The sequence below is a fragment of the Chelonia mydas genome, chromosome 26 (assembly GCF_015237465.2).
Source record: "Chelonia mydas isolate rCheMyd1 chromosome 26, rCheMyd1.pri.v2, whole genome shotgun sequence".
In the NCBI taxonomy this organism is placed as follows: Eukaryota; Metazoa; Chordata; order Testudines; family Cheloniidae; genus Chelonia; species Chelonia mydas.
The window spans coordinates 2967925-3112103 of NC_057859.1; the positions used below are offsets into that span (position 1 = coordinate 2967925).

A 144179-nucleotide genomic window follows, 5' to 3' on the forward strand; every position below is an offset into this window, starting at 1 on the left:
AATAGCGCAACAGGACCAACCTCCAGGCAGGACACCCAGTGGCGGTGCCTCTATGGGGCCGGGGTTCCATTAGCCAGTCGGCCCACTAGTTACTAGCAAGCTGCTGGGTGGCAGCTGGGATGTGGCAGTTGCCTGGGGGCCTGCAGACCCCAGCATGAGACCTGTGGCTCCTCACCTTGAGAGATTAAGTGCCCTTGCCTAGGGTCACAAAGGGAATGTGTGAAACCAGATCTCCTGAGTCCTACTCCATTGCCTTAACCACAAGCCCATCCTTCCTTCTTTTGTAGAGATGCAGTTGATTTGGGGCCCAGTCCAGCGCAGTGTTTAGATCCCCAAGCTCCTCACTGACGCTGGTGGGAACAGAGGGTGCTCAGCACCTGGCGGCATTGAGCCTTTCCAGGATGTATATGGAAAGCACAAAAGCCTCTTGCAGTTGGCAGCTCACCAAGGCATTCTTGGCACCGCAATCTGCATTGCCTGGGCTCTGAGTACCCACTGCTACCAGCACTTTCTCAATCACACGTTGTCTGAATACAAAGTGATCCACAAGATACTGCCTGCTCTCCACATCTCACCCATCCCTTCCCCCCACACGGCTATTTTTCAGCACCTTCCCCGTGCAGCGTGGCTTCCGCTGAAACATCCATCACCTGCCGTATCGAGTAGCCAACATCGTCTTTCAGTGCATTAGCATGCGCCAGCACGGCTAGAACGCATCTCTGACAGGGGGTGGAGAGGACGGTGTGTATGCAGGGAGACTCCTATACAAGCCAATGCCCCTCAAAAGCACGAGCATTTTTGTTTGAACAGGCGGAGCCTGGCTGTGCTGAAGCCTCCCTTTCATCACCCGGTATTAGGCCCAAAGCGCTACCTCTTTGAATATGTACACAGCACATTCCATACCCTGTCACCAGGATGACAGATTTGTCAGGCTTCTCAGAGGCCTGGCACCTGGGGTGCAGAGCAATGCTGGCTTTTCAGCTAAAAGTGCATAACGCCTTTTTTTTTCCCCCATTGGGGAGCGTTCTCCTTCCCCACTGTTTCCCCTCCCCAACCTGAATGAGCACTTCTTTCAGTAATGGGTTTTTTCCACCTGGTTGACTTGATGAAAGGTTTATGAGTTGACATTATGTGCGAGAAGAACAAAGCGAGCGTGGGGATGTGTGTGTGTGTGCGGGGATGTGGGTGGAGGGAGGGCTTGACAGAGCTGCTGAAAACTTTATTACAAACCAAGAGACATTAGGAGCAATAAATCAGTCAGGTGCTCGCTATTAACCAGCGGGAAATGCCGCTGCAGAATTAGATGGAAAATATGCAGGGCCTTGTTTCAGAGGTGCTGGACACCAAAAGCTTCCATTGACTTAGCACCTCTGAAGATTGGACTGGTGAGACAGAAAGAAAGAAGGAGAAACTGCTGAGCACCCATCTCTGAAAAGAGGCCCCTTGAAAGTGTCTCAATTCGTAGATCCCAAAATTGAGCCATCCAGAACCCCATTCCCTACTCACATTTGAACATTTTGGGGTATATATAAAATAGTGATGGGGGAGACCGTCAAAGGCACAAATTGAAATTAAGCACCCAACTCCCATTGACTGTTTAACTAGCCTCCTCATTTTTGTGTAGTTACCCTTTTTGAAGTGAAATGTTACTGTGGTGGGCTTCTGTGGTATTTCCCTCCCTAAAAGGATGTTAAATTTAGTTACATGATGGTCGTTATTACCAGCAGTTCAACTATATTCACCTCTTGGACTAGATCCTGTACTCCACTTAGGGCTAAATCAAGAATTCTCTCTCCCCTTGTGAGTTTCAGGTCTAGCTGTCCCAAGAAGCAGTCATTAACAGTGTCTAGAAATTTTATCTCCATCCCCTCCTGAGGTGACATGTTCCCAGTCAGAATGGGGATAGCTGAAATCCCACATTATTAATCAGTTAAGAACAAGATCACATTCAAAGGAAACTACTGCAAGGGAGACATAATTTAATTAGCCCAGGGGAATATGGCTAGGAAACCAGAGCTAACAAAATCCATACTCTTATGAAAAGTACCATAAGAGCCCGAGCAACCATGAGTGCCAAAAGGCATGTGATACTGTGATAGCCTAAGGCCAGCTCCTCTAACTAAAGCCAGCCTGGAACATCCTCTACAATGAGAAATTGGAGCTGGCTTGGAGGGTGTTGCCTGTGACACATTTGCAAACAAGGGAGGCTCCAGCTTGTAAATATGCGCTGCTGTTATTAATTAAGCAGGAAGAATTTGTGGAAGATTGGTGGTGGGGAGAACCATGACGGGCTTCTCACAGCCTCATGCGTGGGTTATTCCGTGACAACTGAGCAAGGATCACCCAGTTTTGTGCTGTGTTAAAAACTAGAGCCTCAATCCAGTTTTCAGCCTCCTGATAGACTGCATGTTCAGTAGTTGTGATTAGTGGTTGCATAAACTCTATAGGCCTGACTCTCAACTCACTTAGGCTGCGGCTATTTAGGGTTAACTCTATTGAAGTCAATGGAGTTGAACTGGTGGGAGAGAGAGGAGCTAAAGTGTCCCCTGTTTGTGTCATCTCAGTTACTCTGAACTTCCTCCTACTGTGAAAAGCAGAGCAGCTCCCACCACCTGTTCCCACAAGCCCCTTTGAACTGTACAACTGCCAACTGCCAGGCGATTCCACTACGTGCGTTCATTGCAATTTCTCCCTAGCAATCGTTTGCTCTACACAAAGACAAACAAGTTTCTATTTTAAACTCTAATCCATGGCTACTTCGTGCCTTTTGGAGAGTGGATGTCCTGGAAATGTCACTGCAGAGCGACATGCTCAAGGGATTAGAGGGGTTTCACTATGCAAATGACACTGCATAGTCACAGATGTTTCTCTGGCCAGAACGTCGGGTGCTGCTGCCCAGGCTTAACTTGCCGGATTTTGAATGAAAAACAACAAAGACCAGATCCTGAGCGGCGCTGAGACTTTGTGAATTCCATTGACTTTGAGTTGTAGGTGTTAATCCCTCTAAGGCTTTGGCCCCAAATAAATAAAGCTACATTCCTCTAGCTCACTCAAAAGGCATTTCCGCCTCTAGGCAGCTGAGTTCAACAGTGATTTGGATCTCAGGTGAAAATATGTTTGGTGTTTCCACCCTTCCTGGATATGGATGTTGGCCCACATGTCAAGACAGCCACACAGTTTGACATGGCTGACAATCCTCCTCAGGAAGAGGCTCCAACAGAGAACAGCCCCAGGACACGGTCGCTCAGAATTAAGGGGCCTTGGCAGAGCTGGGTGGTGAGCCCAGAACTGAGCCATCAGTGGGGGCGGGGAGGGGGGAGGAGGTGCAAGTTAGGGCTGAAGTGCCTTAGCAGAGCTGGACCAGGGGGAAGATGCCAGATCGGAGGCTTAAGGGATGTTTCAGGTCACGACTTGGGGTACAGCTACACTGCAAACAAAAAAAAGACCCGTGGCAGCAAATCTCAGCCTAGGTCAACTGACTCGGACTTGTGGGACTCACACTATGGGGCTAAAAATAGCTGTGTAGACATTTGGGCTCAGGCTGGAGCCTGGCCTTTGAGACCCACCTCCCTTACCAGGCCTCAGCACACAGACTCCAGCCCAAGCCCACAGGTCTACGTGGCTATTTTTAGCCCATCAGTGCGAGCCCTTTCAGACAAAGTCAGTTGACCTGGGTTCTGGGACTGGTGGCTGTGGGTCTTTTTTTTTGAATTGTAGACATACCCTATGGTGCATGGGCAGAGCTGTGGGGAGGGGAAGCTTGTACAGAATCTGCCTGAAGTCTATGGGCCTGATTCTCCTTTTGCCCTGCATCTTGTGTTGTCATTTACACCTGCACAAAGTGGGTGTAAGACACTACCAAATCCGAATGTCAGCATTTTACACAAGGGTCAATCGTGACACATGCTGCAGGTCAGAGGAGAATAAGGTTCTCAGGGCAAGATTGTCAGAGTCAGTAGTCATTTTGCATGCCTCTATTTTTGGATGCCTAACTTGAGACAGTTTCCAGGGGCCTAATTTTCAGAGCGTGGGCACTCAGCACTTTCTGCAAATCAGACCCCTCTAAGATGTCTGAAGTTGAGCACCTGAAAACAGCCGCCCTTAGTCACTAGCCACCTCTGAAAATCTAGGCCTGTATCTGCAGTGTTCCTGGACCAAGACATTCACTCTCAAGAGTGAGCCTTGCTCTGGCTGGCTCACAATGACATGCACCAACCACAAAAACTCCTCCTAATTGTGAGTATCCTGAGTGTGTGTGGGGAAGTGTTGAGTTGCACTTTAAAAAAATAAAAATCAATAAACAAAACTGCAGCTCAAGGGAGGCTGCCTGTGTGCTCACCATTAACTGTTTGCTCCTTCCTCATGGCTCACATCTGCTCTGTATTTTGCATCGTGAGGGATTCTGATGCTCTGTGAAGCACAGCAAAGAACTACTGACAAGCCTGAAATTAGAGCTAGCACCATACTAAGCTTCTGGTTACCTAGAGCCTGAGACACACAGAGCCAGTAATTATTCAGGTCATCTAGCAGCTGCGAGAATGTGGGAGAGTGCAGTGCCTTACCTAGTTATCTGAATTTTCCAAATCATAATTTGACTAGAGTTGCCAAACCCTCCAGGATTGTTCTGGAGTCTCCAGGAATTAAAGATTAATCTTTAATTAAAGATTATGTCATGTAATGAAACCTCCAAGAGTACATCCAACCAAAACTGGCAACCCTAAATTTGAGTCAAGCACATGGGCCAAACCCTGTTACACCAGAGCAACCTCACTGAAGCCAGCAGGGTTGCTTAGGTGGAAACAAGGGCAGAGGTTTGTCCCTGTTCTCTGAATTGTGTTTACGACTTTAAAGGGTCACAGGCGACCTCTTCATTTTTTTTGTTTCAGCTGGAACTGGATGGACTAAAATGCCATGAGCAAGGCTGTCGCACTGTACTTCTGATCCAGGTAGGAGAAGTGATGGGAATCACTCCAGGAAACCTATTCTAGTGGCAATTCCAGATGAAAGATTTTCAGATACGTATTAGTGTGATATCCATCCTTAGATGGTTCTTCCAGCTTCCTGAGCAGGACTTTGGGAACAAGCAGCCAAAAAATCCCAGATAATTTTTACACTGGTGGTGCATCTGAGGTTGGGATTTGGGGAGCAGATATTGACAGAAAGTATACATGATCGGGAAAGTTCAGGCATGTACCCCACTACTGCATCTATGTGGAGATGCAACACTATCTAGAGCTATTTAAACAGGGGAGAAGTTAGTGAATTTCAACACATACTAGGTAATACTAAAGGGGCTGTGGGGATAGAATCAAAGGGGAGCAAAGAAGAGAATGATGAGATGGAAATAACTCTTGCATTTAGGAGTGGAGCTGGGTGAATAACTGATTTTTCGGTTTCCCGAAAACTGGAGGGGGGGGGTGGGAATCTGTTCAGATCGAACCAAATCTAAAAATTTTCAGATTTTTTGGTGAATCAAAAAAGTCCCTATTTCAGGACAGGGATTCAAACCATACCTCAGGTAAGTACCCTAACCACGGGGCTAAAGGTTATAAAGGGGGAGGGAGGACGGGTGTGGCAGCAGCACCACCATCGCCTCCTCCTTTCCCTCCTCCGGCCATTTTGTGATTTGCAAAGAGTTTGGGGTCAACCGAAATTCCATTTTTTGTCAAGTAAACATTGTCCAAAAAATGCTGCCCAGCTCTATTTATGAATTTGATGAAGTGAAGAATCCAGTTTATCCTGGTGTCTTGCTCATGTGAGTCATGATACAACCACAAGATAAGGATATGAATCTCTTGGGGCTTGTCCAAAGTCTTCTAAACCTATGAAACCCGCCAGCGGCTCCTGCAATTTAAATCTCTCCGTGAGGAACATTCACCATGGCTACTGTTGATCTTCTCCTGTAGTCTTGCTTTCCTGCCTCTTGTCCGATGATTGCTCCTCAAGTCCCGATTCCTGCCTCCTGCACGCTAATCAGACCAAATGTCTCTTTAGTCTGGGATCATGCAATGGGTAAGGCCAATGTCCATCTAGTATAAGTTTCTCACTCCTTGTTTTTCCAGACCAGATGATTTGCCCACCAGTTTGTTATCCTGCTTCTTGCCATAGCTGATTAAGCCAATGGGCTGTCTAGATCATCATCCTGGCTCTGGACGTGACCATTACCTGCACAACTCCACAACAGTCAGTCCAGTCCTCACATGTCAGGGAGGTGAGGCTGAGAATGGCAAGGTGCCCTTCACTCACTTCCCAAAAAGTGACATTAACTCACAGTGCGCTGACAGATTCCTGACTCTAAATTTCTGATTTTGCAGCCTTAAATCTGGTTTCCCTTTCTCTTGATAAGGCACCTAAGCCTTGTGTTTGCTGACTAATGCTAACAAATGAGGCCAGTTGTTGCTTACTGGAATTACTTTTCAATGAGGAGTTGACACCAAGAACAATGTGTTTGTTTGCAGCCTGTGGAGGCCGCCGGGAGCATCTATCATCAGAAGAACTACATGTCAGAAGGGGTTTCAGGCTCTGAGTGATTCTCAGAATAGGAAGAAGGAGAGAGGCATGTACAGACCTGTAGCTGGACTCCTGATGTGTCTTTGGTGGAGCTTTCATCTTCCCCTTCTCTTTGTTTCCACAGAGGACTTTGTTCTATAAGATGTGGCTTTTAATTATGAGAGCTGTACGTACAATTAGTGGTTTACCTGAAGGGAAATTTGAACCATGTAAATAGGCATCTTTTTGCTATAAACCACATGTAGTAGACTGGAAGAATTCTCTTTTGATATTTTCCAAGGTGGAGAAGGACACGTATGTGTTAGAAGATTCAATCCAGCTAGTAAAGGTTTTACTGGAGGAAGGAGTTTAGCAGATCTAAGTGCCACTGGCAGCATCATAACAGGTAAGGTGAGAGAGAGTCAGCTAGCAACCACAATATAGGCAAGAGAGGTGACATCAAAGAGAAATTCCACTAGGCCCTTTAGCGGTTAGTAAACCGTGTATATACAAAACACTAAAGGAAGTGTAATAACATCTTCCTATTATATGGGGCCACGCTGAAGGATCATAAAGCACTGTGCAAACTGCAGATGTAAACACTAGGTTTGGTCTCTATTTCTCCCCCCCGCCCCCCCGTTCAATTTAATGAAGATCTTCAGAATTTTGAAACGCCTGTCATCTCGCAGGATCGCAAACAGACCCAATTTTTGACTTTTATTGCAAAATCAGTTTTCAGCAAATGAAAAATTTCGATTGAGAAAATTTTTGATTAAAATAATGTTGCAAAAATGTTATGAAGATGGAACATTTTGAAAAAGTCCAGGTTTTTTTCATTTTAGAAAAAAGTATATTTTTCAAAGAAAAAATAATTTCATTTGAAAAGTTTCAACCAGCTACAGTAAACACCAGGTATGATAATAATAATACCCAGCACTTACTCAGGCAGAACTGAGATATAAAGATATTTTAATGTAGCCAGCTAGTATAGAAGTTATTTGAGTGCCCGTAAGAGTAGTTTGGAGCAGAGACGTAACCAGTGTCTCAGTATAAACTCAGGGCCAGATCTGCAGCTGGTGAAAATCACTGTAGTTCCCTTGACTCCACTGGAGCTATGCTGATTTACATCATCTGAAAATTGGGCCCCCAGGTTCTGTTCTGTTTCTGGAAATATCTGCAGGTCCCTATGTCCTTGTGAATTATGCACATCCGTCGGAGGCACTTCTGTTAATCAGCCTGTGCATTGTGGGATTTTTTTTCTTCTCACGGGGCCTGGCTTTCAGAAGGGGCTGGGAAGCCACAAACTCCACCAAACTCAACTGGAGCTGTGGGTGCTCAGCACCTTGGAAAAGCCAAGCCAGGGAAGCAGAGGGAAAAAATAAAAAGGCTGGATGGAGAGCAGCAAAGGTTTTGCCTGAGAATGAAAAATAAAATCCTCTGCATTATCTAAATCATTCCCTTAGGTGATGGGGCTCCACTGGGAGGTAATTGATCCTGATGGAGGAGTGAGTCTGCAGCCGGCCTCATCCGTCTCCTGGCAGAGCCCCGTTTGGGGGGCGGGGGGGGGGGGAGGCATTGCTTCATTAGAAACCAACTGAATGTTTTAAGTTCATCTCTGTCTTCTGCTGGGAAGAAACATCGTTAAGTGCCCAGAACTGACCAAGGCTGCGGACATTCAAATTGCAAATTCCTGTTATTAAAACTATAAACTGTGAGACCATTAAAACAAGGGAGGGGGCTGGTGGTTATGAGATTTAGTAACACTTTGCTCTTCTAATCTCGTCTCAATGTCCCTGCAGGGATTTCAGATCGTGTAATCCTCCAGAATGACCCAAGCAGCTAGTTTCCCCCCTCTTGCAGACAGGCCAATAAATAATATATGTCTCTCCATATGTAGAATTCTTCTCAGTGTAAATTCTGTTCTCTTTGCTATCCCAAGCTCACAACATTGCAGGCTCCTTTACACACATAATGAGCATCTGCCTTGTGCTAGAAAGAGAACCAAAAAAATTGGTTTTGAGCAATGCTTGTAGGGACAGTCCTGTACCTTGATCTAAAGTTGTGCAATTACCATATTGCTAGAAAATGTTGCAATCTGCAAATGTTTTAATTACTACTATTGTGTTTGTTGGTTTGTGTTACAATATTTCCTAGGAACCCCAGGCCAGGTTCTGTGGTAGGTGCTGTTAATGCAACTACAGAGAAGACAGTCCCTGCCCCAGGGAGCTCACAGTGTATGGTCAGACAGGGCAAAACAGATAAATGAGGGAGGGGGTTGAGAGGAGGAGGTAACAATAGAGAGAAGAGAGTTTAGTGGAAATCAGCAGTCACAGCAAAGCAGATGTTGCCATTTAATGCTGGTTGGAGAAGCTCCGTCCTGCCTATGTGAATGTCTGTGTGCTTCATAGGCAGTATAAGATATATTGGCCCGATTCTCAGAGGCTTCTGTTAATTATAATGGCAATAGTGATTGCTCAGCATCTTTGAAAATCTGTCCCGCAGAGTCCTATGGAGCACAGAGCTTACCCATCTTCCATTTCACATCGGCATCTCTGCAAATTTTACCTTTGAACATCTCTTTTCCCCTTGCCCATGTTTCCTTTTTCTTCTCGCCTTCTGCTTTTGGCCTTGGGACTCAATCCTGAGAAGAGTGAGATGATTATGTGGGGCTGGGGGAAGCAACCGGAGGGAGTTGGCAGGGGTTATAACAGTTCCCCTGACTGAGGTGTTTGGCCCATTATCTGTAAGCAATATTTGCAAGTTGGGGGGCTGATTAGATTCCCAGCTGTATTTAGATAACCAAACAGCAGCTGTAACCAGGACAAACTTCTGGCTATGAGGTTACAGCCCATGCTGTTGGAGGCGCACCTGGCTCCTGTGAGCCATGGTTGGGAATGAGCCTTCAGTGCACTCTACATGAGTGGAGTCACTCCAGAATTACTCCCATCTGGTGGAGAGCAGAGTTTAGTCCTAGGATTCTAGGGTAGTTTGTTTGTACCACTGCACTGTTACGGAGACATGCATCTGAAGGGGCTGAGACTATAATGAAGAATGTTTATTTTGTCTGTAACCCAACTGGCTGATTCACTGTATTTCAAACCCCTGCAAGTAAATAAATGAGAGGAGTCTGCTTTCCCCCTCTACGCTACAGCGTGTATACATGAGTGTTATTTCGTCTATCAGATTCCTGTACAAAAGACACTACCGGACCATTAATAATCTGGAGAAACACCTTGAAACTTGACTCAATGAGGGCACATTGCAAATGGACTCTAATGGCTTTTATTTCTCATCCCCGTCATCTCAGATCTAATCGGCCACCTTCTCATTTTTTATCCTATCGGCTCCCCTCTAAAATCATCCAGCAACTCTTCCCACAGTGCTGTGCAGAGCACCAGGGGGCTGAGTGACGGGGTCAGCAATTATTTATTAGCAAAGAAAGGTCAGGCGTATCATGTAGCAGTGAGCGGAATCCCAGAGCAGAAGGGAGAGGATTTGGTGAATGTTGGCTGCTTTGCACCCTGGTGGGGGCCAGAACCAAAGGGAGGGGAGAGGAAAGGGGACGGATTTTGTCTTAGAAGGCAAATATCATTCCAGGCCACAAAAGGGCTTTTCCTCTGGAAACAGCAGCTCTTTTTCATTCTGTGGCCCTCAAGAAAAGACTTCACAGAATAGGAGAGGCCTCACGGTCACTGGCCACAAGAATGGGCTCCCTACAGAAACCATCGGGGTTCAGCCCAGAACTGTAGTCTATAAAGAAATAATAGAAAAGGGTCTGAACTGGATCCCTGGGTACTGACATGCCTGAACTTTAAAGTGGTTCTCCATTTCTGAGCTGAACCAACCCCTTGATCCAGGATGTGATTCAAAAGCTGGAACCTAGTCACAAGTAGACAGCTTGGGCACCTTGCTATAAATGAATAATAATGCTCAGGGTTCATAGTATAGCTCTTCTAATCTGCTGAATGCTTCACAAATATTAACTAGTTATTTAATTAAGCCTTACTTGCCTCTAGACAAACCTGGTTTGAATTCCAAGTGTGAAATGAAACACAAAACCAGACTATTTGCTCTTAGGTTTGGGTTTCACTGAGAACATTTCCCATGGCTCTAGTAATTACTTTAATTGGACTTGGGCCAGGGGACTGGGGTTAGCACCTCTAGGCTTACAAAGGGATAATTAATTATCTTAAATGGTCAAGGCCTTGGGTCTCTATCTCACAAAGCAACAGGCTTTTTAAACGTTTTTTGGAAAACAAAGCAAAGGCTATTCGGTTCTCTTTCCTCTCAAAAAATAAATCAAAGGAAAAACTCCCCACCCCTTAAGATATTGAACAAGCATCAACTGCATTCCAGCATATTAATTGGGTCCTGGATAAGAACATGATAGATAGATAGATTAGATTAGATTAGATTAGTTACAGAGGAGAGCAGGGAAGCAGCCAGCTGAGCTATACAAGTTCAACAGCATGACTTCTTGGAGAGAAGTCTTAAGCCCTTCCCATCTTAGCCCACCTGATATTACAATCTGTTTAGAGATCCCATTATTTCTGTTTTATTTGGTTACACAAACATTGACTTAAGAAATATTTCCCAACCCTGTGGTGGGAATCCAATCTGGTTTTCATAGACAATGACTAACATTCCTCTTTCAGGAGGGGAGGAGATATAAGACTTTTGACTCAAGGTTGTTGGCGTTTTTTTTCTCTTCACTCCTTCTTCTAAGCATCTCTTTATTCATCACTTCAATTACCTAATCGTAAATTTCTTTAGGGCGTTACTTGGAAAGAAAATTAGCATCAAAGCTTGGCAGTAAATTCAGGGGCTTTTGGAGCAGGTCCAAGCCGTTTCACCTGTGATTAATTAGATGATTTTTTTTCTTTAAGTGCCAGAGGGCTGTTGGGGTCTTTAAGCAGTTACATGACTGCTGGCAGCTCAGGAAATATGATTGATGTATTAGTCTAACGTTAGGGGCTGCAGCTTCTTTTTGGTGTGTGCCCGTGTGCATGACAGCATGTGTGTTTCTGTGTGTGAAATATTGGTATAAGACTAGACCAAAATTTTCAAAAATGGAGGTGTGAATGTAAGCCCCTAAATCTACATTTAGGCTCCTATAAAAGTGTCCTGATTTTCAGAAACGCTGGGCCACCAGCAGCTCCTGTACTAATGGGAACTGCTGACTGCTCAGTGTTTCTGAAAATCAGGCCACTTATTCTGGCATATAAATATGAGCCTTCGGCCAAGATTTTCCAAAAGGACTAGGGGTTTTGGATACCCAATTTGAGACACCTTAAAGGGGCCTGATTTTCAGAGGGTGGGTGCTCGGTAACGAAAAATGGAGGCACCCAAAATTATTCATAACTATTAAATAACTTGTTCCAAATGTATGTAGCTATTTCTGAAAATTCAAGCTTTTATGTAAGTGGGATGGGGAGGGGGCGAGGCTTGCATGTCAACGGATGTTTTAAAAGGCAGGATGGATTCAGAGACACCAGCCAGCATCTGTTTCTACCCAATGTCCTTGCATAAAAACACAAACTTCAAGAGTAGCACACCAGGGGCTCCTGGCAAAGGGACTTGGCTGGGGAAGAAGGGAAATGCCCACAAGTCAATAGAGATTAAGTTCCCAAACAGTAACAGGACTAAGTAACATGGCAGCACTTTTTCAGAAGCTTCCAGTAGTGCGAGTCTGCTAGAGGAAGAACGCAAGGAAAAATAAACAAAACCAACCCTCCCCCCCCCCCCCCCGCCGCCAGTGCCTGAGAAACAAAAATATGGGGCTTTTCCTCTGGGTCTGATGGTGCATCTTGGCTTGTTCTGTATCTGCCACCCAGACAGTAAGCTCTCTGGGGCAAGGACCATCCTTGTCTGTGTCTCAGACTGGGCCAACTTGCAAGTACGTTGCCAGTGCTAATCAGACATTAATTTTTAATGTCGTTAAGTGGAAATGTGTCAGCAACAAAGACTGCTGGCATTGGCAGCCCCAGAGAGAGGTCAGGGATTGAACTGAGACTGAACTCCCCTCTCTCCCCTACCGCTGGTTACGGGTGAAGCTCAGTCATAGAACCATAGGGTTAGAAGGGACCGCAAGGGTCATCTAGTCTAATCCCCTGCCAAGACGCAGGATTTGTTGTGTCTAAACCATCCAAGACAGCAGGCTATCCAGCCTCCTTTGGAAAACCTCCCGTGAGGGCGCTTCCGAGGCAGTCTGTTCCATCAACGGTTGTGTGGCGAGGGATAAGGAGAAGAGTTCAACTCCTTCGCTTTCCACCTGTGTGAAATTCACGCAGAGCCAAGGGAAAAAAATTGAGAGACCAGAAAAAAATCCAAGATTCGATTAAAGGTTTTTTTGGAACTTTTAATGAAGAGCCAACTGCCCAGGAAATTGCAGCGATACCTTTCAGGCAAAACAACATCAGCTCCATCCTTGGTTTCCCATTTCCGCCACCCATGGGACCCACCCCCCCAGGCTACTGGGCTGCTTGCTGGGTAGCAGTGTGACACCAGAGGCCTTCTCCCACAAGCAGGGCAGACAATGGCTGAGGTTGATGGACAGGAGCAGCAATGAATAGGCCCCCTCTCCCTAGTGGATTGGAGAATGGCATGAATGGATGGAGGCAGGCAGCGGTGCAGAGCCTTCTGCCCTGCAGTGGAGCAGGTAACATCTGGCGCGGGTCACTGGCCAATGATTCATTACAGGAGAGACTTCATGCTGCTCTGGCATGACTCTGGTGTCAATTATTTGGAATTTGGCTGAGGAGATGAACATTTCTGCAGCTCTCAGGTGGGACGCGTATTCTGGGTGAGTGGCCATGTGTGCTCAGAGGTGCTGCTCCTGCTGCCACATATCATCGCCGTCCAACTGCCCCCAGATGGGTGAGGAGAAGCCTGATTGTATAAGGAAATGGTTCTTCAGGCCCCTTGTGAAGTAGCTTATCTCCACGGGGGCTCTCACTGTCCCTGCTTGGACAATAATGAAACTCAGTGTTAGCAGCCACCTCTTGTTTTGTCAATGCCCAGCTGGCCTCATCCAACATTTATAGAATCTGGGATTCTCACCAAATATCTGTCAGTCAGCACCTGCCACATGCTGCACTGTAAGACCCAACACAGGGCACAGCAGTGACACCCCTCCCCCCTCCCTATGCTGGATTACAGGTAATGGGGGAAGGGGAAGAGGCAGCGTGGGGCTGGCGAACAAGTTACAGGCCAAAAAACCACAGAGCTAGCTGCATGTGTGTATGCGTGTGCCAGTGTGTCTCCACAAGCATGGGCTGTGAGTGTAGGGGTGTGTAGGATCTGCACATGTGTATGTGTGTGCTTAGGGTGACCAGACATCTCGATTTTATAGGGACAGTCCCGATATTTGGGTCTTTGTCTTATACAGGTGCCTATTACCCCCTCACCCCTGTCCCGATTTTTCACACTTGCTATCTGCTCACCCTAGTGTGCATGATGGATGTCCCCAGGTATGGGCAGTGTACACACGTTTGTGTTTGTGTATGGGTATGAATGGGTGTTCTTACATGGGTGGCTGTGCGTGTCTGGATAAGTGTCTATGCAGGTCCGAGTGCACACACAGGGAGTTTACAGGCACAGATGCCCAGTTGCCTGCCCAAAGATGCCAATTCCTCACCTACCAGCCTGAGAGCTCTCTGTCAGTCATACCATAGTGTGGCCCAGTGGACAGGACACACTCATCTGGGAGTCAGGTGACCTGCTCTCTGTCCCTCGCTCTGCCACTGACCTGCTGGGAGCAATTAGGGAAGTCACTTCCTCTCTCTGTGCCTCAACTCCACCCTCCGTATGAAGGGGACGGTGACACTCACACCTTTGTAAATTGGTTTGACATTGTGTGTGCAAATTGCTGCACAGTAATTTTATTAATGTGCCCTCACTGGCAGCCAGCCAGCTCTGAAAACGTCATTGCTTTCAGCATGGCGCTCTTAGCCCTGGGCGCTCTCCACCAGAGGGATATTATAAATGTGTGCCTGGGGAGAGGAACAAGGAAGGCCATACTCCCTCAGGGGTTAAGGACTTTAATAGCCCCTACTCAGTCTCTGGGGGGGAATGAATTATCAGGCACTCTCCACATAGATCAGAGGCTTAGGATTGAGTGGGAGAGAGGCAGCGTGGCCCAGTGGATAGGGCACTAGACTGGGCATTGGGAGAGGTGGGTTCTCTTGGGTGGCCTTGGCAAGTCACATCACGTGTTTTCCTCTCCCATTCTTTTTCTGTCTTGTCTGTTTTCCCCATGTTTAGATTGTCAGCTCTTCTGGGCAGGGACTGCCCCTCGCTATGTACGTGCACAGCCCCTGGCACAATGGACTTCTGATCTCTTTGGAGGCCTTGAGGTGCTACAGTACTAATTAAAAATAACAGTCTGTCTTTCAGCCACACAGGTGACCTTTGCAGCTTAGGGCAGCGCCATATCAGCAGGGCAAAGTCGGGGGGTGGGGAGATTGGACGTCTATTGTCTGTCCTGTGTCTGCTTTATGGAAGTCACCCACCAGGGCTTTTGTCCCTGGCTCTAAACCACATAAAAAAACCCCTTAAAATAAATAGAAACCAAACCAATGCATTAGAAGATCCTGGAGCTGAAGAATCAAAGTCGACAGCTTCAGAGCTCACATGCACACACACAGAGAGCCTCTCCTACACCTTTGCTTCTTGCAGTTTTGTGACAACAGAGATTATTTCTCACTGGAATAATGCAGCATTTGTTGACATAAAAAAAATGTCCTCTGCTTTGCTTGAACAGCACATGCCGTCTTGATCAGCTGTCTGAGGCGCCTCATCTGTACAAAGCATTAAACCTGTCTAACATCAAAAGCAAGGTAAGACAGGCTACTCTGATGCTCCACAGCACATGCCTAACATGATTATTGCAGAATCTTCCTGGTGATAATGGACTTATGCAAAGGAGGCCTTGACCCATTAACGCTTTTGCCTTTCTTAGAATCCCCCCCTCCCCTTCTTTCTCTCCTGCAAAGCAAAAATACATTTGCACATAAGTAACCAACCAAACAACAAGCTGGAGTAAGCAATGGGAAACCCACCCAGTCCCCCCTCCTGAAAAAGAACCCTTCCAGGGATAAGAAGTAGCAGCTGTCAGGTAAGGTGGGTGGAAATATGCCACAGAGGGAAAGCTCTCTCACTTGAGATGGCTTTACTCCTTTTTCACTTCCCACATCACCCCTTTATCTTCCAGAAATCTTATGAATGTATGAAAATAGAGCATCTGTCACCTGTCATCAGCCATGCTGATGACTGACAGCCACTGTAATGTGACTGACAGTCCCACACAACTAAGGAGCACTTGGAGGCAAAGTACATAAACAAACAAACAAAACTAGCTTCAGGCTTCTCTTTTAGCTAGAAAAAAAAAGGGCTGATTCACCCTGGGGTTATCCAGTTTTGCACCATGTAATGTAACCCCATGGTAAATTAGGCCTGGATTGTTTAATGTGTCTTGCAGCTGGATAAAACAGAGTTCTGAGAACTGTAGATACTGCAATAATGAAGAAGCCCCTCCAATATTTATCCATCCATTCTAAGGAAGGCTGATGATTTGGGACAAAAGGAAGGTTGAAACTCTGCTGGCAAGAAAAAGTCTAAATTTCTCACATGCTTTGAGGGGGGCTGAACATGGGGAACCTCTGAATGAGCAGACTTCGATGTTCTTCAGAGTTCTTTTGGTTAAAATCTCTTCTCAGTGTGCAGGAGCCTGTTAGAGAAGCAAATAAGATACCTGTGTGAATGTTTTTTTTCTTTTTAAGCAATAGAACAATAATGAATGAAAAAACAATGGTGCTTCCATTCCTCATATGTGCCTGGATTTGGCTGAGGAATCTGCTCCTGACATTGAAAATGGATCCAGACAAACAACAATGTAGGTGGTTAGCAGTGAGCTTTGTGTTTGAGGAGTCCACAGGCTACATGTAGAGTCAGAATTTACTGCCTCTCCTTCCCCTTACTAGGGTTTGACTTACAAAGACAACGCAAAGTCCTGCCCAAGAATTCATCCCAATCTAAGTTGTTCCGTGGGTTCCTACCTCAAGACCTCTCAGTCCACTCCCTAGGTCTTCTCTGTCTTACACTTAGGGCAGGTCTACACTACTGCTTAAATTGATAAAACTTTCATTGCTCAGGGGTGTGAAAGACACCCCCCTAAGTGACCCAAGTGGCAGCGACCGAAGTACTGTCCACACCAGCGCTATGTTGGTGGGAGACACTCTCCTGCTGACACAGCTTCCGCCTCTCACAGAGATGGAGGAATTATGACTGTGGGAGAGCACTCTCCCATCGGCATAGCGCATCTTCACCAGACACGCTACAGTGGCACAGCTGCACCGATATAGCTGTGCCAGTGTAGTGCCAATGTGTAGTCTTGCCCTCAGGCTACCTATTTATGATACTTAAATGGCCCTGTTATCATAGAATTCTGAGAACCTCGCAATTTTTAATGTACTTATCCTCACAGCACCAATGTGAGGCAGGGAAGTGCTATTACCCCCGTATTGCAGATGGAGAACTGAGGCACAGAAAGGTGAAGTGATTTACCCAAGGTCAGACAGGCAGTGTGTGGCAGAGAAGGGACCTGAGTGCTGATTTCTCAAATCCCAGGGAAGGACCCTAATCTTGGGACCATCCTTTAAGACCCAAGACCTCTCATTCAGGGGAGCTCCGTCCTGAGACCTGCTTTCTCCTTTTCTATTCCCCTCCAGGCTTTATACTGAAGGCAGATGTTTTGGGGAAGGGCAAGCTGTCTCCAAGAGAGAACATTAAACTCTTCCTTCTCTGATACAGTAAGGGGTTTGTCCAGTCCATCTCAGCAAACAGTGCAGCTCATGAGTGAACCAGTCAACAGTACTACTCAAATAGGCCACTGACCAGCCAGCAGATACTATAGATATCCCAATACCATAGATCTGCATTCCAGCTTGTGACTTAAAGGCAAACGGCCAAACAGCCATGCCCCTGAGCCATCCAGGTCCCTTGGTTTGGCTTCTTTTTGAATATTTACTTCTCTCAGACTTATGCATGAGCCGCAGTGAAAATCAATGTGAAATCAATTGACCATGTTAAAGAGTAACTAACACATTAAGATAATCACTTTTTGCGCTTGAAAATAATTGTGCTGTGCTAGTCTGTTGTGGAAGGAAGCAGAATCCATGCCATCTTGGTGAGTTTTCTTCTTTTCTCTGTATAAGAAGTTGCTGTCCAGGCCTATCTCCGCCAAAGGGGCCCTGCTGCACAGTGACAGGCTTGCAAAGTTTCTCTTCAAATTATAAGTCTGGGATTTATGTATTTATTTTTAAAGAGCAACGACACAAAAGTTTTAGTTAAGTGCCCAAAAGTTAGGTGCCTTCTCTAAACTAACTGGACCTTCTGAATCTGGGCAAAAAAGTTCATGGTAGTTCTAATTTCACTGAGAGCAGTTTTGCTATCCTCCATTGAAGCCATGTTGATTTTGGGCTGCACAAAAGGGGTTTGTGTGGAGGATCTCATGATAAGTTAGCTGGTTCCATAGCAAGAATCACTGAGTGAAATTCTCAGGCCTGTGTTATGCAGGAGGTCAGACAAATGATCACAATGGTCTCTTCTGGATTTAAAATCTATGAACGGATCAAGCAAAACACACCCTAAAAAAACCCCACATCACTGAGTGATGGAAATTCCCAGCGTGTGTTGTGGAACCATTGAGCTGTAATCACTGAAGGACAGATTATCTAGGTTTGCCTGTGAATCTCCATCCCCCTCCCAGAGATTAGATCTGTTACACTCACGTACCTTTTCAAAAAACCTTTTGCATTTAATTTCTGTCAGCACCTTATTCTCACCTGCCGCAGGTGAGACTCCACCTCAGAGTCTGCCACTTACACAGTAATTAGTGCAATCTCATGGGATTTGTGTATGCATGCGTGCAGCTGGTTTTCTTACCCATCCCTCCTTCTGAGAGGGATTTTTCACCAACTTGCTCTGGAAACATCATGAGCCACAACAGCTCCACAAACAGACCCGACTAGAGCAGACTGAAGGAGTTTTAAAAACAAATGATCTAATTACTACTAGTTAAAATAATACAGGAGTAGCTTGAAGTACGCTGCAGAAGGATGATTGTGTGGTTAAGGGACTGGACTGGGAGTCAGGAGACATAGAGTTGGTTCTTAGTTCTGCCACAGACTCACTGTGTGACTATGGGCATGCCAATTAATATCTCTGTTTCATTCCTCCATCTGTAGAAATGGGAGAAGAATATTCTCGTCTTCCCATCTTTTGACTGTCTTGCCTATTTAGATTGTAAGCTCTTCAGGGCAAGGATTGAGTTACTTTTTGTCAGTACTGAGTCTAATATAATGGGTTCCTGATCTCAGTTGTGGTCTCAGTGCTACTGAAAACAATAATAAAATAAAATAATAATAATAATAATAATAATAAAGAACCTTAGGTCTCTACTTTTAAATTCCAAGGGAACCCAAATGTGTTTATCTAAAATAAATTCCATTTTCTATATTGGCTAGGAGACATTCTCTGTTGGAGGCAGGATCCTGGACTAGATGCAGTACTGAAATGCTGTAGCCTAGCAATTTCTATATTTTTAGGGATGTGTGCAAGTTCCAGTGTACAGATTTGCCTTTGAGGCTATATCTATAGTGGGTGTTTTTCTCCTACCGAAAAACCAGCCTACAGTCTTGGTCAAGTTTCGTTCTACAAAGAGCTGGCAAGGAAAATGGGTGCTTCCTGTGTTATTTTGTTTCCTCTGAGCAGGTTTCTCCCATCCCTACTTGCAATCTGTCCTGAACTGAAAATGCATGATGATTAGTTTGTTCCAAGAGAGTTGAGTCTGAGTCATAAAGCTCAGATCTGTCTCCAAACCCAAGACTTCCCCAACGTTCAGGAATGGTCCCATAAGAACATAACAATGGCCATACTAGATCAGATCAATGCTCCACATAGCCCAGAAGCCTGTCTTATGACAGTGACCAATACCTGGTGCTTCAGAGGGAATGAACAGACCAGGACAAATTATTGAGTGATCCATCCCCTGACATCCAATCCCAGCTTCTAGCACTCAGAGGTGAAGGGACACCCAGAGCATTGGCTTGCTATTAGCCGTTGATGGACCTATCCTCCAGCAACTTATCTAATTCTTTTTTGAATCAAGTTATACTTTTGGCCTTCACAAAATTCCCTGGCAATGAGTTCCACAACTTGATTGTGCGCTGTGTGAAGAAACATTTCCTTTTGTTTGTTTTAAACTTGTTGCCTATTAATTTCATTGGGTGACCCCTAGTTCATGTGTTATATGAAGGGGTAAATAACACTTTTTTGTTCACTTTCTCCGTACCAGTCATGATTTTATAGACCTCTATCATATCCCCGTCATTTGTCTCTTTTACAAGCTGAACAGTCCCGGTCTTTTTAATCTCTCACTTCACATGGAAGCTGTTCCATCCCCCTAATCATTTTTGTTGCCCTTCTCTGTATTTTTTCCAATTCTAATATATCTTTTGTGAGATGGAGCGATCAGAACTGCATGCATTATTTGAGGTGTGGGCGCACTATGGATTTATATAGTGAAATTATGGTATTTTCTATCTTATGATATTTTCTGTCCATCTGGAGTGTTGGTTCAAGCCTGTCTCTAGATGCTTATTATTATTATTATTATTATTACTATTATTATTTGTTTCATGGTAGCACTTGGATCCTAGATCTGGGTCCCATTGTGCTAGACTCTACACATGGTAAGAGATAGACCCTTACAAAAAGAGCTTACAATCTAAATAGACACAGGGCCAATTATTATCCTTAATTTACAGATGGTGAATTAAGTCAGAGAGATTAAGTGATTTGCCCTGATCACACAGAGTGTTTGTGGCAGAGCTGGGAAATGAGCCCAGATCTCTTGAATCCCAGTTCAGTTCCTTAGCCTTCCTCTCAATAACGGTATAAGCTTGGATGTGTCCATTGCATAGGCCAGAGAGAACTGGCACACTCCTTCATTTAATTCAACCCTTTTTTCCCCCTTTAAAATAGAAAAAGGACTAAGACTTTCTTCCTGAGCTTCAGGGATCTGTTAATTGTCTCCCTAGTAAAATTACAGAGAGTCGGCTGCCTGATAATGATTGTAAATGACAGAGACTATCAGGTTTACCTTGTGACGTCCCTGGGGAGCTTGCAGTTAGTTTAGTCTGAACTCTGCTTCAGCTGTTCGGGTTCCTTTCTTCTCGGCATGCGGTGGCTGGACTCAAGCTGCAGTCTTTCAAACCTAATTAGCGTTAGGGGAAGAGCGAAAAAAAACAACACCCTTTCTCCTTCCCTTGGCTGACTTTGTAATGTAAGGACAGAGCCTAATTTATGCCACAAGTTCCTTTTGAGTTTTTATATTTCATAGCAATATCTTCAGTTAACTGTGAGGTCCTTTCTCCCTCGGCATGGTAAAGAACACTAATCTCCCAAGAGTAGTTAATTATGGTTGTTCCATGCGTTGCTCAGCAGAGATTCCAGTATCTTCTGCCTCCTATTAGAGAAAAGATATCATCATAATACCGAGGTGTGGTATTAGCATTTGAGCTCGTCAACATCTTGAAATGTCAACAACAATTTAATTTTCAAAATCCATCTTTCACCCAAAAAGTAAAGCAAAACCACACAAAAATGACAACAATTCCCTCCACATGCCCACATTTGGACCAACTCTAGAGTTGGTTGGCCTTTTTTTGAATTTTATTTTTTTATTTTTTAAAAAAAATCACATTTTGAAATTTCAAATTTTGAGGAACTGGGAATATTTTCTGGGAGAAACAGCCTGATCCTCTAGCCCTTTTTCCTGAGCCTCTCTAACTGTCATGCGTTTTTTGAATTTCTTTGTTCAACTGTCCTTTGCCCAGATCCTTAGCCCTCCAACTGACCCATTTGTTGCTGTTGTTGTTTTACACTTGAGAAGAGCAGCTAGCCAGGCAAGGAAGCTTTTCCCCCTTGGCACAACTGGCTCCTATAAGATGGATGTGGGGATTACCTTCTCTGAAGTATCAGGTATTAGCCATAGGCAGAACACTGGGCTTGAAGGACAGATAGTCTAACCCCACATGGTATGTTTCAAAGAATCGATATCCTATATTTACTTGGGAGAAGGCTCAAAAATAAAGGGAAAGGGGGAAATGAGATGGTAAATGAAAGATTAGAGGGGAAGACAGAATGGAAGAGAGACAAATCAGAAACATGTATTTCACAATTAGGAATGCACTGGGGTGCTCCCTCTGGGTCTGCTGCTCCATTGAAGTCAATGGGAGTTTTGCCATTGACTTAACAGGCACAAGGCCAAGCTCTCCATGCCATCTTCCGTACAAAGGCAGCAGATAGCTACACTTGGCTCTGCCCCTCTTCTATCCCTGTTTCTGTCTAGAAGAGAAAACTGTTACATGCCTTAGCTGTGTGCGTGGCCTGAGAACCAAGGGAGATACCTTGTCAGTGAAAAGTGGGTAATGCTAATTGGGGGCAGATGGGTTACTTTCAAAGGTAGAGTTGGGAACTGGGAGCCCAACTTCCATTGAACTTCTCTGCGAGTGGGGTGTATCCTGATGATTATTTTGAGGTGCAAAATGCACTTGTCACTAATAACAGCCTCTTTCTTTGGTGGCTACTTAGAGACTAATTATGAAGAAGATGATTGGTGAGACATATAAAGAGATTTCATGAATTTTATTAATACCACGACCAGTATAAGCAAAATCACAGAATTAGAAAAACACAAACAGCAGCAGAATCCACATCTTGTATACTCATGAATCCATGGGGCTGTGGGTTCCCCTTAAGGAGAGAAAAGCATTAAGGTTGACACCATCCTGTCATCCTGAATTCTTGCCAAGGCTCAGGTTCAATACCCCTTTACGCACCTATTCCCACACCCGCCTACTTCTGAGACCATATTTGATTACATCTTGACCTTTTGTCTATACTTGGGCATTTAGGCTATCTATTTTGGGTATTCCCACTATTGTCATAAGGATTTGCTCAGGTAGAAGGTTCTCTGTTCAATGACATTAAGGAAGTCTGGGCTAAATACAGCCTTTGCAGTCTAACAGTCTATCACAGGATACATATTGCTAAATCTTTTAACCCAAGGTTACTTATGTATGCTAACTTACAATAGGCCTAATGTGGCCTCATGCTAACAATTACTACTACTAGGCCGCAAGCTAAGCACTGTGCCCCAGATCTACTGCAAAACCAATTTGAAAATAATCCTTACATTTCTTTGGTTACTCCTACTTTGCATGAGAACTTGAGTTTCATTGGTGTTAATTTAGAAAGAGTTAAGATGCTTGCTAAGATATAAATGATTATTTACCTGATCATCTGAGTTCAGGCCATGGGTAAAAGGTTAACATGGATGCCTAACTTCTGTAGGCACTTTTGAAAATCCCAGCCTGTGTGGCTACACAGCTGCTCATGTCAGTGTTTAAGCATTTCAAACTGCCTGCTACATCCCTAGGAAAAAATGACCAAGAAAGCTCATTGTGGGGTCTTAGTAACCAATACATTCTTTTTTATTTCCACAATCTCACTTAATTTTGCTTTATGGAACTGTCCGTATGGCTCTGATGCCTCCTTGGTGAAAGATCCTCCTCACAAACTGACAGGTCACTAGTTGCTGTGGTGCTGAATGGGACAATGCAAAACACCATATCCGTAGGTAACATCTTGAAATCACTGGGGGGCCGAGCAATTGCATACCTGGAAAAGCACCAGAATATGAGAATCCAACAGCTCTGTGGGGTCCTTTGACCTTTGCTAAGTAATGCTCAGGATAGCTAGGGAATAGCATCTTTTTGCAATGTGTAACTGCACTTGAAAAATCCTTTTGAATAATTAGAACAGAGGTCAGCAACCTTCGGCACGCGGTCCATCAGGGTAATCCGCTGGCGGGCCGTGAGACATTTTGTTTATGTTGACCATCCGCAGGCACAGCCTCCCGCAGCTCCCAGTGGCCATGGTTTGCCGTTCCTGGCCAATGGGAGTTGTGGGAAGGGGCAGCCAGCACGTCCCTGCGGCCCGCTGTTTCCCACAGCTCCCATAGGCCAGGAACAGTGAACTGCAGCCACTGGGAGCTGCGGGGGGCCATGCCTGTGGATGGTCAACGTAAACAAAATGTCTCACGGCCCGCCAGCGGATTACCCTGATGGACTGCGTGCCGAAGGTTACCAACCCCTGAATTAGAAGATGCATACTATACTGTACCATGCATAGGGCTTTCTTCTGCCCTCACTTATACCTAGGAATAAGTTATAAATTTTTAATTGGGGTTAATTAATCACTGGAAGAGATTGCCAAAGGATGTGATAAATGCTTTATCCCTTGAAGAGTGGGTGTCTTTTTAAGAGAGTTGCTCTAGTTCAACCAACATTTTTGGCTCATTGCAGGAATCACTGGGTGGGATTCTCTGGCCTCGGTCATGCTGGAGATCAGATTAGATGATCATTGTGCTCTCTTCTGACTTTAAAATCTGTGGAATCTATGAACTTGGACAACCCCACTAACATCACACTCTGGCCTCTCGCTAAAGGCCAGTGTTCACATGTAAAGAATAATCAGATATTAAATAAGCATCGTTGTCTCTCATGCTAGCCCATAGTAGGCACGGTAACCGCCACAAAAGTAGATATATCTAAAGGTCTCTGTTCAGGGGATACACAGAGCCATAACAAGGGTGCAAATCTTGACTCAGACTGGGGAAGGGACCAGGATTATGATATCATGGAGGCACAGCACTGGAACAGCTGGGGCTGCTCTAGTTTAAGATTTAGGTTAGCATCTGAGCTTCAAGTCAAGACTGAGGTGTCTTGTTAGAGCCATGTGAAGGCTTCATCTGCCTGCACTGCACATGTAATTAGCAAATCTGTGACTCCTTTGTTTTCAGGAGCACTCCAAAATTGATTGTATCTCCTTGCCCACCATCTAAAATAATTGCAGCATTATGATTATGATTGATTAAACAGATTTTTTTGGATCTTTCTTGCCCAGCTCAAACTGAAGTAAATATAAAACACAGTTTCAAATAAAATGCACTCCCCTATTCCTGTATGGATTGGGCTCTTCTGTCAGACGGTAGAGTCCAAAGCAAAGGATTCCAAACAAGTCTAATGCTTTGCAGTAAATGTCTCCAAAGGAATCCTGCAGTGAGAGAACAAAAAGTACTCTTAGCTGGAATGGTCATTCAGCCCTCTGGTGAGATCAGTCCATTAGCAGATTTATTATTATTTATTACTGGTATTTCAGTAGCACCGAGGAGCCCTAGTCATGGACCCCACAGTGCTTGATGCTGTAGAAGCACAGAATAAAAAAAGGACCCTGCCCTACAGAGTTTACAATCTAAGTAATATTAAGAAAGGATATCTGACACCCTTAGCCACAGATTCAGATCCAATTTAATGAACCTGAATTTTACATATGTCGGCTTAGTCTTATGTCTCCACTAGGGCATGTGCGCATGGTTGTGTTTCACACTCAGCAGCCAGAGAAAAGACAAACCCTGATTCAGCAAAGCACATAAGCACGTTCTTAACTTTAAGCACTTGCTTAAGTCCCATTGACTGAAGTGCTTTGCTGAATCAGGGCCTTCATTTGGAGAGTGGTTTTCAAAATGCTTAATAAGGATGAGCAATGCCTAGCCTTGAGAGTCACACTCACTTGCCTTGGTACATGGTACATGCCAGGATTCCAACCCCCTTCCCATTGGTCCCTGTGGATTTGTATGAAGGAGACAATAATGACCACTGGAGAGATGACTGTGGACAGCAATCAGGGACAAAGGAAGCCAGGTATCTTTGGAAGAGAAAGAGACACATCTAGGCCAGGCCCTGGTCAGTAGTCACCAGCATTTTGGTAAGAGAACAAGAAGAGGATAAGTTGATAGAGGGTGATTCAGGTGATATTTTACTCTGAGATTTGCAGCAGGCCAGAGTGTCAATATCATATTAGGACAGCCAATATCCCAGCTACACAAGTGAATCTTGGGATATTTTGTGCCTGGTCATATTCTTATGAAAGTTCCAAAATCTCTTGCTGTAAAAATAAAGGAGGCTTCAGAATGGACAGGATATTGTTGAGACAGTCACCACTGGCTATTCGCAGACTGCATAGGTGGTGAGGCTGGATAAGGGAGGAGATATTTACTGACTGCACTTGGTAACCAACTCACTAATCAGTGCGAGGTCATGACATATTTACCCCATAAAACACTGAGATACAGGACATGCCATATACACAGGTTAGGCTGTTCACACTGCTGCACTGAATAGTGATATGGGATCTGATTATACTCTCAACACTGGGTTTCCATTGACTTCAGGGGAGTTACTTCTAAGTTACACCAGTGTGAGATCAGAACCAAGCTCATAAAGGGCAACGCTACCAAGATGGTGCTATAACTCACCCGGGAATCCGTTAACAGCCTCTTGGACAGAGGCATAAGCGCAAGTTTGCACCTAGCTCTGGGGGCCACATATGCTGTGTTCGTGAAACTGCCACAGAGCACATTCTTCTCTGCCAGCTGTTCCTCCAGTTCAGGGCTTGTCCCACCCGTCACCAGAGTCTGGAGCAGAGCCAAGACGTGGTGGTCACGGTAGGTCTGGAAAGGAAGGTCACAGCAGACACAGAAACCTCCGGTTTATATCAGGCTGACAAAAGCGATCACCCTATCACTTTAAGATGGAAATTACCTATCCGTCACCTCTAGTACAGCAATCCCTGCTGGTGCAGGATTATTCTCCGCAGTGTGTGCTGCAGTGTTTTGACTAGACCTGGTCAGAAAATGGGACTTCTCCCCCGCCCCCATCCCCCGCAATTAGATTAAAACGAAAAAGAATTCCAGTCCTGAATCAGGACGAAACGTGAAAAAAATCTCAACAATCTTAATGAACCAGAAATCTGGGAGAGGTGTGTGTGAAACTGAATTGGGTCAACAGAAACATTTCGTTTTGATTTTGAGCTTCTTATTTTCTTAAATGCTTTTTGCAATAACTTATCTTAAATTTCTAAACAAAAGGTTGTTTGGAGTCAAAAAATGGAACTCTTCACTGAGAAAATGTCAAAAAAGGGGACATTCTGGCAATTTTGAAACTTCTATTTTCAAAAGTTTTTCAAAACAGGAAATTCATTGAAACCAACCCTTTCCTGAGAAAAGTTTTGGTTTTGATGAATCTGTATTTTCCAATGCAAAAATATTTCGTTGACAAATTTCCATCTGTCTCTGATTGCAGTCTAAATAGACCAAGTCAGACAAGGGGTGAAAGGGGAAATAGAGGCAGCAAGTAGTGAAAAGGCTTGCCCAAGGTCACACAGACGTCAGTGATAGGGATGGAAAGAAAGCTCAGGTCTTCTGATTCTAGCACCCTAATTCTGTGGCTATATTTTTTTAAAGTTATGCAGGGCGCTTTAGCTTCATGGGCCCTCAGTTTTGGAAGAAGACTGGTGAAGACAGAACTAACACACTGAGCTTTCAAATATCCCCCCAGACTGACAAAACAGAATACTCATTAAGTGTACAGCCCAAACTCTGCAGGACACAGTGGGCCTAATCCTCTATTGTCCTGCACTTTGTGAATTCATTTATACCAATAATAGTCGGCAAAAAATGCTAGCAACTCAGAAAGATACTTTCTGAAACACACTCTTAACAATGTAAGTAACTTCACAAGGAGAATCCGTGCCAGCCGTTTAAGCTAGATAAGGAGGCTCTCTGGAGAAACTGTAAAGCACACCCTGAAACATTACAAGACAGAAGTAGGGGGAAAAAGACAACTGAGCTTTTGCAAACCTGAAAAAAAAGTGTGTGGTTCAAATTCAAATTTGGGGCAAAAAAAAAAAGCATTTTTCTTATGTTTATTTGAACCGATTTCCTCTGTCCATAATCTCAATGCATCAAATAATTTAATTTCTACTCTTTCTCAAAAACTAATTTCCCACATGTAGTAATCTTATGGAATCTGTCACCTGCACTCTCAGGAGGAAAAACTAAACAAGCTGTGGAGAAGGAATGGTGTTACTAAATCCGAGCTAAACTCAAATCCGCTTAATAACATATGAACACATTGTTGGGCAAAAGGCTATAATGCTGTTAGAGTAATTATCAGCCTTTTAAAGTAAGGAGCTGTAGTCTGGGGTTATTCTGAAGTGATACTGCTCCAGAGGAATCTGCATTTTACATATTTAACTGAAGAGCGCTGAGCTATTTAACATATCGTTGCTGTACTTTTTGACATCAAAAGAATTGTATTTCCATACTTGGGTGAATTAATAGGATTTGCATGTCACCCTCATTCTGTACTTTCTTTGCCTAGCTATACTGTAGAAGTTTGGAAGGGGCAAAACAAGTAAAGAGATGTGTAAGAGTATGTGCACGCAGGCAAGTTTCAGTATGCTTAAAATGGATCTCCAAGCTCACTGTAAAGGAGCCAAGTTCTTGTGATGAAAGGGGGAGACCCTACTGACTTCTCCATCTGTTATTTGGTTACAGCCTGAAGAGCGTGGATGCCCTTGGAATGCCACTGCATACGACAGGACAGGCTGTGAACCCTCTTCTCACATTATTGAGCAGTTACCCAGTTAGTCCCATCAACTCCATATTGGCTGCTGAGCATGATGGAAAATCCAGACCAGTTGTTAAGTGCTGAGCATTTGCAAACCTGGCCCTGCATGAGTTGCCCCCCATCATACAGGAAACCTATGGCAGAGCCATTAATTGAACTCTTTTCAGTGCCTTAACCACAAAACCATCCTCTCTCTCTTCTTGCACTATATAGCTCCTTTCTGCCCCGCTAGCCATCAAGTATCAGGTTAGGGCGAGAGCCATTTCTACTTCCGACTTCCGAGGGGGTTATGCTTCACTTGATGGAATCTACTGTCATTGCTTTTCCTCCACACTGGCCTCTCCAGCACCGTCCTTTCCCGTTACAGGAAGACAACAAACTGGCTCTCAGGCAGCTCAAAAACCCAGGAACTTTCAGCAGATCTTCACAATGATGGGAAAGCAGAGATGATATTTAACAGCTGAATGCTTTCCTCTATTCTTTGTTCTCATTCGCTTGCTTTGCTTTTCCCAACCCTCTGCCTGACTAAACAATATCATGTCTCTTTTCCTTCTTCCCTACATTTAATGACCAGCTGAATCTGACCAAAGACATTCTCCTGCTGAAAAATTAGACCTAAGAGTTGATCATTCCTGGACTGACTTGGGATCTGAAGCCTGAGTGAAATTTTATCCTTTAAGACAGGTCATGCTAGATCTCAAGTTACTTTTACACTTGACACCAGCGATCCTTAATTACAGTCAGGCTGACTGACATATCAGTGACTAGCAGCCATATAATACTTTCCCTAACACTGGAGTCTTCTCAGGAAAGCATAACTGGACTTGACACTCTTCTCTTTTTTTTGGACTGCTTATCCCTTCAAGAGGTTTGTGGTATATTTATTCAATTTCTTTAAAACTGCCGCCCAAGCAGTATCTTGTTACACCTGAATCCAAGGCAAGTCACGTGTAACTTGACTGCAGCACCAAAGGTCATGGGGATGGGAGGTGGCACAGTTAAGAAAGAAGGGCAGCCAGTTTGGGAGATGCAGGCTTATTATGAATTGAGCTGCTGTCTTCCTGACAAAATGTTGGCTTAACTGCCCCACACTTTCCCTCATCCGCGTCACTACCATCAGTATCACTCACTTCTGTCAGCAATCTGACATGAATATGTTATGGGGGTGGGGAACTGTCATGTTCTCTCTGCTCTCCTTACATTTTCAATCCCATGTACCATGTTAAACACATTCTTAAAGATACAAATGTTATACAGAGCCATTGCCAAAAAATTTTGCAGATTCAAACCTTTCCCTCTTTTGTAAGGGTCCTAATCTGATGGGGCTTGCAGACATCTGGATCACATCGGGTCTATGATTGTGGCAACACGTGTAGAATTAGTTGTACGCCTAAATCTCTTTGTAGAAAACATACTACTCCCATTGACTTCGCTTTGCAATCCAGCCCAATTGAATTTCCATGCTGATGCCAGACAGACATCCCTGGAGAATGAAGTGTTTTGTTTATCCCACATCAGTTATAGCAGGGTAGTGGTCGTGCAAATGTCCCTCCACACTTCAGCTCACCAATGCACCTCAAGCCGGACCTGGAGGTACCTTCTCCTACTCCCTCTGTCCCTCCCTCCCATAGATGAGCAAGAAGTTTGAGTCTTCATGGGCCATTCAGTTATTGGCACTACTATTGTGATTTCCAACAAAGGGTCCAATTGGTGTCAAAGGTAATGATGGTTTGAACGAATACATTTCCCTTCAGAGGAACAGCTTGCTCCTGATCTAAATCATGCTAAAAAACAGTCAGACTCATCCTAAATATCTTTTACAGCAAGTAAGGATTCTTTAAAAAAAAAAAAAAAAAAACCTGTAATGAAAACACTATAAAATAACTCCAGCTAACTTATTTATACAGCGTAGAGAAGCGGTTCTCAAACTGTGGGTCGGGACAACCTGTTTTAATGGGGCCGCCAAGGCTGGCATTAGCTTTGCTGGGGCCTGGGGCCAAAGCAAAGCTCGAACACCACTTCCCAGGGCAGAAGTTGAAGTCTGAAGGCTTCAGCCCTGGATGGCAGGGATCAGATTACAGGCCCCCGCCTGGGGCTAAAGCCCTGGGGATTTGGATTTGGCCCTCCCCACCTGGGGTGATGGGGCTCAGGTTTTGGGCCTGCCCGCCCCCACCCAGGGTAGTGGGGCTCAGGTGGGCTCAGGCTTCGGTCCCTCCTCCTGGGGTCGTGTAGTAATTTTTGTTGTCAGCAGGGGGTTGCGGTGCAATAACGTCTGAGAACCCCTGGCACAGAGAATGAGAGTGCTGACAATGGTGTGCACTGAATGAGATGTCTCTTGGAACTGATGGTTCTCCGGATTCGCATAACCCTGTGGAACTCACTGCCACAAGATATCATTGAGGCAAAAAGCAGGATTCAAAAAAGGAGTAAACGTTTCTTTGGATAACAGGAATATCTAGAGCTATAAAATTTAAAGGATTAAAAATATACAAGAGTTTTGGAAGAGCTATAAACTCTCCTACATTAGGGAATAAGCCAACCTCTAACTAACCCCATCATTGCCTACTGCAGGGTTTCTTGCACCTTGCTCTCAAGCAGGTGATATTGGCTGTTTTTGGAGACAGGATGGGAGACTTAGTAGATTTATCCCAAATGGAAATTGTTATGTTGCTCGATTGGTTGTCCCTGTCCTAGCGAATGGTTGTTTATGAGGCAACCAGTTACAGGAGTCAGTGATGTACTTACAGTGGACAAGAGAGAATCCAAAAAGCTGTCTGAGAAGATACCACCAGTGGAGCTGAGGTACAGCTCTTGTTCTGGGATCTGAGAGTCGCTGCTAATGTGGTGATCAATGAACTGGACATTCGATGTAGTGTCTGTAGAATCAATCAATCAATCAATCAAAGAAGGAACACTAAAGATCTTAAAAACACTGTAGTTACCATACAGGATGAGAACAGAACAATGATTCATTAGCCTAGCCCATTATCCTGTCTCCTGCACTAGCCAGAACCTATTGCTTTAGAGGAAGAAGGGGAAAAAAGCATTTAATGTACCTGACCAGTTGTGCACTGGGGCAAAAGCTTATCACACCAAGAACCCAGACCTTAGTGATATGGGGTAAAAGTTTCCAAAGCACCCAAATGACTTAGGAACTAAAGCCACATTTTCAAAAATGACTTAAGACTTAGGTTCCTAAGTTCCCAAGTCACTTTTTGAAAATGGGACTTTGGCTTCTCAGTCACTTAAATGTTTTGGAAACTTTTACCCATAATGCCTCAGCATCCTGTAGCAGTGAGTTCCACTGGTTAATTATACAATCATAAAAAAGAAAAAAAATTGCTGTTTAAATTTGCTTAGTTAATTTTTGAAACCCCCTCCCCCCGCCACACACACCAATTCTTAAGTTATGGGATATCAGGCAGTCTCTCAGTCTTGCCCACATTTAAGAGCCAACATATAGTTCTTGAAGAAATCCTCATAATAAAAAATGGCATTGGTTTAACTTTCTTTTCTGTTTTTAATAGACTGTGTAAATCCGTCCAGGCAGAAGGCACCTGCTGTGCTGCTGAATGTACTAGGTATATGCTCGTATTCGAGCTATGCCAGTGAGAATGTTGATGAATGACAGCAACACAGCTGGAGTGGGACAGAATGAGCAACGGAATTAAGATCAAGAACCCATTTTTTCCATTAAAAATAAAACCTTAACAAGTAACCTTTCTGTGATTACTGATTAATGTATTTTGTGCCCTGCAAAGCTAGGAGGCATTTGAACAGATGCTTAAAGAAGGTGACTAAAATTGGCCAGTTTCACATTGCTGTTGAAAGACTTCTGATACCCAGTCACACTGGTTATCATTCAGCAATGTATTCTGTACACAAAAATTTAACCAACCTACATTTTGGGGGTCAGACCTTCAAATGGTATAAATCAGTATTGCTCCATTGATCGGCCCTTAAGAATCTGGGTATAAAAACCATGGACATACTAGCACAGATTGAAATAACCTGTTTTGTTTTTTTCCCATTCTTTCCTGTTTAGGGGGGGTTTGTTATTGTTTCTAAGTTATTTGTTTCACTTATTGGCCTCTTGTGCCAGGGGTATCTAGCAGCCGTAACTCCAGAGGAATGTCCATTCACCCTGCGTTCGAGGGAGTAGCCGAGCAAATCAGAAGTTTGTTGCATTGGAAATCCGAACCCTGCCAGCCAGTTCCCTGGGCTAAACGAAAGCCCACTGCGCCCAGTGAGACATTCTATTGACTTCAATGGGCTTTAGATCAGCCTGATGGGAGGTGGCTGGCTTGGCTAATTCCCTTCCTTGAATACTCCTCCTCATGTCCCCATAAGTAAGGGGAAAGCAGCAGCCTATCAGAGTATAAGGGCAGTAACACAACTCTCCAGATGTGGGAATAATGCTCCAACAGCTATATCCATGTCTATTTCCTTCATGGGCACTCAGGATCTATGCTGGCACTGAAAAGCCCGTGTTTCGGTCTATCATGCCTCATGGCTCAGCAAGTGCCAGGAGATGGCATGGCCTCAGGGGCCAGGGTAAGCTTTGTACTTCACTGGGATAGCATCATGATCTCACAGTAATTACAGCAGAGGCCAGCCAACCTTGGCAATGCTGATTCAATTGAGATATCATATTGCTGATGAGAATCCGGAGGAAACAGCTTGGCTGCTTTTAATACAATGGGTCTGAGTTCCTGGAGAGCTCTTTTTAATGTAGAAATTGGGTCTGCTGATGCCTTCTTATGCTTCTGTGGGAGCTGGGAGTCTGTAATGGGTTTCCCTTGGTAGGTGGCAATTGAGGAGCTCGTAGGAATTTACTATTTACCAGTTATATTGTGGCTCTCCTAGAGGCCGTCACGGTCAGGACTCCATTGTGCTAAGTGTTGTACAAACATATAGCAAAGGCCAATCCTTGCCCAGAAGAGATGGCAATCTAAAAGACACAGGATGAAATCCTATCCCCATGGAGATGAACATCAAAACTCCCACTGACTTCAGTTGGCCCAGGATTTCACCCAAAGATACTAAGAATCTAAGATATTAAGGGATACTAAGACGCTTCTTTTGGCAGGTTTTGAGCAGTGTGTGACTGGTATTCAGAAGATGCCTTTGGTAGATGGCAACATTGGTAATGGATGTCTTATTGCTGACATTGGTACGTAGTACCCAGCAGTGACCAGAGGTTAGCCACAGACCTGATCCAGCAAAGCACGTATGCATATGGCTAACTTTAAGCACGCAAGTAATTCCTCCATTGGCTTGGAAGGTAGGCACAGACATAAGTGCTTCACTGGCCTAGGGGCTATATGAGGGACTTTTTGCAAGACAGCTGTTTTTGTGCTTTCAAGTCTTAAACTCGTGAGGGCATTTGCCTTCCTACCTTACCCCTGAGTCTGCAAACAGATTCCCATTTCTGTTCTAGGCCACAGTGGGGGCAGGGAAGCATGTGCTAAGGGACTGGCCCAAATTCATTACTTTGTCAAAGATCTAACATGACTAAAATGCAAAGCCATGTCAACTGATTTCAGGGGTTTTCCCCTCCACTGCCACATGGAATCCAGGAGGGAATTGCGCACTTGGTCCATTGCCTGTCTCAAGCCATCAGCTTGATGGCACATTCTCTCCTCAGTGGGGCTGGATCATAACAGCTGGCTCAAATCATTCTGAGATGCTGGGAGGCAAGAGAAATAAAAGCACAGACCACAGCACAAGTGAATATCAAAGCATGACTATGGGAAATTCAAGTGTCAGAGTGGCCCATAGGTCTGAGATGCTGGTAGGACAGGTGTTATTTGATTATTATTTCTATTGCAATATTGGCTAGAAATCCCAGTCATGGATGGTACCTATGGTGCTAGGTGCTGTACAAAAAGATGGTCAATGCCCCAAAGAGCTTACAATCTAAGTGAGGCATCATGTCCTAAACCTAAGCTTTGTAATCCCTTCCAAACTATCAGTACCAAGACATGTGACAGAACACTAATGAAATCAGGCTGGAACCCTCAAAGCACAACCTTCTTTCATGATTTCTGCTGCTTCCTGGCACCTATGGGAAATTAAGCTGTGATAAGGCAGCATCAGGACCATAGGGTACGATCAGTCAGTAAAATGTTGTTTTGAGGATGTAAATAAGGATGGTCTTGTGGCTAAGGCACTGGATTGGGACTCAGAAGAGCTGGGGGCAATTTCTGGTTCTGCCCCAGATCCCCTATATGACCTTGAGCAAGTCATGAGATCTCTCTATACCTCAAGTCTCCTTCTGTACATAACAGAAGAACAGCCATACTGGGCCATACCAATGGTCCATCTAGCCCAATATCCTATCTTCCAACAGTGTCTAATGCCAGATATTTCAAAGGAAATTAACAGAACTGGGAAATTATCAAGAGATCCATCCCGTCATCCAGTCCCAGCATCTGGCAGTCAGAGGCTTAGGGACATCCAGATCATGGGGTTGCATCCCTGACCATCTTGGCTCATAGCCATTGATGAAGCTATCCTCCGGGAACTTAACTAATTCTTTTTTGAATGCAGTTATACTTTTGGCCTTCACAACATCCCCTGGCAATGAGTTCCACAGGTTGACTCTGCATTGTACTTCCTTTTGTTAGTTTTAAACCTGATGCCTATTAATTTCATTGGTGACCCTTGGTTTGTGTGTTATTTGAAGGGTTAAATAGTGCTTCCTTATTCACTTTCTCCATACCACTCATGATTTTATAGACCTCTATCATATCTCCCCTTAGTTTCTCTTTTCCAAGCTGAACAGTCCCAGTCTTCTTAATCTCTCCTATATGGAAGCTTAATCATTTTTGTTGCCTTTCTCTGTACCTTTCCCAATTCTAATATATCTTTTTTGAGATGGGACGACCAGAACTGCACACAGTATTCCAGGTGTGGAGGTACCATAGATTTATATAGTGGCATTATGATATTTCCTGCCTTATTATCTCTCTCTTTCCTAACGGCTCCCAACATTCTGTTCGCTTTTTTGGCTGCCACTGCACATCCACCATTTTGTATGTATAGTTGGGATTATGTTTTCCAAGGTGCATCTCTTTGCATTTATCAACACTGAATTCCACCTGCCATTTTGTTGCCCAGTCACCCAGTTTTGTGATATCCCTTTGTAACTCTTTGCAGTCAGCTTTGGATTTAACTAATTTGAGTAATTTGTATCATCTGCAAACTTCTAGAGATACCACTATTTACGCTTCTCCATTCTGAAAACCGACCATTTATTCCTGCCCTTTGTTTCCGGTCTTTCAACCAGTTACTGATCCATGAGAGGACCTTCCCTCTTATCCCATGACTCCTGACTTTGCTTAAGAGCCTTTGGTGAGGGACTTTGTGATAGGCTTTCTGAAAGTCCAAGTACACTATATCCACTGGATCACCCTTATCCACTTGTCTGTTGACCTCATCAAAGAATTCTAATTTTGTTGACCCCATCAAAGAATTCTAATAGATTGGTGAGGCATGATTTCCCTTTATAAAAGCCATGTTGACTCTTCCCCAACAAATTGTGTTCATCCATGTGTCTGATAATTCTGTTCTTTATTATAGTTTCAACCAATTTGCCTGGAACTGAAGTGAGGGTTATTGGCCTGTAATTGCCAGGATCACCTCTGGAGCCATTTTTAAAAGTGGTGTCACATTAGCTATCCTCCAGTCATCTGGTACAAACGCTGATTTAAGTGATAGGTTACATACCACAGTTAGCAGTTCTACAATTTCATATTTTCAGAACTCTTGAGTGAATGCCATCTGGCCCTGATGACTGATTATTGTTTAATTTACCAATTTGTTCCAAAATCTCCTCTATAGACACCTCAATCTGGGACAGTTCCTCAGATTTGTCACCTAAAAGAAATGGCTCAGGTGAGGGAATCTTCCTCACATCCTCTGCAGTGAAGACTGATGCAAAGAATTCATTTACTCATTTATTCATTCATTTACCTCTGTAAGATGAGGGAGTCATACATCCCTACTTCATGGGGTGTTGCGAGGGTAAATTCATTAAGGGACGTGAGCTGCTCATATACTATAGGGATGGAAACCTACATGGGTAGAATGTACAGCCACTGGACCTTGGGCAGCTTTGGTGAAAATGAGGTTTCTGTGGAGAGCTACATTTTTCTTTCTCTCCAACTGGTGCAGTTTCAATTAGCTCAGCCAAATAGAATCTCCCAGTAGAAATGTGATTATTTTTCTAATGTGTCTCTGGATTCTCCATTAACAGTTACTCCAAGTGTAATGACTACCCAGCCACAAGCTCCATCACCACAACTTTTCAGTAATTTGCAAACTGGATACAATTAACTTAGGCTTGAAGAGAGACTGGGAGTGGATGGGTCATTACACAAAGTAAAACTATTTCCCCTTGTTTATTTCCCCCACCCCCACCCCCACTGTTCCTCAGACGTTCTTGTCAACTGCTGGAAATGGCGCACCTTGATTATCACTACAAAAAGTCGTGTCCCCCCCCACCCCCGCTCTCCTGCTGGTAATAGCTCACCTTAAGTGATCGCTCTTGTTACAGTGTGTATGGTAACACCCATTGTTTCATGTTCTCTATGTATATAAATCTCCCCACTGTATTTTCCACTGAATGCATCTGATGAAGTGAGCTGTAGCTCATGAAAACTTATGCTCAAATAAATTTGTTAGTCTCTAAAGTGCCACAAATACTCCTTTTCTTTTGCGAATACAGACTAACACAGCTGCTACTCTGAAACTTTTCAGTACTGTTACTTCCTGCCCCAGCTGGAACTGGGAAGCACAGAAAATCATGGAAATAGGAGAAACAATAAAATAAATAAATAAATGAATAAAATAACATTGTCAAACCTCAGACAAACAAGTAAACCTCCTATTCAAACCACCTCAGCCATTCCTACTGCCGCCTCAGGGGATCGAGCTTTGAAAGAGTTACCATAAGCTGTGCTGTGATGATCCTGAGAGATGGTTACATATGGACAAGAAGGAAGGGCAGGTCATTGGTTCCGGCTCAGTTATGAATGGAGGGTGGTTCTGGAATTGACAGAACTGTCACTGAGTTGTTCAGTGCACATGGCACTTCTAAGGATCATGCCAAACAAAACAGTGGCTGATGGAGGCAGGGTCCAGTCAGAAGGCCTAGCGACACACTACGCTAATTTGATGAGTACTGCCTTGTGTCAGCACTCTAAATGGAACTAAACATCCGCATCCCTGGAGACTAGCAGCCCAGCCATACCACTCTGGTGTCACACTGCCTGCTATGTTACTAGTAATCAGTTAATCATTGCACATGTTTCTAATTAATGGATTTAGTATGTAATCACCAGGGGATGAAGATGAAACAGCCAAGAGTAGCATGAAAAAGCATTGTGGGTTGTCTCTGTTATAAATGAAATCCAGAGTGGCTGAACAATATGGGATGTGAAGGACGGACGTATTCACTGGATCTGATACTAAAATGCGTTGAGCTCTTGAGCTGTCTCCAGACTAATATGGACCCATCACAGTAATGTCTGAATCGCTCACCATCATTCTGAATGATCTTCACAGCACACCCCTGTGAGGCAGGTGGTACTTAGATTGCATGCTCTTTGGTACAGGGATTGTCTTTCTGGAGAGTGGGCTGAGGCCTCTAGATGACAGTGTAGTACAAATGAGATGAAAGAGGGAAGTGGTACTAGCCCTAATTTTACAGACTGGGAACTGAGGCACAGAGAGATTAAGGGACTTGCCCAGATCCCAGAGGGAGTCTGCAGCAGAACCAGGTACTGAACCCGGATCTCCTGATGTGTAGGTCAGTTGCATAGCCGTAAGGGTATCCTTTCTCTCCTAAACAGACTCACTATTCATTGGGGATTTTGTAACACTGTTATAGGTTTTTTCTCCCTGACTTCTTCAAAGCCACCAAATTAATATTTAAGTCAACCCTTTCAATGCTCCTTGGACATGCAGTGCTTGTTGTTTTCTGTCTGTGAATTTTAAAGGGGCCGGGGGTAAATAAATAATGCAGTACGCTTATCGCTTCTGTGAAATTTGTTCCCAAAGAATAACTTACTCAGCTCTGTGATGATGGGGATCCTTTTATAACTTGGCTCTGATTCATTCTCCAGTGTTCTCACTCTGCCAACTGCCTCTGCAGAAACAATCAACAACAACATGGGGAGAGAAGAGAGAGGTAAAGGCAGGAAGACAATGGTTCAGAGACTGACACAAGCAGAAAGGCACTTACCTGAGCCTAAAAAAATGTCATTGTCATGTAAAAATCCCAAAGCACTTCCTATAAATAGAAAGTTTCTTGCCTTGGTTTGCTTTTCCATGCTGCATTTTATTCACTCAGAGTTTCAAAGGATTAAGAAAGAAAAGCTCTCCTGGGAGTCGCTTATTGACATCATAACTAAAATATAATTACTCTCTGTGGAGCAGCGGGGCTGGTAATAGTGTTGTTAGGCACAAAGCCCCTAGTAAGCCAATTTGCACTCCAAGGGTGTTTTTTTTTTTCCTTGAAGGAGGCTGTAAAGAAATGGGATAGGACATGTGCAGCAAAAGTGAAGGGGAAAGCAAAATGGCCTGCATTTTGGAACTCAAGACATAAGCCAGTGGTTTAAGAGAGACATGTGAAGGCCTCCTGGAAAACATTAGTCCTGATTCTCCCCTTACTTTCTGGGTGCCTTCAAGGAGTTATTTCTGATTTACATCAGTGGGAAAACCAGACCCATTTTATTTAAAGACAGTTTTCGGAGACTGTGTTAGATTGTCTGCTTTCCCCATCTCTTGTTTGGATACGATTTGATTCGGTCTCTCTTACTTATGTTCTATCAATCAACATCTAAGTACTTATATTAGTGCCCATCACTGTAATATCTGAGTAGGTGACTATTAATTGGACTAATCATTGAGTAAGGCATTATTCAAAGTAAAGATGGCAGAATCCAAACTGCACTAGGGACTCTGACTAAAAGCAGGGTCTCATCTCAGTCAGAGACAGGATATTGGATAGTGGATCGTCTCTCTTACAAATCCTATAGAAAGTGGCTGAACAAACAGGGATAACAGAAGTATTATCTGAGTCTGAAACTAAAATTCATTGAACCTTCTTTCTGTCTAGACACTAATATGGTCCTAGATGGGTCACTGGTCTAATCTCTTCTGACAATTACTAAATTCAGGTGACAGAAATGCCCAAAAACATTTGAAATGTGGGGCACAGAAGCAGCACAAAAAGCACCTCCTGGGCATGCACTGGCATTTCTGAACATCGGCTGGTGACATCAGCTAAATGCCTGAAAATGAATTATTGCCCTTTTTCTACCTTTCCACGTATTACAGTAGCTGATTTGAATGTATGTCAGATCATTGCCTGGATGCATTTTCCTTATGTCAATATTTTTGCTACCAAACAGTACACAGCACTGTACCTGAAATCTTACAAACTGGCAGGGTGCTATTACGAAAGATTACTTAATTGTAGATTACTACTGTACATTTGAATTTCAATAGCATATTAAGTTGTCAGACTTAATTACTGTTATATATTTAGATTATGCCACAGATTATTTAGTTCAGTACCTAGGTTTGCCAACCTGTTCACTTAGTGACATGACAGGGTGATCGTTACAGCATTACTGGAAAACCTAAAAGTTTCCATGGGAAAGACTAGGAGTCCTTGGCGTTCAAAATGACCCTAACAAATGGTCATTCCTGTGGGTGTAAGTAATGTTGACCTCTAGGGGGGTCTGGCTCACTAAGATCTCTTCAATTGCATACCCCGGAGACAGGTAATGTGTGGAAGAGATGTGCTGGGCTCGGATAGAGCTCTCTGAAATGTTTATGATGAAATCCAAAACCACAAGACACAACCACAGAAACCTCCAGACTCGGCTCATATAGCTGCAATGTTCACTTAACTTCTGAGGAACCTAGGACTTCTGCCTCAAAATCATGACAAATGTCCAACTTTTGCAAGGTTGCGGATGTGAAATGGGGTGGTTTTATTTACAGCTGCAAAGTTTAGGATGATGGAGAATCAGGATCAGTAAGGTGGCTGGATGTCCAGCCACGTAATTGAATGGTCCATCAGCAACTGATAAATATTGCACAGAAAAGTCCAGCTTTTAACCATCTTTTTTAAAACTAGGTTTGCTGCTTCATATCATACATAAACAGGTATTTTAAATCGGTCCCTTCTGTACTTGCTAGCTCCTCAGATTATTATGATCTTAAAGAATGATCTTCATAATCTATGCTCTCTCCTCCTATTTCCCAAACCAATAGTTACTGTCAGCCAATGCTTTTCTACTCTTGGTCTCCAAGATCAGTCTGGGTCATACCAGCGGCAGGTCTTCATCAGTCATTGGTTCTCTGGTATGAACTCCACACTCCCTAAAAAAGGGAATCCTGCATTCATGGATGTGCTGCAATCCCACTTATTTCAGATGGACTAATTTGGACTATTTATTGGACATCTTCTACATGTCTCCTCCCTGACCCCAATTCTGTGAACAGTTGGCTCTGTCTACATTGTGGGGGTTTTTTTTAAATTTTGTCTTGCAACTGTAAAGTTATGCCAGTGAAACCCCCAGTGTGGATGTGCTGCACTGGTATAGAACAGAGCTTGTACACGCTAGTGCAATTTATCCCAGTGAGTTCCCATAGTGGGTTGCAACAGTAGAAGCCCTAATTTGCTTCTACCGGGGAACAGGTGTACATTCATATTTTCGAAGCTTAAGATGAAAATAGAACTATAGGTGTCTATCCTGTGCTGTGGGCACCTACTCCACACATTAAAAATCACTGAATAAGAAAATGGCTGCCTATAAATACATCCGCTCCTTCCTCCAAAGCCTTATAAAAGGGAAAAAAAGGAGCTGTATTAGGGGTTTGTTGTAGTGCAACCATAGTGTTGTATATAGACTGGTGCAAATTTCCCTAGTCTGGGCCAACCATCTATTAACTTTAACATAGTGGTCCCAACAAAGTCAATAGGACTATTTGCATTCTTAAACTTAAACATGTGTCTGAGTGTTTCCAAGATCAGGGATCTTTTGAGACAGAGCCCCTCCATGAATGGTTTTACCAGCCTCATACCAACTGAGTTGGCAAACTGTTTGGACATCCTCTGTCTCTGTGGGCTCTTTTCTCCCCCACCCCTTTCTAGTTCTTTTACTTGGCTTAAATCAAGTAAACAAGCTCATCTCTTTCCCCCCTTGCCCCCACCAAAATGGAGACAGAGAATAGAAAACCCTCTTCCTTATTTATATTTGGATCATCAGCTGACCTCATCAGGTTCCTTAGTTGCTAGCATTATTCAACTGTTTCACCTGGAAGTATTCCCCTCAGTTAATGCCACCTGAGTAGTGACCCTATTTCAGCACCACACACAGTGGCCCTGCTGTAATAATGCTAGTAGAGAAAGGAAAGATCAACCCTAATTTGCACTTGAGGCCAGATTTTCAAAGGTATTTAGGTATCTAAATATGCAAATAGGCACCTACTGGGGAATTCAAAAGTGGCTAAGCAAGTTAGCCATGTAGGGTAGGATCCATGAAGGGACTTAGGCATTGCAATGCTGAATGTCATAACACTTTACTTTTAAGTGCCTAGAAAATCACAGGAACAACACTGTGATCCATAAAACCAAGTTAGGCATCTAGAGTCCCTACTAACAATGCACAGGGAAAGAGAGGTGCCTCAGAATGTGATCCACAAAAGCCAGCATGCGAGGCAGGGAGCCCCCCAAGCTAGCTGATGGGAGTGGGTGTGTGCCAAGCCCCGCTCCTCCCACAGACCAGCCTATAGTATAGTGGTTAGGGATCCACCTGGAAGGTGGGAGAGGACCCATCCCCCTACTCCAATCACTTGTTATTTATCCACAATGGAACAGCTTCAGCAGGAGACATTGAAGGAGCCCCACATCAGAATATCCCATAGCTCAGTGATTAGACCCAGCTCCTGTGTGGTGGGACACGCTGTATTCAAATCCTTTCTCCCTGCTGACAGACGGGGGAATTAAACCTGGGTCTCACACATGAGTTAAAAGTTATAAAGTGGGTACCACTACCTCCTCCTGCAGCTGGCTTTTGAATGGGACCCAATCCTGTAGATCTGCTCAGAGGCAGCCTACCGGATTGTGCTCTGCACATGACTTAGGCAGCTGAATGCCTATCTTCTCCCAGTTCTGGAGACACTCCGAGGCTTAGGTGGGAGATAGGTGGCACGGCCCAGAGAACAGAGCAGCAGTGAGTGCGTTCCAGGGTCTAAAGCTTAGGCACTTAGGGAATTTTTACAGAGGAAAGCTAGGCACCTGAGTGAATTTAGGTGCCTACAAAGTTAGGTGGCAGCCAAGCAGGAGATTTGGTGCCACACCTGGGGATTTAGATACCTAACTCGTAGGTACCTTAGCTACTCATGAATTGCACCCCTACTTCCACTGAAATCAATGGGAGTTGGACACCTAACCTGCTTAGCAGGTGTTTAAAGTCCTAGTAGGCACCTTTCTGGGCCTTAGACCCCTTGAAAATTTGGGCCCTTAGACCCTTCCGACAGCCTAAAGGCAGCTTTCAAGTACAGGACTATCTGATCTAGCAAGGCTGGGAATTTTTGTTTTTATATGTGAGGTTATTAAAAAGAAATAGTCATTCAAAAAAAGTAACATATTTTTATGGTGTCTCCTGCCTTTAACCACTGATGCTTTTACTGACCACGATTTTGGTTTCTAGAAGTGGTGTTTAGAGGTGGACTAATACAAAATAATTACGAGGAAAAAGTGAATTTAGTGGTTATAGCAGTGGGAGCTGGGACACCTGGGTACTACTCCAACCTCTCCCCACCTTAGTTCATAACCTGCTGGCTAACCATATAACCTCTCTGTGACTTGATTTAGCCATTCGCAAATGGGGTGTAATAATAATTTACTTCTTCCTAGGGGGTGAATGTCTGTAAGACGGTTTTGAGATCTTCATATGAAAAGCCCCATAGGAGTGTAAAATATGGCCTCAATCTTTTGTTGGATCAGCAGAGACTTCCTATAGGTGGACCCAGCTGCAGGATCTGGGCCTATAATTAAAAATAATTACAGCAGCAAAGCAGAAAGTGGGTTGGCTATTTTAACAACACATCTAATGAACCTAGAAAGAGGAAAGAGCTAATTTATACTCAGAAGGTGAATCACTAAACAGATTTAATGGCTGGCTCAGGGAAAAGGGGTTTTATTTATTGATGATAATGTCCTTTAAGTGAATACTACTTTTCTGTCCCCAGAAAACAGTGTAAATCTGAGAAATGGCCTTAACTGAGTAGCCAAGGATTTATGAAATTGGGATTGTAGTTACTTTAGGGTTCCAGAACTCACTAAAAAGTGAGTTAGGAGAGAGGCACCTTATAAATACCTGAGTGAAAAACCTAGACTAAATAGAAAGGGATCATGTTGGGGAACTCTGTCTTTTGTCAGAAGATGTCAAAGCTGCTCAAGTCAGTGGTGACAGAATCTCTTTCCATTTATTGAAATAATTCTTTTAACAAGAACTGATCACAGTAGTGAGTAATAAAAACAAGAATAATTTGCATTTCCACATTGCCTCTCAGCCAAAGATCTCAACGCATGTTGCAAACTTTAATTAATTTGGCTTCACAACAATCCTATAACTATTATTACACAGGTGTACAATTGGGGTGCAGAACGACTAGGTAGTTGCCCAAGGACACACAGCAAGTCAGTGGTAAGGATGAGAATAGACTTGATGCCAGCATTCTTACTCTAACCACTAGATACCACTCCTTCCCAAACCCATAAATAGAACCCAGGACCCCTACTCTCAGTTCCCTGCTCTAACCACTAGCCCACACTCTATCCATGAGTCAGGAAGAGAACCCAGGAGCCCTGATTTTTAATCGTCCCATCTCTAACCAGTACACTAGACTCCCTCCCTGAAACATAATCTGGGGGTCCTGGCTCTCACTCTTATGCTCTAACTACTAGCCGTTTTTTCCTTCTCCAGAGAAGTAATCTGATTTCTTATATGCTTGTCAGTGTGCCTGCTTCTCCTATTCTGGGGCCGAGCATTGGCCAAGCTTTTCCATTATCCATGATATAAGATTTTTTTCCCCATCCCTCTTGGTCATTTTAATGAATGAGGAAATCAGAGGCATCTTATTCCACATGCTCTGCTTCCGTGGAACAAATTGTCTTGTCATCTGTCCATCTCCCAACAGAATTGTTGGAAAGCTACATGGTGTGAAGAAGGATAGTTTTGTAGTTAAGCCCCAGGACTGAGGATCTGAGATCTATTCCTGCCTTGTTGCTGACAGGATGTGCGACCATTAGTATGGGCTCAAATCAACAAAGGTATTTGGCCTACAATGCCTGAATACCCTTGAGGACCTGGGCCATGTTGCCTAACTTCTTTGTGCCTCAGTTTAAAGAATTGTAAAACATTGATAATACCCTGGGGTAAAGCCTGGGAGCTTGTTGGGGTTAATTAAAGTTTGTAAAGGGCTCTGAAATCTTCTGATGGATAAAGCTATAGAAGTATTTCCAAGAGAAGTGGATAAAAATGTACTCGAGGAAACTACCCGGATGGGGTGGGAAGGGTTGTTTTTCTATTTTTCTCTATTATTGTTATTGCAGCTAAGGGGTTTGGATTCTGCTTATCACAAGTTCTGGTGATAAAGGCAAAAATGCTGAAGAGAAGACAGCCAGTGATTGATAGAAAGAAATGTCTTTTTATTCCTGTAGATAGATCTATCTATCTCCATATGTATGTACAGTAGTTATATCTGTCTACTATGGATAGAGAGATTTAGACACACACACACACACACACACACATATATATATATATATATATATATATATATACACACACACACACACACATGGCATCTGTATCTATCTATGTGATCAATATATAGATCCATAACTATAGATCTAACTTTATATCTTTATGTACAGATCGCTTCTTAACTAATTAATCTGTTTCAGCTACATGTACCTCTTACTCAAACATCCCTTATTAGTCACTTTTTCTTCTTTTCTAATCCTATATTCATATTGTTTTGTCAATTTATTATTTAAAAACGTGTCTCTGCCTTACTCTAATCTTTCCTTTGGCACAGCCATTGTTTTAAAAGCCTTGTGAATGATAATAAAGTATGGGGAAAACACTTAGGAGAGCCATATATTTCTCAGCCTGTTTTCAGTTAATTAATACTTCTCCTTTCCCAAGAGGAGGACAAATCTTGGCTCCTTTGCCAAATGAAGGGAGGAAGAGAGATGCAATAAATATTCTGCTGGACTGGAGTTGTTTTGCTTCCATGGCAGTTCTGTGCTACAAATGCTGTTTAGATTAAAACAGCAGCCCCCCACCCCACCCCAAGCCCCCATGGGGAAACATACAAATCTCTTACCTGTGTTGAAGGTTAGGGAGTGTGCAATTCATCTGCCATCTACCACTGCCCATTAGCTCCATTCACATGGGCTTTTGCAAACAAAACTGGAGCTACTAAAGCTTCAGAAGTAAGCATGGATGCACCCCCACCCCTTCCCCATCCTCAGAAGGTGGAAACCCAAAGTATTGCTCTGAATTTGGAAGAGTCATTGATGTATTTATCTTTCGGAGGGATACCCAGTGACCAGAGCAGTGGTAAATGAGGGGGCAATGCCCAGCAGTCTAAAGGGGTGGTGGAGAGAAAGAAAGGACACAGATGATTCCTCATCAAATTTTTCAATTTGACTCAGTCATGTTTTGCTATAGCACACTGGGTAGCTCTCTGAGCACTTGGAGAATAAGTCCCAGAGACCTACTGGTTTTCCTTTCCATTAAACACCTATTTGTCAAGCAGAAAAAAGTTTCCTTCCCCACTCCCTGACTCACCTCATTACTTAAGTTTTCTCTGTTTTTAATTTTTTTTACAATTATTTTATGCCAGGGGTTTCCTAGCAACCAAAGGATGGACTGTGGGGCCCCTATGGTTGTTCCTGGCAGTGGTAGTGGGTATATTTCGCAATACATGCTGCCCATTGGTGAGAGTAGCTGGCTTCCTATTCTCCCTGACACTTGCCAAGGAGTTGCTCTTACTTGGTGCCCCTCACCTCAAAGCTGCAAGAGAGTGGGAACTGCCACCTTGTGTCCCCTAATTCCTACCAAATCTGACACCAGTACTAAGCCAGAGAGAGGGCAGTGGCTGCATTTTTTACTTCTTCATGTTGGACAAAGCAGGACAGGGCTTGTGGCAAGAGTCCCAGCCTACAATCCATCACTGGTGGGGCCTTGAAAAACCTCAAAATTGCCGACCAAAGTGCATGTTACCATCGTGGATGGTGTTAGTGCAAAGTCATGACCACTCTCAATGAAAGATTAGTTTCAATTTGTCCTCTGCCAAGGTTTATGCAGAAGTACACTGAAATATTCCTCTTCTAATGCTGCTGCTTGAGAAAGGCTACAGAGATTATTCTATTTTCCCCTGCCTCATCACATCAAAATGCTCATCTACATAACTGAGAAGTTCTTACCTCCAGCAGTTGAGCTGCTCTTCAACTGCATAGACCGGATGTTAAGAGTGGCTAAGATGTTTTCTGTGTCCACCAGAGTTGGATTGGTAGAAGCCCTCACGTGAGAAGACAGGATGGTACACATGGTGCAGTACCTTATGTTAACTGCCCTCAGGTCTGCACAGGAGAGGGCGCTGCCCTGGTAAAAAAAGGACAGACAGTTGGAGTATGAGACTCAGAGAAGGGTGAACATTAAAGGGTCATAGGTTTGGTTCAGATAAGCAAACAAATTTCAGAAACTTCTCCAATGTTCCTCTCACCAGCAAAGGTCCAGAAACAGAAGTAGAACCTGCAAAAACTTTGAACTTCTCTTGTCAAATTTTGGATACTTTCCCACTTCTTGTGGGGAGCAGGTTCTCTGTGCTTCTGTAGGAAACCAGAGAGTGAAGAAGCACCCATAAAAGAAAACAAACTTTGGAGAAGTGAAAATTTGTCAAGAAAGTTTTGGGTTCAGGTTCAAGTTTGGGGCAGAAGATCAATTAAGTTCTTGTTGGATCTGAACGGATTTGTCCATCTCTGATGAGAATACAGAATTGCAGAAGGAAAATCCAGTGGAAGACAAAAGAAGCAAACTCCCATCATAAGGGAAAAGTGTCAAATTTGGAGTTTTGTACATGGTTACTAAAAACATATTGAACTTTAAAACTGTCTAAAAATGGTGTGTGTGTGTGTGTGTGTGTGCGAGAGAGAGAGAGAGAGAGAGAGACTGAAGGGAGAAATTCTTACCGGGAATAATAGCAGCTTTGGGAAATTCTGGATAAATGTCCACTCTCTTTTCATATATTCCAGAGACCCGAGAAAGACAATGTCTTTCAGCTCCTGGTAAGTGAAGTTACTGGCTCTTAAAGGCATCACAAAGTTCCGCAGCCCAATCAATGTTGAATTAGCATCTCCAAAGACACAAACGACGATATGATCATGCAGAGGTGAAGTAGTTTGTCTCTGGGGCTTCTAAATTAAAACAGAACAGACCCCAAGCTGCCAGTTTTTTACATTTTTCCTCAACGTCAGGAAGACTTGGGCCATTTCCTTACTGGATAACACTCCTGCCATAGAATCAGACTTTGTATAAAATGAAACAATTCCTCATAAGTTCTTTGACTCCAAACTCACTCCCCTAAAGTTTCGGTAGCAGGAATACAACATAGCAGAGAAGATAGCTTACAATGGTGAGGAGAACTACATGTTCAAATCCCAACAGTATCTGCTGAGCCCTACAGTCTTCTAAAACAGTAAAATAAATATCAGGCAGTGTTGTGTTTATGAGTCTTTCAGGTGAGCCTTTAAAAAGTAAGGTACTGTTAGCTCTGCATGGACATTACTGATACAAGGCACTTTTTCACTAAGGGTTAGAAGTTCCCCTTGAAGTTGTGGTCAAAATCTCTTCCCCCTACACACACATTGTTGTGAAGTGTGCTCGCCTCAGTACATATCAGCAGTAAATTCCATGAAGCTTGCAACTTCCCTTCAGAAAACACAAGCTGATTGCTGCAAACAGAAGAATTTTACCCAGACACCAGATTAGAACCCCTTCCTCTGCTGTGCTCCGCCAGAGTCAGGGATTTTAAAGGGACGCTCCCCACCCTTTCTGCACTCGCTGCTCCTACTGTGCTAAGGTTTTTAGTGTGTTCCGTATCATGGCTAATCAGAACTTCACTGCAATGGTGGGATTAGAACTCCAATCATCTTGCTCCAGAAGCACAGAGCAGTATCGCTTGGAGCAAGCTATTAGCAGTATAGGTCCTACAACACACAGTGGAGCAGTTCTTAGTCCTTCCAGTAGAGAGCAGTGGTGCACATAGACAATTTAAAACCCTCTTCGTTCCTCTCCCTCACAGTCTCTTCACCTCATCTTTACGGCCCCTCTCATCTGTGTCCCCCTCATACGCCTTCCCTTCAATTTCCTCACTCCCTTTCTTTTCTGTCCATTTATCCGATCTCCTCCCAACCAAACCTGCCCCCCCCCCAAAATAAATATATACATAAATTAAATTGTAGCACTAACATGACACCTGCTGCCTGCACACTGTTCTCTCTGCTTGTGTTTTATACCATGTTCCCCATGCTGTGTCCGCTACCCTGTGTTTGTCCATGAGCCCCCTTCTTGCTTGGTCCTTAGGCACTACTGCAGTAAATATGATTAATAATAACAACAACTTTGGCCAGTTTGTTATTTACATAGGATCGTATTTATCCAGTTATGTATTTGTTATTAATTTCAGGGTTGGGGCCCCATTGTGCAAGGCAAAGTACAAATGCACAGGAAGACATGGTTAGTCCTTGTCTCAAGGAGCGTGCCATTTCATTTAAACCACAGAGATCAGGGGAGAGGCAGAGCAATCATGTTAGGGAATTTGTTTCCTTATTTTTTGACCAGATGTATATTTGGGTTTTGCATTTCTGGTCCTGTGATGTCATGTTTCCTTGTGACACACTATGCCATTGTTTGTGTCATCCTCTCTGCATGATGAGGTTCCAAATAATGAGATCTAACTGAGGAAGCCTTACTTGATTGGTACATGGTATGTGTCCACATTAACCGGTTGAGAGCTGTCAATGTACATGGTGTGTATCCACCTTAGGCAATGAGGTGTCAAATTAGTAAGTCCTTGTAACATTCTTTCCCCAGCCACTTTTCTTTCCAGAGAAACAAAAGCATTATGGCAGAGGAAACTTTCCTGATGAGAGATTACAATCATAACTAAATTAAATGATTGTCTCTAACTAATCGGTTTAGTTTATATTGAATAATGAAACCTTCAGCTGTATTTAATGCAACATGCCTTAAGTCCAATGATTAGTTTGTTGAATGGAGCTAAACAATTAAAAAATGCAATCTATTATATAGTGTATTTTATAGGAACAATTGGAAAAATGATGACTGCTGGAATCTACAGAAGGAAATATGCAGTTGCTAGATCAACAGGAGAAAGTTTGATATAATAAGCGAGCAACAGGGACAGACATGTTATTTTGGAGAAACAAGTCTACAAGCTTGAGGTGTAATTCCCAGCTTGAAGAATCATACCGGTGCTAGCTCTGATAGTGCTTGTGCACTAAAAATAGCCTAGCATGAGTAATGGGAGAGGCTCACCACCCCAGTACATATCCATCTGAGATGCTAGGTACGTAGCTGGCTTGGCTAGCACCTCAGGCTGCTTGCACTGCTGTGGCTACACTCTATTTTTAGCACACAGGCTTGATCAGACCTAGCGCTGATGCGATTTCTCAAGCTAACAATCCCCAGCCCCAAGTGTAGACATACGCTAAGGATTTGAAAATGTGACTTAGGTGCTTTTGAAAATGCTACCGTTGGATTATCTGAGCTGAGCCTCCAGGCCTTTCGGATATTTATCCCTTTCTACTTTGGATGTTGATGGCTTTTAGGGTCCTTTTACATGCTCAGAAGGAGGATGCTGCATTTCAAGCAGCATGAATTCCAGCCTGCTGCAAGTCTCCCAGCTGGCGGAACAGCTTGAACATTCTGTATTTCTGATGAAATCTTTGATCACCTCACTGCAAGATTTGGTTGCCTCCTCTCAGAATCCTGGCAGCTCAGAGCACCACCTGCCATTTCTAAATGGAATTTTGTTCTTTTAAAAGATTAACACTTATAGTAAATAAATGAGCTAAAAGGGGAAAAAAAAAAAGAGTTTAAAGATTCCCAGACTGGTAAAATCAGAACACAGAAAGTCTTGAAATTTGCAATTAAGTCATTAAAAAAATTTTTTTTTGAAAATCTGTTTCCTCTTTGCCTACCTGCCAGGACCCTCTAGTGAACCAGCTGCTCCCCCACCCCCAAGTCTTGCTGCATAGGAAAGGCCTTGCTGGGGAGGTATTATGTATTATATTAGAGATATATTAAAAAGAGCCCCCTCTCTGTGCACCCCATATAGCCCTAGTAAGGTTGGGGTTCAATTCCCAGCTCAGCCACAGACACCTTGTATGACCTTGGGCAAGTCACTTAGCCTCTCTCAGCCTCAGATCCCCATCTTTAAAGTGAGGATAACAGTCCTATGCCAGTCTTCTGCATGTGGAGTATACGTTCTTTGGGAGAGGGACAGTCTCCTGATGTGTGCATTTACAGTGCCTAACATGATGGGGTCTTTGTCTTGATTGGAGCCTCTAGGTGCTACTGTCATACTAATAATAATAACCAGCAGGAGCAGATGGATCCACCCTCAAGGATGCTACTGCTTCTAGACACTCCCATTCCCACCTGTCCCTGAGGCTCAACCCCTCTCTGAGCTTTCCTCAGGGTCTCGTAGCATAGATCAGTGTCACAGAGTATCCCTAAGAGAAGAAGAAAGAACACAAGTGAAGTGAGTGAGTGAACCGCGCAGGGGTGAGTGTGTCCTCGGCACTGAGTACACAGTGGGTGCCAACCTCTGCAGACAGCAGAGCCCTTAGATACTTAGAAAGGCATCCGCAGAAGCAGTCATAAGAGTTCCATACAGCCTGGCTGATTACACCACACCTACCAGGAGAGCCTGTTCCAGCGGGACAGCCTTGCACCAGTGGAACATCCCTGTGGAATCCAGCAGAGCCTGGCTCTCCTCTTCTGCCACGGCAGCCGCAACCCTAAAGAGATAGAGCAACTGATCAGCTACGTCGCAGCCATGGTGACAGGTTAGCCACATGGAAATGACCTTTGTACCGGTTCGCAAGAACCCATCTTTGTCTGACTCGTGGCTAGTCTGTCCCACGGCAGCAAGGCAGATCGGTTGTATGGAGCTGTACATTACATACAAGAGATCTGTCTTGTCCTGGCTGGTACATAGTTGCAGTGATGGTGCAGCAATTTAAAGAAAACACTAGAGGGGATTATTTAGATGAATTCTCTTGTTAGAGTGCAAAAAGAAAAGGAGGACTTGTGGCACCTTAGAGACGAACAAATTTATTAGAGCATAAGCTTTCGTGAGCTACAGCTCACTTCATCGGATGCATGCATGTATCTCACAAAAGCTTATACTCAAATAAATTTGTTCGTCTCTAAAGTGCCACAAGTCCTCCTTTTCTTTCTGTGAATACAGACTAACACGGCTGCTACTCTGAAATCTGTCATCTTGTTAATGTGCCGTGTAGAGCCAAGCAAATGCAGGGAAAACACATTCATCAAATATTTCTTTGAATTATTATATGGATGGTTCTAGTGGCTGTTTCATGCTTGCTTCCCCTGAATACTCCAACCACCGAGTTCATCAGCAGGGATGTTCGTGGAAAGAGCGATTTTTATGCAACCCCTGCCTAGCCCCAAAACCCAATGAAATCAGCAGGAACCTTTCCATTGACTCGATGAGTTTAGGATCAGGACGATGTTGCAGAGTATTGACAGAAAGTAAATTTCAAATATGTAATTGTGCTTCAAAGTGTTATATTCATCTAATCAGGGAGCCGAAAGAACACCATGTGCCTTACATATCCAATCAGGTTAAATTCTGAATGCCAAAGTGTTGTGATGTTACTGTTCCTGACCTCAAGAATTGTGCGGAGAATACTTTTGAATGGCGGATAACTATGAGAAAATCACTATCTGATCCCAGCCAACTCTTGAACAGAAAAAAGAGGTGAAATGTGTTGAATAAATAATTCACTCAGAACGATTTTCTCCCGTTCTGAAGTTGGGGTAAAATCAACCTTGAACAATTGTCAAGAACATTTACCAAGTCAGGTACAAAATCGACTTGATCACCCTATGACTGTAATGACCACAATAATGGGGGAATTAAAAAAACCCACCCAGGGGATTAGATCTTCTGCGGTCGTAAACTGGCATAACTCCACTGCTTCCACAGAACTACATGAGCCTGCACCAGCCAAGGTACTAGCCCTTCATATTTCACGTGTCTTAGGGCTTGTCTAATCTTAAAATGCAGCAGTGTTGCTGTAGTGCTTCAGTGAAGACGCTACCGATGCCGATGGAAGGGCTTCTCCTACTGGCGTAGATACTCCACCTCCCCAAGAAGCAGTAGCTATGTCGACAGGAGAATTCCCACCTCCCCATTGATATAGCGCAGCCTATACAAGGAATTAGGTTGGTATGACTACATCATTCATGGTGAGCAATGCAGTTATACCGACATACCTTGCTGGTGTAGACCACACCTCAGTAATCTCTCACCTGGCACAAACAGAATGAGCAAGGCCGGGTTCACTGAATGGGAGGATGTTGCAGGGGCAGGAGGGAGGTGTGAAGGGAAAGGGTGACATTCCTTTCTGAGGGCCTTTCTGAGGCTGTTTCTTTCCACAGGAGACCTCATCAAAGACCAGGCTGGAAGTTCCAGCTGGCTGCTGCTAGCTCACCAACCATAGTCTAAGGAAGTAATAACGAAGCCCCAGGGTGTCCTCGTTAGAATGGGTTGCCTTGTTCTTTTTAAATTAACATGTTTCCAGGTTTTATAAACATTCACCCATCACAAGACCAACACAAAATATAAAAGCCACAGAGGGTCCATTAATGGCACTGAGCAAAACTGTAATGATTGCAGCTTGGCAAGCAGCCCGCGAACCTTCTCTGTGACATGTTCAAGACATTAGAACATGTGCTGGGTTTAATTTTAATCAGAAGTCAGAAAGCTGGCTCCATTGCAGAACTGCAGTGCCTTCCTAACCCTGTTCCCTCTTAGCTAGCACAGTCCAGCAGGGACCAGCACCAGATGTTTCAGAGGAAAGTGCAAGAACCCTCACCTGTGGCAGATATGGGATAATCTGCCCTCAATGATGGTCTCACTTTAGAGACTGGCTTAAACACTTAACCATAAGGTCTTATATCTCTTCCAAATTTAATTAGTATTAACTATTAAAACTCTAGATATTATTGCTACCATGTAAATGTCTAGTCCCTCTTTGAGTCTTGCTAAATTCTTGGCCTTAATGACATCCTGTGGCAGTGAGTTCCACTGTCTAATTACAGGTTGCATGAAAAAAATTCCTTTTATCAGTTTTGAATTTTTCACTTTCCAATTTTATTTGTTCTCCCTTTGTTCTAGTGTTATGAGACAGTGAGAAAGTCTAAACTTGTTCTCTAAATAGAACTGTCTACAGTAATTGATATATCTAGGGGAATAAATAAACCTGCATCCCATTAAACCTCTCCAGTGTATCCGTACAGTCCGATGCCAAATAGAGACAGTTTTGTCCATTAGCCCTACGGCTCCTCCCCAGTATACAAGGCCTCTTCCCTGCCGCCCAGATAATGAATGTCCCAGCCAGTGATTAAATGGTATTTTGGCAAGTTGGAGACAGTCTTCTCACAAGTCCTTTTTACTCTACTCAGCTCTACCAATCAATCAGTGCACACGTTTTCTATCATAATAAAACCATCATCTATATACACAAGCCGTCATGGGTGACATCTCCCTTCATTCCAATATTATAGGAAACATATATGCCTTGGAGGAAACACCTGTTGGAACTCCGAGATGGGAAAAAAAAAAAAAAAAAAGACTGCAAGAAACCCACTTAATCATAAAGGCATCCACCCGATGTCCTTGCCAAAGCAAAGGGGATTGTGATTTAGCTCACCATTCTTTAACTAAGGTTCCCTTCTGCCATATGTTCTGCAAATGACATGATCCTTGCAGAAATCTGCTTTCCTTGGGAGAGGAATAAATCAGCCTACACCAAGATCTTAGGAATTTGAAAGTGGGGAAAAAAGTCTTACTGGTATATAGATGCTTAGGGCCAGATTATCAAAAGAGTTCAGGGCCAGCTTTTCAAGAGCTTGTCACTTGCTGTTGGGACCAAATTTCTCAAAAGGGCTGAGCATGTTGGGCGCTGGGCTTTTTTGAAAATGTGGCTTTCGGTGTCAGAATAAGAGCGGCTGCATGACGAGTGCTTTGGAAAAACTGGGCCTTATTTAGATGTCTGAATGGGAGCTGAGCTCTTTGAAAATCTGGCCACAATTGTGAGGGCTAAATGTTTGAAAATCTGGAGATAGGTGCATATCCCACTTGTGGATTGGTGCGTAGGGATGTGGGGGGTGTGGGTGTGTTTCCAGGTCCCACTCTGTGCCTGATCCACCCAAGATATGAATCTTTTATAACCTCACCTGACAATGCTTGGCTGTTTAACCAAGCCATAGAAAGACTTGTGCTTTCAGCTCTAGAGGTCCCCAGTTTAATCCCCTGTGTGTCAGCCATCACGGCAGCCATCACAGGTGCTCTAGAGTTGAAATGATAGGTAGACAGATAACCACAGTTTAATGGTGAAGTTTGTTCTTTTCCTATATCAACTCATAGTCAGAACTGTAACAGAAACCCATCAGTCATGTCTTAGTGAACACTGGATCAGTACCTCAGCTCCGAGGTATGCTAGAAGACAGATAGATAGATCCATTATGTTTCAAACGTCACCTGAGAATTTTGAACTAGCATAAGTGATTAACAGTTGTTTATAGCATTCCAAGACAGGAATGGAAGCCCTTTTATCGTATCTTCAGCTGCCAATAACGTCCTGCTGATAAGCTATCTTTAAATCCTTCACAATGTCTTTGCAAAGCTCTGAAATCTTTTTTGAATCCCCAGCCTGCAGCATTCTGACCTTGGATGTTTCAGTCTCACATCGGAGAATGTGCTTGAAGTGAGTCTTGGTGTCAGACTTTTTGGTGTTTGCTGAGTTCTTTGCTTACTGGTATTCCCTTGGCTTCAGCAAGCCGAAAACCTTTGCAAATCCTTTGGACACAATACTGCCTTCTGTCTCCCAGTGTTGTAATGAGGAGAGGAAAAGGACATAAGACTGAGTGCAAAGCATCCTACCATTAGCGGTGGATGGAAGAATTTCTTGATTATGCCTGAACAACCAACACACACAGTAAATACCTGAGCTGCCATTGCAGAAGATTTCAGAAAGAAGAAATCTCTGGGTACCTAAATGAAGCAGGCAGGTTGATTCAACAGCTGGAGCTTGGAAAGTCCGCATCCCACCAGCCTGGACATCATTCCATTGTCTTCTGCATGTTGAGGCTTGTGAATGATTTAAGGCATGGAATGTAGGCTATTCAGTTCACATCCCATTTGGGAATCCTCTTTATTGTTTTTTTAATCACTCCCAGATATTGCACTGCACATATGTTAGTCTTATACTTCAAGGAGGAGTAGGGCTTCACACACAAAGCAAAAATTGCCTGTGCCCAGGCAGGTTGCTAAACAGTCTCCTGTTAATGGCCATGGCTGCATTGTGAGAATACTGCTTATTCATCATCACAGATTAATGTACATTACTTCAATCATAATGGATCAAAGTGGTTTGCCTACTTCGCATTGAACTGTGAGGCGTAATTAATTGATGCATGCAGAGGAGCTGTGCATAATTGCAAAGTATCATTATTTATAGTATTCCAACAAACTGTTAACAAACACATCGGGCAACACGTAAACCCAGCATTTTAGAAAAAAGGATTGTAATTATATCCACTGAACCAAACAGTTCCTTAACAATGTACATGCAACCCCCAGTGAAGTGAGTGGAGTTACATGGGTATCACTAAAGTTGCAACAAACAATTTTATTTATAGTACAGTAACACCTAAAGGCCACAGCTGAGTTCAGGGCCTTATTATACTAGGTGCTTTGCCCGCACAGTGTAAGGGACAGTCCCTACCCCAAAAAGCTTTCAATATGAACTGACAAGACAGAGAAAGGATGGAAAGTGATTTGCCTGCAGTCACACACTAGGTGGATAGAAGGGCTGAGATTAGAACCCAGATTTTCTGACTCCCAGTCTAATGCATCATCCATTAAACCACAGCAAGGCCACATTGAGACATATCGTGCTGCAGCGACACGGCACAGCTGTACCAGATGCTCTGGTCAAGACGCTCTACGCCGATGGGAGAGAGCTTTCCCGTCGGCATAAAAAAACCACCTCCGCAAACGGCATAAACTATGCACACAAACACTTATGCTGGTGTAATTTATATTGCTCAGGGGTCTGGAATATTCACACCCGCATGCAACGTAAGTTTTGCCAGCATAGGCTGTAGTATAGACATAGCCTGAGACAGCAGCAGCATTGTGCCAGCTGCTTTGTGTTCAGCTACAAGAATAAAGTTCTCTGCAGCCACAAGGTTAGCAACTTTTGTTTTAAATGAAAGCCAGGAGTCTCATGTAATAACATGACTGCAGGAGCCAGGGCTTTAATAAAAACACCAAATAGCACCCAGATTTGTGATAAAATCATGAGTTAGCTACTCTGTGAACAAAATATGGGTGCAAATATATAATAGGTAACAATGCTGCACTGTTGGGGAGATGGCCTAGGTGCTCTCATGGGTCCTTTCCATCTCTAAACACTATGAAGCTGTTTGACCTTCTTTAGTAAGCCTGTCATCTGATCTGTATGTCCCCTCTCTGCCCTCCAGTCTAATTAGCTTCCTCGGAAAGGTTGCTAACACTTTAATGTACAAGGACACATTGTGCAGCACACAGATAAAAGCCAGGTGCCATAACTCCATTGCTGATGTGTTTAATAACAGCACCATTATCACAAGAAAGCCAGACGCCCCGGTTGCAGATTGAATTTGTGTATCCGCGAATTGTTTTACCAGAAAACAATAGCTCATTATGAGTGGTGTCCATTTTGAGATCTCTGCTGAAGTTCCCAAGGGTTACTGTAGGGCCATTAAAAATGCAGTCCCTCCCACACCTACATATAACATATTGCAACTGAGAGATGGTTTAAAATTGCAAACCACTGACTCAGAGTAGCATCAGCTTCAGGACTCTGGCAGCCCCTAACTAGTTTAATCTGGGTTCTGACCCCCCCACACACACCCCACACACACTCAATTCACCAGCTGTGACATCACCTGCGATTGCCAGAACATCACAATGAAGGGTACTGTCCTGACACGACACTGTGTCAAAACTACTGTTCCCTGTAGGTGTCCTGCTCATGGTTCCTTCCCACCCTCCCTGCATTCCAACTTATTTCATGTCACTGTACCACTGATTTAAATTTAACCATTCTCATCGAGGTGGGAGAAAATGCCTTTCACTGACAGCACAAACTTCTGAAGGTACACTGCTGAAGAAGAGATGTGGTTTGCCTTATGGTGGAAATTGGTGAAAAGCCCACATTTGGCTGGTTTTATGCTACAAGAGAACTTTACACACAGCTGTACTGATGGAAAATGAACACAGATATTTACAGTGCAAAGTTCTGGATTCAAGCCCATTGTCAATCAGAATGGGGCAGATGCTAACTTTAAAAGTAGGGCCTGATTCTGTTACTCACACTTTCAGCAGTAACTTTTCTCGGTGACAGTCAGACTGACTAGAGAGTCAGGCACTACTCAGCTTGAGCACGGGTGGCAGAATTTGGCCCTTAATTATTTAATTAAAACCCCAAAGCACGTGATGTGTATGAAGGAACAATGTTGAACTTGGCAAACAGGGAAAAGCAAATCTGGTCATGATGAATAATCTCCAGTGACAACCTTGTCATTTTTCTGAGAGCTTCTCAAGAGTTCCCTTTTTTTTTGGTCACTGCTTATCAGAATTTGCATGGCTAGTTAGCAGGTTAATTTAATTATCAGCAGTGTTTCTGAACAGCCTGATGGGGGATCTGTGGAGGGCAACAGAATCTGTTCTTGAATTATGGAATTGCACACACTCACACATCTGGAAGCCATCGTGGAACAGATCACGGTCTTGTAAACACATGTTGAGTGTTGCAATATTGTACTAATCACTTCCAACCTGTCAAAGTTTGCAGGAGAAGAGTGACTGGGAACATTTGGGATCATTTGTGACTCAGTGCCATCAGCTACTTCCCCGCCACTTATCATGACATTATTAATAGCAAAATAATCTAAAAAACAGAACTTGGGTTAGTCAAGATCTTTGATGATAGGAGTGATTTTTCACTAAGACCAATATCCAGTAAAAGCTGGTACCCAGTTACATAGCAACATACCATGTGATTTTTAGATGAACTGAACCTCTAGCATGTGAGACAGACTTCTCTGAGTCCTCTACAAGTGGCATGCAGCTCTGGAGCTGGCTTTCTGCACTGGGGTGGATTTAATCCAATGCAAAACAATCATACTCTCTCACAAAAGCTTATGCCCAAATAAATCTGTTAGTCTTTAAGGTGCCACCAGACTCCTTGTTGTTTTTGTGGATACAGACTAACATGGCTACCCCTCTGATACTTGATACTCTCTTAGAGAGATGTACCTGGTGGAGTAATGGGTCTTTGGACTCAGTGAAACAAAGAGGAGTTTTGTTGAGCGAGGATTGAGCACGGAAGGTGAAATTCACCTCACACAAGGCCTATGCACCATTTAAGTCCTGTTTAAGCCCTATTTTGAGTTCTTCAGTGGTGCACAGGCCTTGTGGCTAGCCCTCTGCAAAGAGCGAATTCCACCCAGGCAGATTAAGGAATTCAGGACTCGGCACTGTCAAAGAGAGTTCCACCAGTATTTCTCACATGCTCGCGCACCAGTTCAACCAACAAAATATGGCTGCCTTGTACTCCAAGGAGCTCAAGTTCTTTGTTAATCCACTGCATACCTGTTTAACTCAAATCCCCATGCAGTAATTAAATAGTTTTTTTTAATGGATCATTACAATGTGATTTATGACATTTGCGTAATTGTCAGAATTACTGTAGGTAATTAAAATACAACGTGCATGCTGCCAGAGACTTCAGTCACTCTCAGCACCCTCATTAAAAATCAGGAGATGACCAAATTAGAAATAGATTGGTTTGCACAAGTTCACAGGGAAAGCTAATTACGAAACTTATCCTTATGCATTCAGAACTCACACAGTCAGTCATGCACAGCCTTAAAGCAATAATACTATTGTACAATGTGAAACGGAGTGAGCAGTATATGGGTGGGAACAACTCTCATTACACAGTGCAATGCAACTTCATTTTGCAAAGTAAGCATATGCCCCAAACCCTTTGGAAAGCTTGATAATGGACATGAGAGAAGGGAATGAAGAGGCGTAGGGGAGAGAGAAAGACTGTGATTTCACATGAGATTTGAAAAGAGGTAGGAAAATGAAGGGAGTAGCAGAAGTTGCAGAGAAGAAGGCTCTCTCACCAACAGTGGCAAGCTGGAGAGAAAGAAACAGAGCGAAGAGAGTGGCAAACGGAGCTGAGAGAGATGAAGTCTGTGAGGTTAGCTGGAATAAGTTCATAAGCATCTTTAAAAACAAGGAAGGGAGATTTGTACTGGACTGTGAAAACCATGAATAAACAAGGAAGTCAGCAGACAGCAGGGGTTGAAATGGCACTAAAGCTGGCTGGGAATTTTTTGGCAAACTGTTTTTGCATCAAAATATGTTGATTCATCAGAACTGAAACTGTTTGTGGGAAAGGGTTTGTTTTGATTAATTTCTTGACTAGAAATTTTTTTGGGAAAAAAAGTTTAGAAAAATTGTTGAAAAGTCCAGTTTTTGACATTTTTGAAACAAAAAAAATTCAACTTCACAGTTCATGATGACTTTTCCTAGACAAAAGGGGCACGGAGAAGCATCCAAACTTTTCTTGTTTATCCAAACCCTCTTCGGTTGTGCTATGGCTTTAAACACCCCCTGATACTTCCATCAACAGAAAAACAAAGGGAAAGTGAAACTTGTTTAACTTGTAAGTTAGGTTTTCCCCCTGACTGAAACACAGGCAGCTAAACTTTCCCAGAACCCCCGCTCCTTCAGGGCAAATGCCAGGTAGGGATCAAAAGCACACAGTGCAAGCTGACAAAAAGGATCTTGCTTATTGTAACAACACTTTCTCCACCTCTATCTATCTCCCTTTTCTTGAGAACACAGTTTTACACTTGTCCTTCATACAAATAACCCGAGGGTGAGAATTATTCAGAAGGCTTGTGTTTGACACCCCATCTGTTCATTTCTGACAGCGATATATAATGTAAGGCTATAAAAACTTGAAAAATAATGCAACATAAAAAGGGATTGACTCGGCTCCAAGAGGCCATAAACGGTAACAAATACCATTGTATGATTTATTTCATGCTGTAATCTTTACAGTAAGTCATCTTTCAGACATTTCCATGTGACAGGTTTTAATAATATTAATGCCCAGAGCAATCCAAATCATCGCCAATAGACATATTTATCAAGCTGCCAATCCAAGTAAATGAAATTCTATAAGCAATAATGTAACATGTTTAAAGGAAGCTAATAAAACAAGTCAGCAGAGAAATATTACTTCAAAGTATTCTCTCTCTAATCCGGCCCTGGATGTTATACAGCCAAAATGCAAATCTTTCCCCTATGTGATTTATTGCTCCAAAAATACCAATGACCTTTTCACGAGCTCCTGCACAGCCCCTCACACACATTCATAAAGATCGTGATGCATTCTGCCAGATTAGCTGAATGCTGGAGTGCTTAGCATTATTGCTTTGTTTTGCCTTGCCTTTGGATTGAGATGTGATGGGTAGCATCAAAGAATAAGATCTTATGTCTTTAAGATTTATTAAAAACTGACAAGCCCTAACGTAGGCTTTGCAACTCAGCAGGTATTTATGAACAATTATCCAGATGCTAGATAAGTTTCAATTAAAGAGGAACTAAAATTTTGTTCTTTAACCTGGTTTTCCCTTTCATCTAATTCAGTTTTTATTAATCCTTTGTTTGGCTAAACGATCTCTCATCCAGGACAAAAAGGAGTCCGAGACAGCACAGTCAAGCATCAATGTGGGATCTTATGCACAAACATTCTTTAGTACCAATCTAGAAACAAAGCAGGAATGAAAAACAAGAGTCAACAACTCAGCAAAAAATACACCATTAAATTTGTCATGCCTATAGGCAAGAACATGTGGAAAAACCATGTCTAGTAAAGGAAATGTATTGATGGAAAGACTCATAAGTGTCTCAGGATCCTAACAGGTTTTTACTCTTTTCCTTATAGCCCAGCTTTATAGAATTTCTTTTGTGAAATGGTACCAGTTAAGTCAATTTCCTGGATATAAAGACCCACTTCTTGGTGAAAAAATGTGTGCGTATTTGAGTTTTGTACGTGTAGTTTGAGAGAAGAAATCTTTAATCAGAGCTTTGCATGCAGCCAAAAATCTATGCAAGACCTGGGCCTGGTGGGTGTTTGAAGTCTAGTAACCCTGCCCATTTCCCTCCAACTGGACCTCCTTGAAATTTTCTGAATTTCAGGTTCTTGATAAAATTTTAAATTGAAAATACATTTTTTGACAAAGAACCCTCTCCCAAATAAATATAGAGCTAGTGAAAACTTTTCGAGCAGTGAAAAAGTTTGCTGATTTTGACATTTCAAAAGTTCTGAAACACTATTAAAATATTTTGAAAATTCCTAATTTTTTTTTCGTACCTACTCTACCTTCTCTCTCTCTCTCTCTCTCTCACTCACTCCTTAGCTGGAGTCTATTTCAGTGGTATATGAGCACCTTTTTTTATGGGATGCTTAAAACTATGTGCCTTAAAAGTTCCCAAGTCCCTGCAACCTTCCTAAACAAGGGATCATGTGATCTCTAAGTTCTTGTCTACAGTAGGGAATAGAGCCATTTGTAACTGAACTGGTTTAAGCATGAACAGTTAAGTAGATCTACACTAACTAGAATGAATTGGTTTAAGACCCTTTGCATATTCCTTCATCCACAACAGCACTGTCCCTAAATCATTTCAGCTGCAATGCCCTCTTGGCATCTATCCTAAAGTTCTCACCATAGCTCCCAGAAGAGTGCTTCTTGAAGATTTTGAACAGTCTCTGGTACACAATGTGAATCAATGCAGTTCATCTGTGTCCCTATATGTACTGCAATGGTTCAAGAGGAAGTCGCTTCTAATGCTGCAGCAGCAGAGCATACTCCAAATGGTATTAAGCCAGTATGGAAAACTTTGGAGCACTTCTGTGCATGAACACAAGGGCTGGGAGCTGGGCTCCTAAATTTCCATAGATCCTCTTTTAAAATCCCAACGGAGGTGCAAAGGGTCCCTAGTTCAATGACATTTCAATTTGTCAGGAAGGGTTTTGGTCCAGGGCTCAAGCCAGGGAGACAAATTCTACTGCTTAGTGATCAGGGCAATGGCCTGGGATGTGGGAGACCCATGCTTAAATCCTTGCTTTGCTGCATTTGGGGTGCAGAGCAGGGATATAAACATGGTCTGTGCACATTGCAGGCCACTGCTCTAACCTAACCTCTGTGCTATGGAGTGTGATAGTCATCCTTTCACTAGACAGCCCAGGATGGAAACGCTCAGGCATGTTCACTCAATTCCACTGTTGCAAAGACATTCACAAGGTTTTGTTTCATTTCAGTGCAGAAAAAAACCAAATTCTGAAACCTGGAAAGAGACTTTAAGGATGTCCGGGGTGAGTTCACCTGGTAGTGCCCCTGCACAGGAGGCAGCCACACCTGTAGGGGGTGGTTTGCTTGCAGTTGGTCCTGGCCACTCACTCAGCTCTCACTAGTGGCTCCAAGTAGCTGCATGTACACTGCAGTGTCACACCCTGATACTTTACCTCAGCTGGCATGCTGAACCTAGTGAGAGGAGTCAGTGGTGGCAACCGCTAGAGAAGGGCATGCCTGGCCCTCCAAGGAGTCAGGGTCAAACACGTGTGGAATATTAGACAATAGAAACTGAATGAAGAATAGAAAAGACTTCATTTGGCCCCATTGTTATTGCTGAGAATACGGACGTGAACCAAAGAAGGAGAGAAGAAAGTTAGCGGAGCACGGAATTGTTGTGCTCCTGACAACTCCATCTAGGAGAGTGTGTCTTCGCTTTGTGAGCTTGGGCCCATCACTTCCCCGCTCTGTGCGCCCCTTCCTTTGGGCTTGCCTTCACTACAGAGCCTTCGCTGGCATAGCTATGCCAGCAGATCCCGCTAGTGAAGACGCAGCTTAAGCAGACAGAAGAAGTTCTCCCCCCAGCATGACGACACCACCTCCCAGAACAACATTAGCTAAGATGTCAGAAGCACTCTTCTGTTGACATAGCTGTGTTTACACCAGCGGTTTTGTCAGCATTGCTCTGTTGGCTAAGGGTATGCTTTTTTCCCATTCACAGGTGACATAGCTATGCCAGCAAAACTTTGTCGCATAGTCTGAGACTTTGGCTGTCTTCTCCATTTAGACTGTGAGCTCTTTTAGAAAGGGACTGTCTCTTACTGTGTGTGTACACAGTGCCTCCTGATCTTAATAGGAGTCTCTAGGCACTATTATAATGCCCATAATAAGTACTACTACTCCTATCTGTAACATTATAAAATGTCCTCCCCTGGGAAGCAGTGGAAGTCCAATCCCTGGTGGCATTTAAATCTAGACATCCGAAAACCTTGTGTAGGGTACAGTGATGCCTTGGCTAGAAGGGACATCATTGCCTCTTTTGTGATTTGATGGTGAGGGAGAACCTTGATGGGGAAGGGAATTATGTATTTGCGTATTTGCCTGCATCTTCAGGGAATTACAGTACATCTGCTAGTAACATTTGTGTTCCTTTTTGTTAAGCGGCAGCAAAGATCTCAGGGAAAAATAAATAAATAAGAAATACCTAATCCCCAAGGTGTAATGCCAGAATATGGAAACTCACTTCTCTTGAATACCTCCCTCTGGCATAATTGACTTTTCATGCACATTTTAATAATGATATTTCAGCAGGTGGTGAGGGCTCTTTTTGTGTGTGTAAATTATGTTGTGGGATGTAAGGGGAAAAGAGACATGTTATAAATTAATTGTGTTTTCATTTATATTTAACGAGTCAGCATAGTCTAATGGCGCGTGTGTATGTGTTTACTATGCAGTTCCAATATTTACAACTGACCTAACTGGTGGTAGAACAGGAGCAATGAACAACGTTTTATCGTTCTGATTCTATGTAAGTGCTGGGGACAGCTGCTGAGCTGCAAAGCTACCCAGAGGAGACCTTGGAGTTTTTGTTATGCCAATGCTTGTCTTTGCTGTCAAAACAGAGAAAAGGATTGTGTTGTTCGTGAGCTCTTAACAGACTTAGATCTCAAGCCTTTGTAGAAGGAAGGTGACAAACATGTGACGATATCTGATTAAAATATGACCATGTAGATCATTGTTGCTACCACTGTTATATAATTGCAACAGATCTTATACAAAGTGTGTCTAGTAAGGTGTCAGCAGAAAAGTTATGATTTGCTGAAAATTATTATAGCATCACCATGCGTCTCTCAGGGTCACAACAAAGAATACCAAATTCAGGACAAACTGCTGAGAAATAGGATAGACACACCCCAAAACTGGTGGTTATTCTCCCATCAGATATACCAAACCAGCAACAAAAGTAAACTTCTGTTTCACCACACTGGCTAACAAGAAGTCAGGAAAGCAGTCTCCTTAGGCATTCCAGTCCTGGATTCAACATCCAGACACTAGACTTAAAGATGCGTGGTTATTTGTTTCATCAAACAAAAGGATTCTTCTGATCCCAAAGGACCAGCCACATATCCAGGTCAATATATAACTCAGATCTTTCCCAATAATCACACTGTTGCCAATCTTTTAGTATCTAAAATCTAAAGGTTTATTTATAAAAGAAAGAAAGAAAGAAAGAAAGAAAGAAAGAAAGAAAGAAAGAAAGAAAGAAAGAAAGAAAGAAAGAAACAGTTGAAATTGGTTAAAGGAATCAAATACATACAGTAATTGCAAAGTTCTTGGTTCAGGCTTGTAGCAGTGATGGAATAAACTGCTGGTTTGTTAAGTCTCTCAGTGCTTCCAAATCATTGGAAGGTCCTTGATCCCTTGGTTAGAATGCTCCCATTAGTGTAAGTCCATAGTCGAGAGGTTTGAGCAGGAAAGAGGCAAAATGGAGGTGTTTCCAGGGCCTTTTATAGCTTCTCTCAAGTGAAGGAAAACCCATTGTTCTCACTGTGGAAAATTGCAGGTGACAAGATGGTGTTTGGAGTCACATGGGCAAGTCACATGTCCATGCATGATTTTGCTTAGTCATAGCTGGAAAGTCCATTAAGTGTAGATGGGCATCTTCCATTGTGAGTTGAGTGTTTTTTAATGGGACATTCACTTGAATAGTTCCTTCACAATGTGCTGGCTAAATACCTTGTGGGTGCTACCCAGAAGCAAACAATTGAAATACAGGTATAGAGCCAATGCTCATAATTTCAGATACAAAAATGATATATGCATAATCATTGCATAATCATATTCAGCAAATCATAACTTTTCTATTGACACCTTACTTGACACACTTTATATAAGATTTGTTGCAATTATATAACAGTGGTAACAATAATGATCTACATGGTCATATTTTAATAAGATAACGTCACATGTTGGTTGTGTGTTCCTCCCCAGCCAGGATCTTGTGTACTCCCCACAAGTCCTTGTATAACAACTCTGGCCAATATGTGCTTCATCCCCCTCTAGTGCATGATTCATCACAGTATAACAGCCTACTACTGCTGCCAGCTAAGTATCAGATAGTGATTCCCCTTACTTGGCTGAGTAGCACCTTACACCATAAGCAGTCCCACTGAAGGTCAGTAAGGCTGCTTGTGAAGGTAAGTACTATTCAATGTGAATAAGAGTATCTATCTTAAATGGAGTGACTCCTTTAGTCCCTGTAGGAGAGGTCTCTAGTGTGGTGCCCAGGTTCAAACTCTTCTGATCACCATATATCCAGTGGAGAAAGCTGGAGGAATTTAGATTGTGAAACCTGGGAAGGTCTCCCCTGGTGGTACTGCCATCACTTTGGTCAGCAGACTGATTTAGGTTGGCGCTTAGGTTAAACAAGTAGGACTGCTGTCAGGGGGTTCTCTGGGATTCAAGGCCATTCAACTTTATATCATCCTTTTCCCATGCTGCACTATAGTCCAGATTTGCTAAACCTTCCAGGCATGCAAGGTGCTGAGCACCTTTTTGTCAGGTGCTGAGTTCAGAATGCCTCGCATCTTGCAGAATTGAGCCCTTCAAGGAGAGTATGGGTTGATGGACTGAGAAGCTGGATGTGTGTAAGGTTGAATTGAGCTTCTATGAGGCCATTCAATTAATCAAGGCAGGGAGAAGCCATTAAACCATCCATTGCAATCAAAACCAGTAGCAATGCCACAAGAAGTAGTACGTGCAACAGGTTTTTAATTGCATCCTGAAAGAAAACACCCTGCCATTCTCATCTCTCACACAAATATTCACTGCAGCTGCAAGACCAAGAAGAGTTCTGAACTTCTTACCTGGCAGTGATACCTGTAACAGGAAGAACCCCAAGAGACCTCGACTTTGCTGGCTCTTGGTCTGGAAGGTACAGTGTTTCTTGAGGAATCCTCAGCTTCTCTGAAAACAAAGGTAGTGAAAAGGAACTTGCCTTTCTTTATATATCCTTTGGTTCTATTTCTATGCGGATTGCAAGTGGCCACCGCGCCATAGGAGAGTTCTGCAGGGGCTTAAAAAATGCTTGACAATGGGGCTTTAGGTAATTGCTTAGCCAAACAATCACACAGCTAATAAAGCACAGTATTATATTATGGTGCATATGTATAGTATGTACATGATAGCCTTATACATGACTAATACTACATATGACTCATGGTTTCATTCCAAAGGGCTGTTCAAATAAATCTTTTTGTTTGTGGTTTTTAGAGGACTCAGATAAACCAAAAAAATAAAAGTAAAACTCATTCAAAACTGCCAACTTTTGCCCCCCCAAAACAGGTGACCCTCCCATTTATCCTTTGGTAATGCAAACTCCAAGCTATATACCATTGGGTTAAATCAGACTTTTCCAGTGTCTTTGGTACTTGTCTTATTCAGTGAAAGGTGAATACCTTTACCATGCACTAAGGGCTTGTTTGCGTGGGGACACTCAGGAAAAGTAACCCAAATTAACAAAGGTGTGAATTTAAAGTGGATTTGTTAAACCCTGTGTGGACGTGCTTGTTCAGAATTAAAGGGGCCTTAACTCAGTGCTTGTCTATACCGTAACTCAGCGTGAATGGTGGGAGTATGAACTGCAGAACACACCAAAGTGTTGCACTCTAACTACTTCATGTCAATGCTGCTGATGTGAACTAAAAGGCACATTGTTTGTGATAATAAAGTCCTGTCCGAAAGAGGACTGCATTAACTGGTAGCTATGGGATATTGGCCATGGAGATGGCTGTCATGTGCATACTATACGCTATAGTATAGTTTGAAGGAGGACTACGTTAACATGAACAAGGTACCTTTCAGTTCGCCCCAACTGTATCCACCTGGAGTACTTAGCGCACAGCTCTTCAGTGCACTCTGCCATTCACACCCCTGCAATTCACACTCGGGAGCTGTGTAGACATAGCCTGCTCAGTTTAGTTTAATTCACTTCCAAGGTGAAATAAAATCAACCAATTTAAGGCCACTTTATCATTCTGATTCAGACTGTCCACATGGATTTAATTTAGGTTTAGATTTAGTTCAACTAATCCATTTTACAAATTAATTTGGATTAACTTTGTTGAGGCCTGCTCTACACTAAAAAGTTATACCTGCATAGTTATATCGGTCAGGGGTGTGAAAAAACCACACCCCAGACTGACATCGCTATACCAACATAATTCGCGTTGTAAACACAACTATCTCTATGAAAGATGACTTCCGTCAGCACAGCTAACTTCATTTGCACCAACAGAAAAAACTTAAATTAGGCCAGTATAATCTCTGTGTAGACATATCTTCACTGTCCCCATGTAGACAAGCCCTTAGGTCCTGTGGTATAACACACACTTGCACAGCCTGTTATGCCTTGGTGTTCAATTGCATTTTGTGGAAAGAGAGTGGGGGATGCTCTTTATGTGAGTTATGCTTAGATTAGAGAAAGAGCTCTAGACAATCTCTTCCACATGATCAGAAATGAAAGTCATAGAGGGAAGAGTGAATCTGTCTTAGGTACTTAAATGGACCCCATTACTGACTCAACTGTCTGAAAATCTCACAATCTTGAACCTTTTTATCCTCAGAGCACTCTGTGAAAAAGGGAAGTGCTATTATGTCCATTTTACAGATGGAGAAGTGAGGCACCAAGAGAGCAAGTGAATTGCCCAGTGTCACACAGGGAGTCGGCAGCTGATCAGGGAAATGAACCTAGGCCTCTCAAGTCACAGACTAGCACCCTAACCACTGTAGTATCATTTCTCTGAATAAACTGATGTTCCATCTAATCCTCTCTTGGCCAGATTCTGACGTCCTTCCTGTTGAGTAACAACTGTACAAAGGTCTCAGGATTTGGCCCACTGATTCTCAGATTTTCTGTCTTGCCATCTGCCTTTCCACTCTGCATTCCTATCACTGTCGGAGCCTGACAGGAGGCTCAGCAAAGATCTCTACATTACATGTGTCCAAACATGTCCACACATGTGTGTATGTGGGTGGAACTTGGACTGGAGAAGCATTCAGACCCACATATCTCTTCATCGCACAGTCTGACAGGGGAAACCTATCACACCCTTTATCTCCTTTGGATGTTGTAACTCTTCCCAGACTGTTCTAATCCAGCTAAAAGGTCTCATGAGTTGAAACATACACCTGGCAGAAAAGGGACATCTTTTTGCATGGGCCGTTTGTCAACTTTAATAAGCAGCAATTGACCACACAGGTGTGTTAGAAGCAGGTGCATTTACTCCTGGTAACAAGATAGCTCTACCTGCCATTCTACCAGCCTCTATTTACTTACAGTGTCCTGTCTCAGTTTATCCAAGTGACTGATGTTTCCTTATCTGGGGATTTGTTCTCCGGGAGGTGGATGGGAAAGAAAACAGCTCTCTGAGGGCACAGCATGCAGCTGTCAGCCTTTACAGGAGATCAGGCTTAATAAAAGTATGGTAAGCCAAGACAGATATGGTATATAAAATGTAAAACCAGCCTAACTAGCTTCAGGAGAAACAATCATCTGAGAAACCTCTGAGTTTGAGGAAGGATGGTCTTCAGGTTAAGGCATTTGACTGTAAATCCGGTGATCTGGGTTAAATTGCTGGCTTTGCCACAGACTCCCCATGTAATTCACATAAGGCCAGATTCTCAACTGAGATAAATCAGGGCCCTTCACTTTCAAGGTGCTAAGGCTGAATTTTGTCATCTAAGAGTTTGAGCTGCGATTTTCAAAAATGCCTGAAGGCCTCCCTTAGGCACCAAGGGATTTTTGAAAATCTCATCAGGTGCCCATCTACATCTGCAGGTGACAAAATGCACCTAAAAATCTGGTCCTAAGTAGTTTATGAGCACAAGACCCATTAGCTTAAGTTACTTAGGGATTACCTACATGTGGAAATTTACTGGTACATACAAGTATAACTATAGCTGTAGAAACAATGAGGAGTCCTTGTGGCACCTTAGAGACTAACAAATTTTGTTTGGACATAAGCTTTCGTGGGCTAGAACCCAAGTTTATGCCCAAATAAATTTGTTAGTCTCTAAGGTGCCACAGGGACTCCTTATTGTTTTTGCTGATACAGACTAACATGCTACCAGTCTGAAACCTATAGCTGTAGATTCAAATATAGTGAGATAATTATTGCAATGCTGATAAATTTCCTGGTGTAGACAAGCTCTAGGCATGTTTGAAAATCTCAGGCCTTGTCTAAATTTAGGAGGGTTTGCCAGCATAGATATACTAGTAGATCTATATTGACCACACCTCCCAGTGGAGACAAAGCTTATACCAGCAAAATAATTTGTTTGCTGGGACAACTTAAACTAGTTCTCCAAATGGAATAAGCTATACCAGAAAAAGGACTCTTGCCAACATAACTGTTTACACTAGGGACTTTGCCAGCATTGCTATGTTGGTTGGCATGCTATTTTTTTCAGATCCCTAGCTATGCCAACATAGCTATTCCAGTAAAACTTTCTAGCGTGGACCAGGTCTCACAACCACTTGAGATGTACATGGTCTCTAGATAGAGGCTTCAGGCTGGCTCCCTTCTTAAAAATACCATGGCAGCCCCAGATGGGGAAAGGTTATGTTTTATTACCAATAGCTATTGGCAAGATTTAGGTATTTTGGGGCTAGGGCAGGAATAGCCCTTGTCTCTGATTTTAACAGATTGCCCTGGCTTTTCACAGCCATGCGTACTCCAGTTAAATGCTGACACTGTATGTGATGCACAGTGGGAAAGCTTTTGGCTGCTTTAACTGACGTTCAATTCTCTTAGGCTTCTGCATTAGTTTGGGGATTAATGAAAATGAATCAGATCCTTAGCTGGTGTAAAATCAGCCTAATTTCATTGAAAACAACAGAGAGAGGCTGATTTTACACCAGCTGGGGATCTGGCTCACGATTCCTTATCTCACTTCAGCTGACAGTGGAACTAGAGGCAGCCAGGACGTTATGTACTGATTAAGCTGTATTACTTCTTTTGTCACAGACCAAAGCACTTCTTTTTATGCAGTGTTTTGCTCTGATACATCCAAAATGCTAGGGAGAACTGACAGCAAGTTCTTACATCTGGCAATACTTTCGATCCCTCTGAAGCAACTGTTTCCCTGCAGCCTATCTGGTGAAGAACTGTAAACAATTGTTTTTTATCAGGCTACATTTATATTAAAATCCCACCTTGCCTTTTCATCCAACCACCTTAACTTGCATAGGAAGGAAAAGGTAAAGCCATCAGGTGTGAGAGCTCTTACAGTGTCAAGGTCTGTCCATATGTCTCTTGATGACTCTTTTTGAGATGTCTTTGTATTATACAGAAACCTCTGTTCTGGGAATCAACTGGTTTTGGGGGACCTTAGTTGCATCTATTTTAATAAGTATGTGGAACTGAAAAATGGGCTATGATTTCTCTTTATAAATGACATTCCTACATGGAATCCTCCAGGTGTCAGCATGCTTGTGTTTGTTCACATGGCCTGTTTTGCTGAGCATTCTCTATGAATGAGTTTTTCCTTTATCTCAGCCCTGTGTACTTCAGCCAGATATTTAATAATGGGGCTCGGCTGCCATCTACTGCTGAAAGGAGATTTAATTTAAAATGTATATTTTGTGTGTGAGAATTTGCTGAGTGCTGATGAAAGATACCTGACTGACATCTTTGTACAGCAAAAGTCCTATATCCAGGGCACAGACACAGTGCCTGAGAATTTCAAAACAGTCTAGATTTAAACACACATTCTTCAGTAAAACTAGGAGATTTAGACACAACTCTTCCATTAGTCTGCTTTTGAAAATTTCAGCCAGTATTTGTAGCTGCCGGGCATGGTGCTCCAGCGGGCCACCACAACGGACCTCAACATTATTCTGAGGAGAACACTTTATGGGGATAGGAGCGTATCACAGTTCCATGGCCTTTCTGTTCATGCTGGTATAACACAAGTTGTGCTCTAGTCAAACACAAGTTATTGAGCTCAATATAGAGATAAGTGGGTGAATTTTAATGGCCAGTTATGTACAGAAGGTCAGATTAGATGATGTAATGGTACTTTCTAGTCTTGAACTCCATGAATCTATGAAGCAAGAAGGATGTTAATTAATAATGACCAAAGTGATATACATTTTGGTGTGGACATGTATCCACTAAGGAATGAACTGAGATCCATCAAGTCATTCATGTAAGCCAATGAAGAACCAATGGACTGAAGGAATTTGCACTTACTACCTGGGGTAGATTTCAGCAGGCGACTTCGTACTGAAAGGCTGTAGGTCCCATTTCCAGTCCCAGGGAATTTGGGGTAGGATGGGAATGAGCCATTCCACAGTTGCATTGACATTATCGTGAATAGGAGTTTTTCCCATCCAATCTATGCTTTCCCAATTTTTAACCTAAACTCCTTAAATCTTATAATACATCCTTGCTCAACCTCAAATACATCTTTTCTGCCTTCACTATTATTATTTCCTAGTCTTATGATGATAATATCTTATATAGAGAGTAATATCCTGACATCCTTACTCACTGTCATACTCGACCTTTATTTAGGGTAATTCCCACGGACTTTAATGAGAGTTTTGCCTGAGCAGGAATTGAGTACAAACTGAGTAAGGACTTCTGGGTTTATCCTGTAGCAGCTTTCACACCAAAGCACCTCACAAACTATACGCATACAGCACCGATGAGATGCAATTGCCCCAGACTCCAGGTCTGAAGGTAAAGAGCAGCAGCCCATGCAAGCATGACAATGAGCATAGGGGAAATTCTGGCCAAGGAGATGTGGCTCTTATAAAAATGCAGCAGGAACCTTTACTGTCCAGTCAGAGTAGATGGGATCTAAAGGTCTTCTGAGAACTTGTCTGAAAGATCTGCACTCAATAAATTGTGTGCAATTCAGTTTCAATCTTTCAGAAGGATAAAGGGTTATGTTCAAACCTATGTTTTCACAGACAGAATAAAGAAGAGGATGATTCAGTAACCTAAGAATCAGGTAGGAACTAGCTAGCTGCTTCCTATTTCCTCTAACTGAAACCCAGTCTGAACAGAACATTACCTGAAAAGGATCTTGACCAAGGTTTCCTTCTGCAGTGACATATTTTAATCAGCTCCGGATTATCAATATCACTATGGCAGGCTTTACAGTAAAAATGAGCCCTGGGCAACAAAAGCAAATCAGGAGAAATTGGATTAAATTTAGCGGAGTGGAGGAATAGGTCCAAATGCATTTGTTAACTCTTGAAAGCTCTACTCATCTAGAACTTCTTTACTGTAGGATAGTACAGAAAGTTACCTTTTGACTTCCACTTTGGATTTGGCAATAAAAAAGCCCATTGTGTTTCGATTGAGCTTTATCTGTGCAGATGGGTTGACCAGGAGGCTATTGGAAAACAGTTTGGAAACAAACAAAAGCAAATTACCATTCACAGATTCCAAGGCCAAAAGGGATTATTTTGATAATCTAATCTGACTTCCTGTATCACACAGGCCATAGCACTTCCCAAAATAATTCCTAGAGTGGATCTTTTGGAAAAATCAGCCAATCTTGATTTAAAAATTCTCCATGATGGAGAATCTACCACAAACTTTGGTAAATTGTTCTGATCATCTGCATCTATTGGGTGAGGTTTTTTGGCCTGTGTTCTGCAAGGAGTCAGAGTAGATGGTCATAATGGTTCCTTCTTACCTTACAGTGTACGAGGCACTTATACACCACCCCACTATCATTGTTGTGTTCAAGTTTCACAATACCCCCGTCATTAAGTGACGTGTTATTCGCCCCATTTTACAGATGGGGAACTGAGGCAGAGAGATTGACTTGCCTGTGGGCACATGGGGAGTCTGCGGAAGAGCCACGACTCAAACCCCAGTCTCCTGAGTCCCAATCTAATATCTTAATGACAAGACCAATCTTCACAGACTTACCGCAATATAATAACTGTTTTTAAAAAAAAATTAAAATGTTTTTAAATGTTTGTTAGATGGTTAAGTTTACAGGAAACTGACTCTTTTCATTCTCAAACAATTTAAAAACATTTATTTTAATGTAATGGATAAATTCATAGTCTAGCCGCAGTTGCTGAATATTCCAGGTAGATCCAGGTGCACCCACTGTGTAGCTGAGAATGCCAAGTACTTCCCATTAAAGCATGCTCGTTGTGCCGTTAAATGTCTAAGGGATGTGCAGGTTCAATGCACCTGCTGCACTGCTAAACGTACTATTACATCCCGGAAAAAGACACCTGAACATCCCAGGCACATTCAGAGAGCATGTACCTGCTGTGCTGCTGTAAGTACTAGGTACAGCTAGGTAGAATCCCCCTGCAGTGTTACTAAATTTATCAGATACAGTTAGGCAGAGCTGCCCAGCTGCTGGATGTATCAGTGACATCCTAACATCCTACTGATTTCAACACAGTTTTAATGGGTCTTGGCAGTACAGCTGGAGCAGGGAACAGCCACGTAAGGATTCATCTTTTCACTTCCCACCCAGAAAGGAAGAGGACACCTCCCCATAGCTTCTCCTCTTTAGTTACTCAGTTACTAATGAACAAACAATTGATGCAGAAGAAAAAAATATTCCCTATTATTATTATTGTGGCAGCATCTAGAAGCCTCAGCCATGGACCAAGGCCCCATTGTGGTAGGTTCTGTACCAACACAGAACAGAAAGATGGTCTCTGCCCCAAAGAGTTTTCCCCCTTGTCATCTCTTTCTCATTCCCATTATTTCCCTACAGATGCCAGAAGCACCAGATTCACCCAGGGACTGACTTGCAGTGGAGCTGATCACCCACAACATTCACTGACTTCACAGCTGTGAGCATTCAGCACCTCTGGAAATCAGCCCTGTGGTATCTCTAGCAGTTTTCTCTCTCCTCTATCCCTTTGTTTTGTTGTTAGTGTTTCTTTTCATGTTCTCAGCAGTCTCCCCAAAACAGGCAGACACTTCATTTACAAAGGCAGAAAAAAGTAATTGCACTTAATAAACTGCTGTTTTCTGGATAATTTTGTAATATTTTCTCAAATCTGTAGCATTGGCTCATTCTCCTTTTCTCAGCCAGTTCCAGCATCCCCATTAAGGTGTCTTGCATTTCATCATTAGAGCAGTTAGGGACTACTATCTGGCTCTGACCCAGATCAGCTTCAGATTTTAGCAGATTCTGCTTTCAGCACTGACAGACTATACCTTTGTGACCAAACTTCATGGAGGTGAGGGACCTTGGCAATTTCTGAGGTTAAAACCTAGGGAAGTGTTTCTATTAGTGATGGAAAGAAATGGGCTCAGATTGAGCTGGGTCACCCAAAATCAAGGTGAAACATCTGCACTTTACACATGAGATTCCAGTTAAGACCATGAAGTGAGGCCTAAACTGCTGAACACTTCCTGTTCTCATGAGCCCGTCTCTGTCCATGGTCATCATTGTCATGTCCCTGGTACCGTGGTCTTGTACTGGCTGGGAAAAGGGCCACTCTATCAGTCATTATTGTATAATTGTGCTACAGAGAGGAAGTCACATATTGATTCAGGGGACCTTCCCTCCTCCCTCAACACAAAGAAAACCACAACTCTCCTTGTGCCTGAACCTAAGAAGTGCTGCCTGCCGTCACCTGCTATAAATCCAGCTGGAGATGAGAGTGCTCAGTAGCAGGGCTGGCTGCAAAAAATCCAGAGGTTACAAAATTTGTTTTCATTCCAACGTGGAGTGAAACCAAAACCTTTTGCAATTCTTTGTAAATACAGGAAAAAAAGAAAAAGAAAAAGAAAAAGAGAGACCTGTCCCAGAATAGCCAGCACACTCAACTGGGATGTGGATCCCAGTTCTAATCCCTACTGTAGATAGGGTGACCATATGTCCCGATTTTATAGGGACAGTCCCGATATTTGGGGCTTTGTCTTATATAGGAGCCTATGACCCCCCACCCCATGTCCTGATTTTTTACAGTTGCTGTCTGGTCACCCTAATTGTAGATCAGGAACTTGAGCCCGGGTCAGATCCCAAGTGAGTCTCACTTAAGTCTTGCAACATAGCTTAAGTGGGATTGAAGGATACATCTACACTGAAAAAAAACAACCCATGGCAGCAAGACTCAGAGGCTGGGTCTATAAATTTGGGCTGATGTGATGTCTCTAAAGATAGCCATGTTCCCTTTTGGGCTAGAGCTCAGGCTCTCAGATCCAACCCCCTCGTCGTGTTTCCAAGTTCAAGCTCCAGCCCGACCAGGAACACCTACTTGGCTACTTTTAACACTAAAGTGCAAGCTCCACAAGTCCAAGTCTGTAGACCTGAGCTTTTTGCCATGGGTGTTTTTTTGCATTATAGACGTATCCTAAGTAGTTCATAGGCCTTGTGCTAGCTCTCCGTCCAGAGGCAAATTTCATCTGAAGTAGTTTGGGAATGATATTTCTTAGCTGAGTCCTTGTTAAAAGCAATGAATCAGCAGGTGAACAAGTCAGGTGAGTTAGCTAACTCTGAGCTATTGCCTGCTCTCAGGAAGGTCCCTCTCTTATATTCCATCCTGGGCCTGAGAAACATTTCTGCCAAAACCAATACATTTTAGTAAAACATTCATTTTCAACAAAATAGTGTTTTTCTCTGAACAAAAAAAATTCTTTGAAAATTTTTCAACCTGTCCTACTCAGCCCTTTGCAGGAAATGCTGTGTCTTCCACTGAGGGCTCCCTGAGTTTGAACTGTTCAGAGGCTTTTAGAGCCACTTCCTCCCCAGTCTGTAATATCATGCAACATGTGATACAGTGTGGCCTCGTAGCTTGAGTACAAGGCTAGGACTGAGGTGATACGGGTTCTATTCCCAGCTCTGCTACTGGCCTGCAGAGTAACCTTGAGCATGTCACTGCACATCTCTGCCTCAGTTTACCCATCCATAAAATATGGATAATGACCCTGACCTCTGTCATAAAGTGTTTTGAGATCTGTGGATGAAAAATGCTGTATAAAATGGTGATATGCTATCAATTATTAGAACTGAGAGGGTGATGGGGAAGAGAGTCAGCGGGATCCATTCTTCTTTGGGGAATGGGCAGTCACTTCAGTACAGGAGTGGACAATGCAAACAGTAGTTCATTTGCCTCTTCTGCTGATCATCCTGGAGGTGAAGAGGAAACTAATCATATGGGGTAAAATTCATCCCTTTGCATTTGACCAGCCCAAAGACTAATCTCACTTATGTCTTCAAAATAGGGCTGAAGTGGGGTGTACGCTATGCAAAGACCTTGTGCTAGCTCTCTGCCCAGGGACAAATTTCATCCAAAGGGGCTTGGGAATGGTTACTACATAGACAAGTTCTTGTTAAAAGAAATGGATCAGCAGCTTCTCTCGTCACCTGTTTTCATGAATGCCAGTTCTGAATTCAACTGCGAGCAGCACAAGATCCAACTTAACAAAGCAGAACCTGGGGAAAGAAAACAGGCCTGAAGTGGATTGGTTAAACTGCATGAAGTCCCTGTGTGAATACTTTTATTCAGAATTAGAGTGTCTTTATTCAGTCGATCTTAATTCACTTTAGAAATGAATTGAGTGAAATCAAATTAAGGCCCAAATAGCTCGTCTACATAGGGAATTATTCCAGAATAGCTATTCCTGATTAATTCCATGGGTGATGTTCTGGTTCTGAAATAAGAGCTTCCAGCACATGAAGTTAATCAGGAATAGTTAATTCGCTTTAAATTCACACCCTACCTTATTCTGGATTGACTTTCATGTGTAGACAAACCCTAAAAGGGAAGCAGGGAAATAACACTGAATTCTGTTCTACCTACCGGCAAACGTCTGGAAAAGTCATGTTCACAAAATCATTGGAGAGCCAGTCAGTCATCACTTTGTAGTCATTGCCTTCAAAAAGGTTCCTGTTCCACGGGCCTTTTCTCTTCACCTAAGACAAATAACCATGGACCAAATGTTGTTTTGCGAAAGCGCTAGTGTAACAATGGGCTGCCTCTGGCCACATGATTATATATTGGTGCAGCAACCCTGACAGTTACTAGAATGCAGTGGCACCCATTGGCTACTGCAGCAGCCACATAAGCAGCCCTTAGAATAATGGGCCAAGTTAAACCATAAGTGATCTGGACACTTCACACTCATACATCAATTGAGGCTGCATGCTTAGCAGGACTAAAAATGGAGAAAGTCACATAATGACGAAAACATACAAAGGAGTCCCAGAGTCAGATAATTTTGAGCAAAATTTCCTTTACTTTGCAATAACAATTACTCTGTCTACCTACCTATTGTAAGGCTGATCTTCTCTTAAGAGTTGTAGTGATGTAAGTATGTTGGTTAGGTGTGTGATTTTTTGCTGGCATGGTTATATTGGTAAAAGCCATAGTGTAGGGGCAATTATACTGGTATAATCAGTATTGCTTATTTTGGTTCTTCAGTTGGAATAAGCTATACCAGCATAGGCTCTTTGAACCAGTATAACTGTGTCCATCCTAGGGGCATTGCTGCTTTAAATATATCGGTATAGTTAAAATAGCAACATTTTCTAGTGCAGACAAGTCCTTAGGGTTTTATACTGCCACCCATCATCGTGGTATCTTAGTGCCTGCCATGAAAAACAATTAATGGAGCTGTTTGAAAATTCTCTGTTGAAAAGGTTTTGTTTTTTGTTTTTAAATGGAAAATGGCTTTGTTGACAAAATGGAAATTTTGGCCAAAAATGCCAATGGTCAAAGATTTTCAGGGTTTCATCAAACAAAAAAAAAAGGTTTTTTGATTTTTGTTTTTTTGGCAACCAGAAAAACAGAAATTTTGGTCAGAAACTAAACACCTGAAAAATTTTGCAGGAAAGAAAATTTCCTAACCAGCTCGAACAATTAATAATAGTTAACTAATATCTTGGGCAATGTATTCCGTGGTCATAATTACTGTTTGATAATGGACAGTTTCCTTATATCTAACCTGAATTCCATTGTCACTTGAAAAAATCACATATACAATTTTTTCTTGGAAGGAAAAGGCAAAAATAATTTTAAAAAGGTGACTAGTAGAAAAGATACCTGTATTACATCCAGGCGCCATGCACTTGACTTACTAGCTTATGTACATTCCATGTTGCTGAACACTAACAGAATTTATTTTATGTAGACTCCAGATTTTTAAGAGTGGCTACTAACTGTGAGTGCTTCTGTACTGGGGTGCTCGATTAGAGAAACCTTGGGCCTGGTTTTGAGAAGTGCAGAGCACCAAAAATTCCATTGAAGAAAGTGGGAGTTGAAATGGCTCAGTACGGGGCCAGCCCTAAGCCAAATGGTGCCCCAGGCCAGGAGCGTCTTCGGCATCCCACTCCTTCCATTTATTAATTTTTGAATCCCTTATTTTTTATTGCATTTTTAGCTCATTTCACAACTTTGATGTGCAATTTAATGTGTTATATAAGGTGATAAATTTGAACACTAGGACCTGTAAATCTGTGTTTATTCATGCCATATATAAGCAAATAAAAAAAATGTTTCCTTAGGTATGCTGGTATAAGCACTTTTATACCAATACAACAGCATCCATGCTAGAGATGTTGTATCTATTTAACTATACTGGGATAATTAAAGCTGAAGAACTAAAGCAGGCCACAGGACGACAATTCTATTTTGCAACATGAGCTATCAGAATTTGGTTTTGTTCCACATTGTAACAAAACAAAAACCTTCTCAACGTTTTGTGAAATGGAATTGTGTCAAAACACCTGTTTTTAAATGCAAAGCATCAGGTTTTCAATGTGGGTCTCTCTTTTTCTCTGGTCAGCAGAGAACCCTGCACATCAGGAACCTTCTCGTTAAAAATTTTCTCAAAAATGCATACATTTCTTCAAAACATTTTGGCTTTGATAACACAGAATATTTTGATGAAAATATGTTCAGTCAAAAATCTTCCAACAAGTTTTAGGTACAATTTTTGTATATGAATGAGACATGTATTTATTTCATATTCCATTCACTTAACCTGTATAAGCAAAACCTGTGAATGACAAGTATCAGAAGTCAGAAATGCTAGCATAATTCTCTTGCCACTCTTCTAAACCAGAATACAGGGAAATTCAATTAGCATAGAAGCCACTTATGGAAGGCATCTCAAATGGCCACTAGGTGATAGTAAAAACATATCCATTGCAGCACAAGGAAACATGAGGCTTCTCCAGACAGCTTAATGCCTGACAGTTATTTCTTTTTATTACATCTTCCAGCATTGGCTGTAAGAATTGAGAGCAATTTTGTGTACTGAAAAGTTAGTACCTTACTTGTTGATTTTTCTTCAATCGGGACAGATCAAGAAAGGGAGAGTATATTAGTATTTACTCTTTTGCAGAAGGACAGTACTTAAATCCTTTGCACACCTAAGCCCCAATTAAATTCTATTTGGAGGGTGTAAGTGGTTCAGTGGCCTTGTTCTGTCCCTCTGTAAAGGCTGAATCTAAGGCTATGCCTACAGTGTCCAGCAGCTCAGACTGCAGGGGTTTGAATTGCAGTGTGCACCGAAGTGTTGCACCATATCTCCCCCTTGTGGATGCTGCAGGCACAAACGAAAAGATTCCTACTTCACATGAATGTAGTCCTGTTTACCTTTTAGCTCACACCCACAGTGTGCAATTGGAGGAGTTATACCAGAGTACTTTGGTGCACACTGCTTTTCATTCCCCTGTTGTCTGAACTGCAGGGCTGTGTAGACAAGCCCTAAGCCTTGGTCAACAGTTAAAACACATAAAACACACTTAACACATAGGTACAGTGCTCAGGGGTATGAAAAGTTCACACTCCTAAGCACCGTAGCTATGCTGATCCTAATACAGAGTGTAGACACAACTAGGTCAATGGAACAATACTCCCATCAACTTAGTTGCCTTCACTTGGAGAGGAGAATTACCTATAGCAATGGAAAAACCCCTTCCAACGCTGCAGGAAGCTTTACTATGGCAAGACAGTGGAATAACTACAGGGTGTTTTTATAGCACCCATAGAGTAGACATAGCCTAACTCTGTAAGAATTAAACAAAGACAGGAAATTAATTTGCACAGAGCAATCCTAAACTGTGAGAAGCAGGGTATTAACTACACAGGATGGAAAAGCTACCCTGGGACTGACTCTCACCTTATTTACATCAATCAGTTCAAATCAGGAGTAATTCCACTAAGTCAGCAAAGCTACATTGGCTTGAAAGGAGAATCAGAATCCATACCTTTAATCAGGCTGTAAAGCATTATTGCAAACCTGTGGTACTACATTCACGTGTTAAATAAAAACAGCCTATTAGGTTATTTAGTCTCCCCTGCCAAATTAAGTCCCAGTTTGATCAAGATGATCCTGAAAATACCCAAGCTTCCACTAAAACAAGGAACACACGCTTGTCAGATAAGATCCTGTAATGGCCATTCACATTATTTGGACAAGTGAAGGGCTTACCTTGGTACTCTTTTGCCTAATGAACAGGCTTCTTAGGAGTGTGGACAAGCCTGGAACCAAGCAACTCTGTGCTATGAAGCCTAGTTTTAGTTCAGCAAAACAGATGATGCTGTCTCCTCTCCTCCAGTCCCAGTTGGGGATGTTTGCCAGGTATACCTGTCTCAGGATACGATAGTGAATACAAGTGAGGGTCAAGACAGGCAGGTACATGATGTTCCTATAAAATAAAAACTGTCTTTTCTGTCTCCCCTTTTTGATTTTGAAAAAATAGTTACTGAAATTTTCAAAATAACAATATTCTAAAAATGTTTACAAAACAGCAATGAAAATTGTGAACAGCTCTAGGCCAAAGTTTTTAAAAGGAGCTAGTGATTTTGGGTGCCACTTGGTTTAGGTGCCCTACTTGAAACACCTTAAAGGAGCTAAGCACTTTCTGAAAATCAGGCTGCTTTAAGAGGTCTCACATTGGCCACCAAAACACTGAGGCACCAAAAATCACCTTTTTTTTTTAAATCCTGGCCTAGCTCCTACCGTTCTGAAATCTACCCCAGTAGGGATCCCACACCTTGGCATAGTGGATCAGACTAACTGTCCCTCTAGTTTGATCACCCATATCTTGCTATGACCAATACTTGAAGCTTTGCTGGAAAGCAAAAATAAATCTCTGCCAGCTGAGCAATGCTTCTGATGGGGACAGCACACAATGCAGAGTTAAACACTAAACATATATTTTTAAAACAAAATAGAACAATGCCCCTGTGATGGCACACAATGTGCATGAGAGAAGAAGATTCAGTTATTATCATTTAGTAACATAGAATCATCATAGAATATGAGGGTTGGAAGGGACCTCAGGAGGTCATCTAGTCCAACCCCCTGCTCAAAGCAGGACCAATCCCCAACTAAATCATCCCAGCCAGGGATTTGTCAAGCCTGACCTTAAAAACCTCAAAGGAAGGAGATTCCACCACCTCCCTAGGTAACCCATTCCAATGCTTCACCACCCTCCTAGTGAAAAAGTTTGTCCTAATATCCATTAATAGACACACTTGATGTGGTAGTAATGGAAGGAGCAAGATCTATGGGGTGAAATCCTGGTCTTATAGAAGTCAGTAGGAACTTAGCCATTGATTTTAGTGGGGCCAGTCTTTCACCCATGATGATCAGCACTAAAGGAATAAGATTAGACTGACAGAGCTACTGGGCTACCTTTTTATGAGACTGGATTATCTGTATAATGACTCTCGTCTTTGGATAGTGATTCTTGACGCACAGCGCCCTGCATGAAAAATATACCTGTTGGTTAATGTGCCTTGTCTGGGCGAAATGCCCTCAGGTTTCAAAGCCTTTACTGCACAGCATAGTGAGAAGGGAATGGAGACCTGCCAGGGATACGGGATGTAGCAGCTGACCACAGCAGTGGAAGCAGTTGGACATTATGAAATCCAGAGCTGGATCCCACTGTTGTGGGGTGGGGACAACTGTGGGGGACCCTCCAGCGAAATGACCGTCACTTTCTGATTTTTGTGTGTGCAAAATTGTTATCTGAAAATAAAGTTCTATAATTCTGCAAAGGAATCATAGAATCATAGAATATCAGGGTTGGAAGGGACCTCAGGAGGTCATCTAGTCCAACCCCCTGCTCAAAGCAGGACCAATCTCCACTAAAATCATCACAGCCAGGGCTTTGTCAAGCCTGACCTTAAAAATATCTAAGGAAGGAGATTCCACCACCTCCCTAGGTAACGCATTCCAGTGTTTCACCACCCTCCTAGTGAAAAAGTTTTTCCTAATATCCAACCTAAACCTACCCCACTGCAACTTGAGACCATTACTCCTTGTTCTGTCATCAGCTACCACTGAGAACAGTCTAGATCCATCCTCTTTGGAGCCACCTTTCAGGTAGTTGAAAGCAGCTATCAAATCCCCCCTCATTCTTCTCTTCCGCAGACTAAACAATCCCAGTTCCCTCAGCCTCTCCTCATAAGTCATGTGTTCCAGTCCCCTAATCATCTTTGTTGCCCTCCGCTGGACGTTTTCCAATTTTTCCACATCCTTCTTGTAGTGTGGGGCCCAAAACTGGACACAGTACTCCAGATGAGGCCTCACCAATGTTGAATAGAGGGGAACGATCATGTCCCTCGATCTGCTGGCAATGCCCCTACGTATACATCCCAAAATGCCCTTGGCCTTCTTGGCAACAAGGGCACACTGTTGACTCATATCCAGCTTCTCGTCCACTGTAACCCCTAGGTCCTTTTCTGCAGAAATATTTCCAACCCCAGGCTTCCTCCCCACCCCTCTGTCTGGTGCTGGGAGAGAAGGTGGGCTTAGGGAGAACAATAATTTATAAAGTACTTTCCCATTGTGCCTCTCCCACAAATGATGTTTTCCAAATGTAACAAATGGATATTCCAACTATACCGGGGGAGGCACTTCACTCCCTATTGAAATGCAGCCACCTCTGGTGTGAAATGAAAGGGTGCCTGACAATGTTATCAGACAAGAAGTGGAGAACCATACCCAGTGGCATTGGAACAATCATACCCAGAGGGGGTGCTGAGAGCCATTGAACAAAACTGCAAACCCTGTATATGATGAGAACCACTTCAAGCCAGGGGCTGCTACCACACCCCCAGCATCCATAGTTCCAGCACCCCTGATCATATCGGTATCCATTGAGAGCCGCAGGGGGGATTCAAGGACGCAGCAAGTATTCTATGATTTATTTGTATTGCAGTAGCACCTAGGAGCCCCAGTCATGGACCAGGACCCCACTGTGCCAGGCACTGTACAAACATAAAATGTAAACAATCATCTAGCTTGGAATTTGGGCCGGAATTTAGTTCTTCTGTAATGATTCTGAAGAGGAGCAACACACCGATTGAACTACCAGCACCAGATAATACAGCATCTACATGCACTCTAGGAGTCTCACATACAAGTACTGACTTAGCCTAACCATGCTTAGTGTGTGAGAGCTAATGCAATCACTGCTCAAGGTAGTCCACCTGAGAGTGCATGACTGTTTCCTCAGGATAAAGGCACCGTTCCCCTTGAGAGCTGCAACAGTATTCATGAGGGCGAGAGTGCAAAAACATCGTCCACTGTGGGTTTTGGGAGTTAGAGAGCTGTCCACCTTCTTGGTCCTCTTACACAAAAGGTGATGTTAGGGTTCTGCTTGCAGAGAAACTTGTGACAGTGTAAACACATTCTGCTCCTGCCTATGTCCGCTCGTTGTGTCTGCAGGTGTTAACATCACCCAGACACAGAAAGAGAATGCTGGAGGATCTCACCCTACCTCATGATATTGGAAGTATCTTCAACATAAGGGTCCGAAGAGCAAGTATCTGCTAGGATCAGACAAGCATCTGCAGATCCCATCTGTTTCTCAGGAGAGAAAAGCAGAGTCAGGGTTTGATTCCACATGGAGTACAATAATCCTCTGTGCTTATCTGACTTATTGTCAAGAATCTCTACTTTCCAAAAAATGCTACATTTCTTAGAACCATTTTATATGCTTCTTTTAAGGCCAATTGGTCCCAATTCAGTTTTGTCATTTATTTTCATTTTCCTTCTTTCCAAGTTTTAATCCATTAAACTCAAACATTTAGGATTAGATTCTTGCATCCTTGCTGACACTGAGTTGCACCTTACTCTGCAAACTGTTTCACTGAAATACATGGGAGTGCTTGAAGCAAGGTTCTAATCAATGCTAGTCGTGGCAGAATCTCACCATTTGGTGGCTGGAGCTCATGGCTGGAGTCTGGATTTTCAAAACTGTGACTCCTGAAAAGAAAATGGTGGATGGAAAAAAGGGGTCTTACCACAACTCTCTTCAGATCTTTATAGTTCAGTGCAGAGCCATGGAAGAAAGTGGTATAGGCAGAATAGCATTTGAATACAATTTCCAGCTCCAGACTAGGAAGAGTTCTACACGATAAAAAATTCAGAACAGAAGGAAAAGACTGATCAGCCCCTAATAACAATGTTCTTGACTCTCCTGCCCTCCCACCCCCCACCCAAAAAAATGTGTGTTTATGTGCCGTTTTAAAAATCTGCTTAAAAGGGACACTGGCAGACCAGCTAAGGCACATAATTTAGGTTTTACACAGCCTAAGTGTCATAGAATTTAAGGAAGTACCATTCCACTAAAATGAGTGCAGCCGCACTTTGCAGCATGGTGGTACTGCGTGAGAAGCAGAAAGCAAGACTTGCTAAGGCCCTGATCCTGTAATCTGCATCCAGGTGAAACCATGGATCCGTTTCTCTCCTCCCTGTGGACTTCAGGTCACCTCCTTCCCTTAAAAACTCAGTTATTTTCCTCACTCATTTCCACACTGTCATTGACTATTACTCCAAATACAAGAGACGTGACCCAACCTTCCCTTGTAGAATAATAGATTTTAAGACCAGAAGGGAAGTTTAGATCATCTAGATCATCCTGTATAACACAAGCCAGAGAATTTCACCCCATTACCTCTGTATTCAGCCCAATAATTTATGTTTGGCTAAGGCCAAGAAAGGCATCCAGTCTTGATTTGAAAACAAGGGATGAAAAATCCACCACTTCCCTTAGTAGTTTGTTCCAGTGGTTAATCACCCTCACTATAAAAAATTATGCCTCATTTCTAATTTGAATGTGTCTGGCTTTAAATTCCAGCCACTGGTTCTTATTATGCCTGTCTCCACTAGATTAAAGACCCCTTTAGTACACTGTATTTGCTCCCCATGAAGATATACGTACACTAATCTAATCATCTCTCAATCTTCTTTTTGATAAACTAAACAGATTGAGCTCTTTAACTCTTTCACTATAAGGCATTTTTTCCAGCCCTCTAATAATTTTTGTGGGTTTTTTCCACACCCTGTTCGATTCTTCAACATCCCCCGCAAAATGTGGGTGCCAGAACTGCACGCATTACTCCAGCGCCAGTCCCATCAGTGCTCCAGAGACAAAATCACCTCCCCACTCCCACTCATTTTGCTCAGACTGTAAATGGGAATCCATTGTGAATCATGCAATACTTAATTTGCGCGTGGCTAGCCAGAGAGAGATAAATATCTCCTCCCCCCGACAGACAGGAGTATACGGATAACCTTTTGGTGACCTGTCTGAACAAACCTAGAGAACATATTTTATTGTATATACATAACTCCTCACATATTTTCCATACAAACATATCTATGATTATGATGAGGAGTGTGACATAAGCTTCCACTACAGAAATTAAATGATATTCTCTGACAATAAGTAGATACCAGACCCTGTAACCCTTATTTTACCCCGTAGCCTCTGCCAGATAGCTCCAAGAGATCCTTGGGTGGGTCATAGAGTCTCATATAGAGTGAGTCCAAAATGCAAGATACACTCAAAAAGGAGAACATTTTTATTCTCATTAAACATTTAGCACAGAGAAGATTTTATCATAAAGCTTCCCAAGGTGGGAAGGTCTCATATGACTCTCTGCTCTTTCCTATTAATTAGTTATACAATGTGACTTCCCTTGCCCAAAGCCACCAGGCAATAAAAGTATCCTCTAGCTCCCCCAAACAGCTGTGCTTAGGAAGTGACTTTGAAATGTTTAGTGGGAATACTTACTCTCCCAGAAAGACAATCTCAGTGCAAACATCTCCTGTGTCCTGGGCCAGGAAGTTTCTTAAGAAAGCTGTCACACTCTTCAGAGTGATATCACCGCAGACAACAATGTACCTACAGAAAGAACTCTCTGTCATGTTTGGAACCTGTAGAGTGCTTATTATAAGCATGACATTGTATGCAACAATTAATTAGCCACTAGATGTCTCTGTGTGCTAAACAGAGTTCCAAACAGAGTGTGGTCCTGGGTAAATATGAAAACAAAGTTGGAACTCAAGTTGTGTGGAAGTCTTTTTGTTTGTATCTGTAGTTGTGATTATGATTCCATATATCATGATCCTGTAGGTTAGAAGGGTTATTTGGTAAACAAGGGGGAGATATAACCCTTTACAAGTATTCAAATGGTATAGACACCAAAGGAAAAATGTTTAGGAAAACATTTAGGAGGAGTTTGGGGGATACTGAAGAGAAGTTTAAGAGGTGATTTAATCAGAGTCTATAGGTGCCTACACAGGAACAAGATATCAGGTAGTAAAGGGTTTTTTTAGTCAAGTAGACAAAGGCATAACAAAATCCAAATAACTGGAAGTTGAAGCTTGACAATTCTGAAATGGAAATAAGATTCAAATTTTTAACAGTGAGGGTAATTAATCATTGCGACAATTTACCAAAGGATATGGTGGACTCTCATCAATTCAAACCTTTAAATCAAGAAGGGATGTCTTTCTGAAAGAGATGATCTAGTTCAACCACAAGTTATGTGCTTGATGCAAGATTACTGGGTAAAATTCTATGCCACGCTGGAGGTAGGCGTAGATGATCGCACTGGTCCCTTTTAGCATTAAAATCTCTCAGTCTATGAATGTATAACTAGGAGTGATGGGATAAAATTAAGCCAAAAACAATTCAGAATGAGTATCAGGGAGAAAATGCTACAAGTGATTTCTTTAATACAGTGCGATATTCCCCCAAGGAAACAGTGGGAGCTCCATCACTTGAGTCAGTGAAAAATAGAGTTGGTTGACAAACAGGTCAAGGCAAATTAATGGACATATTTCCTTTTTATTTTTTAATTAAAAATAAAAAAAATCCAAACTCTGAAAAATGTTGACCTACTGACAGTCTCCCCTCCCCTTGTTTTTGTTGATAATTTAAATGCCAATAACATTTTTCATTGTAATTTGAAAAATTTCAACCGGTTTTACTGAAAAATAGAATGGACTAAGCACTGAAGAATATACTGGAACAATCCTGCTTTGTCTGAAAGGGAATTGAAATGATAGGACTCATCTATCTGCAATTTATACTTCCTGTCCTCTTAGGCTATTTCTACACTACAGCCTCTCTTGGCACAACTTACGGCGCTCAGGGGTGTGAATAAACCACCCCCGAGTGACACAAGTTACACTGACATAAGAACTTGTGGGCCCAGTGCTATGTTGGCAAGAGAGCTTCTCCCACCAACGTAGCTTCTTCCGCTTGTGGAGGTGGGTTTTTTATGCCAACAGGCGAGCTCTCTCCCAAGAGCACAGAGCATCTTCACCACGCACACTGCAGCAGTGAAGCTGTACCGGTACAACCGCACGCTGCAGCGCTGTACGTACAGACATATCCTGAGAAACAAAACTCATCCTGAAGAGAGCTGTTGTTGACTAGATGTGTACTGAGATACTCTGGTGATGAGGGCCAAGATGGATGGGTAGAAAGATAGAAAGTTTCAGGCTTTGGCTCAAGTTATTTTGGGAAGATTCATATCACTCCTTATTTCCTCTGATCTAATCTGTAACCTAATTAGTAAGATGCCTTTGTTTTGCAAAGACAATATAAACAATCACACTTACTTTCTCCCTCTCACTACCTCATACGATTCTTGGTATTTTCGATTGCCACCAACGATATCCACAATTTCAGGGATAAAATTTGCAAACAAGACCTAAAGTGTCAAGAAATACAATACTGTTTAGAGCCATTTCCCATTGTCCAAGGGCAGTACTGGTTGCGTCCCCTTGCGGCTGAGTCTGGGGATTAGCTCTGTCCAGTCTGACACCCACTTCCTTTGGTCACTCACGCCATGACCCCTCTTACTCTCTAGCAGTTGCAGTGCTTCCACTTCATAGCTTGGCCCTCTGGCCAGATCACTGTACAGTTTTCCCATTCTTGGGTAACAAAAGTCTCACCAGACCAGCTGCCATTCCGGGCACTCTTCCGATTCAAGACTGTGCCACTTTCCCAATGGCTAGAAAACCCGGCCCTCCCTTTGCAGCTTCCTTCTCCACCACCCCTCTGGGTAAACTTTTCTGTCAGGCTCAGAATCCCAGGGCTTCTGCTCCCCCTGGGTTTCCTCCTTCTCGTCTCACTAGGTCCAGAGAGTGACTGTACACCTCCCCACTGCAACCCCCTTCTGCTCTCTCTTCCTGGTTTTATACAAGCCCCCACCGACTGCTGCCCAGATGGGCTCCATCTTCAATTAGTGCTTGTCAGGGAAGTCTAAGTCTCCCCCTATGTGCAGCCTACTAAGTTAATTAGCCCTCTTCTGAGCCATGTTAACTCCTTCAGGTGTTGTGTGGAGTGAACACCCCATCTTACCCACCCATGTTAAATTTCAGACCCTAAGTTGTGAGTCATTATAGAAGCTCCCAATAAGGCTTGATATTCCTATAGTCATCATAAAGACTGGGGGAATGCCCACTGGTTACATGTGGGTTACAGGAATTGCCTTGCTGGTTTCAGGAGTCCATTTAGCTCAGTATCCTAGCTCTGGCAATGGCCATGACTAGCTGCTACAAAGAGAAGTACAAGAAACCCTGCAGTAGGCAGTTATGAGAGGGGGCAGCTTCCACACGCCCCCACTATGCACCCCACACAGACACACACCCTCCAGATGCCTACTATACTGGTGGAAGGATGATCTAGAGGATAAGGTATATAACTGGGATTCAGATGACCTGTGTTCTAGTCCCACTTCACCCATAACCTCCCTATGTGACCTTGAACAAATCACTTAACCTACCATTATGCCTCAATTCTTCATTTTTAAAATGGGGATAATAGTCCCTTACCTCATAGGTCTGTTGTAGGATTCAATTCATTAATGATTATGAGGTGATCAGATACAATAGTGATGAGTGACATATAAATAGATAAGATATTTTCCTAACTCTGATTAGTCCAAGCTTGTGCCCTGAAGCATGAGGATTAATATATTAAACACTTGCAATTTTTTTCCTATTAAAATCCGGGGTATCCTTTGTTAATAGATATGTATCCATCCCGTTTTGAATCCTCCTAAGATCATGACCTCTATGATACCTTGTTGCAGGAAGTTCTACTGACTGTTCATTGTTAGAAAAAAATATTTATTTTTAGCCATTTTATATTTGCCACCTTTGGATTTCATTGAATGTCCCCTGGTTCTTGTGCAGTGAGAAAGGCAAGTGAATGCAGTTCCCTGATCTACTGCTAGTCCCCTGCCAACATCTATCACAGTAGAAATGCTGGACCCTGAGCTTTGGTGTCAGCATTCAAATTAACTAACATCTTGTCATTGCATTAAACTCCAGGGAACTGGCCACTTGTGAAAAGGAGATAATGGTTTCTTACCAAACCACCGATGATGAAGAAAATCATGAAAATACGACCCAAGGACGTTTTAGTTACAACATCTCCAAAGCCAACTGTGGACATGGTCACCATTGTCAAGTATAAACAGTCAAAATAGCTCAGGGACTGGGAATTTTGATGGTGGACCCAAGGATCTCCACTATTCTCCACCTGCCAGAATTATAAAAGGGTAGGAAATGGTTTGAATCCAAGATTTTGGTTCAGGTCCATCTCTAATTAATGAGTGTGTCATGGATATATTTCAGCCCAATCTGAAAGAGTCAATGCTTCTTGGAAAGATTTGGTTGAGTGGCAAATCTTGCTGCTGTCTCTCTCTCTTTATTTTCCCATGAATGAAACAAGCATTTTCGTTGCTATAGGATCTGCTGCTTATTTCCTAGCAAGAGTTATAATAATCCTTTGCCATTGATATCCCAGTTGGATGAGTTGCCTGCTGCCCTGTTCCAATATATAAATATATAATAGGGCTTACCTCCCTCATTTTCATCTGCTCCGTGAGCTAGGGTTCGGGAACCTCTTTGCCAGAAAGAACATAAATGAAATTTGCCCTGTTGTAGCTACATCCACATAGCTAAACCCATGTAACGCCCTGATGCAGACATGCGACAGCAGTGCAAAATGGGGCTTGCCCCAGTGCAGATTAATCTGGTAACACACCCAAGCAAGTTGTGTTGGTATAAATTCTGCTTTGCTCAGGTACAACACATCTGCATTAGGGATTTGTGCTGATATCTAAAGGTCTCCTACTCCTTTGGGAGACTAATTTCTGAATCTACCTCACCCTTGTCTCCTGCCAAGGCACAGCTTGTCACTGTGCAGCTAAGAAGAAACTGCTTCCCTGTTTGTTCTATATTCCATTAACGTTGCTACCATCATTTGGGGAGGCGGTGTTTCTACCCTTCCACTGATGTAGGCTGTCTACCCTGTGGGGTTATGCTGGCATAGATATGGCTTTGTAGCTATGCTGGTACAATCTCTGTAGTATAGACATACCCTTACAGTGGTCTTTCATATCAATAGCTACTCCTGTCCCATCTCTTCCCAGTAAAAGTCTACATTTCCCCAGCAAAATATACACAGAGAATGTGCCTTAGCACTGTTTTATGGTTATCCAGGAAGGATGTGGAACTGACTGTACATACCAAGTGAATAAATCCTGCAGCTGTGAGCCAGGTGCTGAGAACTGCAGCTAACAATCTGGACAGCTTGATTGAATTACTGAGGACAGGAGGGGGAAAAGCTCATTAAAGACATTGCATAAGTTATGTTAATATTTCAACCACCTGCATGACTCCATCTGCCTACTGCACCCAGCCTCTTGCAAGAGACCTCCAACTGGGCATATTATTTTTGATTTTCCTTCTTAATAGATCAGCCGGAGCCACAAGTTGGATATGGAATAGTTTGCACAGTTCAGATTCAGGGTCAGAGGCCGGATGCAATATACAGATCCACATGAAAAACTGGATCAGAATTTTCCAGCAGTGTATTACACTTACTTTCTCCATTTCCTAAATCAGCCAAAATACAGGAGCCAGGAGATAATGATAAATGGCAGACATCACTTGACCAGACTTTGATTTACCTCGTCCTAGTGATCCTGAGAAACTGCAATATTTTGGGAAGTTCTAACAATCTGAGTGCTCGCAAGAACCGCAAACCTGCAGGAAAACAGCAAAGGAAGAAGACAGAGAAAAGCAATGTCTAGTAACAAGACCACACCTCTGTGTGCATGCGTGCGCACCATGTGTGTGTGTGCGCGCACGTGCAAACACATATGCAAACTTCTGTTTTTATCTGTAGCCAATGTCATATCAAACCTGGCTCCAGGACCATGCACCTCTTGAGTTCAACTTAAGCCCTCAAGATAGGGCTTGTATTATACAAAAATATAAGGCCTGAAGTTCCCATATCTGTATCTATAAATCCATGGTACATCCACACCTTGAATACTGCGTGAAGTTCCAGTTGCCCCATCTCAAAAAATATACGTTAGAAATGGAAAAGGTCCAGAGAAGGGCAACAAAAATGTTTAAGGGCATGGAACAGCTTCCGTATGAGGAGAGATTAAAAAGACTGGGACTGTTCAGCTTGGAAAAGAGACAGTGGAGGGGGGATAGGACAGAGTACCTATAAAATCATGAATGGTGTGAAAAAAAGTGACTAAGGAAGTGTTATTTGCCCCTTTACCTAACACAAAAACTAAGGGTCACCTATGAAATTAATAGGCAGCAGGTTTAAAACAAACAAAATTAAAGTACTTCTTCACACAACACACAGTCAACCTGTGGAACTCATTGCCAGGGGATGTTGTGAAGGCCAAAAGTTTATCCTGGTTCAAAAAGAACTAGGTATGTTCATGGAGGATAGGTCCATCAATGGCTATTAGTCAAGATTGTTAGGGATGCAACCCTATGCTCTGGCTGTCTATAAACCTTCAATCTCAAAAGTAGGTGGTAGGATGTATTCCTGGAGGTTTCATCACATGACATAATCTTTAATTAAAGATTTATCTTTAATTCCTTGAGATTCCAGGACAATCCTGGAGGGTTGGCAACCCTACAAAGGGAGGACTGGTTGGCAGAGGGTTTATCACTCGATAAATTACCCTGGTCTGTTCATTCCCTCTGACACACCTGGCATTGGCCACCGTCAGACAGCAGGTTATTGGGTTAGTTGGACCATTGGACTGACCCATTATGGTGGTTCTTATGTTCTTATGTATTGTGAGGGCCTAAGTGAGATGTAAATGAGGCCCAGGCTTTGAGGTTTTCACCACAGAATGGGTATGGAAGTCAGTCCATAGTGGAAGCACTGTACTCTCCCATTTGAATGCCTCATGGGAGGAGCACCACATCCAAAGGCTCAGATGCGGGATGGGCATGGTATTAAAAGCTAGACAAACAGATAAACATGGCTGAAGCAGAACTTAAGTGGTGCATAGGCTTCTGCCAATTCTCTTCACGGAGGCGGTGGGGCTGTGGTTACCCTTAGGGCCTAATTCTGCCCCCACTCACACAAGAGCAGTTTCCATAGTGCAGGAAACTCAAGATAAGGAGATACCTTCACCTCTGCGAAGTAAAATAATCCTGAGAACAGGATGTGAAATAACAATGATGGGGAACTAAATCTCCAAGTCCTACTTACCAAGACAGTTCCTCTTTAAATAGTAGGAAACACAAACTGGAGGGATGGTGAAAAAATCCACAATGGAGTTGAGCTCCAGCCAGAAACTCAGCTTGTTGTTTGCTGCCATGAACTACAGAAAACAGGCAAAGTCAAAGAGCATGAGGACAGTGTGAGATTGAAGCACATCAGAGCAGAGAGAAAGAGACTGGTTAGTAAGCCCAGGAGGAGGCTTCTTTTGCTGAATGCAGCTAGCTCCGCTCTCTCTCTCTCTCTCTCTCTCTCTTCACCCTGTGGGCACCCAATAAACGTTTCCCAGTTTGTTTTAAAATAGGGTAGCTTGGGGAAAATTACTCCCTAGTGTAGCTGAACTGCACTGACTTCAGTGGAGAATGGAGTTACAACAGGAGGCTTTGATCCACCATCTCACAGTCATTGTGATGAACTCTCTATCTCCACTGACAACTAGTTACCCATCTTTTTTTCCTCATGGTATCTAAGTGCCGATGACACTGCACTAGAAAATTCAATGGTTGGCAAAACCCACAGCCATAATTACCCAAATCTGTCATAAGGAAAAGCCTATTTTCTAAAGACTTTGCCAGAGTTCTAATGCCAAAAACTAAGACAAAAGAGCATTTCACCTCAGTGCAGCCAATGATATCTTAAAAAATGCACACTATGATCCACTCCATGCAAGGGAGAATGGAGGTGAAATCTAGCTAATTGACTAGATGGTTTGAGGATTAGGGGTGAGGAACACATTGTTCACAGTGGGAGCTGCAAAAGGGCTTAACAATTTATCAGGCTGAGGAAAAAGACAGATTAAAAAACAGAAAATTCTTATGAGCCTTGGTAACACTTGTACCAGAGCTACAAAAGCTAAGCTAAGGCAGTCAGATCTCATGCTTCAGAGCACAGACATTGCTGTCAGGGTAGGAAGGAAGTTTCCCTTAATGTACCAGACTGACTGTTCATTCAGAAATTATTCACTTTTATCTGAAACATCAGGTTTTGCTCACTGCCATCAATGGTCGGAACCAGTATGGCAAATCCTATGTTCCTAATTGGCAGCAACATGGTTCATAAAGGGGATACATCTATCTTAGCACTGATATGGCCCCTTCCCAACACCATGGTATCCAAGCCTCACAAACTCTAATGACGCTTGGTTTGCAACACCCATGGAGGTAGGGAAGTATTTTTAGCCTCATCTACAGAGAAGTGAAATGACTTGCCTAAGCTCACTGAGGGAGTCTCCGGCAAAGTTGGGAATTGAACCCAGATCCTGAGACCCAGTACAGTAACATAATAGTTAAAGCATCATTCCACCATAGTTGTTAACACTGGGGAGAGATTCTGATAACCTTGCTCATGGCAAATAACACCTTACTTCACTATTGGGGTTAGTGTGGAGTAATGTCCTATACAATGTGATGAAGGATATCAAAACCTAGCCCTTTGTAATGATGCCCTGGTATTAGGATGTATTCCCTCTTGCTATCAGAAATGTCCAGTCTCTCTTACATATTGGAATTTGAGACATGATTCTGATCTCATGCCAGTTCCATACTAGTGTAATCCCATTGATTTCAGTTGAGTTAATTCCTGCTTCATATTGTGGTGAGAGAAGAAATATTCCTATCATGTTCCTTCATGCTGTTAAATTATTTCCAAGTACGTATTATTTTAACTCAGATTGATTGTAAAGTGCCCTTACCCGTAATCCGAAATAGAAGAGGAAGAATGCATTGAAGCTCATATCTACAGCAAGGGTGGTGTCTGCGAAGGACTGGTAGTGCTCTATGGGGCTAAGGGAAGAAAAGTCATCATCATTTGCATTGACATTGCCCTTTTCATGCAAGAATCTCCAAACGCTTGACTAACTAATTTATTAAACTCTTGCAAAATGCCTATGAATTAGGGATTATTCCTCCATATTTTTGATGTTTCACAGCCTGATCCAAAGCATACTAAAGTCAATGGGAGTCTTTCCATTCACCTCAGTGGGCTTTGGATCAGACCCAAAATGAGACACAGGGGGATTAAGTGATTTGCCCAAGTTCACACATGAAATCAGTGGCAGAGCTGGGAATGGGACCCAAGATTCTGAGTCCCCTATTCTAATCCGTACTCCTCTGTTCTGTAGTGCCACCATATAAGAGAGGCACTGGCAGAGTCTAACACAAACAAAGCTGAAATGCGTATATACCTGTATGATGTCATTGTTCCATTTACACATTTAGGTCCTGATCCAACAGCCATTATAGCCAATACAGAAACTTGCAATGGACATTGATCTGGCTTTTATTTTGATTGTGGAATTTTCCCAAACCATAGGTTAAGAACATACCAAATAATTTAAATCTCTGCTTTCTCAGTGAATTAGGATGTGTAAACTAATATCAGGTTTGCATTAAGATTAGTGAGTTAGATTAAATTGTTTTTTGAATCAGGCAAATTTATTGGACATGTATTTATATAGCATTTTATTAGACACTGATCTGTAGGGTATGTCTACACTGCAAGCAGAGGTGTGATTGTGTCATGAATAGGCATACATGTGCTAGGTTTAATATAGTTAGTGCAGATAACAGGAGTCGTGAAGACATGGAAGCACAGGCTTCAGTGCGGGCTTGCTAGCATACATACCCTGGCTCCTTGACAGACTTAAATTTAGGCAGCTAGCCTGGGCTGAAGCCTGAACTACCAGTTGTTACCCACCCTAACTAGCTTAAAGCTAGCCAGGGGTATGCCTATGCATGATACAATCACACCTTCACATGCAGTATAGACATGCTCCTAGCGTGAAATCATAGCCCCACTGAAGTCAATGGCAAAGCTGTCATTGACTTCATTGGACCCAGGATTTCACCCTGAGTAAGCACTAGATTCTCACACCTGCTATCTCTGGCATGCCGTCTATGCCAGAGTTGGCTGTGAGGGCTGCCTTAGGAGCTTGCTGTGCACCAGTTGAAGACTCTTACATGTTGGGGACATTCTTAGCTGGAGAGATCTGGTCAGCTAACCTGGCCTTATAGGTTAACCAGTGTAAAAACTTAGTTTACTTTCTAGTATGTCATCCTACTCATGGAGAGACTAGGATATAAATAAGAGTATGTACTTGTATGTGTCTTGTAAAGAAACTCTTTTCCCTCTGTAGCTACTCCTAACGGTTTGGCAGGTTTATGATGTCTTGGGATTAAACACAATATTGGATTGCACTTGATGTACAATTCTGCTTCTGAGGTTTACCCTTGCTATTTGAACACACTTCAGTTTGTTCCAAAACTTTTATATTTTATTTATTTTGTTTTAACATTCCATTTTATTTTCTGAGTGTTGCGCAACAGTCTAAATAAAGTGTTGAGAAAATAAACACCGCTGTGGCATATTAAATTGATCACAAGGCTTTACATACTAATATATTTTTTACCCCTGAGCACTTCCTGTGAGATATATGTATTTGGGTGAAGATTGCTGGAGGCCACAATATGTTTCCTACTCAGTCTAGTTACATATTTTATTTCTGTCAAATTGTTTACAAAGGCCAGATTTTCAAAAAAGACTTCAACTCCCATTTGGGCACCAAAATAAGAGGCCAGATTTTCAAAAGAGCTCAGGATATTGGGTCCTGAGCTCTGTTGAAAATCTGGCTGTACGTGTCAGAATGTGAGCTACTGAGTGCTGAGTTCTTTTAAAAATCTGGCCCCAATTGTGGGTGTTGAGCACATGGAGATCTGCCCCTAAGATCGTTTGGAAAATAAAAAAATGTAGCTCCACCAGGGGAAAGGAAAAAAGAATTCGGTTTAAGGAAATTTGAGCAGAAGAATGTTCATGGGATGTTTTCCTTTCCTGGTTATATTATATAATTCAGTGAGTGTATTTATACTGCAATTACAGTGTAATTACATTTTAGTTACGCTTTCTTGCACCTATAATCATTACTAAATTTGCAAAACTGGAAGTTTAACTATATGACTGAGTGGGTGATTATAGTGTGAATACAATATAATGAATGTCCCTAAAAGCTAAAAATCCACATATTAAGTATGAAATCAAAGAGATAATAAAATGTAATTCTGTAATGTAGTTAACTTCTGGTGACATGAATAAGTGGTAATTAGTTATTGTAACTACAGTGTAACTACAATGTAATTACAAACATTTAATTTTAAAATATAGCCCATTTTCTTTCTCCTTTGCCCAGGAACATCAAGAGCTCTTTTCACTTGTCATTTCATTTTTTCCATTCAGACAGATTAAATTACTGCTCTCTGTTGTGTGTGTCTTTTTTAGAAGAATAACCTTCTCATTGGTCAGTTTCAATGAGATAACTCAAAGAGGATATTATCACTACCTGACTTTTTAGACCAGAGCATGTCACAAAGAACACAATTGCATTTCTATACTGTCATGTCCTCAGAACAGCAACTGTATGTAAACATAATCCCTTCTTTCTCAACATCAGATCTGTTGATTTTATGGACACAGATGGGGTTCACTCTTGTTAGCAATTCCAATCAAATGCAGCTGTGCAGGAACTAGATGGATTCTATTCTGCCTCATGCATCATCAGGAGAATCATCAGCTATCTTCTTTATTGCTGTGGATGATGTGAGAAGCAGCTGGATTTTGTCAGCTTGATATTATTTGATTTTGCTGCACCAGCAGTTGGGGAAAAAAAGATCATTTAACTCTTAATCGGAGCCAACTCGATTTGGAGTTTGCTATAAGAGAATCTATTGTCTATCTAGTTATTTATATGCCCCCTCATCACCTTAGTATCTGAGCACTTCACAGGTGTTAATGAATTTATTCTTACAACAACCCTGTGAGGCAGGGACATATCACTATCCTTGTTTTGCAGCAAGGGAACTAAGGCAGAGATAGTTTCAGGCTCAGAGGTTAAAAAAAATGCTCAGTCCCCAGAAATGAGGTCAGATGATCAGAAGTGATTTCCAGAAGCCTAGGTGGGAGCTCCAGGTTGCTGAGCACCTTCCTTTGGAGAATCTGGCCCCTTTACTTAGGTGGGAATGGATTTGAAAATCTGGCCCTAAGTGACTCAGCAAAGACCACAAAGGGAGTCTTTGGCAGACTTGGCAACTGAACCCAGAATTCCTGGGTCCCATTTTTGGCTTTTAACAATAAGGCCACTTCCTCCTTAAAATAAAGCTGTCATTTCCAAATGAGCCTAAGGAGTTAGACAGCCAACTCCCATTGAAATTCAACAGGAGCTGGCTATGCAACTCTCTTAGGCTCCTTTTGCCCGTGTTTGTAGCCACAAGACCACCCTTTAAGAACATATATCATTTTGGGCTTCTACAGCTTGTTCCCGTGCATAAGGAAGCAATAAAATTTTGGATAAATGCCTAGATTCTACTTACAAGTCACAGTTGATAAAGTAAATGATGAGGGATCCAATACTCAGTAGGAACACCAGTATCACCTAAAAACATAGGCATCAAGTATGAGATATCATGTTACTTGCCTGTCTGAAACTGACACAGATTCCAAAAATACATCTAGAGCATCTCCTGTGGCATTTATCTGTGACCTCGGGGAGAAAGTCAGGAAACAAATAATCAGCTATCTGAGCTCTGTGACAAAGGTGGGAAATGGGTTTTAATTTGGATTAGTCACAACAGATACTCAGATGTTGTTAATCGACATAGCTGCAGTAAAGTCTAATGTATTATGCCAATTTACCAATATCTAATATGCAGAGGAAGGTCAGATAAGTAAGGCAATAAGTTCTGATGACAAGTGGCAGTAATTTGACTCAGCACTTGGGGAAATGAAGGGTGACTGTTGATGGATCTTCTTCCCAGTACTATATGGTCCAGGTTTGTGACTGATTTTGTCTAGTTCATAATGTTTATTTAACTGAGATTGTAAGCTTCCTGGGAAGGAGATGTGTTTTATTTTATGTTTATGCAAAGCAGTATGCACATCTACACAGCACTGCACTAAAGTTCCAGGTACATCTGGGGATCTGTGAACATTAAAAACTGGGTAGATGCCAGTTTCTCTGTGTATTAATTCAGAATAACTTTTAGACCACCTCATTTACAGACATTTCTACTGCAGTCATCATCATCCGCATCAGTGAACAGAGAACATTACCCTTTGAAAGATTTTTGATGGAAGGAGAAGGTACTTTCAGTCTAGTGGAGTGACATTAAATAAATAAATAAATTGACATCATAGTTGGCCCCTGTATTGGCAGTCTCAGTTAAGGGGGCAAGCACCCAATGAGTCATGAGGACTGAGTCCCTTTGATTGTCCACAAGATAGAGTGACTGTGCAACCTGACCCAGCAATCTGCCTCCATCCTGACCTGGAGTGACCCAGGGGTTGTGAATATCTACCATTTCATTTTGCATTCCTTCTGCTTAGGGAGACTTTTCAGATTCCCCTCCCAGCCCAGTCATGTCTCGTTAGAGGAACAGGGTGAATTGTTGTGTGTGGTTTGCTGGAGCACCCCCAGTGGGCTTTCACTTTGCTACAAGAGTCTCAGAAGACCTGTTCGACAACCCTTATCATCCCTAGCAGGGGATGAAATCCTGCCAACCAATCCACTTACCAGCACGCGCCCCACACATGTTTGAGCTGACAGCATCATCTCCACCGACTCCAGGAAGGCTCCTTTCCAGGGAAGTGAAATTTGCCTTATTTTGGGCAGCCACTGAGCACGCTGTTTGTGTTCCCCCTAAGAGCAACACAAATAGTTTGGGACCCTAGGAAGTACCAGAGTTTACACGGCTTCCTAGGATAGTGAAAGCCACTGAATGGGGTCCTGCTACATGCATCTAGTACAAATACTATAGACAGACTAGAAAGAAAACCTATATGGTTCCTAGTCTGCAGCTGTCCCAGGTGAGCTAGCAGGAAGAATTCCCTTGGATGAGCTGGCAGGAGCTGTGTTGAGCTTCACGTTGCTAGAAGTCATTCTGGATAGACTCCCACCGTCACATCACAACAGCATCAAGGTTAATTTCTCCTCTGCAACATGGTAGTCACGTGACTGCATAGTCAATTAATAACGGTTTGGAGTCTAATGAAAACAAATTATCAGAAGAAAATCAACCTCCCCAAACCAGCCCCACAACACACAAACCCAAACCCACAAATATTCACCTGAGTGCAAACACACAGCACACATACACACCCACAAATACTCATATGCGCACACACTATTTTGAAAAGAAAGCAGTGAAAGTATTTTTCCTGCAAACAGCTATGTAGCTTTATCACCATCAATAAACCGTATAACTGTACAACTTAAATGTGAGTTAAACAGTATTCCAGAGTAATCAAACCTCATGATTCAAGATATCAGTTGACTGCCTGCACGGAATGGAAAAGACATTTTACCCCTATGAATAGCACTGTGCATATGACCACATCCATTATGTTAGATTTGCTTGCCTTTCTGTTTGGGTCACTGTTTGGGATAGGATACAGGACTGCCTGGACCAGTGGCCTGTCTGAGGATGGAGTATTTTATGCTGTCATGGATGACGTATGTCAACAACCCTTACGTTATGGCCCTTTGTAACCTTGGACTGGAGGAAACTGGGTCAAATTCACCCTGGTGCAAACCAGCACATCTTCTGCGGGGTTTGTGAGATGTCTCTCCTGCTTGCACCAGGAATGAATTCAACCTATGAACTTTGGATCATTTAAACATTGCTCTCATGGATGCCTTGGAATATCCCAGCTCTGGGTTGTTGTTTTAATGTGACCTGCAGGATTCACCCCTTTGTTTTTCCCTTATATGTGACAAGACCAACATGACCCACGACTGGGGCTTTCATTGTCCTTGCAGCATCAGCTAACTGTGATTAGTTTGTCACTTTTGCAGGCTTCTTTCTTGTCCTATAGGTACGGCTATTAATTAATAGAACATATACCCAATGCAGATTTATTCTGTGGGTGGAAAACTGGAAGCATCTCCTCCCACCACAATAGTCAGACACCTGCATTTAGGTCTGATTGTCTATTCGTTTCCTTTCCCTTATCACCTATTTTTGGAGCTTCTGTTCTCTGTGCATTACAGAAGATATGCTGATCCCAGCGTCTTTTACACTCAGAGTTTCTCAGACTCTAGCATCAGTAGGAAGCCAACATTAAACCCCACATCTGCTCTAGTAGCCAAAAAGACACCAGATAATCAGACATTATTTTAACTCTTTGGCAAACAGTGATACCATCTGGCTTGCCAGCACCACAGGTGTTTCTTTCATTTTCTGCCCATGCAATCCAGGTGGGTTGATGTCAAATCCTCTCTTCTAAATGATAGAATGATGCGGCACGTCCCAATGGTGGGAGATAGCATAGTATGACATAAGGGGATTTGATAGCTGCTTTCAACTACCTGAGAGGTGGTTCCAGAGAGGATGGTTCTAGACTATTCTCAGTGGTAGAAGAGGACAGGACAAGGAGTAATGGTCTCAAGTTGCAGTGGGGGAGGTTTAGGTTGGATATTAGGAAAAACTTTTTCACTAGGAGGGTGGTGAAACAATGGAATGCGTTACCTAGGGAGGTGGTAGAATCTCCTTCCTTGGAAGTTTTTAAGGTCAGGCTTGACAAAGCCTTGGCTGGGATGATTTGATTGGGGATTGGTCCTGCTTTGAGCAGGGGGTTGGACTAAATGACCTCCTGAGGTCCCTTCCAACCCTGATATTCTATGATTCTAAGTAAGAAGTTATAGAGTCATTTGAAATCAATGTAGTTAAACAACCTGGGTATGTAACATGAACACAAGCATCTTAAGATTCATTCATTATACACGTTAATGCATTTTATGGGCAACTGTGCTAGTGTAATTGAGAGGGATTGGGGCTGGGTTTTCCAAAGGGAGTTAAGAGCCCAAACCCCTCCGAAATTCAATAGGAATTAGACACCTAATGTCTCTTAAGTCCTTTGACTTAAAGCTGACCTCGTGTGCACACGTGTGTGAGAGAAACAGATTGGCTGTGTGTATCTCTCAGTCTAATAACCAAGTAAAATCCAGAATCTTTCATGCCAAATGGCCAAATTTTCCCTGGACACATGCTCTGCTCAGTACAACACAGCAGAAGATCTAGTCAGAGAAAGATTTTCTGCTCTGGGGCATAATTCTAAGAATTCTAAGTTCTTTTGTAGCCAAATTTAAAAGGCCCAAGACTTCCAAAAATGTAGATTTTCCCATGTCAGCACCCAAACATGCACTACTTCAAGAAGACTTTGTATTTACCTTTGTGCTGAGAATGCACTTTGAGATGAACCTGTAAACATATTTGGCTACCCTGGAAGCTACTATGAGGAACAGGCCTCCTAAGAAAATTGACAAAGAGGAGAGGATAAAAGCCAACTGCATGTATTTTTCACAGAAGGTTCTGTTCTCAGGCAGGTTAGTAGGAGTCATTTCCCTCTGCCTGCTTCTTTCTCAGCTTCCTCCACTGCTCAGCTGTGACATTCTAAGACACACTATGCTTTTGTAGTATCATTGTGACATCATTATCAACATGCAGCAATGTGATGTCACTGCTGTTACAGAAAGAGAAGAGGTGGAGATGAAAAAAGATGTATCTGGATCCAGGGCTTTTTAAATTTGGGCCATCTCTTATTATTAGGGATACCAGTGTATTTTTCTTATCAGTCATAACACATTGTATTACTGTTAACTTCACAAATAACCACTAGCTTTTTCACTGAAAACCTTTCAAACAATTCTACTCTCAAACTCTGATCTTCTTAATAAATATTAGTACAGAGAGAAAATATGGTTCTGGGATTAAAGAACTAGACTGGATCTCAGTAAATCAGGGTTCAATTGCTGGCTCTTGCACAGTAGAAAAAAAAGAGGCATCTCACTTGGTCTCTGTGAGCCTCAGTTTCCGATCTGCAAAACAGGGAGAAAAATCCTTCCTTTCTTCCATTCCTTGTTCATCTTGTCTATTTAGATTGTAAACCCTTAGGGCAAGGACTATTTCTCAGTACAGCACCATCTCAGTCTGGAGCTCCAGGCACAACTGTAATATACATAATAATAATGCCATAAAAATTGGGGTTATTTACCAAATTTGGATCCAGAAAAGCTTCAGCTTTGGGTCATCCATAACATTTGGGGTGGGGGTGATCAGCTGAGAGTTCTTGGCTGGGTCCATCAGTTCAAAGAGAAATACAAACAATGGGACATTTGTATTTTAAAACAAGAGGTAATGAAAAGGGTGCTCAGATGGCAGAATTGAAAAAGGGGACTCTCTTTCTATTCTGTCTGAATACTGGTTTATTAAACTTCTTCATCAACAAATTTTAAGGAAAAACTAAGTTCCTCTCTAGACCTCAATTTCACAACCATCCAGAAAAGAATGGGAGGCAGATCTGAATGACACTAGAAAAGTTTCTTGCCGTGTTTTGATGCTAGGCTATGAGAGAGGCAAGGCGGGTGAGATAATATCTTTTAATGGGCCAACTTCCGTTGCTGGACAAGACAGAGATAAGTTTGTGATCTACACGCAGCTGTTCTCCAGGAGAAGTTGCCATTCTACCTTTCTGACCATAGGTGGCAGCATTTCCTCAGCGATTAGCCAGCATGCTATGGCATTCCAATATAAGAAAGATTCTTTGAAGGGCTGGTGTCATAGCCAGGCCTTGGGAGGACAACAGAAGAGGAGCAGCACAATATGCCATATTCAAGAAATTGCTCAATAAAAACAACAGCCCATCTTCTTCCATTCAGGCCCAGCCACCAGATCTGCAGCTGCTTAGTTGGGTTCAGATGCAACCAGTTAACTCAGTACTTTTTTTAACCCCACTGAAATATAATTTCATCAAAAGCTCTAGGGCTCCTCAAGAGTTTTAAAGTCTTTTATGAAGCTTTCAGATGAATAATGCAATCAGATTCTTCTTCATGCAATCAGGCCAGCTGAGTGTGAAAGTGATGATTTCTCCTGAATGGGGGAATGCGTGCACATGAAAACCGAATGGCAAAATAACAGCCTAGCAACATCGTCTGGTGGGCACAGAATCTATTATTGTGGCCTTTAAATACAGTCATTATTTAGTACTCCCTCCCCCATCTGAGTGCCAAAGGGGACTGTGAGTGATTGGAACTAATGGGACGTGTTTTGAATGGTGAAGACTGTACTTGGACAGTTTGTCATCTGGCAGAATTGTTATTTGTGTATGTGCCTCTACGCTTTGACACGCCACAATTACAATCAGCTACCTATCTAAGACTCCAAAATGCTTGAGCCAGGAATTGAAGGCTGTTGAAATAAGTTCCCAGAGGGAGATAAAAAGACTATTGTCCTAAGATGACTAACTTTCCCCTGGTTCTGCGTGTTTTGTTCACACACGCTGAATTTGGCTGTGTATTCACAACCTCTCTCCGTGCCTGGCTTTTCTGGAAGGGTTTTGAAATCATAGGTTACAGGGAGTAAGCAATCCCAAAATTGTCTGAAGTTCTGACCCTGCTTGGAACTGCCAGGTGTGGGATCTACCATTGCCAGAACTCTCCAACAGGATTTCTCTAAGGGATAACTTCATCTGGTGGAAAGATTTTCTGTGTATGTCCCCTGCATATTACCACAGCTAAGATTCAATCCAGAAGCATCAAGGACTGTAGGCAGAAGCACTCCCAGGTGACCTAAAACAGAACACTTGGGAGGGAGGATGGTCCTGAGATTAAGGCACCAGTTTAGGACTCAGTTCCTGGCTTTGCCACAGGTTACTGTGTGACACTGGGTAAGTCACTTAATCACCCTATGCCTCAGCTTCCTATCTGTAAAACAGAGATAACCGATCTTTCACCCACTCCAGAGGTAGCTGCATTTCAGTAGCGAAGTGATACCTGTGTGTTTATAATCTGTGGGGTGTAAAATGATATTATTCTGGCTCTGAAACCACTCTCCCTGTTTCTAAAGCTACATCTACACTGCATGCCGGTATGCATAGCTACATGCAAGAGCGAAAGGTGGTGGGGAGGCAGTGGGGAAAGACTTCATCAGCTTCCTTCTGCCAGAGCACTGTGGTGAGGAAAGACTCTGGTCGCAGGAAGGTGCCAGAGCCTTTCCCTGCTGCCAGAGTTTTTCCCTGCAGCAGGGATAGGCTGCAGGACACTAGGCTGCTAAAAATAGCAGTGTAGACAGGATACATACATACTGGCCTCAGCCATGTCTTTACTGAATTTGCCTATGCACTACACCACCATCTACACTGCTGTTTATACCTGTGCTGGGCAGGATACCAGTGTATGTACTCTATATGCCAACAAAAGAAGTGTGCAGTGTAGACATGCCTTAAGAGGCTGTGCTGCCAAAGGTGTGTCCTCTGGGTGGCAGCATTTGCAGGTTTTTGCATCCAGCCGGGTGAAGGACTGGCTAAACACAACTCCAGCTCTTTTCTCAGTCAAGTGTCCCCAGAGCAGGAACTTAATCATTCACAAATCACAATCACTCAGCAACAGTACAGAGCTGCAGAAGGAAAGAAAAAGTGATTGATTGGCATGCAGCAGGGCACTGTCCTGCCTTCACAGAGACAGTTTCACAATCCAGGAAGGGGAGCTTACCAGAGAGCAGATTTTTGTTTTATTTTATTTTATTTTATTTAAGTAAATTGTAGCTTTTGTTTCACTGATGTGGACACACAACATTAAATACATAGTGGAAATGTTCTAGGAGATGTCCTGCAGCTCATTTCCAGCAAAGAGGGAATGGTATTTGTGTGCAAAGTGCTGTATAAACATTCTCTAAGTTCCATAACCGCCTCTGCTGGGAGATAACTCAGTTTTTCCTCGTTTTACAACTAGGGAAACTGAGGAAAAGAGACTCAAGGCCACACAAGGAGTCAGTGGGAGAGCGGGGATCAGCCCCCAGGAGCACAGCTGAATTGCAAATGAATCACAAAACATTTCTGAGACACTGAAAACATTTTCCATCCCAAATTAGGATGAAAAGTCAAATTCTGGAAAATTTTCACAAAACAAAAAATGGTTCCATTCAGATCACTCAAAATATTTTCTTCTGATTTTGATCATTACATTTTTTCTCTACTATAATTAGCTGAAAGTTCTAAACAAAAAGTTGTTTTGAACAGGAAAGCCTTTTGGATAATGTTTTGTTTAGATAATGTGAAAACAAAAATGTTTTGACCATTTGGAAACTAGGTTTATTTAAAAAAAATAATAATATGGAGTTGGAACATTTATCGAAATTGACCATTTCCCACAAAACATTTAAATGTTGACAAATTGGCATTTTCCAATGAAAAAAAAAACATTTGTTGAAAAATTCCTGACCAGATTTGCTCATGACTCCCTCACTCCCAGGCTTGTGCTTAAGTCACAGAACCATATTTCCCATGGTCAGATGATCTCTGCTGTAACAAATCTGTGTGGCTGTACAGGACTTGATGATTGTCACCATGCCACAACATAGGGTCACTCAGAACTTCAATAACAGCAGTGGGGATAGATCCCAGCCAAAAGCACAAAGCCTTACCACTTGGGCTAGAGGAGAAACTCCATTAGGTACTAACAATATAGAACCTGTGACGCACACCTGAGCATATCTGATTCATCCAATTAAGAGATTAGTATGCACAGACAGACACAGAGTTCATCACAATCCTCCATTCCTAAAGAGGACATTATAAAGGAACAAACATTTCTTTATAAAACATTAAGTTTAAAAACATTGGCTCCTTTTTCCCAGCAGTTTTGGGAAAACGGAAATTAAAAATGCATTTTTTTTAAAACCAGTACTACTCTTTTTTACATCACATTGAAGCCTGGCCAACCATAAGCAGAGCTTGTATGCTTTCTTGTTTCTTGCTAGTCATTGGGGCTATTGGTAAAGCTCTATCTAGCTACTTGCATGGACTTCATCATGGAAGTATCTAAGCACCAGTGCAACACAGCAGAGAAAGTTTGACTCCTAGGATCAGACGTGCAAAATGCTGATTAGCATGTGGAACTCATTGCTGCAATGTATTCCTGGAGCCAGAAGCTTAGCAAGATTCAGAAAAAAGTAATAGGTCACAGAGTGAGAAGGGTATGTAAGGAATTGAGGCCAAACTCTGACCTGCACATGAATCAGGATCACACAATGGTAGCCTAGAAGTGGTACCTACTATTGGAAGGGCTGCCTTTCACACAGTGAGAGATCTGCAGGGAGCAGAAAGCGTCAGGACTAGAACCTGGAGCAAGAGCTGGGTGAATTGTTAAACCCTGAAGAGAGGGCTGGCTGGCTGGTTTTCAATGGTCCATAGATTTTAATGGCAGAAGGACCATTATGATCATCTAGTCCAATCTCCTGTATAACACAGGCTAGAGAACCTCACCCAGTAATTTCTGTATCAACCCCATAACTTCTGTTTGGGATATAGCATCCAGTCTTGATTTAAAGGTTTCTTGTGATGGAGAATCTACCACTTCCCTTGATAAATTGTTCCAATGTCTAATTACCCTCTCTGTTAAAAATTTGCACCTTATTTCTGGCCCAAGTTTATTTAGCTTCAGCTTTTGGCCATTGGATCTTATTTTACCATTGTCTGCTAGATTTAAGAGCCCTCTACTACCAGAATTCTCTTTCCATGTAGGTTCTTGCAGACTCTGATCAAGTCACCTCTTAATCTTTCCTTTGATAGATTACATAGGTTGAGTTCCTTAAATCTGTCATGATAAGGCAAGTTTTCCAGACCTTGAATCATTCATCTGGCTCTTTTCTGAACCCTTTCCAATAGTTCAACATCTTATTTGAAGTGCTGACACCAGAACCAGACACACCCGTCTAGCAATGATGTCACTAATGCTAATGGATCAAGCTGTAAGCTTATTAATAAACTAGATGCTTGAAAGGGAAAGCATTAATTTTGGAATGCATTAATTGGTGTTGGACTGGGAAGAATGAAAGTTGTGGCACTGGGTGCCAGGACTGATAGGGATTAAACTTCTGTTTGGATAATGAGAACATCCACAGTTACTTTAGAGTGGATAAAAGAAAAAAGGGGATATAAATTCTGATGCTCCAGGGGCACAAATGAAGCACTAACTGATGGAGGCTGGGAAGAATCTTCTCCTATGGGCCGGTTATGGTATAATTGTCCATTGCATGCACAATTCTTGTCAGTGCTGGCTACTGTTAGAGACAGGATGCTGAACTAGATGGATCCATAAAATAAATCCTATGTTCCTATTAGGTCAAGAGCCAGGACACACCCTGACAGCAGCAGCAGAAGGTCTGGACTGAGAGACAAAATCCTCATGTGGTCTTTGTGCCCTCCCTCCATTCCCAAACCTCTCCAGTTAGGATGCTGTGAAATGAAATGGGGGAACTTGCTGCAGAGGCTGTACTTCTCCAGCTCAGTCTCCATTTTGCAGAGAAGAGACGTCTGTGCATGAACGTGACACTTTCGCCATCCCCCGCCTGGTGAACGGCTTCTGCTTTAGCTGTGCTATGAACCTTCCAGGTGCAAAATAAAACGGATCGGTCTGGAATTTGGATGTGAATGAGCCCGGCTGCTTGCTCTAGGCTTCCAATTTAATAAACATGCATCTACACCTAATGAACAGTCTGTCACTTCCCTTTAATAGAAATCACCTGCTCCTCTAATAATCATTAAACAAATTGACAATGCAATAGCCAGGGCCTCTCATCTTAGCACCACCTGCACCAAAAGGAAAATAACCCACTAATATCTCTTCAGAAAGGCCATTATTCTGCCTAATATGAGAAACTTGCCCGATGTGATGGAGGATTAAGCGCGTTTGCGTGGAGAATATTCAGTGCGGCATATTTTTTAGGAATGAGATCATTTCTCATTTTCTCTTGATGATAATAATAATCCTTCATTTTCCTGCAGTGCTGCTTCTCTGCCAGAGGCAGCCGCCAGCAGCTTTGTAGGCTCTGTCTGAATGAGCAGCTGGCAATTGATGCACCTACTGCTGGGACACAGCTGCCTCTGCTGCGGAATGTATTACGGACACTAGGCAAGAAGAGTGTCTTCTAAGGAGGGATGTGGTAACACTGTTGCAGAGTGACCAATTTATAAACAAGCCACTGCCCTCTACTGGAAGGAATCTGAATTGCTCTATTGGATGTCATAGGCCCTATATTGCTAACTGCTAATGGATGTTGTCTTTTAGCTTAGCTGGTTGAGGCCTGTGCTTTAATGAACAGCAGGTTCTGAGTCCTCTTCTGGTTGTTACCATGACCTGTTGGATGGGCAGGGTGACCTAGGAGACCACTGGTAAGCCTTAAGATCCTCTCAAAGCTTTCTAAGGGACCCCTGATTTGGATTATTTGTAATCGCATCCAAATCCCCAAGATGGCTTTTGAACATTTCAGTCTTATATTTTCATTAAAAAAAGCGAAAACAGCAAACTCCACAAATGTTGCAGATAGCTCTCAGGCCCTTTAATGAGCATATAGGGTCAGGACCTCAGTCTTGTGTCTCATCCTGAAAATGGCAGCTCCTGGACATGCCATCTGCTTGATTCTTCAGTGTTCTCAATGGCCTGTCTCAGGATGATCTGTTCCTCCTCCAGGAGCATCTTGAGCCCCGTCCACCAATCTCTGGCCTTGACAATCTCCTTTCAACTGGTCTTCAAAGCTTTCTCAACTTCGGCAGTCATTACAAAGGGATACTTGAGACTAATGAAGGGTTTTAACAGCCTTATGCAACCTACTTGATTGGCTCAATCATGCTGATTTGGAAATTGTGTTTTATCTGATGGGGGCCTCTTAAAACTCATGAGGGTACAAAAAATGTTGGGATAAGAGGAGACTTAGTGCATAAGAGACCGTGACAGACACAGCTCACAATTAGCAGCCCTTTTCTGGCAGCATTGAGAAGGGCTCTCGAAGAAAGAGACTGGACTGGGGAAAGTGGTGCTTTAAAGACCGTTGCATGGCACCTCTGAAAGCCAGGAAAAGTACAAGCTATTTGCTAGAGCAGCGGTTCTCAAACTGTGGGTCAGGACCCCAGAGTGAGTCACAACCCCATTTTTCTGGGATCACCAAGGGGGGGGGGTTAGACGTGCTGGAGCCCAGGGCCGAAGCCTGAGCCCCACCACCCAGGCCTGATTGAGCTTCAGCCCCGCGCAGCGGGGCTCAGGTTACAGGTGTTCCCCCTGGCCTGGGACTGGAGCCCTTGGGCTTCGTCTTTGGCCTCCCCACCTGGGGCAGAGGGGCTCAGGCAGGCTGAGGTTTCAGTCCTCCCTCCCGGGGTCATGTAGTAATTATTATGGTCAGAAGGGGGTCATGGTGCAATGATGTTTGAGAACCCCTGTGCTAGAGCCTGGCAGCATCCTGTGCGATTCCAGAATGTGGCCCACATCCTCCCGCTGCCTTTAACTGCCAGGTGCAGGCAACCTGGGGAGCATCTGAGGGAAAGTCTCTTTCCTTCCTTTCCAGGGCCCTGTGTTTCTGGAGCCAAAGCTCCTATATTCTAAGCCCCCAGGCTGCATGCATGTGGTTTGGCTCATGACCAAGGTGCCAATCTCTGTATTATGCAGACATTGAAAATTCACCTTTCTACACTAGAAGGGGGAGAGGCAAAAGTTGGGCCTGTAGGACATTCACCCCCCATGCTCCAGCTACTTCCTGCCAGCTACACTGGTGCAAATAGGTCACATGACCTTCTTGGTGGAGTCCCCCTGGCATAAAGCCCAAACCATCTGCCCTGCACAGAGCCGGCTCTGTGTTGTCTCCAGGACTTCTCCGCTGCATGTAGGCGTACCGGGGGGAAATAGGGGTGTGGGTGGGGTGGACATGCACTGGGGCAATTCCTGCCTGCTGCAAGCCCCTTAGGGGTTCTGGCAATAGGAAACACAAAGTTTGGGCAGACACACAGATGCCAGAGCCTGCATCTGTAGGACAGGGACATTTCAAGAAAAGAACCTTGCAAAGGATGGCACAGGGATGAAACAGGCTAGAAGAGAAGCCTCCATCTAGCTGTTTATAGGGCCCTTGTCACTGTAGTATCTGAGCACCTTACAATCATTAGGTTTTCCTGCAAGCTAGGGCAGTGCTATTTCTCTCATTTTACAAATGGGGAACTGAAGCACAGGGTGGATTAAGTGATTTTTCTGATGTCACAAAGGAAATCTGTGGGTGAGTGGAATTAAACCCATGTCTCTTGAATCCCAGACTAGTGCTCTGTCCCCACGAGCATCCTTACTACCCCGTTGGGTGACAATTTGACTCTTCTCATCAAACTCACCTAACAGGCTTCTACATGTATTTCCATTTTTGCCTTCACCTTTGAGTTTTATGGGGTTTCTACCTCCAGTGTCAGTGTCAATCCAGATCCCTGCTTGCTTCATTACCACATTACTATATGTTCATTGCATGGGGCTGGTGTATACTCAGAGCTATGATTACATTCCACATATCCACTGAGGCATCAAAGCTTCAAATTAAACCCTGTGAGCCTTCTCAGGCTCTCCAGGAGGCAGTTTCAATCTCTCTCTCCTCTTGCTCATTTAGTCTTCAGTTGGACCTTGCTGGCTCTGTCTTAAGTCTACAGGGTCTAGAGCCTTCATATGCATACAGTACCAGGAGTTCATGGATAAAGGGATATTAATATATTAATATCCCTTTGATTATTCCTAACTTTATTACTAAAAATAGCACCTTTAGTACAAGTATCTCAAAGCACTTTACTAACACTGACTAGCAATGCTGCTGTGAGGTATTGTTTTCCCCCTTTTACAGATGGGGAAACTGAGGCATAAAAAGGTGAAGAGAATTTCCCAAGCCTATGCAGTGAGTTTGCATCAGAGCTGGTAATGGAACCCAGAAGTCCTAAACCCCCGGGCCCAGTTCTCCATCACTTTGTACTTTGTGATATTATTGACATCGGGGCAGAGAGTCAAAACATGACCATTCTGATCCAGTAGCATCTGGCACTCTCTGAGCCCGGGTGTGAATGAGCAAACAAACAGAAAGGCAAGGGAGAATCAGGCTCAGAGACATCTGCTTTGACAACCCCCTCTCCTTCCCTCTCCACTTCTTCATAGCAGACTCACAATAGTTTCAGTGGCACAGGACCCTCTGTGATTGTGGGTTTAGGTAGAATTTACTCCTTGGTGCACAAGAAGAGGGGCACTGTTCCATGGACAAGGAGCACAGTTGGATCTGGGGAACAATATACTATATCTTCTAGTTACTCTATGAACTGGGCTGGCAGGGAACAATTAAAAGCTATTTATTACAACTTTGACTTTCTTACTTCTCTTTTGAAGTGAACCAGATTTCCCAATGGGAAATCCCCACTGTGCTCCAATAAAACTCTATCTAAACCAAACATGCAGTGAGGCCTCCAAGGAGCTGATGTCAAGTGTTTGTGTGCCTTCCTCACATGGCTAGTTCATATAGAAGATAACAACCTACTACTGCTACTAGGTAACAGCACAGTAACTGTTAGCACTCTTCCCTACCATTTGAGCTTTGGTGCTGAGAGTTCAAACACTGCTGATGACCTATGAGAGAAGTCATTATGTTAATAGTACCTTCAGCAGATAAGGCATAGTTATCTATTGCAGGAGAAGAGGAGGATGGTACGGCTACAAGTGTTAAAAGTAGGAACCAAAGGGTGCAGGGTCCTTCATATCCTTCTGCATCCAAAAAATGCCCCAAAGTTCATATGGACCCACATTTAAATGTCCCAAAGAAAATAAGAGTGAATCAGCTCATTTTCAAACTGCTCAGCAGTCAAAATTAAATGAGTGAGTGTCATTACAGCATGGGGGGAACAGGGGAGAATGGGTAAATAATATTTACAAGAGTGCTGGTGAGAACCAGACTCTACCAGCATTTGCATGAAAGTCCTAAAGTAGCCTGGAATGGTGCTGAATGTTATTAGTGAGATCTCTATTACTTTTGCCAGGCCAATCTCTGATCTCACCAGGCCAACTGGCAAGCAGTTAGTTAAATAACATGGCTTCAAAGCAGTACAGACTGTAAAAATGATTAGGCCTTCGTCTTCAGTAATGCTAATGTTACAGTCCAGAAGAGGGACTTGCTGATATTCTGTCTAGTACTGTAATACCTGCAGAGGCACCTGCAAGCTTTGGCTTTTACATACCTGAGTCTGTGTTATTCAGTCGCAAGTATTTGGCTAAGCAGGATCCTGCCTCCTGAGTACTAGCCTAAGAAACCACCAAGGAGCATCTAGGTGTTGTAGAAAGCAATGCTGGTAATTCAACAGCAGTCTTCTGTCCGGACTCTCGTAGAACTGGGACAGCAGGCTGGACTTCAGCCAGTGTAAAGGAGACGAATGTAGCCGGCTGCTCATATGTCACTGAAATGCAATGGGAGTTAGGCTCCTAAATCACTTTAGTCCCTTCTGAAAACCTCCTCCATTATGTTTTTGTTGGTCTTGCTGTTCACTTAGAACAGAGTGGTTTGGAAGAACGTCCATACATGTAATGGTTTGGCCTGCTACATATACTGCTATGCTAATAAAAAGAAAAACAACTTACAGTGCATATAGGTTAGTCTAACCAAACCGCATTAGACAGACAAAGATTAACATGCCTAAATGATACATGTGTTCTAATTAGAGAATGTAATCACCTCAGGCTGACTCATTATTGCCCCCCTATGTTTATCATTTCAGCTGCATTAGGGTCCCTGGCAGTTCCTTTATCTGACTTTTATATTCAAGGGCATCAGGTTTTTAATCATTAAACACCTTAAACGCTTGTTTCTTGGGGAACTTTGAAGAATAATAATTTTTCTAGGGTAAGCTTTGTATCCCAGAAGCGTGGTACAAAACCTGTCCTCTCTGGCTACTGCATTCTTGTCAACAGGTCTCCCCTGAAATCGGGATGTGGAAAAGTTGATCAGAAATGAGGAACACACACACACATAATGTTTTTTTCACAGATTTGCATCAAGTTTAACTTCTTGGAAAATTTCCAGTCAGCTCTAGGATCTGCCTAACCACAGCTAAATATCAGAGCTACGGGGATTTTCATGAGACTGAGTCCAGGGGTCCATTCCTCCTCTTGGCTAACAAGAGCACGTAGGAGTTCACCAATGACTGCGGAGAGAGTGGCAACTGAAGATCATTCCTCCTCATTCCAGTTTTCTTTCAAGCACCTTCATGCTCACACCTGTGCTGCCCTCTACTCAGACATAGAGGGATCTCCCTGTAAAAAAAAAAACAAAACAAAAAAACCCCAAGCAGTTGCTGCATTGTATCTTTTTCACATCCCTCCTTTAAAATTCACATCTCTAGAGATGCCTGCAAATCACTCAACAGTGGCTATGCAGTTGTTCTGATGACACTTCTCTTTATTAAGCCAACAAAAAGCTTTCCACTGTTTACTTTGTCCCTCACCTCCTGCCCATTTATTTCTTTTAATCTCCTGTGATGGTCAGTCATATCTCTTAGAGAGGCTGTAAGCTGTTTGGGTCTTTTCATTACCTGGGTACAGTGCCTGGCACGATACCATCCTGATTTCCCCAGTGGAGCCTTTAGGAGCTTCCATCATAAGATTAATATTTGTTGTGCTGATAAATTTAAGACCTTGGTCTACATAGTACTCTAAAGTGCCCACCTGCCACCTTTCACTAACCCTAAATTCAGTGAAGAATGAAAACAATGGCCTGGAAGAAGGAATGTGTCATGAACAACATATTATGGCTAGATCTGATACCTGGTTCCTGTTTGGGAGCAATTTTTAGACTTGATTTCCCCAGAATTTGCCAGGTACTTGCAAACCACAGATTAAATCTCACGCATTAATCCAGGTTTCATATACACGCCTCAGCTTCTTGTATTATTCAGAATCGCTAGACAAGGCGAGAGGCTTTGGAGCATACAAAGTGTGGGCAAAGCAGAGAAGATGTTATTCCCTGGTTCAGGTTGTGGTTTGGATTTTTTTTTTTTTGAGGATTGGAGGTATTAAGAGTGATTTATATTCTGTCAATTTTATTCAAGAGAAATGATATTCTGCATTTCAGCCTTTTCTGATTAATGCTGGGGGGAAAAGAGAAACTTTTATTCTCTACACCCTGCAACCTAATCTTATTTTTCTCTTTTTTATTTGGCACTAATGCTAGAGTTACTGACAGAGTTTTAAACTGGTTATGAAAAGCAACCTTTTTGTTAAAGATATTCTCCCCCTAACTACTTTATATTTCATTGAGAATGGCTCAGATCAGTTTCAATCAATATGTGAATATATATTTATATTTGTAAGAATATGTATGTGTATATATAAATGCTTGTGTATACACATGCATACATTTTATGTTTACAAATGCTCATATTTGTGCATGTATGTATATGTATTTGTGTGTATATCTGTACATATACATGTGTTACATGGATGCACCTGTATACACACACATATATATGTTTATGTGTGTATGTGCATATATTTATGCATGAATATATGTGCATTTGAATGTGTGTGTATACATGTGGCTACATCCATATATACGTGTGTATATGTTTATGTATAATTCACTTGAGACATGATTTATTTCATGCCTTCCACATTCATGACACTGATAACTGCCCATTATGAGTTTAAGGTTAAAACCTGAAATATCAGAAATATACATGGAGAGGTTCAGAAAAGACTTGGCATAACATTTCTCACGTTCGTTGATACATGTTTTTATTACGTGGTTGGCTTCATGCAGTTCTGAGGCATGCATAAATCTGGCTCAAAATATAAAAATAGCCCACTATCCATCTTTCTGTAGCAGGAGATGCAGGTTCACTGATGCAGGTAAGATGAGCACTGGAAAAAAACTTTACAGCTGCTTGCATAAAGCTGTCAGCAGACGAAACGGGGAGGTTTTTAAGCTCAGGGAATGAGAACCATATTGATACCAACTCGTGTAGCAGGAATACTGATGAGAACCCATATCTGGGTGTGGATGGGGCCAGGAAATCCAAGTGTAGACCTCATTCTCTGCACCAGTGTGAATCCAGCAAGTTATAGAAAACCATCACAGAAACCCAGTTCAATGTAATTTCTAATGATAACATTTCCCCCTTATCTAGGCCTTTCATCTAAGAATCCCTTCAAGCTCTTTGCAAATGCTTAGGATAGTCCCTCCTTCACTGTGGACTCCTCATATTAGTGCTTACCAACAGCAACTGGGCCTTAAATAATTCACCCTGACAATATCTTGTTATGCCATTATACAGAGAGGGAAAGAGGCATGTGGTGGTGAAGCCAGTACAAATGTCAGCCTGGGGTCCTGGCTGTCAGTTTCATACTGCAACCACAGCTCTTTCCATAAGAATGGAAGGTTTTGCAGAGCCACTTGGTCTGTGGGAAGATTAGGAAGAGGCATAGTGGGGAGGGTGTGACTGGGTTGTATAATTTTTCTGCAATTTTTCACAGAGCCTTGTACTCAGACATAAACAATTGGAAGTGGTGCTCAAAGAGAAATTTCCATCAGCAGCAACCAAATCTAAAAGCTATGGGGCTACATGTGGGTTCAGGGAGCTACTGGTGCAGAGCTGCTTGGTTGCTTGTTATAAACCCAATGACTCAAAGAATTATATAGCCCTGACACCACAGAACCCCACAGCCTCGACTCTACTCAGTGCCCAAAGATATTAGTCACAGACCAAGTGGCTCAGAGAACCTTTGTCTGAGGTTTGAAAGAAATTGGTTACTTTTATTAAAATTTTGGTTGTACTTATGTCTGCACTTCTGTTTTCAGCTAGGACGAGAAGCCAACATACCATATCTGGTCGTCCGCTCAAGATGCTCTTGGGATTATCACCGTCCCTGGATGATATGAACGTGTGCCATCAAAGCCAAAATATAAAACTATCCACACACGATTATTCTAGCTTTGATTTTTCAATCAAAGATGTTCTGGATGCTTTATACAGACCTAACGCATGAGCCTTTTGTGGTAAACTCATAACTCTGGCTTATGCTCAGATACAATTAAAAACCTAGATAGATAACTTTAACTGAAGCCCATACCACATACTGTGGGTTGCTTGGAGGAGCTCATAAGGAGCCCAAGGCTAAGAAGACAAAGGCATATGTACTGGGAGAGGCCATATGAAGCTGCTGCTTTCCATAAGGAAGCCTTTTTGGAAGGCAGAGTCTCCATCCAGCCAGTTTCTCTTTAGGCCCCACAAAGTAAAGCCAGCAGGAGTGGGTGGAAAGGTGTTCTCCTCCACCTCGCAAGGTCTTAGACCCCAGGCTCCAGCCTGAGCCCAGAAGTCTACACAGCAATTAAACAGCCCCTTAGCCTGAGCCCCACAAGCACATGTCAGGTGGCATGGGCCAGTGGCAGGTGTATAATTGCAGTGTAGACATACCCATTAGATGCAGCTTTGTTAACAGCTGCCCCTCAGAGCACAACCTAATTGGATGCCATGAATTTATATTAAGGTGTTTGAATGCTTTCTGCTTTTTCTCTCCTGCCCTCTTCCCCTGGGTCCTCATTGCCAGTTAATCACTGGGCGGGCGGGTAGGGGGGAAGGGAAGAGTGTTTGTTTGTTTCATTATCAACTTCCTGACCATTGCTGGCAATAAAAAATTAGACTATAAAGGAAGAAGCCCAAAGGAAGGCTGAAAAGCTGTACTGAAGAGTTTGTCTCTGCTGAGGTTCGCTGTGTTAGAGGAACTCAGTGGTGGCCAGATGCTGCAAGTGACTGCACAGGCACATCCCTGCATGGAATCACTTGCAAGATCAGAGCCTAAGAGGCCAAATTGTGGGAGTCAATTGTCTTTGTATAGCTGGAAAGGGAAGAAAATAGCATGCACTATTATTGTACTTAAGACCCCCAGATAGGATCAGAATCCCATTGTGCTAAATTAAGTATATACAGATAGACACCCCATCCCCACCCTGCACCCTCCACTCCCACTCCTGCAAACAGTTGCACAGCCAAGTCTGTAGCAGAGCCAGGTGCAGAACCCAGGAGTCCTGACTCCTGTTTGTGTGAGTTAGCCAACAGCAGAATTATAGTAAATGTGTAACATATTAATAAGAGCATTTTGACCAAATGTGAACATGCAAATATTGATCCACTGGCTGCATTTAAGGCAGCAGTCTATATAGGGTCTGATCCAAAGCTCGTTAAAATCCATGGGAAGACTCTTCACAGTCTGTCTTTTGAAAATCATTTGATTGAGCTGCATTTGTTTCTCTGTAGAGTGAAATGTCAGTTCTTGATATGTACAAATAGTGCTGGTTTTTAAATTTTGCAAGTTGTCTGGCGTTTGAGATTGGTGCTACTGAAACTGAAATCAATCAATCAGTCAACAAAAGGAACCAGCGTCCTTCTCCAGCATTGTCAGTCATGCAACTTTCACCCAGACCCACACAGTCATTCTAAAAGAAGTGGGGGGGATTGTTTATCTGTAGAAACTAAAAACAAAACCAATCCAGAATGTGCAACCTTCTCTACTCCTATTTATTTCTCACCATGCATTGTATTTACCCCTTCTTTTTCAGGTACAGTGCCTGGCTGTCTACAGACTTCAGTGGGATGAAGTAAAGGCTCATATTTACTTGACAAGGGGCCCAGTTCTTTGCTCACATCAGTGTAAATCAGGAGTCACACCACTGACACCAACAGCATGCACAAGCCTCAGTTCCACTAAAACCTTTTTCTTGCACTTACACCCATTCTAATGCCCCTTTCCATTGCCAGGTGAAAACCTGGGCCCGCTCGAGTCAATGGCAAAACTCCCATTGACATCAGTAGGTGCCGATTTCACCCCAGAAGTGGGATAAGAGGGCCTTCGTGTGAATGAGAATTCAGGCCACCCTTGTGAAGTAGAGGAGAATCAGGCTGTATGCCCTGAAGGAATGGGTGCCTTCTTAATGATATAGGGACTCAGTGATATTCTCTGGAATTTACCCGGTATGACAGTTGCCCACCAGGGCTGTGGCATTTTTCAAAGGGCCTGACAGCCTTGTCCCTATGAAAAATAACATGGACTCTTTAATGACCCTGATGGCTGGGAGGCCCCTGGCATCACATATCATCTGAAAGACTGTTAGCAAATAATCCTGCAAGCCAGTCACTATAAAGCAGTTCAGTGACTATATCATGAGGATTACATCACTTAGACACTGGCTAAACCACAATACTATGCTTCTAGCCAAGAATTCTCCCTGTTATTAGAAAATCAATTACACCTTCCAATCCGGACTGCAAATACCAGAGGTGACTAAGTACCCTGCACTCATGTTCACTCATAAACTTCTCTCCCTGCAGTAGGATCACCTCAGAGGCTATAATAAAATTTGTAACCGGTGGTTTGTACACATTTCAATATAATTTCCTGCAATTCAGCCTGGTGAATGGAAAACAAATTTAAATCATGATAAAAGCCCAGGCAGATGCTATCCATAATGTTAACTGCTTGTCATATGTGGAGATGTATTCTGTATCCTTTGGGAATGGCAGTTCTCATTTCTCCTCAGTGCTAAAGCTGTAACATTTATTGTCTCTGAGCAAGAACTACAAGGTATTCTACTCGGATGATATGTTTGCTCAGAATGGGGTTCTGTGGTTTATAATTTTCCTTCCTCAGCCTCCTCTTTCTGCTTTTCTCCAGTATTACAAGGACTCTCTGCTCTTTTTTCCCCCTTCCAAGCCTAATCAGAGAAATAGTAAATCACTCCTCCTGCTCTGCTTCTACGTGTTTACACACACACTCACACCCACACACACTCCTTAAACTCATAAGTGTCTGATGTTTTTTCTCTCTTGCAGCTATGCCGGATGATGCTCCTCTCCATCTAGTCCCCAAAACTAAGGCCCTTATAAATTAAAGCACTTAAGCATATGTATGTCTTTAAGCATGTGAGATGTCCCACTGGCTCCAATGATCCAACTACCACTGAAATCAATGGAAAGATTCCCACTGGCATCCAAGGGTGTTGGATTAGGGTGGCATAAACCAGATTTTCCAAAAGAGTTCACTCAGCACATTGAAAATCTGGTTCTAGGTGCTTTACTGAATAAGGGCCTAAGCAGAATGGGACTAGGACTCTGAACACAGGGGACTTCCAAAGCACCTCTGGGTACTGGTGTTGATTTACTGTATGTGTGTCATTCTTCTCTCTAAAAAGAAAAGGAGTACTTGTGGCACCTTAGAGACTAACCAGTTTATTTGAGCATGAGCTTTCGTGAGCTACAGCTCACTTCATCGGATGCATAGCATATCGTGGAAACTGCAGAAGACATTATATACACACAGAGACCATGAAACAAAACTTCCTCCCACCTCACTCCCCCGCTGGCAACAGCTTATCTAAAGTGATCCTCAAGTAGAGCCATTTCCAGCACAAATCCAGGTTTTCTCACCCTTCCCCCCCCCCACACACACATACAAATTCACTCTCCTGCTGGCAACAGCCCATCCCCCTTTGAAACCCCTCTTTATAATGCGCATGATAATCAAGGTGGGTCACCTCCAGCACTAATCCAGGTTTTCTCACCCCCCCCACACCCCCCCCTTTTCCAAAAACCACACACACAAACTCATTCTCCTGCTGGCAACAGCTCATCTTACAATGTGCACAGCAATAATCCAAGTTGAACCAGAACGTCTTGGGGGAGGTTTTGCAGGAAAAAAACAAGGGGAGACAGGCTACCTTCTTCTCTCTGTGTAAGCATTTTAGCAATGGTGCAAGGAGACACTGTCCTGCTGGAAGTGTTGTCCTTTACATAGACATAAAACTGAGACTCTGGCCACCTTAAGTTATTAAACATCCCCTGGCACTTTTTGGAAGAATAGGGGGTTTGCCTCAGTGTGCCAGTCTAAATCCTCTCTAGATAACTGTAATCTTCTTCCTTGACATCTCCTACCCCCTGCTGCTGTACTTTCAAAGTGGATAGAGTATTATTCATTTCCTGTCCTAAAGTGTTTCATGGTAATGTTTCACTCGGCTAAACAGCTGCCCTGCCCAGTACCAAAGGTAGCTGCATTGTAGTTGTAGGCGAAGAGATCCTACCTACCATACAGGGATGTTTTGAAGTTAAAACTAATTAATGTTTGTAAATAGTTGTAAAGCTTCAGATAAAAGGTGCTGTACAAGTGTAAAGTATTGTTATAAAGGAAACCCAAGTAGCTTTGATGACTAGCTTTTTTGTGTATTGCTACACCCACTCGGGGTACATTTTGCAACTTAGCATGTCAGTTCTGTGCCACAAACAAGGAAATGAACCTAGGTATGGGATCAATGATGGGGTTTGCCCTATGTCCTAGCATGGATTTTATGCGATCAGTGAACGAAGCAGAACATTTTCCCTCCATCTTCCCTTTCTGGCAAGGTGTTTATGTTGGGTGAATAGGGACAAAGACTAGTAGAATCTGCCCCCTAATACCTAGGCTGCATCTTTAATACAACATAGCAAGCTAACTGATCAACAGCAATGGAGTTGGTAGCTCATGTGCAGGACTGACGTACTTGCTCACGCCTGCAATAAACAACAAAAGCATCTGCATTCCCTAAAGTTATGACTGGTTGGAAATATAAAAAAATCAAATTAAACAACTAATAATCAGATGCACTTGGGATATTTTCTGGAAGCTCCTTCACACACCTGCAAAGGAAGCAATGGACTTGTTCCCAGAACAAATGACTATGCAGCCCGTGAATATATTTAGCCTTCCTAACAGACTTGGCATCTCAGTTTTCTGCATTTCTTCGTAAATAGCAGGCACTGGTACATTATTTGATCTCTATGCACATGGGGCAATTATTGGCAAAGCAATTTGTTTGTATATAGGTTTTAGATAGATAGATAGATCTTGCAACCTGAAAAATATATAGCCAGACTCGTTAACACCCTGATCAAAAGCCTGTTGAAGTCAGTGGGAGTCTTTCCATTGACTTTAGTGGGCTTTGGATCAGGCCCTAACAGGCTAACACAATCCACTTGGATCCCTCGTATTCTTACCTGTCACAAACCTGGAAACTTTATAAGGCATCAGTGGTAAAAATGTGGATTTCCAGTGAATGCTGTAATGCTCTTGGACAGCAGGGACATGGGGCCAGATCTTCAGCCAGTGTAAATTGGTATAGTTCACCTGACTTCACTCCATGCTGGAAGTATCTTTAATTTAAATCTTTAATTTAATTGACATCACTCTCTTTCCTTTTCTTTTTTCCCATATGACCCAACTTCCTGTCCATGAGGGAAGGGGAAACAGACAATCTTAAGCAGAAAGTGGATCAAGGTTTCATTTGGTTCCGCTACTCTCATTTTAGGCAAGTGCCTGTAGTTTCTTGGGAGAAGGTATTGTTGTTGTATTTAATGCAATGGCTTTATGCCTTTAATAAAAGGTAAGTGTGTGTATATGTTTGTGTATGTGTGTAGCTGGCCCGGACTTTGATTCTTCATCATGGTTTGTCCCTTCTCATGTTTAGTCATAGAGTATATGTCCAGAAGGGATCATCAGACCATCTGGACTTACCTCCTGTATATCACAGGCCACCAACAACACCCGGCACCTTCACGCTAAATCCAACAACCAAAATTAGACCAAAATATCACAGCCCATAGGAAACTAAATTACTATATGCCACAGATAGTGTATATGAGGAATTGAGGTGCCCTAGGCCCCTGCAATAGAAATGGAAATGATTCAGTGAAAAATAGCAAGATAATATGGTAAGTGACCCAAACTCACATGCTACAGAGAAAGGTAAAAAAAAAAAAACCCCAAACCAAAACACAAGTCACCCAAACTGACCCAGGGGAACATACCTTCTCAACCCCACAAATGGCAATCAATTCGAACCTGAGTTCCTCACAAGGTCATCAATGGCTACATGACAAGTAATACAGTAACAAAACTCAAGACAAAAGAAGCTAAGAAACTTGGCTGCCTACCCAGTGATCTAAAGATCTAGCCTGGAGGCCCCAATTCATCACAGAAATTAGAGGAAGATTTGCAAAGACTCAAGGGGGAGCTAGTTCCACAACTCACATGACTGAGCATGGGAAATTGGCTCCCTCACTAGAGCCGGGAGGGAAATTGTTTATTTTTTTTCCTGCAAGAAATGATGACACAACAATTTCTCCACCTACATTTTTCAGGTTTTCATCAAAACAACAAAACCTGAACATTTTTCAATGAGAATTTTCCCAAAAAATGGATTTTTTTCATGAATGTTTTCATTTTGTCCTAAAGACATTTCCCATGAAAATAAAGAACAAATTTTGATGGAAAATGTTTGACTAGTTCTTTACCTAACTGCCTTTTCTGCTTTTGAATATCTCTCCCTTCAGCGTGTGTGTAAGCGCTGTGCTAAACCAGGACCTTACGATGTGCAAGGGACGAGGGGGCTTGGTCAGGCATGGTGACTAATTAGAATCAGTGAATATATAATGAAGAGGGTGGAGCCATGTCAGTTGGTGAGCTCTCTCACCAGTTCAGGAAGGAACAAATGCTAAGACAAAGTCTGTTTCAGCTGCTTGCTTCAGGACACAATTTACTGGTTAAACAGAATACTCCTGAATAACATAAAACAGAACAATTTGTCAGTTGCTTTACCCCGGCCTCTCTCAGCTCTCCCTTTAAATCCCCTATTGGTTACATGACAGGCAGGTAGCCCTTCATCCTTTCCTGGCTGATTTACCTTGTCACAAGCCAGCGTTCTCCTGGCCTCAGTGAACAGCTCGGCACATATCAGTCAAATAGCTTGCTTTGGGTTTTGTCACGTTTGAGGGATGTGCTTGACCACATTTAAAACTCACATAGGCCAGCATCCCCACAAGAGACACTTCACTGAACTTAAACATCTTTTTACTAACAATGTTTGGTTAGAAATGACAGCTATTAAAACAAAAACAAAAGCACAAGCAGCAAGAGAGAGAGAGAGAGAGAGACAAGCCAGCTGAAGTGTGCCCTGCAGAAATTCAGCTTCCTTGGCTAGTTCTACAGAGCACTTCAGAAGTGCAGGAATCAAAGTGACAGTGGTGTTATCCTGAAGACTCAGTGAGTACAGCTAGGTAACTGTTCATATATTTGTATTATTATTATTTTTGGCTTTCCTTTGTCTCCTCCTCTGTTGTGGTTGTCAAAATGAAGCACAATGCAAGCCCTGTTAGAAATGAACGATCACCCAAAACTAGAATGCAAACAGACTAGCAAAGTTACACATGTGTAGTATTGGATAGCTTGGCCTATTTCTCCATTGCAAAATCTAGGTGTGTTTTTTACATAGAGATAGCTCACTCGAGACAGCTTTCTTCATATAAAATTATAGTGGAAACAAGGTACTGTAGATTTTACCTTGTCGCAGGTAGTCAAGGTAAACTCCACATGGTGATGTAGGGTTGACCTCAATTAGCTACATAGAAGTAAAACTACCTGTGCCTTGTTTCCAGTGGTTTACATCAAGATAGCCTACTCGAGTTAGCTATCTGGATGTAAAAACACGCCCCTTTTGGTAATGAAGGCAAAGCCCCAAGGGCCAGTAATGAATTATAGAGTCTTTTTCCACTAGGCTGATGGATTTAGGCTAGGATTAGTGGTGACCAAAATATCTTATTATATAAGTGTGTGGTGGCCCATGTGATTGGGTCTCAATCCTATTCCTAGTGAACAAGTGCCCCTGTTACACAAATTACTGCCCACCACAATTAACACACTCTTTGACTCTCAGTCTCAGAAGATCTGTTAGTCTTTAAGGTGACACCGGACTCCTCTTTGTTTTTGTGGATACAGACTAACACGGTTACCCCCTGATATTTAGCCTCAGCAGAGAGTCCCAAGACGGAATGGGCATGGAGACTGCTCTATATTTGCTTTGTGGAGACAGGCGGTCAGTCTTTCACCCCGGGGTTGTCATTTTGGTGTCCCTCATTGGCACTCTCCTAATGACTGCTCACAACCTTGGAACTCAGTTGATGCCCCCAATCCTTTTTGACCCCTGCTTTCTAATTAAGGGGATGGCAGTTGTTGTACCAAGGCATGCTCTACTTCAGGAGCCTCTTCTGTTTTCCTCTACTCAGGTCACATAGGTGGACACCTTCCACTGTTTCCTAGGCCGTGATTCTGCAACCTCAGTGGGAGTGTTGCTGTTTCTTTCATTAGGACCAGAACTGAAAACTAAATGAACAAGCATAAGTTTTTTAAAAAGTGAAATGAGCAGGTGGAAAGAGCTTGTCATTTTTTTGTTCCCATTTTCCCTTGATCACTTTTTATTTTTCAGAGCTTCAGAAATCAGACCCATTATGTACCACCCACGCTATTAAGATTAAGTAATTAATTTAACTAATGAGAGAATCTCTAAATGTGTTTTTTAATATAATTATTAATTTTTTTATGTAGTTGCCAAATTTCCTAGGTAAATACCAAACTATTGACATTTTGCAAGACTCGCTTTTATAAATAGCATATTTCCAGAGCACTAAATGTAATAGAATCCTCTTAGAAAACCTATTATACTCTTTAATGTAATATAAAGTTTTATTACTTTTTAGCAATTACAGCATTTATTTTGCAGAATTAATTACCAACCGACTTCAATCTGAAAAAATCATCATTCCAGCCTCTTCTCTCCTTCCCCTAGCTATGAGTTCTACGTCCAGATCATTGCAATAATTACCGGAGATTAGAAGGAAAAGGTAGATTTGTGTGTGTGTGGTCTACTCTATTTGACAATAAACATATTTTCTTATAAAAGACTCCAGCTGGAATTAGATCCTTGGGCAAGAAATGTTATGTAATAAGATTGTTAAAAGAAGAAAGGCAAAATATCTCTTTTTTAAGGTAGGCTTTAAGCAGCTTGGAAGGTTATACAGAACATTTATCTACTAACTGCTATTCAAATATTTTGAGGTCTGTTGACTCAGGTATGGGAAAAAATATTTGAGAGATTATTGTTATTATTGTCTACTATTATTCTTAGTATGTTATTATTGTAGAGCCTCAATCAAGAATCAGGGCCTATTATACTAGGTGCTGTAGGAACACTTATGAAAAAATCTCTGCCCCAAAGAGCTTGTAGTCTTGAGCCCCAGTGCTGCAGGGAGGACCATGAGGCAAGATCCCTCTGCTTGTATGGAGTTCATGGCCACATCAGGACAAAAGGACACTAGTGTAGGTTTCATTCTTTCCAGCCACAAGTACATTCCAACTTAGCCTTAGAGTGCTCCTTGTGTAAATTAAATGTGATTGGTGAGAGACACACATTTCAAGGACAAATGGTGCTTCGTAAAGTTATGCAGATAAAATTTACATCCTGCATGTAGGCCTCAGTTTGGGAAAGCACTTAAGCACATGCCTAAATCTATTCCTGTTCAGGACAGAACTTGAGCATGTACTTATTTTTCACTATGTGCTTAAGTCCCATTGACTTCAATAAGCATATGTTTAAAGTTAAGTATATACTTGACTAAGTGCTGCATTGGGATGCCCTCCTGATTCAGAGACTTAGCACATGTAGTCCTATTCATCTGAGAATCTCAAAGTATTTTACAACCATATGCTAAGTGTTACTAAACTTCATTACAGATAGGGAAACCGAGGCACAATAATTTTATGTGACCTGCTCAAAATGACATGGCAAGTCAATGTCAAGTCAGAGCCACAAACCAGAAATCATAGAATCATAGGTTTAGAAGGGACAACAAGGTCATCTAGTCTCACTCCCTGCCAAGATGCAGGATTTGTTGTGTCTAAACTGTGATTACTAGCCACTGGTCTGTTAATGAGACCACACTTATACAAATCTTTATAATCAGTATTAGCAATATGACACTAGATGCCCTGAACATATTTAGCCTATTATTATTAGCCCAAACATATTTTGAAGAACCTCTGCATGTGTAAAATCAACCCATGATATATTTGTTTCATCTCCTCCTTGAAAACTTGGTAGGAACCCACATGAATCCAAACTGACCAACACACACACACACGCCACTCTGCCCCTGCTCTGCACTTTAAAAAAAATACACATTGGCCAGATTTTTCAAAAGAGCTCAGAATCCAGAATTGGGTGGTGAGAACTTTTGAAAATCTGACTCATACTTAAGTGCTTAGTAGGGAGTTGCCTTCTTTTGAAAATGTGGCCTACCACGGTGAATAAAGTTATACACATGCTTAAGTGTTTGTAGGATTTCAGCAACGATGATTATTTCCAATTACACTAAGTTTCCAAACCAAGAAGTTGCTTAATTTTTTTTTAAAAAACCCTACAACCTCAACAACAAAACAATTGTGATCCATTCTGCACCTTCCTGGAACTACTCATACTTCTTTCTCCTGCTGAGACCACAGTTCATTAACATTGTTAATGTTCTCACTAAATCTGTTTGGAGAATGTGACAAGTCTAATTTGTTACTGACAGACCAGTTGGGAGTATGTTTAAAATGCATCACTCTTGCTGTTCTACCCTTTGAATGGATGTGTGGATCCTGTCAGGTAGACTTGCTATTTTGTTAAAGACTATCTGTTATTTCATCAATCTCTTCAGCTAGCTCCAGAAGGGAAGACTTTGCATTCTGCTCACTTCTGTCCCTGCTTTTAGATTTTAAAAAGCTTGTCTTTAAAATACAATTGCAGCCCGGGGAAGGAAGGAATGAGGAGGCTTTTCAAGGTGGAATTTAGAAACCAGGAGGTGCTTGATTTTTTTTTAACAGAACTATTTTTAATTAAGTTGTAAAGCTAATTACCATAAAGCCAGATACCGTATCTGCTTTTGCAGGTTAACTTTATAAAAAGATCTTATCAAACCATCAAAGGGTTGAACCTTCTCCAGTGCTCAAACAGAATGCAAATCTAAGTAGGTTGCATGTAAAATTAAACAAAGTCATTGGGATTCAGTTTCTGGTCTTTACTTGAAACAAATACCAGCAATAACATTGTCACCTGGGAAAAGGCCATGTGGTCTGTTTCTCCATCTATCCCTCCATCCAATCACGTGGCCCTCATCCTGTAGTATCTGACTCCCCAGATCCATTCACTAGCCCAGACAGTACTGTTGTCAATTAGGGTCCAATACTGTAGGTTGTTTAAAGGTACTGTGGTGGGTTGATATTTGAATGAGTAAAAGCAAACTTTTCCAAAGGGGACATTGATTTAGGCTGCCTCAGTTTCTGGAAGAAAACTAAGGATATGTCTACACTGCAGTTAAACACCAATGGATGGCCCGTGTCAGATGACCTTGGTTTGCAGGGCTCAGGCTAAAGGGCTGTTTAATTGCAGTGCAGATGTTTGGGCTTGGGCTGGAGCCCGAGCTCTGGGATCCTCCCCACTCATGGTAGGCTCCAGTCTGAGCCCAAATGTCTACTCTGCAATTAAACAGCCCCTTAGACCGACTCAAACCAGTGTTATATATGGGATATTGCACCAAGCATTACTGTCAAGAAAGCTGCTCAGTGATTACACAGGCTATGAACCCCAGAAGACCTGTCAGCTGCTTACACACTGAATGATGCCTGAATGCCCACACTAGCTCTTCATGGTACCTGGTTCCATTTCCAGTTTATGCGGAGCCTACCTGCTACTGTGTCCTGACTGAGAGGAGGAAAGCACAATCCATTCTGGGTATGTGCGAAGCTGCAGAACAGGCACTGTGCTACTTAACTCTCTTGTAGTTGAAGAGTCCACAAAGCTTTCCATCGTGATTACAAGGTACCAGTGCCCTGTGGCCTGTGTTTAGAGGTCCCCCTCAATTCCCATAAGGTGACAGCATGGCACAAATCTTTGAACGTTAAGGTGAGTGCAGCCTGTTGTAATATGGAGCAGATGAAATCTGTCTGGAGTGCCTGATTCTGGTGAGCATCACCTCGGTGATGAGTGGGCCTGTCAGCTTGATGAACGGACCAGCAGAATGAAAGATCTCAGTGTCTGTACCAAGCAGCTGATGTTATGAAAAGCAGTTTGAGGAACAGATGCTTAATTTATAACATGCAGGTCAACTAAGTTGGAATTTTGCACACTTCTTGTTGTGTCCTCATACTGCTTTCCGCCACATTTGTGCACATACGACTGCCTTATCACTGCACTTTGCCAGGTCACTGGAAGAGCATTCACGCTCAAGCAGCTGCATCACAGGCATGCTTCATATTTTGCAACAGTCACAGGTATTGATCATCGCATCTCTAAGCTAGCCAACTCCAGTGCGGTATTGATTAAGGCAACGCCTTGTAGTCCATGGCTGATCTGCACCGGATGCGAGGTGCTCAATTGGTGGGAGCCGGAGTGCACAGTCTACAGAGTTGTTCTCTACTCTTGTTTGCCATAAGGGAACCCTTTTCTGTTTGGGTAACAATGTTACATGTTTAATGGTTGCAAGAAAACTTTGTTGTGACTTTGGTCAACTCAGTGTCATGTTATATCGTACAGAGAATGTCTTGCATCTGTGCTCAACTCTACTAACAACTTCCTGGAATATGTGTAGAGAGTCTGTTGATGTGTCTAAGCTTAAGGCATCCTGTGATATAAGGGCAGGCAGTGTTCAGTACAGGTTCTATCTTTTTGAGTGAGGGGATCATACCTGCACCGCACAGGCATATTCAGCAGAGGAGTAGTGAAGTGCCAGTGCTGTTGATCCTTGAGTCGACGTGTCTGCACCCCACGTAGATGTAACCAACTTGCTGAGCTTTGCACACCGCAACCTTGTTTCCTAATGATTTGACCCATCACATCAGGCACTACGGGCCAGTCCCTTCAGATTCATGCAAGGAAAGAATCAAACTGCATTGACACAGTGGGGAGCAGTCTAGCAGCTGGAGCATGGCACTGCACAGTCAGGATAATTGGGTTCCACTCCCACAAGTGCCAGTCCATTGGGGGGGATTGTCTAAGTCACAAATGGCAGTTAGTACCTAACTCCTAGAGAAAATCAAGCTGAAGTGAACACAGCCCAAGTAAATGGGAAATAAGCACCTAACTGTAATTTCTGTTTTTGGAAATCTCCCTCTTTGGGAGTATTTTCAAGAAGTTATTATTGATTTACAGTGCCTTATTTTTGGATGCCCACTGGAGACCCCTTAAAAAGGCCTGATTTTCAGAGGGTGGGGGATCAGCACTTCCTGAAAATCAGGCGCTTTTATGGTGTCTCCAGTTGGGCACCCAAAAATGGAGGTGCCCAGAATTACTAGTCACTTTTGAAAATCTTGGCCTCTAAAGCACCTCACTTTCCTGTATGTAAAGTGGGAGTGATGCCCACCTTACAGGGCACTGTTACAAGGCTTACACAACTATACCAAACTTTCATATAGTACTTTTCATCCATAGCTCTTAAAGTGGGGCGGAGTATCATTAAGCCCATTTTACTCACAGGGAAACTAAAGACATCGAGGGGAAGTGACTTTCCCAAGGTCACCCAGCACTGCAAGCCAGTGACATAACTATGAACAGAATCCAGGTCCTTTTGAAACAAAGTTGAATGCCTCATCCACTGGGCGATTGTGCTTCTCAAAGTTTGAAAAGTGCTTTCACCTCCCTGGATAAAGCTCTTAAAAGAGGACAAAGGGTATGTTTTTTTTCTTGTCTGTATTGAGGGGTACTGCACAATTTCCCCATCTTTATGTAAACCATTGCTCAGTGTGTGTTGCTCATGTCCCTGTGCCTGATAGACAGAGGATATGAGTCTGCTACAACTGATAGCTAGGGAGCTGGTTTTTTAGCTCTTAAAGCTCAGTCTACTCACAAAGTTGTGCCATTTTAACTAAAGGAGTGACTGAATACTAATGTAGTTAAACTTGTGCAATTTTGTGGTGAATGCTTTTATGCTGATTTCAATTTGGCTTATAGCAGCTTAGTTTACTTTGCTATATTTACAGCTGCAAGCTAAACTGACATAACCAGTTTTAAACCAATATAAGAAAGTCTACGCAGAGAAGTTGTACTGGTTTAACTAAACCAGTTTAAATTCAACATATACAACTTCTGTGTGTAGCTTTGGAGAGCCTGCATCCATTCCCCAGTGATGATCCAGAGGATTGCTGTTGCACTTATTCCTCCCAAGGATGTAACGTCCCTGCTTCATGATATCAGAGAATGGCTGGTGGAGAATGCTTTTGAGCATCAGCCAGAAAGGAAATCAGAGCAGCATGCTCCCCTCATGCCTCTCTCAAGAGTCAAGTGTGTGCTGCTCTCTGCACAGTTAAGAGATATTTTAATAGGTGACCCTGCTTAGATTCGTCTGGCTGCTGAACTCTTTAATTTGGTCCCTTTTCACAGCACAATGCCTCTGCAAATTTAACAAGCTGAGGGGAATTTATGGCTTTGACTTAAAAGTTTTTAAATTGTTATTGCTTTTTCTTGTGTTTTTTCATTTAAACCAGTTGAAAACCTTGGGGAGATTTCATGGAGAGTGATTTAAATCATCCCATCTTGCGTGTCTGTTACCAGAGCTGGTATAATGCAGGATTGTTATCTAGCTCACAGTAAGGGGAGATGTAGTCTGTTGAATGGACCCATAAAAAGTGAGATACCCATTACCCATGATTGTATTGCCACACACTGCATATTTCATGTAATGCACATATTCTAGATCACATTATCCATCAAATATATCATTTCATACTAATAATAATGCTTAGCAGTTCTATTGGGCTAGTCACTATGGATTGCAAAGTGCTCTTCATTATCCCATCTAGCCGAGGGGGAGGCTGCAATGCAGGAGGAGGCTCCAAAGGCACAAAGGGCACTGAAGCTCTCCGAGCTCAATGAAAGGTCACCTGACTCTCAGGTGTGCCTTTGAAAATCTCTCCTTGAGAGTTTAAATGAAAGCACTTTAAAGCAAGTCAGGGACAGAGCTGGCGTTAGAATCCAGATCCCTTGAATTTCCAGATTGTACCCCAGCCACTGGACATCACTGCTCCCCTTATTACACATTGCATTCACTTTGAGAATAAATGTGTAAATGTACTTGTGTCTACCACATGTGCCTGTGCACATGTAGGAGTATGGAGTATTTGCACACTCTACAGAGTACAGTCTACCTGCCCTATGCGTACATTAGCGAATGCTGACTGGATAGAGCATGGGACTGGGACCCAGGAATTCCTGAGTTCTAATCTCTTCTGGCACTGACTAGCTGTGTAGTCCTGAAGCATTAACTTCTCTGTGTCTAAGTTTCCCCTTCTTTGCTCCCTCTCTGGAGTTTTTTGAGGGTAGCTAGGTCCAAATTGTGACCTGATGACCCCATGTGCACAAAGGGGAAAGGCATACAGAGTGGCACCCTTTGCACAAATGCAGTCTCCAGAGAATAGGGGAGCAGAAAAGGACCTGGGGATTACAGTGGGTGAGAAGCTGGATATGAGTCAACAGTGTGCCCTTGTTGCCAAGAAGGCTAACAGTATTTTGGGCTGTATAAGTAGGAGCATTGCCAGCAGATCGAAGGACATGATCATTCCCCTCTATTCAGCTTTGGTGAGGCCTCATCTGGAGTACTGTGTCCAGTTTTGGGCCCCACACTACAAGAAGGATGTGGAAAAATTGGAAAGAGTCCATCGAAGAGCAAAAAAAATTATTAGGGGGCTGGAGCACATGATTTATGAGGAGAGGCTGAGGGAACTGGGATTATTTAGTCTGCAGAAGAGAAGAATGAGGGGGGATTTGATAGCTGCTTTCAACTACCTGAAAGGGGGTTCCAAAGAGGATGGATCTAGACTGTTCTCAATGGTACCAGATGACAGAACGAGGAGTAATGGTCTCAAGTTGCAGTGGGGTAGGTTTAGGTTGGATATTAGGAAAAACTTTTTCACTAGGAGGGTGGTGAAGCACTGGAATGGGTTACCTAGGGAGATGGTGGAATCTCCTTCCTTTGATGTTTTTAAAGTCAGGCTTGACAAAGTCCTGGCTGGGATGATTTAGTTGGGGATTGGTCCTGCTTTGAGCAGGGGGTTGGACTAGATGACCTCCTGAGGTCCCTTCCAACCCTGATATTCTAGGATTCTATGAATCTATGAGGAGATCAGGTCAGGGCAAAGCTGGCTGGGTGTACAGTAGGGAGTGTGCTGAGCCCCCTTTTAACAATGGTGTGCTCCTCTTGCATACCCAAGAGCTCAGGGAGGAATTCTGCCTCTGTTGCACTGCCCCTACCACTGGGCTGTGCCTTAAAAGGTACAATAAAGCCTTAAATGCTTGTGCAGCACTGTAGAAATATACAGCACTTTGGACCAAATCCTGAAAAGTGTTGGGCACAACCCTTAAGCCCATGTGATTTGCAGGTGCTTGGCCCCTCTGAGGACGTAGCCCACTAAGCACTGTCACCATTACTATAAGAACAACACAATGTGCCTGATCCTCTGAGGTGCTAGGCACCTCCTGAGACATACTGATCCCCCTCAGCTTCCACTGGCTTCAGTGGGCGCTCAGCACCATGCAGGATCAGGCCCAGAGCAAAAGCAACATCCATCTTGCAGACAGCCCCCTCTTTCCTTGTCTCTTTTAGTTTTGCAGCTCCCACAAATATGCAGCTCTTGTGCTGTAAGCTGCCAGTGAAGATGAAATGTGAGGACCTGCGCAACCTGTAATTTGCATGGACCAGCAGGATCCTAGAGTGGGTTCCATTCCCCCCCCCCCCCAGCAAATTTGCAATGGCTCCATAGCTGCACATTTTGAAATAGCTGTTATTTTTAAGCAATAAAGCTAACACCACTAGCTGGAGCAGATATTTAAAGTGGACTCTAAATCAATCTGCATTGTCAATTTGGGACTTCTTACATTTTAAATACTTCCAAAATCTTAAAGGTGCCAGGAGCTGATTGGGAAAGATTCACGTCCCCTCTGGAACGGGAGTATTTACGTTAGCTACCAATCCCAATAATTACCTGGCAAAAGCTCCAGGCTGCCAGAAATACCTACAGAATTCCCCTCGGGGTGATCGTGAAGAAGAAGGAGAGAAAGAAAATATTAAGCATATACTAGTTCAATATTTTTATCATATCAGCAGGCCTCCGGATTCCTACCCAACTCACTATTTAGCAATGCTAACTGTGTCTTTCCATCTCAGTTACTCACTGAGATGTAGTAACCTGTACCTATAGCTGCCTAACTTTACAAAAGCTGCTCAGTCCCCAGATTACAGCACTTTTCATTTTGTGCAGTGGGAGAGAGAAGCGGCTTCATTAGAGATTTAGTTGGGCTCAAAGCTCATTTGGAACTAAAAGCCCTATGAGAAATCCATTATGAGAAAGATCTGATAGTTTAATGCATTCCTGCAAAGCACTATAATTTGATAGAAAATTGATGGGATAATACCATTCTTGAGATCAACTGGAGGGCGGCATGTTAAATTTCAGTTTTAATGGTTGGTTCAGAGAGATTCGATTAGGAATGGTTGAAGCAGGGCAGAGACAATCATAACCAATACGAAGCTTCTATGGAAATTCCAGGGAAACTTCAGTCAAAACTTCCAAAAAGTTTGAAGAAATTTATTTTCTCATTTTTGCTTCTTGCTTCTGTTCACGACTGAATGTGGGATGGGCTGAAATGCACCAGCATCACTTCATCTCTAAGAAATACAGTTCAGTTTTGCTGACCCAAAGTGTTTGGATATGTTTCTGAAGTAAGTTCTCAGAATTCTTTATTATTATTTGTATTTCAGTAGTGTTTAATAAAGGCCTCAAACAAAATCCCATTGCACTACGTACTGTACACACAAACAGTCTAACCCAAAAAACTTACAGTGTAAACAGATGAAACAGACAAACAGAATGGTGGTGTCCCAATTTTGCAGATGGAGAATTAAGGCACCAAAGATGCAAGGGGACAGATTTTCAACAGTTCAGCTCCCATTTACGCTCCGAAATAAGTGATTAGATTTTCAAAAGAGCTCAGCATGTTGAGTGTTGTCGTCTTTCCAAAATCTGACTATACGTTTCACAAGGGGAGCTTCTGGGTGCTGAGCATTTTTGAAAATCTGGCACTTATTTAGGTACCTAACTGGGAGATGTGCTTTTTAAAAAAAGTTTGGACCCAATTTTGGGCGCTTAACACTGGACAATCTGGCCCTAAACAACTTAACCCACACCGGCAGTGTGGCATAGTAGCTTGGGCACTAGACTACCACTCAAGAGACTTGAGCTGAACTCCAGCTTCTGCCAGTGCTTTGCTGGATGAACTGGGGCAGTCACTTCTGTCCCTGTGCCTCAGTTTCCTCATTTGTAAAATGGGGTAAGGATGCTGACTTCCATTATAAAGCACATTGAGATCTATGGATGACAAGCATTATATCAGAGGTAAGTGACAGATCTTTATGCATCCTATCCTAGTACCTTAATCATATTTCCTACCCATTGCTTTGTAGAAAATTACAAGAGTTCTTCAATCTTTTGTAAAAAAAAAGCTCAAAAAGCTAAAACTGAAAAAAAGAACTGCCAAAGATAAATGTTAATAAGCTTGTTTTAGAAATGTTAGCCCAGTCATCGTAAATAATAGATCAACCTTCATTTATCTCAGAAGAGACAAGATTTTGGAGATACTGGAGGCAGATATCTGTATGTGGTACTTGCCTAACCACTTAATATTTGTGGGGTTTTTGCTGGTACTTGTCTTCTTTTGGGAACTCACGTTCCTAGCCCCAGCACAGTATGGTAATTATTGATGTGTATTCCCCCCACTCCTGCCACTGCCCCAGCCAATTATTATTGTTAATAGCATATTGCTGAGCATAAAGCACAGAAGAAGACAAAGTGGCTGCCCCAAACAGCTCAGGCTTAGAATGCCTTTAGGCTTGCACTCCTGACCAGAGCTCTAGGAAGTAGCAGAAACCTCCCCGATATAAACCTCGGTACAGCACAGAGGAGTAAATGGGTACAGTACAATTGCTACCGCCCCCTGCTCCACCCCTTCCACTCCCAACATGCCAGCAAATTATTACTTCCTTCCCCTCCCTCAAGAGCAAGGAGGCAAGCGGGAAGGAATTGTGCATCTCAGAGGTGTGTCATAAAGTAGGCACTGCATATATGGCAAAGCCTCACTCCAGCCCTTTGGTCTACATAGATACTCAAATCAAACCACAGTGGCATACCCAGAGGCAGTTGCATGGTATCGCACACCAGAATATAGGTGCTGCAATCTAGTGGGCAGAACATGAGTCTTGCCTATTGGCCAGTGCAGAATCAGAGGGAAGAACCAGAGGTGCGGTCAGGGGACAAGCCAATGGTTGGAGCCAGGTGTTCAGGGGATGGTAGGAACTAGGCCTGGAGCAAGGACCAGTGCAGGAAGCAGGATTGGCACAGCTGCAGATATGGAACGCATTGAACGCTCACTGTGCTACTGTTGCTACAAAGCCTAATTGGGGATCTGTTGGCCCTTCTGACCAATCAGGTAGCACAGTCAATTAGTGAGGGTTTATCGGGTCCTGCCAGATCATTGGGTTGCTAGGCTGCTGAGCCCAGAGTCAGCTGAGTTCCTGACAGGTGGGAGCTGGGGCACTGGGACAGAAAAGGTTTGCTAGGCTCAAAGGGCAACAATCAAATTGTTGCTGTTGCTCTTTTTCGAAACAGCTAAAGACCTTCCATTCTTTTGCACGAAGTTGTGCTGGGACCACTGCAACAGACTTGGCAGCTTAATACTTATTGGGACAGCAGTGACCCAGCAGGTTTTCCACCCTCTGGGACATTCAGCAGATGTTCTGCCCTTTGGAACGACACACCAAAGTGCATTTTCTGTAGTGGGTCAAGGGCATCCTGTTTAGATGAATTAAGGTGATATCCCTCTATGGGCAGTCTGGTTTCAAATCAACCTGTGAAAAAAAAAACCATCACAAGAGACTTTCTGCTCCAACCCAACCATCTGACGCGCCTTCCCTCACATTCCCCCTTCCCCCTATTACCCCCCTCCCCAGCACCCTGAATGGACATTACAACTTTATAGGTAGAATAAATACAATAATATATTATAAGGAAAAATCCTGCACTGGCTAAAGAGGAAAGGCCAGATGACTACTTAGATTGCAAACACTTTGGGGCAGGGACTGTCTCTTGTTTATACAGCACCTAGAACAATAGGTTGCTGGTCTGTTACTGAGTCTCCTCAGTGCTACCAACACAAATAATAAATGACCGAATGGGCCTTCTTTATGTCTAATTTACCATTCACTGTTGTACAGAAGAAATGGACCTGACTTATACAGATACTGTATATCAAGGGCAGATTTTCAATATTAATCAACATATATAACAATAAGAATGAATCATAAATAATAAATTCATTCTCCACTTATACAGCACTTTTCACTTGTAGATCTCAAAATGCTTTGGAAAGGTAGATTAGCATTATTATCATCCTCATATTATAGATGGGATAGCTGAGTGACTTATCCAAACTATGTGGGTCATTGGCAGAACTGGGAATCAAATCCAGAGCATCTTTCTTCTAGGTCCATGTTCAACCCCTTAGATCACAGCTGACTTCAAAAAAAAAAAAAAAAAAGACTCACTAATTCCAAAGATTTGTTATAGGATGATGGACAACATCTGGTATTTTATGTAAAATGGAGGCCATGTGAAGTGCCAACCAATGTTAATTTTAAGGTGAGATGGACTGGGAAACAAGATAAAATGGGAAAAGTGCAGGATTGTTATCTTCTAAGACTCTGCTGCTGTGGGATTTATGGGAAAGCTAAATCTGAAAGGACCAGAACTAATGAATTAAGGGGGTAAATTTTTGAGAATATATCAAACGAATTACTTTAGAGCTAATAAGAAAATATAGTGTAGAACAAGCCAACTGCAGGGACATGGAGTGAGGGGGTATGATGTGAAAGTCAGAAAACAAATGGTTAAGCCAGAGGTAAGGTTAATGCATCTTTACAATTAATGCAACCATAATGTAATGCTGCAACCAGAGAGCAGGTCATAAATTGCCTCAAGGGAAGGAGATGACAGAGGGGAGTCTATGTAGAGTTATGGAATAATATTATCAGAGCATCTGCCATGCAATATGGTTTGAACTTTGTGAAGTCCCATTGTAGAACTGACTTGTCACTTGGATTGAGGAGATGGCAGGTCTGCCAGGAATGTTTAAAAAAAGACTTTTTAATTTATTATTTTTTCTAAAAGAACAAGTTTAAAAACCAGCTGTTGTTACTATGATGGTGTTTTAGCAAATGGCTTGTCCTCCGCTTACTAAATGTGCTTGGGATTTTAATATGTACAATAGAAGCCAGCAAAGATGCTCCTATCAGGGTGGGGAAAGAACTTGTGGTGGCTTAGAGCATTAACAGGGTTAGGAAGGATGACGGTAGCAGCAATGAGACCATGTGCTAACATAGTCCAGCTCCGCACATGGCTAGGTTTATTTATTTCACTTCTAGCAATGTTCCCTCTAGGACTGGGCTGAGGCACATAAGCAGGACAGTGTGGAGAGAACTGGTACTCTGCCTTGTAAGGCCAGAATTTTCAAACAAACTCAGTACCCATTTGAAAAAATAACCCTTATTTATGTGCATAAATGGGAGCTGAGCTCTTTTGTAGATTGTCCCAATTGTCCATGCTGAGCACATGGAAATCTGGTCCTGGGCTCTTTGGAAAATTAGGCCTGCACAAGTCCTGTGGGTAAATAAAGGATCCATCGGGTGCCTTTCACTCATGTTACCATTGCAAAAAGAAGTAATAAGTACGAGATAAATTATTTATTGTTATTATTATTATTATTAATAATTATTATTTTCATTACTGCAAATATAGGCCAGAGCACCATTGTGACAGAGATACAGTTGCTGTCCCCAAAAAGCTTATGTGCATGTTCAAGGATATACCCCTAATTGGACAGATATTGTCTCTGCCTCAGCTTTTATCAAACATAATTAAGAAATGCCAACTGTAGGCGGATGGTAGAATGTTTGAGACAAATGAATGACGAAAGCCATCAACCTCTCCTTTCATAGTAATCATATAAACACTTAGCGGACTGGCTTGCTAGAGAAGCCAGCAGTGAGTCAGAGGCTGGAATCAGAATGGCCTTCTGTTCTGACAATGTACAAGGTGCTTGTTGTCTGTATCAAAAGCAGCAGCGCAAATAATAGAAAAAAAATGGATGAATGTGCAACAAGGAGTGAATGAAAGAGACACACTGAGCACATGGCATACAGCTCCAAAATATAGATGCAGTGTGTTCAAGAGATATCTTGCGTTCCACATCTCTTTATTTAACTTATGCTCAGAATGAATGAATGTAGTGAAGAAGAAGATAGGTAGCTGAATGTGAAAGCGGGGTAAAATACTGCACGAAAATATGTCTATGCAATATTTATGTACTCTATTAGCCTATACAACTACCTGTCTACATGTATAAACCTGCATGCCTCCGCATGAAGGTTTGTGTGGATTATTATTAATAATATTCCAGTAGCACCTAAAGTCCCCATAGAAAACCAGGCCTCATTGTGCTAGGTGCCGTACATACACACAGTAAGAAACAGTCTGTGCCCCAAATATCTTAGATATCAAGATTATACAGCAGGTTGGTGGTAGAGCAGGAAACAGAAGGCAAATCTCCTGACTTCCAGTACAGTGTACTATCCACTGAACCATATTGCTTCAGGGATGTGTGTGTGTGTGTGTGTATACTGTTATTATTACGTGTGTGTGTGTATGTATGTATGTGTGTGTGTATATTCATATATATATAGTATAGTAATACACAGTACTGTTATTATTATTATTTTACTTTATTTATGGTATCCTAATATACAATATACGCAGAAGCCACTTTCTCCCCATCCCCGGTCTCATCTGCTTCATTGTGAGATTCCTTCACTATCCAGCAGCCTGTGAGGATTCATTCTGTCTCCTATGTTATAGTGTAACTCCCTGCAATCTGTCAATGCAAATCATGGTAAATAGGTGTACACGGAGGATCTCACAGAATGTATCTTTGCCTTTATGCCAAGGCATATAAAAGGAATCCTTTCAGACCAAGAGCTTGTGTATCAAAAGATTAATTCTTTGCTGACCTGTGTGAAATGAATTCATAGATTCATAGATTCCAAGGCTAGAAAGGACCACTGCAATAATTTGTTCTGACCTCCTGCATAACACAGGCCAGAGAACTTCCCCAAAATTATTCCTATTTGAACTAGTGCAGATATTTTAGAAACAGTTCCAATTTTGATTTCAACATTATCAGTGATTGACAATCCATCGCAAAATTTGGTAAATTGTTTCAATTGGGGTTCTCAGGTCAGTTTCTTCCCAGAGAATTGTCTGCAAAGAAAACCCCATAATCAGAACTGTAAGTGTTGTCACTGGTTCTGGCACTACCATCGGAGAAGTCAAGGCATGGTTCATGGCGGATCCTTCAGGACAGATGAGAGGCACTTTGACATTGGTGAGTGGTATATGTGGGTGGCCTAATAAATGCCCAGCAGTATGTCATTCCTGGGGGTCTCACATCAAAGAAAGAGAGTGCTATTTGGGTAGGGACCAATCAGTATTTCTCAATCAGCATCAGCATTTTCTCCAGATCAGGAGGAGGTATTAACATAAATGAACTGAAGAATTCTTGACTGGATCAGACACAAGGTCCATCTAGTCCAGAATGCTGTCTCCTAGAGTGCCCAGCACCAGATACTGCAGAAATTATCTCTGCTGATTTGAATGACTATTCAAAAGCTCACAAATTCTACCTCTTTATTACTATCTCTTTTTTACAAAAACTCAGTGAAATTCAATGGCAGTCACACTGCAAGACAGGTGAAATTTTAAGGCTCCATGATTGTATGGCTACTTCTCACTCATAGTGAGTCAGCATAACTGTAACCCATGAAATAAGTTCATTTTTCTTTGTGATTGTTCTTGTGTGTTTATTTTTCCTGAGCACCACAAGTAAATACCCTGTCACACATCACAGATATTTGCACTGAAGTGTGGCACCAGGAACTTCTTAGCACATGTAGCCCACGGTCCAGTGTGCTTCAACAGCAGTCGTGGGACCTATAAGTGGTAGACCTACAAACTGCAGCATATTGGGAGAACTTCCTGGTTCCTGCCAGAAAGTACGCTCTGCCCTCCCAGGAAGTTTCAGCACTGACCGAAGCTGGGAGCACAAGGCCAGCAAGCAGAGAGGAGGCCGCTGGATTGTGATCCTGTTCTCATGGATGGCGGGTGGAGACCCTCTTCTGGGAAGCTAGCCCCTGGCTCCGCCCCTTCCTCTCATGCTCCCTCTCCTCCTCCCCGCAGCCGGAGCCCCGAGACCCCCTGCCATGGACCAGCCGTGCCTCCCCTCCCCAGACCCCAAGCCCTGGGGAAAAGCTCTCACTCTCGCAAAGAAGCTTTTGATATGCCCCATGCAAGTTCTGGGGTGTCTGAGGAGGTGGTATGTGCTATTCAGTTTCCTGGGTCATCAGTAAATCTCCCTGGACTCCAGAGAGATTACTGATGAACCCAGGAAGCTGAGTAGCAAATACCGCCTCCCCAGCTGCCGCAGAACCTGCATGGGGCATAATAAAGCAAAAACTTGTCCCCGCAAATTCTGGCAGATGTGGCAGTGCCAGGGGAGGCAGAATAAAACTGTCCTTGGTGGTTTGTCTGAGTGGATCTGGTCTGAGGTGAATACACACTGACATACCACGCAGAGCATACAGAGGAACCTCAGGCCCAAGTTCTCAAAGTTGTGTAAAAAGCCATAAGGCACACTTACCCTATCTTGAGCAACCTCATATTGGGCCAGTGGACAGGAGGGGGGGCTACACATGTAAGCTCTTTGGATGGGAACCAACCATGTGCATGCTCTGTACTCTAATTACATCCTTGATCCTGATTCTGTGGTAGGCTAAATATTTATTAAATAACAATAATGACAACAAACACATGGTACTCCAGGAATCCTTTACCTGCATACTTATCATCGGGAGTGCTATAGCAAACAATCTCCTTCTGCGATATCACACAGGACCTTGTTTTCCTTCTCCCGCTATGCTTCCTCCCTACCGGATAACGTTCTTTCCTGATTTCATGCTCCTTTTTTCATGCTCATTAACTCATGCTATTTAGTCCTTGTTTGACATGGAACTGGGAAATGCTGTTATCTGCAGAACAGATTTCTTCCTTCTAATCAAATCTGCTGTTTGAAAATTGAGCATTATTACTGCATTGTTTCCAGCTCTGTTTAGTGTTAGCCAGGCTGTGCATTCAAGCTTGAAAACCTCTAGTTCTGTTAGTTTCTGATATCAGCTATTCTTCTTTCCATGCTTGGGGGAAAACCAGGTCATATAAAATAAGACGCAAGCTGAACCTTGGGCCAGAACTCAACCAAAATCTTCTCTCCTCCTCCATCACACTTCCTCCAAACCGTGATAAAGGTGTGAAAGGTGTAGATGACTTTTCTTTCCCATCGACAATTGTTTTAGGAGCCCTCTGGGGTCAGAAATTATGCATGATGAGACCATTATGATCAGAAGTGAAGTAAGGGGCAAGTCAGGAGAGGAATGTGAGAGATGAGCCCTGACAGGGGGGTGATATGCGGGAGGGGAGCTGGGAAGAGCAGAGAGGATGCAGGAGGTAAGTCAGGAGAGAAGAGAGAGTCAGGAGAAGAAGTAAAGAACTGAAACCTCTTTGGAGGTGATATTAGAGGCATCCTGAATTGACTCCTCACCTTGACACTGAAATGTTCATCTGATGGGTTTACCTTGTGAACAGTATAGTGTGCTCTGTGTAGCAGTCCCTCGTGACTCCTTCCTGGTGGCCCTGTATGAAGGAATTGCCCCAGAGGAGTTGGAGAAGAACAGTATAGGCTGTAGAAGCAATGTGAGGGCTGCTGTAGCCACAGAGCAAAAACCTCAAAGGACACAAACCATACCATTTACATGACTTACTGAAACCAAATCTGGATTTGGAAGGAGATGTGTGTAAGGACTGCCATATGTGATATGGGCTGCTGTACCCTAATAAAGAACTTCCTTTGTCAGACTTTTCCAAATGCTGCAATAAATTCACAGGGTGCTACAAGGAAGCTGTGCTATTGTCTCCAACTTGTGCTATTTACATGAGTAAAAGCACTTTATAAAACTTGTAATTAATTAAGAACTGTAAGAGGTAAGTAACGTTATCCCTATTTTACAGATCAGTAAACTGAAGTAAACACCGAGCGGAAGTGACTTGCCCAAATCATACAGCAAATGCGTGGCAGAAATCCTGAATTCCTGTTCCCGGTTCTATACAGAAAAAAACACGGACACAATGAAGACAAGCATTTAAATTAAACACTATATGTAGCTGTTTGAAAGGAACAGATTATAGGTCTAATCCAAACCTTGCTGAAGTGAATGGAAGGACTCCTATTGACTTGAATGGCTTTTGGATCAGGCTCTAAATCCAAGTTTCTTCTGTACCAATGTATTCCCATAGCTTGACTCTGCCAATATTCAGATTCACATTCATCCTTTAAAATGAAAGATGCATGCAACATTAACTCACATGCTCTTATTCTCCTCTCACATATATGTAAATCAGAAGTAGCTGAAGTCAAGGAAGATTTCATCCAAAGTAAATCCAGGATGTGGCGGAGAAGAA

The 144179-nt window shown here is 42.7% G+C and overlaps 1 protein-coding gene across 1 annotated transcript; it reads right to left on the minus strand.

The window, feature by feature from the left end:
• Positions 1-22726: 22726 nt before the first annotated feature.
• KCNU1 (potassium calcium-activated channel subfamily U member 1) lies at positions 22727-103148 on the minus strand. Its single transcript, XM_043536507.1, has 28 exons — positions 102978-103148; positions 100323-100448; positions 99124-99185; positions 95457-95547; positions 93758-93869; positions 92196-92271; positions 91753-91828; positions 90590-90760; positions 88831-88922; positions 86993-87103; positions 85218-85323; positions 84692-84774; positions 82600-82669; positions 81391-81546; positions 77754-77866; positions 77318-77386; positions 73268-73354; positions 73031-73131; positions 68527-68577; positions 66814-66913; positions 51132-51231; positions 47377-47601; positions 46612-46789; positions 38161-38238; positions 30831-30961; positions 25931-26125; positions 24563-24669; positions 22727-23232 (listed from the first exon to the last, which is right to left on the minus strand). The coding sequence occupies exons 1-28, from the start codon at positions 103146-103148 to the stop codon at positions 23064-23066; spliced, it is 3207 nt and encodes a 1068-aa protein (XP_043392442.1). The 3' UTR covers positions 22727-23063.
• Positions 103149-144179: the final 41031 nt, after the last annotated feature.

Bases quoted from the DNA above. Each gene is read 5' to 3' on its own strand.
- KCNU1 (XM_043536507.1), bottom strand. From the start codon at position 103,148: ATGACTCCTACTAACCTGCCTGAGAACAGAACCTTCTGTGAAAAATAC. The intron at 82,670-84,691 runs GTAGGGTGAGAT...TTTTTCATGCAG, and splicing joins GATACTTCCAATATCATGAG to GGCGCTGTGCGTCAAGAATC. The intron at 81,547-82,599 runs GTAGCCCAGTAG...ATCCTGAGACAG, and splicing joins TAATCCAGTCTCATAAAAAG to GTATACCTGGCAAACATCCC.